This window comes from Neolamprologus brichardi, chromosome 4, assembly GCF_056152115.1.
Source record: "Neolamprologus brichardi isolate AB-2024 chromosome 4, ASM5615211v1, whole genome shotgun sequence".
NCBI classification, from domain to species: Eukaryota; Metazoa; Chordata; class Actinopteri; order Cichliformes; family Cichlidae; genus Neolamprologus; species Neolamprologus brichardi.
In genome coordinates this window covers 6,609,316-6,753,494 of record NC_142107.1, presented here as the reverse complement: position 1 = coordinate 6,753,494, position 144,179 = coordinate 6,609,316, and the positions used below count along the sequence as shown (strand labels likewise).

General features: G+C 39.8%; 2 protein-coding genes across 2 annotated transcripts; both read right to left on the bottom strand.

Annotated features, from left to right (window-relative positions):
* Positions 1-27,632: 27,632 nt before the first annotated feature.
* On the bottom strand, positions 27,633-42,476 carry sec14l1 (SEC14-like lipid binding 1). The gene is made up of 16 exons (XM_006807811.3): positions 42,325-42,476; positions 41,894-41,990; positions 37,027-37,176; positions 36,612-36,743; positions 35,405-35,533; positions 35,087-35,306; positions 34,652-34,761; positions 33,549-33,738; positions 33,077-33,165; positions 32,902-32,972; positions 32,621-32,792; positions 32,061-32,195; positions 31,180-31,314; positions 30,716-30,958; positions 30,388-30,566; positions 27,633-30,138 (listed from the first exon to the last, which is right to left on the bottom strand). Exons 2-16 carry the CDS (start codon positions 41,954-41,956, stop codon positions 30,054-30,056), a joined length of 2,103 nt encoding a protein of 700 aa, XP_006807874.2. The 5' UTR covers positions 41,957-41,990; positions 42,325-42,476; the 3' UTR covers positions 27,633-30,053.
* Positions 42,477-67,041: 24,565 nt separating this feature from the next.
* Positions 67,042-140,344, bottom strand: mgat5b (alpha-1,6-mannosylglycoprotein 6-beta-N-acetylglucosaminyltransferase B). Its single transcript, XM_087839684.1, has 17 exons — positions 139,881-140,344; positions 138,678-138,790; positions 123,865-124,009; positions 117,494-117,603; positions 115,328-115,401; positions 113,078-113,245; positions 111,547-111,711; positions 105,228-105,397; positions 87,272-87,403; positions 84,538-84,671; positions 82,929-83,059; positions 79,512-79,667; positions 79,175-79,321; positions 78,940-79,056; positions 74,700-74,774; positions 69,218-69,489; positions 67,042-67,749 (listed from the first exon to the last, which is right to left on the bottom strand). Exons 1-17 carry the CDS (start codon positions 139,946-139,948, stop codon positions 67,551-67,553), a joined length of 2,376 nt encoding a protein of 791 aa, XP_087695810.1. The 5' UTR covers positions 139,949-140,344; the 3' UTR covers positions 67,042-67,550.
* Positions 140,345-144,179: the final 3,835 nt, after the last annotated feature.

Genomic DNA, 144,179 nt, shown 5'->3' with positions numbered 1-144,179 from the left:
ACATTGTCATCGTGTCGGGTCAGAAACTGCTCTCTTGAAAACGTGACAGGGAGAGTCGGATTAAAACTTAATTACTTTTTGTTGTAGTTTGTTTATGAATTTACTCTAGACTTACTAAAAATTTTCAAATTAATAGTAATAAAAACTGTAATAGGACTTAAAATGGGTATCAGAAATTGACTGGAATTTAACCATGTTCATTCAATTGTTTCTTTCCAACAGCAGTGACAATAGTCTCATGTCAAAGATATTATATTATGTAGTAGTTATCACCCATGAACTGAAAAATAATGACAATTAAGGAAATACCCGATCAGAGAGGTGAACATACTGGATCACTGTTGACTATTTTAAAAGATGCACTAGCTCACTGACCACCTAATGCCTACATACAACAGAAAAATAAGGTTTTCTAAACCTGCTGCAAGGACATCAAAGCTGTGGGCCAGTGAGGCACCTGATGCTCAGTCGTGCTTGGACTGTACTGACTGAGATGTATTCAGAACTGCTACCAACAGTCTGGATAAGTACACAGAGGCTCTGCACAGAATATACAGCTCCATCTTTTTGAAAACAGATATGTGTTCTTTACTGCTACAGCCATATAGCACTGTGACAGACTTGCGATCTCCAGGACCCCACCTCTCTCCCTGTGGTAGCTGGGATAGGCTCCAGGCCAACACAACCCTGATAAGTGTAATCAAAAGAGGATAGATTTAGTAACCAGTCTGTGTGCTTCTTTTAGTCATGGGAAACTTACAACTTTTAAGCTAAAGTGCAGGGGACCGAAAAACTCTGCTTAAGAAAAGAGGAGCCTAAAATCTCTAAATAAATAAATGAAAGAAGAAGAAACGCAGCTAGCTGTATTAGCTGAGCCCGTTATTAGCCTCTTCCTTTTAACTGATGCAGTCCTCTGTGTAACCTTCACCTTAGAGTTCAAAGGGAATGTTAACTAGAATTATCTAAATCTCTTCTCCGGCACACAGTTGAGGACTTAGCAGAGATATAATCCAACCAGTCACATCAAAAAGCTGATAGCTCTGCTCTGATGACCCAGACTGCCTCCATTCCATGAAGCATTACAAAAAAGGAAAAAGGAAACCCACTGACAATAGCCTCGGTCAAACTGTGAATAAGTCACAAAAAGGGCTCAGCAAGAAATAAACACGGTATCTAGGTTATCGCAGCATTACATTCGTATCTTCAAAGCCTTGGAAAATACTTGTGGTCAGTCAGGATAAATGAGAGGTGATTTTCTTGAAACTACACAGAAATAAGCTGTTCTATGACTCCAAACCACCCACCCACACACCCACGCACACACACACACAAACACACACACACACACACACACACACACACACACACACATACACACACACACACACACACACAAATTCAAATAAGTGAATGAAGTTTATTAAGCTCAGCATCCAAATGTGCAAACTGTTGTGTTAGGCTGCGACCTTAAAAGTCACCCAAACCTCTAGCACATTATCTGCCCTAACAAGGTCAGAGCATCCTCTTAGCAGTATAATTATAGTATAAATTGGTGAGACCAAGGTTTCAAAAGTGAGGTATAAGAGGATGAATGTTTTTATCATGGAAATACTTGATATCACGGGGAAGAGAGCAAACATGTTTCAGGAGCTATGATCACCCCGATTCTGAGGTTTATTCTTTCACAGAGAGTTTCGTTTCATACCCACTGCCCTGTCTCTTCTTCAATCCCAAAGTAACCATGAGCTTTTGTATCTCACAAACTAGATAACAATCTGGTCTTGAGGCCTCTATACAGAAAATGCCAAAGAGAAGATGGTCGTGCTCCAAAAGGCTCCACAGGGCTCCACAGGGCTCACCCTCTCTGGCCTCCCCAATTCATGACGACCTCAGCAAACATTAAATTCTTAATAACCAAAACGTAGTATAATTAGACATTTCTAATGACTGTGACTTATAATATTTGTTGTAAAAACACATAATTTTAAATACTAGTATTATACTAGTATTAAGATGAAAAAGATCATTATGAAACCGGAGTTGACATGGAGGCTCATAATTACACAAATGGGCAACAGCTATTACAATAACAGATGTATAATTTATTATTAACCAGTGATAATAGCAAAGAAAGAAACCTCTATAATGCCTCGATATTGTCTCAACTGTGCTGTGTAGTTCATTTAACCATATGTTTGCACTTTGACATTTCTTATCATTTCTATGCTGATGACATTAAGTTGTATATATCCTTTAAGCCTCAGCAGCTGGATAGGCTGTCCACCCTTGTCCAGTGGATTCGGGATCAGCTTCCTAACAATTATTTTGTCTTAAAAGCCACCAAATTTGAGACAATGATCATAGCTCCTTCTGCTTTGTATCCCAAAATCCGTCAGTCTCTTACTTAATTATTTTTCAACCACAAAATTCAATGTTCAAAATCTTGGAGTAATAAAAAAAATCCATTTCTGTTTTTCTCATTTAAAGAACATTTGTAAATTATGAATTATATCCTCTATAGCAGAAATTATTCATGCATTTGTGTCATTGCATTTAGACTATTTTAATGCCTTGTTTACCGGCTTAGATAAATTACCTCCTTCATGCCTCCAAGTGATTCAGAATGCTGCAGCCAAACTTTAATATGATCCAGCAAATCAGCTCACATCATTTCTATTTTGTCCTCTTTACTTCAGGTATTTACAATTCATTTTAAAATCATTGTTCTTGCATAGGAGCACTTAACAGCCCGGCTCTAGACTATTTATCCAAGCTTCTTATTGAGCACACTGCTGCTCAGTCTTTGACTATAAGCTCAGAATCTGCAGCTTGTTCCGCCTGTGAGACAGAAGACCAGGTGGACAAAGCTTTTCAGTCGGTGGCACCAAGGCTTTGGAGCAGTCTACCAATTACACTTAGCCGACTCTAAAATAAAAAGCTGTTACATGTTGCTACATTTATTGAATTTCTTCTGTAGCTCAACCTTTCTTTGCATTTTTTATTGCATTTAATGTTCTTTCTTTACTCTAATTTCTTGTGACCTGCTTTGTGACCACATATCTGTGAAAGGTGCTTTATAACTAAATGTTATTTACTTAGTGTAAAGTGAACACAACAATCACACTTGGACGTGAACCAAAACGAGCATGCCAAGACCCTTTTGAGGAGGAGGTTTAGATCTGGTTCCAAAAGACTCCGGGGCATTTCATTTATAGTGAGAATGTGATCCAACCTCAATCTGACCCAACTACAAGGACTACACCGAGGCTTTCCTGTAGTCAAGTACATTTTGAACTCTGGAATGCATCAGAGTGCCGTACATGTTTAGAATATGCAAACTGTAACAATAAATACGAACATTAGGAGGAAATTTTCCAAGTGATCCACGTCTCCAGAACACAACACGTTCTTTTTGTATGAACTTCAAATGTTCCCAAAATAGACACATCTGCCCAGTATGGAGGTGAATGTGGTTTACAGTGGTAAATTTTGATTAATATGGAATTTTCTCTGTGTGAAAATATGCTAAACCAAGGGAAAAGGTTTGTGTACTGGAAAGAAAAGGTGAAAAAACGCCCAATTACAGCCCTAACTGGGAGAGATGCCACAAACTCCCTCTAGATGAAAGGAGACAGGTGCTTTTGGCCCACAATACTACAGTAACCTGCCACCATTAATTGATAAACCTTTAAGAACCTTAAAAAAATGACAGTATCCTTTCATAAAACTCACATTCTCAGGTTTGCCCTTTCCTGCTGTAACCTTTTTCCAGGTCTGCCTAGCCAGAGCTAGCGGCTTTGTCAAGAAATGTTAATAAAGTTGGCTTTTGTGTGAGTCTTGGCTGAGTTTCCCTTGAATTTTCCCCTGCTGGATACAGGATGTGTCTTTTACAAAATACATATTTCAGTGCAATTATGTTTCCCCAGTGACAAGCAGAGAAACACAGGAATACACAGTAGACTAACAAAAAAAAGCCTTTAGCTGGCACATTGTAATACTACACAGTTTATGCTTTACAATGCATGCATATTTCATCTAGTGTGATATGATGCCTCTCTGTACAAGGAGACTTCTTGTAAGAATCAAATATCATTATATCTTAAAAGCCAGGAACCTTCAGTCAGGTTATGACCTTTACCACTAACACACAAACTGCAGTTCACCAGCTTCTGTCACGCAAAAATATATTCACTGTCACGAAACAGGCAGTCATCTTACACATTTGTAATGCTGAGTATAAAGACATTAATATTAAAATAATCAAAGGTGTTCTTTTTGGAACCTGAAACTACCTTTTATTCATTTATAAAGAAAATAAATGGAAAATCAATCTAGATAGAAAGCTGGAGCCCTTTACACAAACTATGAAAACTGTACTTTGTGAGACTGCTGTATGATACTTTTGCAATTAGTACCTTAATTTCAGTACAACAATTCAGCCTGTATCTTGTAGTTTTCTTTTTTTAGGCACTTACGATGGTTTAATTTCTAAACATTATCCTATTAATGACTGTTGCCTATCCATTTGTTTACTGTTGCAACAGTTCTCCCAAAACTGAGTCAGCGTGAGCTCACAACTTTAAAGCTTAAGAAACGTAAAAATGTAGAAGTGATATGAGTGATATGAGTAAGCTTGTTGTTAGCGTCTTGTTTTCAGCCAGTGCACTGTTTGGTCCTCAGTGTAACCATCATCTCAGTTCAGAGTTTAAAGAGAAGGTTAACAGGAATTATCCAAATCTGTTTTCTGGCACCCAGTTCTGGACTTTCAGAGCAGAGATATAATCCAAAAAGCCAAAATCTCTAATATTTTGACCCAAAATGCCTCTATTTAATCTGGCATACTATGATAAAGAGCAGGTCAGAGACAACTGTGATTAAGTCAACCTAACAAGCCCTTGTGAGCTTTATTGAGAGTTCCTCACATTCTTGACAGCACTCTGAACAGATCATAGGTTAGCTATATAATAATTCCATATCTGGGTGTCAAACTACATACAAAATAAATAAATACATTTTGTCAGCTCAGAATCATTTCCTATCCACTGACTTTAAAACCTTAATGTGTGACAAGATCCTTCGATCAGAAAACTGTGGTAGAAATAAGCCTTCAGCTTGCTGTGACTCATGCTGTACACACAGAGTCACAGAGTGGTGCTGCACCATGTTGACATGAGTCAGTTTGGGAAGATTCAACTTGAGCATATATTTAAAAAAAAAAAGATCTGTGCTTCAGCATTTTATGTTGTGTTTATACCAGATTTAGTTCAGTGTCGGGTTTAAGTGATGTGAAAATGAAAGGCTTCTACTTTTATTTGCATTTGTAGCAGAATTGTTGCGCACTTGAAAAAGAATGCCGTGGAGACCAGGCCAACAGATTGCTGCTGTTTTGCAGCTGCAGTGCTACAATCAGAAAAATGATGGAGTTAATTAAATAGCACAGAAGCTTGGAGCAGGTAAATCTTGTGAGGATTCGGCAGAGATGTCTTTTAAGATACAGCCCACCAAATTCAGCCAAACTGGTGACACATGAGCTGTTTTAGGATAAAAATTCTCATATAAACTTGTCCTTGACTTTCTAATCTGCTGAAACCCAAACATGCGTTAAACACTACATAGTCTTCTCTGTCCAGAAAAATGCAGTATCAAATAATCCTGTGTGTCACATTGGCACAGCAGTGGTTTACCATAATCCCAAGACATTGGCTCTACACCAGGTCACAGTGGAGGGGTACGGCTCTAATCCAAGGTCACTTTTTCAACCATGTCTGTCCAAGCTCATCATTACGTTACATAATGTTCACTTTTTTAGATAGTGGCACCGCAGAGCTTTTAAGAATTGCATGTATCTTTATTTGGAAGTGTTGTTAAGCAATGCATCTCCAAATGAAATGGTCTGCAAGGGAGCTAAAATCCATGTATTGCAAAGCTGATGAATAAAAAATAAATAATGATAAAGGGGGGAAACAAGAAACCAGAGTGTAATCTTCCTGGAGATTTTCTGTCTGAGGGGAGCCTGAACAAAGATCAAAAGACTGTGCTGTAAAAAAACAGATAAACAAACAAATATGTAATGCAAGGATAAAAAGTAAACTGCATGTGGATACAAATGCAGTATTTCCACAGTGAGGAAAGGCCACAGTGGACAAAGTCATTAAAAGTAAGAAGCAAAATGATCCTGCCTACAAGATAAACATACAAAGGCTTTGATAAATGTTAATTGGTAACTTCCTATATTATTACATAATGTTCATATTAAAATACAGGTCCAACCTGTGTTGCTAAAATTGAGAAATACTAACCATCCCAAAGGGTGTATTAATATATGACATCCAAATGTATTAAGCATTTTATGTCCTCATAAAATGAAGAAAAAACTATCTGTTTCTTATGGTGTTTTAAAATGACTTAAATACAAGCTGAGATGAACAACAGCACATGGCATATTACATCGTGTCTTTATTTATTCAACATAAGTGAAGCCAAAACGCAGAAGCAGTGTAAAAGTAAAAAACTAAGTACCCCCTATGACTCGGTAGCTTATGTGATTAAGTTTGGACCAGTAACTTGAAGTTTTCTGTTTGATTTTTTCCGTCTCTCACATCTTTGTGGAGAAATTTTGAACAACTTTCATTGTAGTTTTGTTGCTTTGCTTGGGATGTTTTGTTTTAGCTGTGAGGCATTGACTTAATGACTGCAAGCTGCTCAAGTCGTGTGGCTGCGAAAGAAGCACGAATCATCACCCCTCCACCACCGTGCTTAACAGTTGGGGTGTTTATGCTCATATGCTGTGTTTGGTTTCCACCAAATGTGGTACATTATGGCTGAAGATCTTACCTTTCGTCTCATCTTTTCAAGACTTTTCCAGAAGTCTTGTAGTTTTTTCGGATGCAACTTTGTAAACTTGAGCTGTGCTGCCATGTTATTTTCTCCTGGCAATCCTTTCAAAGAAACTCACTTGTTCAGTCTCTTTCTAAGTTAACTTGAATATTTAAAATGCTTTCTGAGCATTTTGCAGACTTGGGGTGAATTTGTTGGGATGTCAATTTGTGGAAAGATTCTTGAATGTTTTCCGCTTGTGAATAATTTCCCTCACTTTGTGTTACTTACGCAACCAGAGCAATGTACGTCCTTGGTTTTTCTGGGCAGACACTGAGCTATTACATCCTTACACATACCTTCCAGCAGTAAGAAATCATCAGGTAATGACTCAGTGTGACCCAATGAATCTCTTCACAAAGAAAATAATTCAGGATTTAGTGAATCTGAAGAAATCATTGTGAATAGGAGACATTGTTGAAAATCAATACTGAATGGCCGTGATCTTCAAGCTTTCCAACAGCAAAGTATTAAAAACACACTTTATTATGTTGCTTGGGCTCAGGAACCCTTCTCAATACACTTGTCAGTAAACATAGTTCATTGCCTTATCCACATTTAAAATTGAACTTCTACCAAGTTCTATGCCCTTGATGTGGGAAACTGTGGGATGGCCTGAAGAAGCAAATATGAAAGTCTCGGCCACATCCTTATAGAAAAGACAAAGTGGGACAATTTGGCTTTTTATAAGTACACAGATAGCCTTTTGGACAAATGAGTGCACATGCTTTTTAACTGGCGATTTTATTTTAATGGAGAGAGACAGAATAGCATCCAAAAAGCCTTCTGCCTCCTATAGATTAGTTGTGTGTCCTTGTGTATCAATTAATCAATCACAAATACTTCTGATCTCCACTCATATGCAGAGATGGGCAATAAAGCATTACAAGTAACGTGTTACTGTAATCCGATTACTTTTTTCAAGTAAAGAGTAAATTAAGGGATTACTATTGCAAAAAAGTAATTAGATTACTGTTACTTTCCCGTAAGCACGCTGCTTTACTGCATTACTAAACTGTGATTTTGTATGTGTCTGTGAGTGTCTCATTAGAATGACGTAGGAGCGTGCAACCTCTGTGCTAGCAACAGACGTGTGTAGATCAATATCGGATAATATGGAGTGCAGGAGAGAGTACGACCATGCAGTGACAAAAATGTTAGCGTCCGCTGTACACTCTGGGTGGGAAGAAAACTTCTTTCTACAGCAAAAAAAACAGCAAAAACTTCAAATCTCAGCAAGCACCCAGCACGCCGCCACGGGAATGCAAAATTCACAGAGAAACCCCCGGACCTCCCCACTGACATGACCCACTCCTGCTAAACAGGTGAAAACACACTTAAAGAGCGACAGGACTTAGTGCTGCTGTATCTTTGATTTTCAAGTTGTGTATCATGTTTTTAAACAGTAACTAAATAATAAAGTAGCTAATTACTTTTGAAAATAAATAATCAGTAAAGTAACAGGATTGCTTTCTTGGAGAGGTAATCAGTAACTAATTACTTTTTTCAAGTAACTTGACCAGCACTGCTCATATGTATAAAACAGCTGTCCACAGAATCACTCTCTTTTATTCCAGCCTCTCCACCACCATGAGGAAGACCATAGAGCTGGCAAAGGATATCAGGGACAAGACTGTAGACCTGCACAAGGCTGGAATGGACTATAAGATCAGCAAAAGCTGGATGAGAAGGTGACAACTGCTGGTGTGGTTATTCGGAAATGGAAGAAATATAAAATGACCATAAATACTAAATGGACTGATTCTCATCAAAGCGCTTTATACAACATGCCACATTCACCCATTCAGACAAACACTTTCTTCTATGCTTTTTTAAATTGCTTTCTAACCAACATTCACACTCTGATGGATCCATCAGAGTCCAACTTGGGGTTAGTATCTTGGCCAAAGATATTTGGTATGCAGACAGGGGGACCACCAACCTTCTGATCAGCAGGACACTACAGCCAGTGTTGGTCTGGAGCTCCACGCAAGACTTTGTCTCATCATCCCAAAACTACAACTACATCTTCCCAAAGCTTGTTAATGATCTGAAGGCAGTTGGGACCACAGTCACCAAGATCACCATTGGTAACAGCCCCACAGTCAAGCATGGAGGTGGAAACATTATCCTTTGGGGGTTTTTTTCTACTAAGGGTAGCGAACAACTTCCCTGCATTAATGGGCCAATGGGCATGTCCTTATACAGTAAACTCTTGGATGACAGCCTTCCCTCAACCAGAACCCTGTAAATCGGTGATTTACAGCATGACAATAATATACTGAAAGAATCATGGTGCCAAACTAGTCTATGCATTTTCCACAATTCACAAAATTGAAGTCTTAAGCAGCCATCATACAACAGAAAAATGTTTTGTATTCATAACAATTTGTTTCATCCTCTCACAAAGCCTTTTATGTTAGAAGACGGGATGAAGCAATTGTAAAGATGGCTGTGTTCCAAATAATACTCACTTATACTTTCTCCCAAGTGTCCAAACAGCAAGATATTCTAAGAAGGCATGAAGGCATCTTTTCTATATCCTCACCACTCATGTAAACCAATAGCTGGTTGTTAATGAGAACATATAATTGCTTTTAGCTCAGCTTTGAAGAACATGATACACATTGACCTGTGCTTCCTCTCAGCTTATTTGATGTTAAATTACTCTCAGGCTGATTCAGTTTTTTGTTCCGTTTTTTTTTTTTTTTTTTTTTTTTTTAGAACAGCAGCAACAACCATACAATGCAAATAGACAGCGCCTAGAAGTGCAATTAGATCTACCCCTTAAGACAGTAGGCCAAGCAGCATATCATATTGGATTCGTTCTCCGCTACTAATGGGATAAAATTGTTTTTACCTTCTAACCATTAGTACTGTACAGCTCATATTGCAAATGTTTACCCAGTAGTCAAAAATACTGTACAGGAAGTAGAACTGTGTGAGTTGTGCTACAAGCTCTGAAATTTCTCAGGCTGAACCTTTTGCTCCTCTGTAAAAAATATATGCATGTGTATTTCCTGTAAAGTTTAACGTAATCTTTGGACTCTAATGGATATGCTGTGAAATTTAGTTCAGAAAAGTCATCTAAATTTTTTTTTTAAACTTTTTTTTTTTTTTTGAAAATCCTTTTGTGGGAGTCCAAAGAAATCAATACAAATGTGTGCAAGCTAAAGTAAGAAGGGCCTACGGACTGTACAGCCGATACTGCCTACATGGATTTCTGTTGCTGTGACTCACTCTGTAATGCTCTTATATTCCCGCGTAGCCTCAGACAGTCCTGATCAGCACGTCAGCACTCCTATTTATGCCGATGCACACTCCTATTCCAGCACTTTTCTTTCTGTTGTGTGAGTTGTGGCATCCAGCCATGAAGGACAACTCATAAAAGAAACTGTTTGTGTATTAATAACTAACGTACAGTCAGTACAGTCTTTAAATACAATGATTGTTCACCAAAGGGTTTCAGCACATCTGAATCCCTGTCACACAAAGCATCTTTAGAAATGTAGACTGCATGAAGAAGGGGCTCAGGTAACACCCCGACTCCAGTCAAAACCATTCAAAATAAAACACATCTTCCTCTTCAGTCCCACAGTTCGACACACAAGAGAGCCAAACACTTCACACCGTGATAAATGGTAGCACAGTTCTAGATAGCATAGTATAAAGCATCTGTGTTAATAAACACTTTATTGGGCCCTATATCAATTCAGCCCATCCAAAGTTGTGTTACTCTATGCTGCACTCTCTCACCAAATAACAAATGGGAGCTGAGCTTTAACAAATTAATCTGGTCTGTAGATGAGAGGGAGTTTGTACATAATGAATCACACTGCCACCCACAAAGCAGACTCACACAAACATGTGCATTGAACATTTTGAAAAAGCACACACACACACTCTAACACACACACACGGAAGATGAAAAGAGCAACGGCGTGCCCTTGGGGAGAGGGCCAACATGGCTGTTGTGGCGCGTGTTCAATAGATGACTCAGCCCATGTGAAAACACAGACACGTGTATTTTTATTTTTTGTTTTCCAACAACTAAATGAACTGTATTATTACCTGTGAATAGCTGGGTTCATCACAGTACAAATGCCTGGGGCGTAGCTGATGCAGGGAGCATTGTTACTGTGGTCTCTCATGGCTTCTATTGCAGATGCAAATGAATAAAATTTTATTAGATGAACACAGTCTGTCTCTTGAGCTGCTGTTGCCAGTTAAAATGACAAACAGCATGCCATACTGGCTATTGCTAACTTGTATTAATTCTATGATTTAACTTGATGAAAGGCCAAAATTAAACTTAGGCATTGTTTGATTTGCAAGCTGGTGGGGAATCAGGATTGTCACAATAACTTCGAGCCTGAAATTATTTATGAGGGGGAAGAAGCATGACTCTAATACTGTTTTGTGTCTACAATGCTTCTAAATATATGAATAATGTATTTTCAGATTCATACCTTAAGCATTTGTGTACTGCCCTCCAGAGTCCATCCATCGGTTCTCTTCCACTTACCCACTTCAGGTGTAGGGCTGGAGCCTATCCCAGCTATCATAGGATGAGAGGCAGGGTACACCCTGGACAGGTCGCCAGTCTATCGGAGGGCTAACACAGAGCAAACATGGGGACAGAAGAACATGCAGACTCTACAGAAAGGTACCTGAGTTCAACTCAGTGAAGCAACAGTGCTAACTGTGCCACCATGTTGCCCTTCAATAGTTTACTGCAATAATTTAATTTATTAAAATGATAAGCATTATTGATATACTAGTTGCTTTCTTGTTTTCAGGTTCTAGCTACAGATTGTATAAATTATTATGGTCAATACTAAAAAAAGTTTCTGTGTTTTGAGTTTCATTTTTAAATTTTATTCATTATCAGAACTTAAACAGCAGTTTCGCAAAGCTGAGGATTGAAAGGATTTAGATTAATTAATTAAAATAAAAATTAAATAACCAAATGGTGTTTATCGATGGTGCCATTTCAAAAGGGATGCATTAATCAACCACAGCACATTCCTGTTTTTATTTAGTTCCAAGTTATTCAAATATAGCAAATTCCAGGGCTGGAAATTGAAGGCAACAATAATGAAATTCTCAAAACTGCCATTTAGCAACGGCCACAGAGAGAGTCACCATGGATACCAATGTTAAAACACAACTTTAGAACAACTTTAATGAATATATATGGTTAGAAACATTTTTGTGTTATATTTTCATGTTTAATTCCCATGTTGAAATTGTATTAATGCTTTAAAAGTCAGAGGCATGGCTGGTTCAGGAGACACATGCATGATTAGACACTAGATACTACACTATGTGCTTCATTTCTGCCACTTTTAAGTCACTGAACTGAACCTGTTTTTTTATTCATGCTTATGGGTTCCTGTTAAGTTAATAATACAAACAGACAATCCAAAAGACCTGTTTTCTGTTTCTTTCAAATGAGTGAGGTTCTGACATTAGCACATTATTCATATTTTAGCACTATCTAGTATTCTATCTCACTTCTGGCTTTGAAAGACAAAAAAAACCCCTGTTAAACTTAATGATGCAAAATAGTAGTCTTCAAATCAATGGATGATGTCATAGTGGCTGCGTGCACCCTTTACATATTGGGCTATGAAAAAGGATTTGTTCACTTTATATCTTATTATTTTACACGTGGTCACTTAAAGGTTTAAGGCAATCAAATGAATTTTAATATTAGACAAAACTACCCCAGATAAATGCAAAATGCAATGAACAACAGTGACAGCCAATATCTACAAGTGGAGGAAACTTGGAACAGTGGTGAACCTTCCCAGGTGTGACCGAGCTCCCAAAATTACTCCGAAATGTTTACATGTTATCAACAACTCATCCATGAGGCCAGAGAAGAACCCAACGCAACATCTAAAGCACTGCAGGCCTCACTTGCCTCAGTCAGGGTTTATGGTTCAACAATAAGAAAGGTCACTCTGCAAAAATGGAAAGTGTCAAGGTAAAACACAAACAAACAAAACGACACCGCTGATAAAGAAGACCACACAGGTTTGTCTTACATCTAGCAAAGTATATCTTGATGATCTCCAAGAATTTGGAGGAAATATTCTGTAAACAGGACAAAAGATTTGGGTTTGAGTCCTGTTACATCTGACTAAAACTAACACAGCATTTCATAAAAAGAAATTCAAATCACCAGACATGGTGGTGGTACTAGGATGGTCTAAGGCATGTTTTGCTGCTTAAGGACAACTTGCTATGATTGATGGAATTCTGCTCTTAAGGTTTTGGAGTGATTTGGACATCACAGATTGGGATGTTTTGGTATGATCTTAAACAGACCGTTCATGCTTGAAAACCCTCCACTGTGGCCGAATTAAAATAATTCTGCAAAGAAGAGTGGGTCCAAATCCCTGCACAGTGACGTGAAAGACTCATTGCTAGTTATCACAAATACTTAAAGTTCTTGCTGCCAAGGGGGAAAAAGACTTTTTCACACAGGGCCAGGTAGGTTTGGGTACCTTTTTACTTAATAAATGAAACCATCATTTAAAATCTGCATTTTGTATTTACTTGGGTTATCTTGGTCTAATATTCAAATAATATTATTCTAAAATTTATTTAATGATCTGCAAAATATAAGTGCTACAAATACACAAAAAATAAGAAATTATGAATTATGAAGGATGAAAATATTGTTTCACAGCGCTGTACACTCTGCTGACACGTTATATTTTATACAAAACAAACCTAATGCATATTGATTTTAACCTGTTTGCTACCACTGTAACCACCTGATTCTCCCACAAATACACTGGGACCATTATTCACCACCAATGTTACTTCAGTCCTACAAAGTTCAATAATGCATTACCAGGATTCCAATAATGCACTTATAATTGGCTAGATACATTATGTCTGTTTAAGGAAGCCAGATGGAGCCTAGCAGCGCCTAATCAGTACAACACACAGAGAGAAGTATCAAATCCTTACATCTGAGAACATGTAACAAATTTATTTTAGGTATTTTGTGGCATGACACAAAAGAATTTACAGTATTAATATTCAGAATAGAGATGTTGAATAAATGTTTGCAGGTAAACAGCTTTGCAGTCATTACAGTAAAAATTACAGAAGCAAAGATGCCATACATTCAACTGTTACCTCACCTAAATAAATAGGATATAGTTTATGACCTTGATTCAGCAACACAGCTATGCTGATCATCTCATTGTAACACAGTGAGTCATTTTTTTTACATAAACTTCTTCATATTTTTTTTTACTGTGGTGTAGGTAGAACTGAAAGGTGAAATTCATCCCCTTTCTTCGTTTCCAATTTCACTTCATCTAAAGTCCACTGAGACTCAGAACCATAGTTCTCTTGTCACAAAAGGCTCTGAGGCAATATTCTTCTCAAAGTTCCCTGAATGGCAAGGGTGGTGTTGACAGTTTTCATCTGTAAATCATTTGGAGTCTCAGTTCTTTTTTCATACAAGAGCAGACGACATCAGTGCTTCACTGTCTGTTATGTGCTGGGAAACATCAAATATGCACAAATGGGAAAAAGAAAAAAAACCCATAACTGACAGTATCGTGTATCATTTACACTTTGATCAGGAGCCGACATTGGTTTCACTTCATTCTCTTGCAGAACGTGTGTGTGTGGGGTGTGTGTGTGTGTGTGTGTGTGTGTGTGGGGGGGGGGCATCCACTGAATACATCCAAAACAGCTACATATGACACATCATTGTCTTCTATTAGACATTATTGAAAAAATAACAACTGCAATTCAGAAACACAAATTTGACAAACGCAACACTTTTTCCATATTAAAATTCCCGGCTGTCCCTGTCGTCTGTATGTCTACAGACATATAAAGATTCCTAATTACATTGGCAAGATAGAAACCCTGCCTGGAGCCATTAACAGGCTCCATCTAAGATCAAGCAGACAAATCAGACGTCACAAGAGAGTAGGATCAGTGGTTCTGTTGGAATCTGGGATTCAGTGGAAACTCTCTCCTCTTCCTTTCCCTGGCTTTAAATCTTTATCCATTCCTCAAAATCTGTCATCCTCTACTGCATTCACCCACCTCAGCTTCTTTTAATAACCATCCTCTTTATCTCTGTCTCACATTTCTCCCTTCTGTCTCCCTGCTGAACACAACTCCCTTCTGATGAAACCTGCAATCCATAGAAATATAGTGGGCTATTGTATCTGGAGCAATTACCAGAGTCATTAGGTGGATGAGAGGTAGCCACTTAGCGATGCTATTGATTAGTGGAATAGTACACTTGTACAGAAGCGTTGCAAGAAAACATACAGGGGTTGATTTAACAAGAAAAATCAGGTTCTCACTCATTTGTCACTTGCACACCAGTGCCTGTTTTAAGCACTGGTAGACTTTTACCGTAAGTACTTGTAGACTAGCAGCTCAGACTGGGATGAACAGCTTGATAGGTAAACACATGACTAAATGAAAATGGGGAGCTACAATCAGAGCAATTAGCTAACGGAAACAAAAACAAAAACACGCAGGAATAAGATGGTGACATGGGAATATAAAGCAATACCAGCGAGAAGAATATGTGACAGGTCTGACTGACAGTTTTATTATACCAAATCCAATTTTAGATTACAGTTAGCTGGTGGAGATTCAAGTCTGGATGGCCAATCAATGTCAATCGTTGTAACCTTTCTTTCCTCTATAGCATTTCTCATGTTCGGCAGCACTGCAGTGGGAGCCACTCAGAAAATTGCACTTCCCCCATGCCTTCTGTCCTAGCATTGGCCGACTAACCCTCATTATATCAGTGCCCACCACCACCACCACTGCGCATAATGGAACCCCAGGCCTTCTAATTTGTGCCACAGGAGTGAATCACCATGAATCACCTTTGCTCTGTTCTTTGTCTTGAAAAGTTCAGCCCACTGGCTCAGAGGCACAGCTCAATCGTCAGCCTATAGAGCCCAGCCAGTATTGATTGGGCTCTAGTTCAGACCACAGAGGAAGGAGCAAGTTACAATGCAATTTTGTTCAATGAATTAGGTACCAATAAAGTACTCATGCTTCCTAGTGGCACCTAAATGCACCTGCAGTGGACGAATGCAAGCTGTTGAAAAAAGCGAGTAACACGAGGGCATTTTAGAGGATTTTTTTTCCACTTACCATAGCAACAGGGTGGAGTATTCAGAAACAAAAGTTCAATTAAGGTTTAAAAGATTTTTCTTAAACATCCTTGAACTATGTTTCTATCTTTGATTCATTTGGCAGTTTATTGTACCTGTAACATACACAGTGTGGCTTACTCAAACTTAATTTTTCATTTGACAGTACTGAAATAGACCATGTCTTTTTGAAACACACTAAATACATTTAAGGACTTGCATTAATGAATTCATTCAATTCAGTTTTGTTTATATATCCTCAAATCATGACAGAGTTCACCCCACAGTGCTTTATATTGTAAGGTAAAAACCCTACAATAGAAAGAACCCCCAACAATCATACAACCCCCTATGAGCAAGCATTTGGCGACAGAGGGAAGGAAAAACTCCCTTTTAACAGGAAAAAACCTCTGGCAAGTTCAGGGAGGGGCAGCCATATGTGCAACTGGTTGGGGGGAAAGAGAAGAGAGCAGAGAGAGACAACTATCATCAGTAAGAATTTGTTATCAGTAACAGGGGATATTATTACGATTTCGAGAGCGAGTGGCACCCAAAACCCACACCACACAGTTCATTACTGGACATCCCTATTGCATGACATAAGAAACTAAAGTAGGATTTTAGCAGCATGGTGTTTGAGTGTTTAGCACCCACAGCAATATGTTTGTCCTTCTGTGATTTTCCACAGGTGTGTCGGCTTGTCCCACTATTGGAGAATATGCAGGGGTAATGTTGACTATTGTGTTATGAATACTCTGGAAAAAGAGATTTGTTAGTCATATTAGCTTCACTTTCTTCTTAAATAAATGTTACAAAAATAAATTTGGACAACGCATAATAGAGAATATAAAACTAGCTATTACTTTAATTTAGAAATGAGCAGAGCAGGAGGCTAAATTATTTCTGAAAGTCAAATCAAAGGCAACATCTTGTGGACTGGGTTGTAGTTAACAGCTGGCATAATTGCCTGAAGAGACAATTTCTTTTGTACAAAATGGGCGTATTGGTGTTTTTGCAATGTCCCAAGGATTCATTTGAACTAAATTACCCTTCTGCACAACAAAACACTGAAATTATGTAATGCCCAGACACGCGTGCTGTAGAAATCCTCTGTTCCAGATAACAATAAACAAGAGTCATTAAAGTGATATTTTTATGTCCGACTGCAGGTTCAGTGTCACAGCAATATGTGGCCCGTGGTTGTCAAACATGGCAGATAAACAAAGCACGGCAGCACAACCCGAGAGAACAAAACCAAGAAATAATTGAGAAACACGGTCTGACGCACATGTTACCATAGAGTCAAATCTCTCCGCATAAGCCAAAGCCTCACGGGTCCCTGTAAAACCATTCAAACTGAAATTATGTTTTAGTGGTGAAGTCCCGGAGAGTGTAAGAATGAAATTCTGCACATATCAAGCACTCACCTAAGGCAAATCACTGTAATGAATTTTTATTGCTGGACAGGCAATGGGTACTGAATTGAGCGAAGATACGAGCAGTTAAAAACCTGATGAATAATTTCCAAACGTGTCAGTGAAGAGGGAAAGGTGGAATAGGGGCAGTCCGGCTTAAATAATCACAGGATGTAAGGGTCAAGATAGGATCGCACTCATCCAATCATAGGTGCCACTGAGCAGCAATGTCAAGTGAACCTTGCAAGCAATTAAATGATCAGCAGACGGCCATTAAATGGCATGACACGAAATTGCGTTTTAACACTGCGGTGTCTTCCTCTCTGACTCTAATCATTCTGAAATGGAAATCCCCATATTAGCTCAGGGCAAAGGCCTTGGATTCTTTTACCTTCCACTGGCGGATAATCCTGTCTCTGCTTGAAACCTTTGATCCACAGGCAGACAGGTAATCTGAATTCAGATGTACGAAGAGTTTTGATCAGGACTTCTTGATTGCATCTGACACAATGATCTATCTGATCACATACAATCAAAGGGTTGAAATAAGAACTATACACCCGCAGTCACTTCACAAGACATCATACAAGTTTTGGCCTGGAAAGATCTTCCTCGAAAATAACTCTTTTTATGATGGGACATCAAAGTTTAGAGGGGTTGTGAACTCGTCAATGAGCTTTACAAAGTGAACAACTTGTTGTAAGGTCATTCTCGTATTGTTCTATTACATCCCGCTTTACCCTCTAACTCTTGACTATAACTACTAGCTCAGGATCACATAAAATTCATGTTATGGTCATTTGCTGGCTCACACTCAATAAATGCAGTAATGTGCAAAAGCTTTGAGCCACTAATTATTTCTTTATATTTTGTATATTTTACACACTTTTCTAAAAATAATTAGAAATACAGGTTATAAGGCAAAAACCTAGTCAAGTCAATATTTGACATGTCCACCGGTATTCTTCAGTACAGCCTGTCATGAGCACTTGAAATGAAGGCAACTGAACACTGAAGTCCAGTTGCCTTCCTTTCGAGCATTTAAGACTCCCATGACCTGGATGAATAAGAACTGACACAGACTTCAACACAGCCTCAGGCAAGACTTGTCATTTCTTTAAGTAGTCTTTAGGAATAGTTCTCCAGGCTTCTTGAAGGACATTCAAAGCTCTTCTTTGCATGTTGGCTGCCTTTTTGATCTGTTCTCTGTCAAGTTGATCCCACACTGCTTCAACAATGTTGAGGTCTTGGCTCTGGGGAGGCCAATCCATGACTGATAGTCTTCCATATTGTGTTTTTCTATCCAGGTATGCTTTTACTGCACTGACAGTGTGTTTGGGATCATAGTCATGCTGAGAAATGATGCCCACAGTACTGTGTGTTTTTAAAAGTGTGATACTTTTATGTGTTCAGAATTCAATCAAACTATGACATAACGTCCACCCGGTTTTACAGATGGCTGCACTGACTGTTGTACCACTCTCCTCTCTTCTGTACATATTGTTGATGATTTGAACCAAAAATGACAAAATTGGAAATATCACTTCACAAGACATGTTCACACTGACTTTCAGTTCAGTTCTTGTGTAATTTGGCACACCTAAGCCTTTGACCACATCAGTAAAATGAGTGTACTGAAACTCAGTGAAAAAGCATCCTGACTCCTTGGAAGCAAAATACAAAGTATTGATTGGTCCCTCAAGACACAATATTAATTAATATTAATAAAAGCACAATATTTTATATGTTTAGTGATCTGTTAAACAACTACCTACATCATAACACCCTCAACAAGTTTGAATTGCTTTAAAATAATTGCTAATATGCACTATTTTCCTGTAATGCAAAACCCTTTCAGGGGCACCATGTAGAAACGTACAGTCCGGATTAACGGCACACTAAGAAATCCAATAACACTGTTTGTATATATTATATTTCAGAAACTGTTTGAAAGGCATTTAGAACATGTCTGGAGGCAGAATTTGTGATGCTTGACCTCTCTTCACAGCTTCCTGATCATCAGTAATATTTACACAAACACATTTGCTACCCCAAAGTCATAAAATACTTCTTTTCCTTATAAATTATGAATGAGATTCGGCCTGTGAATTTAGCCAAGAGCCATTCCCATTTCATATCAACTTCCATCCGCAGTTCAGGCTCAACATGCTGAAAGAGCCATAAACAACAACAGATGCAAAACTCTGCAGGATTCCTTGTTTAATCATACAATATGGCTCCAACTACACAAACAACGGGGTCTCCACATACGGTGACTGCCACGCACACCCACACGCAAAACAGTGTCTGATAGGAATTCGGATCAGAGTCAAGGTAGATTATATAAAGACTGCTGGCAAGTAAATATTTGTTGTGCTACCCTCTTGCTGCACTGTCTAGCAAGCTGTATTTACAATAGGACCTAAAATACATACAGTAAATGTATTAATATGTTCATACATTGTGTCGTTTTCACATAGCAACAATTAAAGGAGCAGCTAAACAGATACAGGGAAGAGTGGTTGATGCTAACTTTGGAGTCAGTTGATCAGGATTTATAGTGCACACAGGATCTCGGAGCACTTTACAAGCTGGCAGAAAATGTATGATCTGCCACTGTACTGTACTATACTGCAACATGTCAAACCTTACTTTTTAACAAGATCAGTGCTCATAACTCTTGAAATGTAACATTTTCACAAGCCAGTTTGCTGTGTTTAATGTAGTTGTAACCCCGTTAGCACTTTCACATTACTTTGCAGTAAAAAGAGTTAAATTAAGAAGGAGAAGGGGGGGAAAGCCCTCAGTCTTTTTACTGGGTTCTGGATTTTGCCTTTACATTCAGTTGTAAATTGTATTACACCAGGAGGACTTTAATCTTGCAGTTGTCCAAGGTAATAATGAGTTTCTTTAATGTAGTCTCAAGTTCTCTTTACCTTGAGAAATACATTCATCAGTGAGTCTACACAGGTTTTCAGACTAAGTAGAAACTATGAGTGGTTCTTTCTCAGGGTGTCTTCTTCTGTTGCTACACTATCCTTCAGCTGGTTGCTGGCGTACATGCATAATGATATTATTATCTTCATTTAAGGAGATTCTCATTTTTGTATTGATAAAAGATCAAAACAAATGGTGAAAAATGAAATTGCTTCTCCTAAAGTAGCCACATTTCAGAGCACTTTGCTCTCAGCTTGCTGGCTTTGTTGTAGTTTGTAGAGGTTTCAAAAGTGAAATGGGAGGGACTCCTGATTCCTCTTCTGTTGAATCAGCCCCCAGTTTGGATTTGGGGACAGGCACACTCTCTGCTTTTAAGATTAGCCTTTTTGATAAAGCTTCTAGTTAGGGCTGGATCAGGTGATCTTGAATCCACCACTTGTCATGCTCTAATAAGCTTAGACTGCTGAGAGGGGATTGCTCAATGCATCCCATGATGCACTGATTATTTCCTCTTCACTCAGCTGTTTTCACCTCTTTGCATATTTTCTCTGTGTGGTCATACAACATAACTGTTTTTAATTATTACCAATTATTAAACTCTGGCGCTCTCTCTCCTGTAGTTTGCCTTTTGTCTTGTCTCATTGTTCTCTTTTCCCCTCCCTCAGCCTGGCTCTGCAGGTGGTTCCATCCTGTTAAAATTGCGTTTTTCCTTCCCACTGTTGCTAAGTGCTTGCTTATTGATGTTGTCTGATTATTGGGGCTTCCTTCTAATACTGTAGTGTCTTTAAAATATAAAGTGCCACAAAGCACTTGTTGTTGTGAATTAGCCCTATATAAATAAAACGGAATCAAATTTAATTTCTTTTCTATCTAATGAATTGACGTTTTTTGTCTTATCCTTTCCTTAAGCTCATTAAACAACCAATGGATTTTAACAGTCAAAGGCCCTCGATACATTGCATTGTCTCTTTTGTTTTGAAGTGCTAATGATCCACAGAACAAAAGACTTGCACTAAATTTCAGCACACTGGGATGTAGCAGTGTTGCCAAAGCAAGTGCCACAAATTGGCTCTCACATTCAGGCTTTCATCCACACCGTAGTGTGTGTCTGCATGCAACAAGTATGTAATAGGCTTAACAGATCACAGCTGAAAGATCCTTGGTCAAGAGCCTAAGCCAGTTTTGAAGGCAATTACAAGCACAATGCCTTCACACAACATGTAAGCAAGACGGGCAGAAAGAGGATTAGCCGGCGGAGGCGGGGGTGGTGATAGTTAAAGCTGTCATTGTTGAGACTCTCTGCATCGGTCTCGTGTGGATGCAGAGAGGGGAGATTGATCATTTCAATATCCAAATCAGGATCTGAAAGGCAAGAAACATGGGTAACACACCAGCCCAAAGTTATTTTAGCCCTGACAGGTGATGAGTTTCCCTCAGGCACATACAATAGGCAGACCTGTCAAGCTCTATATCTCATCTCTGTTGCTTGTCAAAGCAATTTTCCCCAACTACAGGTGGGACAGTCAAAAACATTTTCCACATCTGCATTTTGAAAACACCTGCCTTAAAGGTTTATAAATGTAACACTGACATGGCAAAACCTTGAGCAGTATACTAGGATAGGGCAAATACAGGTTAGAGCATTAAAAGGAAGTAAATTACTGTATTCACGTTTTTCTTTTTCAAATGGAGCAAATCCTCCAACCTAGTCAAGGCATTCAGCTCAAGCTGCATTGCTTTAGACATGCCTCACTCCCCTACGTTATACCAAGCATACCCTGTCAATTAGGTGGTCTATTTAAGCAGCAAAATTTCCCATCTCTCCATCTCTCTGTCTGACATACTCTGTCAGTGCATTTCTGCCTGCTGTTTCAAAACCATCCACCTTCAGCATCTGCCTGTCCCTGCACCTCTGAGCTCCATGGGGATATTTACTCATCACTCCCCAATTACTGTATGCATCATAACCGAGGAGCTCGAAGCGCTTGGAGACTACACAGACAAACACAACTATATTCTCCTGTAGTAATAAATAATTTTAAATGCAGTTTGCCCAACTGGACTGACAAAAACCAGCTGAATCAGAGTCTTGAAACAGCCTCCTCATGAACAGTAACACAATTTTATAAGAAGGCATTTTAAAATTCATCGAGAAGTCCAACTTCCTAAAAAATGGTTTTTTTTTTTATATCCGCATAATAAAAAAATGAAAACCACTTTCTGGCAGCACTGTTTAAACATGAGTTGTTTAAATGAAATTCAGTGATGGCTAAACTGCTTGTCTTTCCCTACCTGATGTCATAAACTGGCTAAACCGGTGGAAAAATGGGCTCAAGTGCAGAACCCAAACGAGGACCACAGAGAATGATTTTACTTTTACATTCTTTATTTACATGTTCAGTGTTAAGTGTAAAGACAAAGACACCAAGGGGGTGGCTGGAAATCACTCCGGTCTTAGGTGAGATGCAGGCTACAGGGGAGAGACAAGAGGTAGATGGATTCCTAGTTGATGCTAGGGATAGTGCTGGCATACATTTATGATAATGTTTTGGTCTTCATTCAAGGAAATTTGCATGGTGGAAAATACTCACTCTAAAGTTCTCAAACTGATCTCCCTGTTGGAGCTCAGTCTGGGGGGGGGGGAGTTATTTTTTATTTTTTTCTCCTTATCTTTCCTCATGTGGTGCATTTTCCATTGTTATACCTCTCTGACCTGTCTTCCCCATGTGATGTTTTGTGTAATGTATGTATGGTCGGAGGGTAAGATGGGGCCGCCATTGCGTGCAATAGGTCGGCAGCCTTATGAAATTTCCCCTTGTGGGACTAATAAAGGTATATCAATTCAATAAAGTAGCCACATTTCAGAGCACCCCTTTCTCTAAAGTTTCAAAAGTAAAATAGGACGCAGAGCTTTCAGCTCTCAGGCTCTTCTCAGCTCCCAGTTTGGATTAGGGAGACAGACATTCTCTTTGCCTTCAAGATTAGGCTTTAATTTTTGAGAAAACTTATCATTGAGACTGAATTAGGTGACCCTGATCTTGCTTTTGCTGTACTGCAATAGACTTAGGCTGCTGGGGGTTTCTTCCTTTGTCACACAAACCTTCTGCATCCATTGCTACATCCAAGCAGCTTCTTTGTGATCCTACTCTTTTCCTTCTGCCTGGAAGCTCTATATCCAGTATCCTTTGTCCTATTTCTTTGTCTCAAAACTGGTCAACCCGAGCCGTCCCCCTGTCCCCTCCCAGTGAAAATCTTAGCATCTTCCAGCTCGGCCTCCTGTCTTCTTGTCATTGCCACCGTCTCTAAACCATACATCATAGCAGGTCTTAGTACAGCCTTCCCTTTCACTCTTACAGGCTTTATGTTTTATGGATTAAACACAAACGAGGGTTAATTATTGAACATTAAGGGGCTAGTTGGCAGATTTTGTTTATGCTAAGCTAACTGGCTGCTGGCTACAGCCTTACATTTTATGGATAGATGTGACAGCGGTATTAATCATGTTGTGCAATTCTCTGCCAGGGAGGGAATTTTTCTCTAAAGGTATTTAAATTTGTGACTCTAATTCAAACAGCATGGAGCGAATTATGAATTGCATTGACCAGCGATGGATTAAACATTCTGTAAAATTCAGATTTGAAGGTCATCGGGTTTGAAACAAGCGCAGCATTTTAGAAAACAAAAAATGATGCTTACCTACATCAAGAACCACACAGGACCCATGTTGCAGAAGTCTCTTCATTTCTTCATAACATGGGCTATAGGGAATTTGAGCCGCAGTGTGTGCCAGTTTGCATCAAACAGCCATTCTGTGTTTTCCACTAATCTCTTTCCAAATGAAAATGAGTTTACTGTCATCTGAGAATAGAGGTGTCCCTTTACTGTGAGGAAAGTTTATTTTAATTACACAGCACATTGACACACACAGTTTAGACAAGGACGGAGGGCTTAGATGCTACAAACACACTGAGTGGTGTAGCGCCAGCATGCATCTGGGGATCACTTACGGCCCTGGCTTACAGTAACTACCTCATAATGTTGGAGAGAGACACGGAGACAGAGCAGTGAACACTAGTGCCAGGAAACATTTTCAGACAACAGTTTGGCTGTGTTTTTATCTCCTCTTGTTCTCTGCTTCAATGCATCTGTGAAGCATTGTTTAAAACAACACGGGGAACAGACCAGACTTGTTCTGGACGGTCTGCAGAAGCCGATCTGCCATTTTTTTTAAAACTGGGTGACACTTTTTGTTCTCATAGATTTGCTGTCTTCATCTTAAAGTGCTGCTCAGATAATTTGATAGTGTCACCTTGAGTCTTGAACTGACCTGAATTGCTGTTTATATTCATTTTTTTTAATTTTTTAGCCTAAGCTGAAATATAAAATGATTTTATGAAATTACCTGTAGTTTTGTCAGCAATAATGTCCTTTTATGTCCTTGAACAAAAGTGTTTGCAGAAGATGATTGCATATTATTTAATTTTCTGGTTAAAGACTAGGCCAAACAGATTAATTAACTAAGCACCTCACCATTAATTAGTTGGCAAAAACACTGCTTACTGATCATAACTTAAGATTACTGTACAATAGCTTATGAAGATAATGGTGATAAAATGTCCTGAGATATTAACACAATGAAACAGAAAAGCATAGGAACAGAAAAACAGAAGCCAGAGACATCTATAGGAAAGAGAGGGAAGAGGTAATACAGTAAAATTTAGGTATGCATGTGCAGTGGATACAGGGGTGATGGCACCACGTACTGAGGCATCCCTCTATAAAGTCTGACAGGATAAAAAGGACTGGCAGGTGAGCTGGCAGACGCTCCCATGAGATATACAGAACTCTTCAATATCTACATTTGCCTTGATCGTCCTGCTCCCCTCGTCCTTAATCTTACCTTCACACCTTTATGTCAGTCTCTCTACCTGTCTGTGTCGCTTTATTCTCTCTGTCTCTCAGCAGGTGCCCACATCAACCCCCCAACAGTCTGCCTTTCAGCAAGGCAGCCCTGTGTTCATTTAGAGCTGGTGGTAAGGCTTGATTCGAGAGGAGAGCAAAGACAGGTGCTCTGAATGTCAACAGTTACTCTTTGCCAGCAGAAACACTATTGATTACCCATGAACTAACATGAAGTAGAATAGAGGAACCTTTACTGTCTATGGAAGGGACATGCACCATCAGGCAGGAGGAACTAGCTTCCTCCTGTCACATGGTAGCATATAATAGGACACACCTTATGCAGAAGGTTAAAATATACAGTAGTGTGTCCTTTCCACAGCAGAGTTTTTGACTTGTTATAGAAGGAAAAGCACTGGTATTTTTATTAAACTGCATCAGTGTGGCATGTCTGACTTCAGACTTCAACCAATGAAAATATTAAAGCCAAGTGGCTTGCATATCTGATCAGTTACACCTGACGCTTTAACATCATTCGATAGATAGATAGATAGATAGATAGATAGATAGATAGATAGATAGATAGATAGATAGATAGATAGATAGATGTAGTTTGCAAGGAGGAATTTCAGAAAATGTGTCCAATTTATCATCGTTAATCATTTTATCATCACACAGACTGATTCTGTCTTATTGCCATCGTATTACTATTTTATCACTTTGGTTTGTAGATGCTTTGTAGTTGCAGGCCTGCTCCAAGTCGAAGCCACCATTTCAAATTTAACAAGTCTCCAAGCATATTGCTCCCACTGCTGTTTTCCCAAGCATGAATTTTAGCTAATTTAGCATTTCTTGTTCTAAATTTTCTAAATTTCTTTAAAAAAAAGAAAAGAAAAGAGGAAGGCTTAATTTGATTAGCACACAGCCTTCAAGGTCTGTTGTCTTTTTATAGAGGAAAGTAATTCAATATTTTATGTGAACCCTGGGGCAGCTATTGTCAGGATTCAATCAATGGCATGATGATAAAGCATGAGTTGGCACTCTTCTTCATTACAGGAAAGGGATGCAACACAAAACATGTTCATGGTTATGTCATAAACGGGACTGCGATGTGGTGCTCGATGTCTCCTGGCGTTCATTCTTACATTAGACAAATTAGTTACTCGGCACAGCTTAGTAATCGATCCAAACAAGCAAAAAGATAAGTAACTGCTATAGTGTTTCCACTAAAGCATTTATTTATTTATTTTTTGCCTGTCCCATTTGGTTCTTTAGCCGTCAGAATTGTTGTCTGAAGACCAACAAGGATACCCAATGGATTTATTTTGCCAAATGGATCATCATGGCATTGCCGAATTTGTCCATTTGATCGACCTTTGTTTTTATTATTTATTTTATTTTATTTTCAGTTGTTACAGACGGGACAGACATGAGTGAGAGATAGGAAAGGGAGAAAGATAGAGGAAGGAAAAGAAAAACAGAAGGGGAGAGGGACAGTGAGAAAGGGGGGGAAAAATATCTCCTGGATCACCTGATCACCAGTCCACTAAAGCATTTAAAAGAGTGTGTGTGTGTGTGGGGGGGGGCAAAAACTCATATTGACCTCCACAGTTCAGTGACCAATTAGAGGGCAAAGAATGAAAATGTCAACTACAGCAGTCAGTGAGCCGAGGAATCCCAGCGAAATGAATGCAGGTGTGATTCGAACGCAGATGAAAACAACACAACTTAAAGCAGAACCTTGACAGTCTGTTGCAAATGAGGGCAGAGCTCAGAAATTGCCCTAAATTGTAGCTAGATTGATGGTCTCTCTTGTAGCAGGGAAAAATCAATGTAACGCGATATGAGAGATGGTATGAAACATCAGAGATAAATAGATGTGACTGTATCTATTTGTTTGTGGACATATTAATCAAGCCCAGCAGTATATCAAGTCAGAAAATGAATTTCAAACAGGCCAATATAAGATTAGCTAATCAGACAGGTCCACAACTCAAACGAAGGAGGAGTTTTACTGTTTGTTTTTCAGCTTCCATACGTCACACTCAAAACAGGGCCGCGATTTAGCCGCACAGTTGTTTTGAGACCAACAATCCCGGGCAAAGTTTTCCTGCCAGTGTATCAAGCCTCCGGAAAATAATGTGGCGCACTAATCCGGAGCTCTCCTTTTCAATTAGTGGGAAGGTCAAGATTGTCAGAAGGAAGCAAATGAAACACGGCTTAGGTTTTAATGAGGCTCCACACTACAGTGAGAGCCTACAACCTCATGTCTGATAAGGTTTTCTCTTTTATTATGGAGTTCAACAAGAAAAAAAATCAATTTTAGCTGAAGCCTGTGGTGGATAAAGAGAACTGGTTGAGCGATAAGTGGTTTTCACCGTATTTTTTATTATTTTATTTTTCGCTTTGTATTTTAGACGCTATTATCAGCTGACCTTGGCTTCTCTTAATGCATCAACTTTGTTAGCTCTTGCAAATAGACTCAGAGGAGTGTGTTGACATGGGTAAGCGGTGCGTGAATCACTATTTTGCAAAGCACAACCTCCCTACCTTTTGTAATTTCTTTATTTTTTCTATTCATGAGATGTAAATACAGAACAAAGACAGACTCAAAGTCATCCCCGTGTTGCCTATTTCCATGTCTGAGTCTGGAAAAGCCAAGAAAAGATTGTTCATTATCATGTACATATTCCCAGTGAAGGCTGGGATGCTAATATCGGTAACAAGTCTGAGGACTATTTCAGCAGCATATTATGAATGCAGCCCTCCTCCTGCCTGCCTGCTGTGCTCGCCAAAGAATAAAGTGTTCTAGTCTTCTAGGTTGCGGTCTTATTCCAGACTGATTTTAATTTGACTGTTACTTCAGACAAGTCCAATCTCCGCCGTGGTGGGAAAGCACATTCAATCAGCCGCTTATGAGGCAGGTTAGAGAGAGAATGTGAAATGTCTTACGGAAATAACAGAGGGATTGAGTCTTCATTTGTGCCTATGGAGAGGGAAATTCCAGATAACTTTGCTGGAGACTTATCTGGGATGTTCAGCAGCGCAACAAACGAATAAGTAATAAGAAGTCAAAGTGCAGGTGCATTTATCAGTTCTTTCGTCAAAACTGGTGAGGAAGAGAGATACATTTATATTGGACAATACATTTGATCCTAAGACCTCTCTTCTAGCACAGAGAGAGATTCCCATTTTTTGTGAGCAGCTTGAAATCTTTCTAAACATTTCAGGTTTCTTACAATTACAACTTAGGATAGATATTCAGGACATCTCTAATCTTTCTTCATTTTATCAGATGTTATAAAGTCGAAATTCATTCAGTTTACAACAAAAATCTGCAGAAGAAATGTTCCCATCTCCTCCCCCTGCCCACTTTTAACTTTACACTGTACCTAGTAAACATAAGCATGTGAGCACACAGGACGAGCTGTAATGATTAATCAGCCGTTGTGGCTTCAGGTCAGCCAGGACTCCCTCAGAAGGTGGCGTCAGGTCAGCCAAACAGGTGGCCACATTATGAAGTTATGCATTATCAAGTATTTCATTTGCTTATGAAATTTTACATATGTAGACATTTTCAAGCCAATGTGAGCCAGTAAAATAATTTGGCCTTAAAATATATAACAGTTATATTAACAAAAACATTTTTTACAAGAAAATTAGGCACATCATGATACAGAAGTGTTATTCTGTGTGTGGAAAATGTGGGTTTTGGGAGGTTGTTAGAGCAGGCTGAATAATTCACTAAACAAGCTTCAGGCTAAGTCGGTGAACTTTCTCTGTCTAACAGCACCGGCATGGCAGCAGGAAGTCAGGATGCTGGTAAATCAGCCTCAAAAAGAAAAAAACTCCACGTACCTGACTGTGCTGGGATAAACAGCAACATGACACAAGTTTGCAACCAAGAAGACAAAAAAAATAAATAATAATAATAACGCAGGAAAATTCAATTAAGCTTTAGCTGGAAGCATCTGATAAGTTTATGGAAATTAAAGTTTTATGTAAATCAGTAGTCTCGCCTGGCCCAGTGCCAGATCACAAGAGGCTGCACTTTATTGCATTTAAATTAGCTGCCTGAGAAAACTAAGCAGCTCTGCCTAACAAGCCCAAAAAACATTACATGAAATCTAGGGAGTGTGCTGCAGATTTTCAAAAAAAGAGATTTCATACCAGCTTCTCGTTCCTAAAACCTCACCGTTTGCTCTAAGAGCAATAACAATCTCGATGATAAATCAAAGATATTGCTTCAGCGCAGCTTTGCCAGCGCAGGTGCTGTTCGAAACACTTGGTGCAAGACACTCCAGAGACATCGATTATTATTGTGTTACAATTCTGAACAATTCTCCCTTCAATTTCATGGACAACCAAATGAAGACTGTGAGTTAAACTCCAAGCGGAAAGGCCGCTGCAGATTTGAGAGCAGCTCCAGCAGACTGCACTGACACCTTGTGGACAACAGAAGCAAGGACAGAAGCTGATGTGTGCTTTTTTAAATTTTAACCTAAGAATATATAAACGCTACTGTGTGTGAGCCATCTTCTTTTTTCATTTTATGCATTGTCATATTGCAAGGATATAAGACGAAAGTGCATTTTCATCAGTTATTTGCATTATAAATGTACTAGAAACAAAAACCAGTCTTCAGTGACACAGCTCATATTTGAAAAACAAAATTCTCTTTGAAGGCACCAGGGACAAGCAGAGCTGGTGGATACAAGTGAGCTTTGGTCATCACTGCATCTGGACGTCCGCTTAACAGACGCTACCTTGAAATAGTAGAGGATGTTGTGGTGCCACTGAGCTGTGAGAAGCCACTGTGACAAGACTCGAGACTGGTCATGGAACCCCTAAAAAAACAAACAAACAAAAACAAATCAACAAACAACATTATCTTAACTTGAAGACGTAGTTACACCCAATCAAATACTAATTAATTATTCTAATCTCTGCGGCAAATAAAAGGCAGCTTGCACACACATAAGGAACACACAGTTTGCATAAATGTCCCTATATATATATTTAAAGTCTTACATAAGACCCGTGCAGTGAAAGAGAGCCTCAGTATAACACCAAAAAAATAAAAATACCAAACTGACCTGAAGTCACAGGAGGCAAGGACCTCGGTGTAGTACATGATTTTACACTTGTGGGAGGAAACCTGCAGAGAGGCCAGCACATCATCCACTCGAGGCATGCTGGAGGCTGCGCAGGCTGCGGAGCTTAGGAAACGCCACTGGAGGATGTAGAAGCCGGGCCAGCGTGTTATGTGGGAGCCCTGTTTCAAACCAGAGAAATCTGCAGGATCAATTTGTGTTCGCTGTGATGGAGGATTAAGCACTTAAGACGGCGAAAGGGGACAAACGAAGGTTGTCTGGGACTGTTAAACAAAGACAGACCAAAAGAGCTTTTTATGTCCCCTCTCACCTGCACACTCTCTCCCTCCTGACACATGAGGGCTTTCTCCACCATGCTGTAGTCCTGGCCTAGTACCCAGCTCTTGTCTATAAGCTGTGGATTAACAGCCCCTAGGGAAGCGATACCATGAGTTTCCTTTCTGGGAGGCTGAGGGGCTCTCCTGGAGTGGTAGATGTTAAATACCACATCTCCTTTAGACACATCAAAGTCCCATGTGATGACAGAGGAGGCCTCTGTGATCTCTATCAGCAGCTGTAGAAAGATGTAAGAAGATTAGAAACACAGGTCTGAAGACTGCAATTCATTAATCACGCTATATATTTTAAGCATCTAATGCATCGTTGTTCCAATAGGTGGCACTATTACACAATGCATAAATTCTATTAAACGCAAAGAAATGTCCCCTTTCTTGCCCTGTTGTTAACTCTTATTGTCATAAAACTGGAGGCAAATCATAAAAGTTGAGACTGCACCTCGTATGGAGCCCCCTTGTAGATACTGGCACTTTTATAGATGGAATCAGTCAACAGGCGGTTTTCTTCACTCTCTAATTCTTCTGCTGTTCTGTACAGAAATTTGGGAACCATTCCTCCTTCTGGGATGTCACACTGAAGAAGAAGAAACAGAAATAAATGTGATTAAAGCAGAACGCTTACTAATATATATCAAAATATATGTAGACATACTAGCTTGTTTTACAATAAGCATAGTGTAATAAAGTAATATCTTATGTAATAAGTTTTACTGCAATTCATATGCCATGAACTTAGATATGCAGGTTCAGTTAAAGGATAACCTTTCTCAGTATGAAATGCCATTTTATAGTTCCAACTAGCTACAGCTCTTTCACTTTCACTGTTTGCAGCTGAGCAACAACTTGTTGAGTGCTCACAGAACTGACTGAACTGTCACAGAATTCAAACACGCGAGTCTTCCTGTAAGGACATCGTGATGTGCCCCAGATGCAATTTTTTTTCCCTTTATGTCAACAAAAAAGAAAAAGAAAAGAAAACTTGATCTTTTATGTGTGCTGAGTCTGAGCCAGCTGAGCTGAGGCAGATGTTCACTGGCTAGTGGGTACAGTATGTTCTGGTCCTATCTGACAACCTGCAGCTATAAAATCTATACAGGCCTCCAATATAGCATTTCTTCATAACAAAACAACTCGGGGTCAAAGACCTGAAGTGCAAGGTGATGTTCACTGGATTTGTAGAGAAATGTCTACCCAGATGTAGCTATGCTAAACTGCTACATGCTGGTGAAACCACATACTGCAGGTATGATATGCATATTTCTGGCTGGGCTGAGACTAACTTTCACAGGTATGGTCAATAAGCTGAAGACTTAACCTCACCATGCAGTCTCCTTGCAGGAAGTCAGGGATGATTTCTTTGTCGATGTAGTCTACCAAACCTCCTGGACCCTGGTAGTCGTTTCCAGCATAAACAAGGAACTTCTTACGAGTGTTTTCATCAATAAAGGGGCTGACCTGGCGGTGAGACCGAGAGAGCATGCAGGAAAGGGCAAAGTCACTTATTATGGACTGTGAAAGCCAATCCATAATCAATGAATAATTCAAGCGTGAAAAATGCACATGTTAGCTGGTTGATGGTGTTACTAAGCATCCATAGTATTTTATATTGACATCATCGTCCCAGTAGCTCATTCTCTTTCTGTAATTTCTTACAATCCTGCCACCCATGCTACTGCATACAGCAAGATTTAAATGTGCCCCTATGGGTTTTAGTTTTACAGTCATCTTTCCTTGTCCATAAATTGATTTTTCTTTGTTTATTAGTTGCTCATTTTTCCAGCATGGCTGGACTGCACTTAGCTATTTATAATCTCTGCATCTGTACTCTACAGCTTTATGAATTCTCCCATATTCAGGTGATGCAGTCAGTTTATTCTCACCAGGGTCCACAGCACAGGGAAAACTCTCGGTGCCCGCAGTATGAGCAGGCGACCCAAAGTTTCAGGATAATTGGCCTCAACAATTTCGATGATTCTCAACAGCGCCTTAATGCCAGGTCGCCACAGATGACGCATGTTTAGACCGTCCAGATCCACCAGGCAAGTCCAAGAACTAGCGACACATAAAAACAGACATCACATTGTTTTGGTTAAAGTGCACTGCTGATTGCTCATTAACCAATGGGACACGGGCAGGATTAAACTAAATACGATTTAGGTACCTAATAGGTTGTCCAAAAACTCTGGTGTTTTCCTCACAGCGCCTCAGTCCCTCCTCATTAATGGAAAGCACCTGCAACATTGTCACAGTTAAGCGCCAACTTCATTTAGAATATCTTCACTTTTTGCTTTGTTTGCATGTAAATTAAGTCATATATTTGTATTAAATTATGTCACCTGTCTCAGCAGCGCCTCCTCACCCAAGGCTCGTACTAAACCCTTAGTGTCCATTTGACCCAGACGCAAAATGTACAGAGGACGGCCATCTGAATGAGAAGGAAACACAGAGAACAATCACAAACTGCACTGCACACTTCCACCTGTAAACAAAGCTGGTGTTTACCGCTCTAGAAAGGGTATCGGTTTAGCATGTAAACACTCAAGGGGAACATCCTGTGTTCAAGTCTTAACTGTAATCAGTTGGATCAGCTGAGCTGTTAAAAGCAATGAAACCTTTTCCAAACATGGGAGTGAAAACATATGGTGCTCAGACTTTGCAGTCAATAATTAACAGGCTGTTTGAGAACTATATAAACACAAAAGCTTAAATCCCTGTGGCTTTTAAGATTAGCTGATAAAATTTCCCTCTGCCTGGAGTAAAAAAGCCTCACAATAATGGCAATATCAACCAGCATCGCTCACTCAGTACCTTTATCGTGGTGGTGCCAGCCTCCAGAGTAATAATCCTGGAGCAGTTGAGGGCGCGTCCATGTGTCTAACAGGAAATCCACCTGATGCTGTCTCCTCCAGGTCAGTGACTGGCAGAGGAACTCCCTGGCCTTGTCGAGGTTGAAATCTCTGGCCCTGAGGAAGCGTAGCACATGCTGATCCTTTGGAATCTGTACATAAGAGGTGCATCGTTAAAGATGCTGATGAATCCAAAGAATTTTTAATGCTCTGCTGGTGACAATCTTTGCAAATTGCATGCAGTGCAGTGAAAAAGAAATTGCGCCGTAAACTGAATAACTGGTTTTGCTTCATTGGCAAAAAGGTCCTGAAACAGCAAAGCAGCCCCAGACCATCACACTACCACAGCCATGTCTGACTCTTGGTTTGATGTTCTAATTATTAAATGCTGTGTTAGTTTTATGCAGATGCAAAGGGACTCAAACCTTCCATAATGTTCATCGTTTGTCTCTTTCTTATTGTTGAATCATGAACTTTGAGCTTATTTGAGATGAGTGCGGCCTGAAGGTCTTAAGATGTTGTTCTGGGTTCTTTTGTGATCTCATGGAAGAGTTGTTGATGCACTCTTGGTGAAATTTTGGTGGGCCATCTGCACCTGGGAAGGTTCACTACTGTTCCAAATTTTCTCCATTTGTGGATAATGGCTTTCATTGTGGTCGACTGGAGTCGTAAATCCTTAGAATTGGCTTTGTAACCCTTTGCAGATGATGGCAATGACTTTTTTGCACGGGGCCAGGGAGGTTTGAATGACTTTTTTTCCTTAAATAAATAAAACAATAATTTAAAAGCTGCCTTTTGTATTTACTGGGGTTACCTTGTGTCATATTAAAATTTGCTGGATGATCTGATTAACATGATAAATATGCAAAAAACTAAGAAAACAAGAAGGGTGCAAATACTTTTTCACAGCACTGTATGTCTCTGGGCATCAAAACTGAGCTAGAGTAAGAGTGGAAGCAAGAGGAAAATAACAGGTTGCGTGAGTGTCTTAGAAATAAAGGCATACTGTATATCGCAGCACCAACTGTTCACTAATGAAAGAAACTGGGTTTGTTTATTTGTGACCTTGCCCTTGTGGGTTTCCTGCAGCCATTGACGCAGCCGAATAAGACAGCTCTCCTGCAGAGGCGTTAAATCACCTAGGTAACGTCTGATGTAGTCAGCATCCAACTTGTCTACAGGCCAAAACACAATAACAGCATAATGTTACACAATATTGCATGCAACAGACTGAAGACTATGGTGCAATTTCAGCATTTTTGAAAATAATTAGACACGGTGAGTTTTGCAGGTTTTTATCAAACACTTAAAATGTTGCTTCTGTTTGTTTGAGGTTTTTTGGCAGTGCAGTTATAGGAGAATTCTTGCACTGCTGTATAAATCATCATGATGATCTATTTCCCACACTTTTAATATCTGAGTCTGTAAATTCACTCTATGTAGTATTATCCTTTGATATTTATATTAAACCTTTGTTGGGATTAGCGAGCGCACACTGACCGTCAGGCGAACCGGTCACTAGCTCTGCAGAACATGATGAGTCTTTACAGTGCAGCCCGTCCTTGGCACTGTTCACTGGGATGGCTCTGGCAGCAGAGGGGGGCGGCAGCTGGTGCCTCCAAGTGACTGTGCCAGAGTCAACAGTGGAGGTCCAACGAGGTATATAAGTGACTCCTTCTTTCTCCAGCTCTCTGAGGTAGTACTCAATAATTTCTTTACCCTTCATCAGTTGAAGGAAATGAAAGACTGAATTAATTTTGACAGTTAGGGAAGCATCTGGACCAAGAAGTGAAGGTAAATGAAGTAAAATATGCAAACCTTTTTAATGCTACTAGCATATTGCTTCATCGCTATCTTCTCTGCGGTGCTTTCAAAACCAAAAAAGGACTTAATATCCAGACTAGCCGACTGTTCGAAGCAAGTCCAGCTCTCATTGTCTGGATGAACCTGTGGAAGAGGATACGCATATGAATTTGAACTTGAACCAAACTGTTCAACCAAACTCTTTGTTATGTAAACAAAGCACAAGCTGAGGTTTAATACAAAATATTACATCAGTGCATACATGGTTACATATCTCGTCATCACAATTTTAACTGCCTTTTAAGTAAATGGTAGGTTCTGGTGCAAGGTACTGCACATACACTCACAAGCCACTTCATTAGGTACACCTTTTCAACTGCTTGTTATTGTAAATATCTAATCAGCTAATCACTTAGTAGCAACTCAGTGCATACAGGCATGCAGACATGGTCAACACAATCTACTAAACTCAAACTGAGCGTCTGAATGAGGAAGAAAATTGGTGCCAGATGGGTTGGAGTATTGTTGCTGTCCATCTCTTTATGACTACAGTGTAACACGTCATTTCAGAAAGCTCAGATTATGCCAAACTGGTTTCTTGAACATCACAATGAGTTCACTGAACTCAAACGGTTTCCACAATCGCCAGATCTCAATCCAATTGAGCTCCTTTGGGATGTGCTGGAGCGAGAAATTTAGGCCACAGATGTGCTGCTGACAAATTATGCAACTATGTGATGCTATTATGTTAACATGAACCAAAATTGATTGAATTTGTGCCACAAAGAGTTAAAGAAGATGAGAAGGCAGCTGTAGCAAGGTATACCTAATGAAGTGGCTGGTTCAGTAATTGCAAAATTACTGTCATACAAAATTCTTACTTTCTTCTGTGCAGACTGCCACATGATACAGAGCAGACATCAAAAAGTTGTGCGAAGAATCTTTTAACAGGGAGAGCAGTATTATAGTAACTCTGACTGAGACAACAGCAGCTTTAAAGACACCTGGTGACACTAGCTCTTTAGTGCCTTGAGCACACTATGGGAGGATCACCTAAGATGAATAATTCATGCACCACATATTGCATTGCCTTTAGCAGGGACTCTGTACCATCCGGCAAGCACTAGGCGTTGTAAAAGTTTATATAAAAACAAAGAAATAAACCTCCTACACGCTGCCACATTCTAAGCACCTGATTACCACGTTTGACTCTCAGACTCACCGTGTAGCTGCACCTCTCACGGACAATGACTCTGTTAGAAAAAGTCTCATTGTGAACCTCAATGTGGAGGGTCCTGTCTCTGCGGTTCAGAGAGTTTTTTTGGATGAAGTACAGATAATCCACACCGGCGATCTGCATGCAGAAGAATCAAAAAAAAGCTACATTTGTTGAGCATTTTCACAGGAGGCACATACAGCAATTTGATTTGCAAGACAACAATGACAGCTACTGCAAAACGTCACATCTTTTATCCTCCAATAACATGTGCAAGGCTGAAATGCATCATTTACAAGTATTTCACAAAATAAAGGGTTAAGCAGCCGATTTTTGTACTTCACAAAAGAAAGATCACATTATAGTAACCAATTCCTTTGCTTTACCGCCCTCATCCCCTATAAGGTCAGAGTGGAAGTACCCGTTTGAGAAGTCGTGGGGCTTCGATGTCGATCGTACAGCGCCTCTCAGTCACCAGCACGCATCCATCATCACTTTGGCTCTCACTTATGATCTCGCTGTCCACAAACATTGGAATCAATGGACACTTTGGGAACCGTCTCACGTAGGCCTGAAAGACATTTATATAGAAAAATTGATTGATTGGGTTTATTATTATGTTGTCTGTATTAATGGCTTGCCTGGGTCCATTCAGTTTGTTCCACTGGGAGCTCTGCCTCAGTGAGGTAGCTCACTGTTAGGAAGGGAAAGCTGCTTATAGAAAACTATAATCACAACTGCTGACTGAATAGATTTATAGCACTGAACTACTGTGTCAGGTTAGGGTGTTTTTTTCTGTAGTTGGCAACTTTAGTTTATGTAAATGCCTATTAAAATGTTATGTTTTGCAGACAGCAGCAGCCTGCAGCATTTACAAGCAGTAATTGCCACGTGCTTTAAAGACCAAAGTATGTGACCATCTGCCCTCGCCACTATCACCAGGGCTACCTGTATGCATTGACTGAGCCGCCAGGCAGGCGTGTAAAGATCTGCAGTAAAAGATGTTACTTAACAAGGGGCAGTGCAGCTTCTGATAGCAAACTATTGACAACTAAGCAAAAGCGGGGAATGAACTAGACCTTTATGATACGGACAGCTGCCTGTGTAATGGCGCGGATAGAGGGATAAGCATTTCACCATGGGATAGAAAAGTGCCGTCAATGTCTTGAGGAACTGCGTTAAGCAGTAAAATCACTAAGTCAGCCAAGACTTAAGATTTTAAAAGTTTAAAAAGCTAAACTCTCAAAATCACACACACACACACAGACAACCTCGCACATCCTGCACGCATCAATACAGCACAGCGTATGAACAATCCAATCAACAGGATGAAATTATTCACTAAGAAAATTATTGGGAAATGTTTCTCTGCTAATTAAGCAGCAATGACTGGTGCTGTGCAACAGGCAAACTAACAAAAACAGTATGTTTCACTGATTGCAGACAAATTGAAAGCTCTGTTCTGCTTATTCCCCCTTCAGCATTATGAGCATAACCACATAATGGAGGCACGAAATATTTAATAATATATATAAAAAGGGGGGGGGGGAGGGGGGGGGGAGAGAAAACATGGGTTTCTAGTGTTTTAGGCAAAGCAAGCCTTGAGGACTTTGTGTAAGCCAAATGTCAGACAGACAGCACTTTTCATTGTTTCATACCATTTTATCTTGCATTGGCAAGCTCATTCAAATCATGTTTTACTCTTCTGATTGATCAAATGCAATTCTACAAGTGTTGTCCGTTTACAGGCACCTAGCTCTGTTACATAAAGGCCCCGGAGAGTCATTAAGAGATGTCATGACAGGAACAACAATGGCGTCAAGATTAAACATTCAGTAATATCCAGGACACTGATTAGCACTGTTTGCCTGAACAACAGCGGTCAGTAGCATTGAGGGAGCTAATGAGAAGCTCTGAGGTAAATGGAAACAGAAGAGGATGTTAGCTGTTCATTTGGATTCTTTCTCTTTTTAAAGGAGCTGTTATTTAGCTTTCACAAAGGGCTTATTTTGAGAGTCTTTTCAATAACCTGCAGTGACGCAGGAAGAATTTCAGACCTGCAAATGTTCCATGGGGAAGCATCAAATGGCTTTGGTGTAGGTGTTATCCACACAGTCTATTGTGTTAACTCTGTATAGCAGCTGCACGGCAAACTGTAACTACTGCAGCATCGCAGTCTCTACAACCCTTCATCAAGGATGTTGTGCAACACTTTGGCTTAATGTGTAACTTAAGAGAAAACACCAAGAGCAGACCGCACAGGTGAAGGTGCCCCTCACGGAAATCCGTATTTATTTTTCTTTTGTCTTACTTCTGCTTTGCCTGGTGTTCTTGTGCTTATGGTTTTAGCCCAAAACTTCAATTTGCAGTGGTGGGAAAGCAATGCATCAGTATCATAACAAAAAATATTCCATTTAAAGAAAAGCCAGCTTATAGCATGGAATTTTAATGGATTCCCCCCCCCGTGTAACTATTGAATACTGTTGGAATAATGGAAAGTGAGTTATATAAATATAGCTGCAAAGTTTTCTGCTGACAAACTCTGCTGTTGCCTCTTTTTCTTAGCGTTGCATTTTGTTTGCTTTCTAAAGGATAAGAGAAGTGGTCAGCGTGGCACTTACATAACTTACAGCTGTTCTAAAAAACCGTCCCACAAAACAACTCGAGAACTCCCGACCTCTGCCCAGGCAGCACATGATAAGAAAACAACAACCACGCTGAATGACTTACAGACACCTCAAATACACACTCACCAGCCACTACATTAGTTACACCTCACTAGCACTGGGTTGGACACTCTTTTGCATTCAGAACAAACATTATTTCTGAGACGCTGGAAACATTCCTCTGAGATTTTGGTCCATGTGGACATGACACCATTACACAGTTGCTGCAGATTTGCTGATTTCACATCTTTGTGGTGAATTTCCCAAAGGTGCAATCTATTGGACTGAGATCTGGTACCTGAGGCGGCCAGTTGAGTACAGTGAACTGTGGTCATACAGCTTTGGACATGGTCAGCAACAATACTCAGGTCGGCTGTGGTGTTTAGGCAACATTCAGCTGGTACTAAAGGGGTCAAAGCGTGTCATGGAAATATCCCACAATCATTACATCACCAGCAGCCTGAACCGCTGATACAAGGCAGAATGGATCCATGATTTCAAGCTGTTTACAGCAAATTCTGACCTCACCATCTGAATGTTGCAGAAGAACTCAAGACTTATTACACCAGGCAATGTTTTCCAATCTTCTGTTGTCAAATATTGGTGAGCTTCAGTTTCCTGTTATTAGCTATTTGGAGTGGCGCTCGTTGCGGTCTTCTGCTGCTGTAGTCCATCTGCTCCATCTGTGCTGTGCACTCTGCTTACTTTGGCAGCCCAGTATCACAGCGTTATGTAAAAGACCATTTCACACTTTGCCTTTCCAAATGAAATATACACACATGTAGCACTTGCAGTAACAGCAGAGGGAGATACTTTATTTCAAGCCAACATGAAAATAATCATGGGAGGAAGCATTTAAACTGACATCATTAACACATTTACATGTAAATATATAAATATAAATATACTATCTCCCCCTGTCGGTAATACAACCATTATCTTTTTTCCCTCTCCAAAGTTAGAAGTGGACAGGGTGTACCGGCGTGTTTATTACACGTTTTGCTGTGATACTGGGTTGACTTTGGCTGTAAGGAGTGGTTCCTTTCAGCTCAAAGCAGTCTGGTTATTCTCCTCTGATTTCTGACATAAATAAGACAAAAAGTCTAAGAAATGTAATTCTAATGCAAAAAAAAAATCACAATAGAACAGCAGTTTACAAATATCCCGAACAAGAACGATGCCACGTTCAAGGTTACTTAAATGACTTTCTCATTCTGATATATTCTTGATTAAACCCCACAACCTTTGCATTTGCCAGACTCTGTTTAGATAAGAAATGACGAGATTGACCGAAATTTGTCCGTTTTTGATATTTGCGCCAAACGAGCAGTTAAACTGACGTACCAAGTGAAGTGGCTGATGAGTGTGTATATCAGGGGTCAGCAACCCTTGGCACGCGTGCCACAGCTGGCACGTGAAGGGTTAAGTGATGGCACGGCATGCAGTGAAATAATCTGAGAAGGTGTATTTAAAAATAAATATCTAAGGCTGGGCCACCAATGCACATCACAAATTAGCTCACACATGAGCTAATGACAATACAGCTAATGACAGCGCGTCTTAATGACAGTATCTAAGCTAACAACCCCACCTCCTTGTTTTACTTGTAATTGGCTAAAAATTACACAGACGAGAGGGATGTAGCTAGCTAGCCAGTCCTGTGAATTATGGCCTCGAAGCGAGCGAAAAAAGATGATCCCCGGTCTTTTATGCCAATTTGGACGGAAGACTGGGGTTTTGTGCAACAGAAAGATCGTGCTGTATGTGCCCTTTGCCTCGAGAGTGTTGTTTGCCGGACTTCCAGTGTTAAACGACATTTTGAGACGAAACATCAAAAAACCTTCAAGGATGAGGCAGAGAAAGTTGAATCAATTACACGTGCTGTGTCAAGATATGAGAAGCAAGCAAGTACTCTGAAAGTTTTTACAGCTGCAAAACATCATGGAACTGAAGCAAGTTATCGTATTGTTAATGCAATGGTTGATATGGCACTTTTTTAGATGGCACTCATCATCAAAAAGGTTGCCTACCCCTGGTGTATATAAACAGAGTTTTTGCAGAACCATTCAACATCAAGGCCAGTTGCCAAAAACTAAATGGCAAGTCTGGTTTTAAAAAAAGGAGTCTTTATTGTCCTGTGTGTTTTCATGCAAAAAGAAAGAAAAGCACCCTTCAGGTTATTGTATTTAAAGCAGCACAAGCAGGCAAGAAAAAATATGCAGCATTCCAGTAAGTCAGTAAACACGCAGCACAGACTGCAAGTAAGTGAATATCAAGAATGAGACAAATGACCCTCTGAGACAAGGCTACAGACTATTTTCTGAAAGTGTCTGGTCTCTTTTACATTGCCACCTAACCATGGAATGAGCTGGAAAACCTTTAAAATCTAAAATGTATTTATTTATTTTCATGAGAGGAAAAGTTGAACAGCATCTGGATTGCAAAAGGTCAGTGCCCTAGAGTGAAAAGCAGATTGCCAAACTTTGATCCCTAGTTTGTGTATAAAGGATATTTTGCAAATATGAAGCTCATATTCAATGCTGTGAGCTGGGAGGCTGCATATATACATACGCACACAATCTGTGAATTTAAAAGATTCCTCAATATAAGCACGTCACTTACCGCCATTATCAACTCAAACGGGTGCTTGTAGACCCGAACAGGGGACTGGTACTCCTGCACCATGGCTGAAGCTCAGTCAGCAGCAAACTCTGTTAAACTGCCACAGAGATATGACACGGCAGCTGTCAGTATAGATTAGTGGAAAGGGCACGTCTTCTTCTTCTTAAAAGAAAATCTACATAACATGAGCTGAGTAAAGGTCAATGAGGAGAGAAAGAGAGGACAGTGACATTCACATGACCATAATTAGGGTTGAAATATAAGCTGTGTGCCGCAGAAGGAGAATTTCAGAAAGTGTTTTTGGAGCCAGTTGGGATGTTTTGATCGTTAGAAAAAATGTCAAAGTTCAAAGTTTGTTACAATGTAATGACACATAAGCAAACACAGTGACAAGCGGTTTCTATAGCGGAAAGAAAGACACTTTGACTTACAGAAATGTTTTCTTTCCGTGCCGCAGGTTGGCTTACTGTAGCTGTCCAACTATATGAGGGTCCATGTCGTCGGCTGAGAGAAGAAAGCGAACCTCTCGCCTACTTTCCTGCAATGAAAACCGCAAAAGAAAAACATTTCCTACTCATGACTCGTGACCCCGCCCCCTTTCGGCCAAACAGGAAATCAACGTGATGTTTGAAAAAAAAAAGAGGTCGTTTTGGTCGCACATTTTCAAGCAAAATTTCATCCGACAAAAGACTGTAAATTCGTGATTTGTTTTTTGTTTTTTTATCTGTCTAACATTATTGAATATTTTCTACCGCCTTTCTGGACTCGGACACAAACGTAGGAGGGCATATATACAAAGCCCTCCTGGCAACAACTGTTGTTGTTGTACCTTACGAGACGACATGATAAACACGGAAAATGTTTTTAAAAATATGTCAAAAGTTTGTTGAACAAAAATAATGTGTATTGTTATATATCAGAAAAATGACAAACGTCACATTTTTAATCTAAATTTGAAGTCAGAAATTAATGAAACAAAATATTTAAATGACTAAAACGAATTCTGTTCAGAAATGCATGTAAATTGCTGGCATTTGTCATCTTAACAGAAAAATAATGAAAACAATAATAAAAACAATGGGCTTTACTTGTTTTTCTTCTTTTTTTAAAACTGTAAATTTAAAAATTCATGGATAGCAATAATTATTAACATATAGTAACTTAGAATAGTAATAGCAGTAATTATATTTATAGAATTAAATGTGTTATTTTGATCAAACAGGTTGCACATATTGGTATGTTTATTTGCAAAAAAAAAAAATGGCTCATTTCCCAGTATTGTTGATTTAGGTCACGATCCTTTCATTGGGTCAGGAAGACAAGAGGGGTCACGATTAGTTCTCTAATCTACAGGTGAAACTATATATATGTGTGTGTGTGTGTGTGTGTGTGTGTGTGTTAATGAGAGTTAAGGTAATAGAAACAAAAAGAGAATTATGATTATAAACTCATGGCCAATAATAAAAAGCTGAGCAGAGGGGGATTCTGACTGTGTGGTAGGATGTCCAAATCTAACAGCTTTGAAAATCTGTGAAAAAAAAAACCCAAAATCTTTACCCCTTTGAAGAAAAGGTTGGATTTCCTAGAGCTGAGCCCTTCCATTGGAGCACAGCGTAGCTCTGAATAGCTCTTCAAAGCCTTGTTCAAATGAATCAGATTGAATAGATTGCTCATCATCTCTAAATGTGACTGTGCCTCTGGTTTCCAGCAGAACATTGCTCACTAAGTAGTGCTGTTATAACATAAAACATGGCATGAAAGCAAAGTGAAACTATCATAAGTCAAATTGTCATTCTAAGTGAAGAGGGACTCCTCAAGAGTCAGGTCATGACTACACTGAAGCTTTCTCTAAAAGGCTTTGTAGATAACAGATAAGTTGTATCTAAATCAGAATCAGGAAGGTGATAAGTGACCATGCCATCATCAGCCACTAACCTCTACCATTATTCAAGATTTGTGGGGCATAAAGCCAAACACTCCAGACATTACAAGAAGCTCTCTGGAACACTGTCACATTGTGCTGGGGCAACGAGTGTACTCTGCCATTAAAGGAAACAAAGGATGCAGACCAAAACTTTCTCAAACACATGTATATTTCAATAGACACTTTGAAGCCATTGCTCAAATTATTAAGCTCATTTTGTCATTTGCCAATTTGTCAATTAAGTTAAGAACTAAAACGCTGCTGGCCACAGACCTTTGGACTGCACTGAATATACAATAGGCTTATTAAATCCATCACTGCTGTTCTGCCTTGTTAGAGTGATGACAGGCATGGCTTTGGTTACTGGGACACGTTTTTCATGCCATTATTTTGCAAAGGGGTTTACTGTGTCCTCGCTGCCTAACATTTGCCGTCCCATGGAGTTACAGCTGGTCCCACATTGAGACTCCAGAAGCAGCATCTGTGGGGGAATTCAAAGGTTCTGGATCTGGCAGCCTACAAAAGGTAGTGCGGTCCAGCAGGGGACATCCTGAGAGGGGGAAGTGGAGTTCAGATAAGCTGTTTCTCCTAATCAGCCTCAGGCACAAAGAATAACGTTACCATGGAGCAAGCTGTTCTTACCAACTGTCTCTGCAAAAAATATGGATCAAACTGCACCTCGGTTGTGCAACTGCACTGTCACTCTGTTTTTTTATTTCTTGCAAAGTACCACAAAAGATGTGACATTTGTTTAGTTTAGGTTTCGTTTTTTTTCTGTCAGGTTGTCAACCGTTTTAAAGGTTTGGCATTTACAAAACTATGATTTCAGTTGTTGATGGTGCTAAAAAACTGAAAATGAAATCACGGCGAGTGTACTTAGAGATTGAAAGACTTAATAAAATGTGCTTTACACAAAACTGACTGTGTATTTCCAATGAAACCAAAGTCAGCCATTACTCCAAGACAAGTTTTTCTGTTTTCCTGCGTGGGTGTTTTAGTTGTTTTCACCGTGGGTGTAAAAGTTGGCGTGTCTCTTCCATTTGATACTCTAATTATGATCAAGGGCCATAAAAAGCATCCTTGACTCTATTATGACAAAGATGATTACTTTGAAATTCATATCCTGCCATATTTCATAGCCTAGGCGAAGAATATCACAAACACAATGACTCATCTACTCCCTTTGACTAAAATGATCACCTACACCCTCAGATGTTTGTGGTAATAGTCTGACGGGGGAAAATGCACACGGAAGTTTACTGATTGTTTCCTTTGAGCTCGGCTCATCACCTCTCTGAGCTCATCATTCTTTTCAGTCGCTTCTCAGCTCCCATGTCTAATTAACTGTAATAATGACTAAAGCACTTTAGATTTATTTCTGTCTTCAATGCTGCCCAGACTTCACAATGACTCCACGCATTTCAACCATACAGTAGAGCATTGCATTCATGCATTGGTAATTCAGAGCATAAATACATCTCTTTTGATCTGCCTTTCAGCTTGATATGAATAAGGATGCCCAAATATGATTCTCACATATGAAATTGTCATGCAGTTTCCAAAATTAAAGCACCTTATGGCCTTGGAGAGTCCGTATTTAAAGCACATAAAGCCATAAATATTAAACAAAAATCAGGAGAAGCTGGATTTTAGTTGTTTCTGCTTGGAATATATATTATATTTATTTATTTTAGTTCAACATTAATTGAATAAGCAAAATGCATGTGCAGTAATGCAGATGAGGCTCTTTGCAGTTAATTAGTTTAAGTGATTACAGGTTCCTCACTGTTTTTCTCTTCTGTTTCTCCTGGGAAAGCGCCTGAAGCAACAAGTCAGTGTTCATTAAAATGGAGGCTATTTAAGAGAAAAATAATAGGCCGAGCTGTGAGGAATTTCAAATACTTTTCAGACAAACAGAGAATTATTCTGGAAGGCTCCGTGTTTAGCAGCATGAAATAGATAATTTGAAATTCAATTTAAATACCCCCTACCTGTTCATACCCAACGTGCAACGGATGAAAAAGACTCCACTGTGAATTGGATGTCTATATGCATACCTGTTAATTTATTTTAAGATGAGTATTGGATGTTTTCAGGACGCCCAGCAAGGGGTAGACACCCTGCAACTGCCAGCGAGTGTGTGGACCACCTAATTACAATACTGTGCAAAAATCTTGAACCACCACTCATCTCTTTATATTTTGCTTCCAAGGAGTTCCAGTTCTCCATGTTTTCTGAAGGACTTTTGAAGTGTTTCTTTGGATATTGACTGCTTGTTTCTCTATTTTCAGTCGAGTCCTTGTAACTGAGCAGAGGAATGCTTTCTTGTTTTTTTGTTTGTTTGCTAAGTCACCAAACATGGACCTATGAATCATACAAGCATAAAAACCAACTCAAACACACACACATAACAGAACGTTTATAAAAGAACCAGCTATAAATTTTATCTGTTACAAAAAATATAATTTGTTCCCATTTTTTTTTAAGTTGAATCTATTGAAAATGCCAACGATAACACAGTGTGACAGACATAAAAGGATATTTTTGCACCAGCAAGATGATCGCCAAACAGCTGATAACTAAACACATATCTCAGCTTGGTGTGCAGTGTGTCCTTGAAGAATCTGAGGAAGCTGGATAAGTGGAGGGCAAATGGAGAAATGGCAAGCCTAAAAAACTATCCAGGTGAACAGTAGCCATTTTTAAGGAAGGAAAACAGGGAGAAAAGCTTGAAATAGGAAAAATTCCACAACAGCTGAAATGAAAAATGGCAGCAACCCATCTTATGTATCGATGAATCCAAATCTGATCATTCTGCTTCAAAATGTCATCAATATGTCCGGAGAGGTCAGGGGAGAGGTGCAACAGTTTCAGTAGCTATCTGCAAAACGCGGTGGAGTCTGTATCATGGGATGGTGCTGCATTTCAGTCAGTGGTGTTGGGGATCTTGTCAAAACTGATAAAATTATAAACACAGAAAAATTCTATTTAGAAAATGTCTGATTGGCAAAAACAGTGTGTGATGATCTTGACAGAGAACGGAACAAAAGGTAGAAACATTCAAAGAAGAGCTTTGAAATACCTTTAAGAACCCTGGAGAACAAGAAAGAGTGATAAATTAGCTGGGCAGTTATTAAGTAACTGGAGTATTTAACCAAACACAGTGATGGAAAAGTCAGACAACATGAGTAATAATTACATAGTTGAAAGTAGAAATAATAGATAAACTGTGGCAATATCGTATTATTATTATAATTATTTATTAACAGAAGGATCTGGGAGGATGGAGCTACACTTGTTAGCAATGTTGCCTCACAGCAGGAGGGTTGCTGCCTAGCTGGAGCTTTCATGTGCATGTTCTCCATGAGTCATTATGGTTAAGGTTAACTGAGGATTCCAAGCAGGCTGTAGCTGTGGACGAAGGTGTGGATGTGGGTATAAATGGTTGTTCCAGTCTCTGTTTGAACTCAACTGTAGCTGGGTAAGCAGTTAAGAAAACTTACTTAACTTAGAAAAATACTTGGTTAAAATGTGTGTCGACTTATTACAAAATATGAACAAACTACTGCAGTTTTTTAAGCTTTCATTAAAAAGGTGAAAGGTTAGCACTGTTTCGGTGTTCGGCGTATTATTCCTTCAGGTTTCATTTCTATTTACAGTGAAGGGATTCCACATGTACTGTTAAACCAGTCTTTGAGTAAACACACTGGGAACCACACAGATTCTGTTTGTTTGTAGTGTCTGCGATGCATTTCAGCTCCGTTCACTGTGCCGTGTTAGCTTTCAGTGAGATCCAATTAAGGAGCGTTTTGCTATCATTACCATAAAAAGCTTTACAGAAACGCAGTCTTTAACAACATGCATCCCCAAATGAATGCTGGCCTGAGGTTTTGGCAGATAGTCAGATGAGACCTCACACACCTAGTCAGACAACATAAAGGTTAAAATAAAGGACTGCATTTATTAGCCATTCAATCTATGGCAGCTCCCCAGAGCTGCTTTTCTTTGAATGGGGAAATTGTGCGTTAGATGGAACGCAAGGCCAATTATGTCAGGCTTGATAAACCCCATTAGCACAGCGTGTTATGACCTTTTCATTCCTGGCATGTGGCACTCACATAGATGGTTGTTGTTCATTTGCCATCCACTTGAGGTCCTCAGTCCATTGTTTTGTTATTTTTTCTAGTTTTTGCCAAAGGGACATTTTATGTGAGGTTAATTGTTTCCTGTCATATAACATCGAATGCTCCTGGAACACAGAGATCACCCCTCTGCTAACAGGTGGAGGCAAGTTCTGTATAAGCTGTAACCCAAGGTTAAACTGTCTAAGCATGATGCTTCACCACAATGTCCAATTTTAGACTAATATCAGTTTTCGAAGCTTCTCCATAACATATCTGAAGTGCAGGGAGCCTGTGTTTCCAACTCTGGGTCCTATTAGCTGTGAGATTAAGATGAAGTCAATTTTAAGATTTGCAAGAAGACAGAAAAAGTGTAACAGGATTTTATTTTAATATTCCTACCACTTTAGGTAGTGGTGCTTCAGTGTAGCAATAGCACATTGTAAAGTGTGAACATAACAATGAAAGGAAACTCATTGACCTGCACAGTACAAATGTTCACATTCTGCTCTGTTAGTTTCAGAAGAACCATATTTTTACATGCGCCCTGTGCCTGGGGGATTTTTTTTTATTATCGGGTATTTTATTGAAGTGGGAGGAAAATGTGTAACTATTTAATTCAACTGGTGTAATACAAATACAATGTCTGAGATATTCTGCATGTTTTTTCCTCTTTCTTTTTTTTTTTTTTTTTTTGAACAGCACAACAATTTCCTCCACTGGCCTCCTCCACCCACACACACTAGCCTGTGTATTAGCAGCATGCTTTTGCCGAAGACATTCGTGAATCTAATCTTAAACCAGGCTAGCGAGGAAAAAAAGAACAACGAGCATGAGGCATTTTTTTTGACTTTCTCTTGACTTTTTGACTTCTTTTTGACTGAGATCAGAATTATTTCGATTAATGTTTGTCCAAATAAATGTACCAATTTTAAAGATGTATTCAGAAACTGATTCACAGATATAAACAGTATGAGAGATATTTATATGTTTACTGAATTGCCACTTTATTAGTTGCATGTTTTCAACCACTTGTTAATACATATGTCTAGTCAGCCAATTACATGGATCTACTCAATGCATTTAGGCATTGAGACATGGTCATCATGACCTGCTGAAATTCAAACTGAGCATTAGAATACAGAAGAAAGATGATTTAAGCGTCTTTGAATGTAGCATGACTGTTAGTGCCAGGTGGGCTGAAACCGCTGATCTGCTGGCATTTTTCCACACAACAAGAGAATGGCCAAAAAAAGAGAGAAATTATCCAGTGAGCAGGAGTTTTCTGGAAGAAAATGTCTTTTTTATGCCAGAGTTCAGAAGAGCTGCTTCGAGTTGACAGGAAGGGAACACTAATTGAAATAACCCCTCCTTAACCTCGTAAGCCCCAAGCCTACCTGATCTCCTGCCTTTTTCCCCTGTATCAGGGGGCGTTGGGGCTTAAGAGGTTAAAGCCAAGTCATGCAGAAGAGCATCTCTGAATGCACAACATGCTGAACCTTGAAGCAGGGTTACAGCAGCAGAGGACCGGGAACCACCTCTGCAAGTTAAAAACAGCAAACTGAGGGGACAATTCATATGGGTTCAACAAAATTGGACAACTGAAGATTGGAAAAATGCTGCTTGATCTGTTGAGTCTTGTGTTTCGGGTCAGAATTTGGTGTAAACAACATTAAACATGAATCCGTCCTGCCTTCTATCAGCAGTTCAAACCAGTGGAGGTGTAATAGTGTGGGGGATATTTTCCTGGTACACTTTAGACCCTTTAGTTCCAACTGAGCATCATGTAAACACCACCTACTTGATAAATGTTGCTGAGCACGTCCATCCCTTTATGACCACATTTCTGATTGCCACTTCTAGCAGGATAACACACTATGTCACAAAGATCATATCATCTAGAAGTAGTTTCATCAACATAACAGCTGTACTTAAATGGCCTCAACCGTCACCAGATCTAGAACAGAGCACCTGTGGTATATGGTCAGAAGGGAGATTCACATCTTGGATGTGCAGCCAACAAATTTGAGCAACCGTGTAATGCTGTAATGTCGCTGTGGACTAGAATATTTCAAGTACCTTGTTGAATCAATGCGACAAAGACTTATAGCAGTTATTAAGGAAAATGGTACTAGCAGTACTAGCAAGGTGCACCTAATAAGGAGTGGTGGTGCAAAAGTCATATCTGTGTGCAGAATAGGGGTTATGCATTTATTTTTACCTTAACATTCCTCATACATGTAAAGTATTACATACACATGTTCACTTTAGTACTTTAGTACTCACGGCCCCCCTCCTGGACCCCCTGCAGTTTGCATACAGAGCCAACAGGTCTGTAGACGACGCTATCAACATGGCTCTACACTTCATCCTGCAGCATCTGGACTCCCCAGGAACCTACACCAGGATCCTGTTTGTGGACTTCAGCTCTGCCTTCAACACCATCCTTCCAGACCATCTCGAAGGCAAGCTTTCCCAGATGAATGTGCCTGATCCCATCTGCCGGTGGATCACTGACTTCCTGACGGACAGGAAGCAGCACGTGAGGCTGGGAAAGAATGTCTCGGACTCCCGGACCATCAGCACCGGCTCCCCTCAGGGCTGTGTTCTTTCTCCTCTGCTCTTCTCCCTGTACACCAACTGCTGCACCTCCCCCCACCAGTCTGTCAAGCTAATCAAGTTTGCAGATGACACCACCGTTATCGGACTCATCTTGGATGGGGATGAGTCTGACTACAGGAGGGAGGTTGAACGTCTGGTGTCCTGGTGCAGCCACAACAACCTGGTGCTGAATGCCCAGAAGACAGTGGAGATTATTGTGGACTTCAGGAAGCACACAGCCCCACTCCCCCCCATCATCCTGACTGACACCCTCATCACCTCTGTGGACTCATTCCGCTTCCTGGGTACCACCATCACCCAGGACCTGAAGTGGGAGCCCACCATCACCTCCGTCATTAAGAAAGCCCAGCAGAGGATCTACTTCCTGAGGCAGCTGAAGAAATTCAACCTGCCAACACGGACAATGATGCAATTCTACACTGCAATCATCGAGTCCATCCTCACCTCCTCCATCACCGTGTGGTACGCTGGAGCCACTATCAAGGACAAACAGAGACTGCAGCATGTTGTGCGCTCTGCTGAGAAGGTGATTGGCTGCAGACTCCCATCTCTGCAGGACCTGTACACCTCCAGGACACTGGGGTGTGCAGCTCGGATCTCAGCTGACCCTTCTCACCCTGGACACAGTCTGTTTGACCTGCTCCCCTCAGGCAGGAGGCTTCGGTCCATTCGCACCAGAACCTCTCGCCATAAGAACAGTTTCTTCCCCTCTGCTGTTGGACTCATGAACAATAACCATAGGACTGTTCCCACCACTAACACATGACCCTACGCTGTGTTCACTGCATCATTCCATGTTTGGCACTGATCACCACCTGCACTCATGTATATATCTATCTACTTAGCACTTTTAATTCTTATTTTTATTTTTATGTCTATTTAAGCGTTATATGACAGTATGTTTGCACTAAGTACCACAGCAATTTCCTGTTGTTGTAAACCTGCTCAACATTTGGCAATAAAACCCTTTCTGATTCTGATTCTGATATGTATATAAATACATGTCAAGTATTGTAGTGAGGTTTTCATTCACAGCCTGTATTTTCTGCACAATATGCCACCCCCAGCCGTCACCTGCAAGCTTTTTTTTTTAGCGCAGTGTCAGATGTCCAGTCTATCACACATCAGTGTGGTCACACTTTGTATAGAGCCATAGTTCTATACAATCACACAGTAATGAAATACATGCCATCCATCCCCTGTAAAAACTCTACATCAGAATGTGGCAGCTTCTATTACACCCCCTAATGTGAAAAAAATGAAACAGAAAAGAAATGAGGTATGATTTATTAAATCCCATGCCTCTCATCTAAGAAGAAAGATTCTTGTAGTCCATACTCATTCAGAGAAACATCAAGCAGAGTAGGGGAACTTAAAATTTGCAGACTAAAATGCCTCTAAGACAGAAAATCATGTTACTATGTCTTGGCAGCGGGCAAAAATAATTTCATGTGAGAGGAATACATTTCAACATCAGATTAAAGAGGCTGTGGAGACTAGGAAACAGACCCAGCAGACAGTGAAACAAGATGAGAGACCAATCAGTGAGCCCACACATGCAAAACTATCCTGAAAAACACATCAGATCTCATATTCTTTGAGGGAAAACAGGTATATTAGCCCTGGAAATAATACATGACTACAATTAGTGGGGCATTTGGTGCACAAACAGTGAGCAACTTTAAAGTATGCAACTGTCTTTCGACAGCCTGTTTGCCACATGCTAGTATAGGTGCACATGGAAGTATCTAGAAAGCTGCAAGTCTGTAGAAAACTTGCATTTTCTACAGACTTGGCAGCCAGTTCTGACTCAGGTCTTATGATAGTACACAAAGGTCTAATTAGTAAATCTTTAATGTGCTGGTCTTCTGATATAAAGACAGATTCAGGGTTCTGAACTTTGAGACACAAAATGACGAATGAGTCTCCAGACATTCGTGTCAGAATCAGTCATCTTGATGTAAGCTTCCACTGCCCTTTCATATTCAAATGAGGAGGACGCTGGAGCGTACAGTATCTGGGCAGCTGCGGGAATGTGAACCCATTCAGGAGGTTTATAGGAGCAATGATCACCATCTCAGATTAGCCGTGTTTGCTCTTCTGCATTTCAGTTCTGGAATGTCAATAGTTTATCGGATATTTTTCACCCATTAAGTCAGGAATACCATCTTACGATCTTGCGTTCAGAAGGTGTTTGTGTAGTGACTAGCTCAGGGAAAATATTATATCCCTTATGCTGTTTTAAGGCACAATTAAAGGCAGAGATAAAAAATACAGATTGTTGGGGATTTTTTTTTCTTGTTTTTAAATTTTTTTGGTGGTGATGATTGAAGCCATGGCTATCAGATGCTTAACAGTAATGACTAAAAGCAGGAAAGGGAACAGCTAGTCTGCCTCTGTCCAAAGATAGCAAATCACCACACATTAAAATCAATAAATAACAAGTACAGTTCCCAAATGCCAAACTAATACTTTAAATAGCTGCTTGTCAAACTCTAAAGAGAAACAGACTGTAGATTTAGCATCTGCAAAGCTCAAAATCTGAGTTTGTTCATTTGAAAATCGACTGGGACTGAACTGGTTTAAATTAACTTCCTGCTGTTATTTTTTTTAAAATCTTGCGTTCACATGGGGCAGTGTTTTAAGCACAGGCAGGCTACTGGAAGGTGATTTTTCACAGCAGACATTTTGACTCGGGGCTCCAGGGAAAGCACAGGTGTATTGATGTTTCACAAAAGCAGGCCCTCCCTTAAGTAGATTGTAGTCATTACTAACGCCCCCAGGCTTTTCCCACTGTGACAAGTCAGAGTGTCTGCTGTGAAAAAGGCCCACTTGGGAAAGGTCAAGTCATGGCTGAGACACGCATACGAGGGACAGTTGCTGTTTGGTGTTTGCGGGTAAATTATTAAAGTATCAGCGTTGTGGCATAATAAGCTCAAATGCAAGCCCACGCGGCCGCAGAGTGCATTTTTAGGAGCTTTTGAAAATATTTTTATTAGCATCTCTGGTGCTCGCAGCGATTCCTCTCTGTTTTACTATTTTTGAAGTGTGCATGCTGCAACTATGACGATGATGTTTCCTTTTTTTGCATGTGGTTCCTTGGATTGCAGTGCATTGAACTCACTTTCATAAAGATGTTCCCATGCTCAATATTGCTTAAAGCACATAATGTAACCTGTGTCAACATTTGTTCTTCTATAGAGAAGAGCGTGTAGGAGACAATATTCAGTCATGTGTTCTGATTGTCTCAGCTTTATTAAGCTATGAGACCATTCTGTGTTGCCAGAATTAACTTGGTGTCACATGATCGTTGTGACATGTACTTAGTCATTTCTCAAAGTGGCTGTAATGGCTGCGTCAATTCAGAAAGCTCTAACAACTTAAATTAGATCAATTAAGGCCAATCATAGCAAGACATTATAGCAGGTAGCGTGACAGTTATGTTCCAGACTGAAAACCTGTCCATGCCAGTCTGATCCATGCACCAAGACTTGGTAGCAAGCTTGATATCGCACAAAGAAACACACTCATACAAACTCCCTTCCTCTTTTTGGATCTACCTAGTTTTAGGAATAAAAGAAGAAGAAGAAAATCAGTAATGATTAAGTTTCCACATGTTAAGGTTTCGCAACTCAGTGATTTACTTTTACGCTGTCACACTGTGAAATGACTTTTATGTAGCTTAAATCAATCGAATAAGCATCTTTTTATAGTACCAATTTTTTATAATTATCATGGGTTTCTTAGTTTCTCTCTTAAAAACGAATTGGTAGTGACAGAAAATGAAGCGTCTGTCCAAAGAATCTGCGAAAGAAGACCCAGAGAGGTTTCATGGGATTCACTCTTGCTGCTTTCATCTCATTTGTAAAGATCAGAAAAACAGATCACACACAGAGGTCAGCTCGTGTCCCACGAGGACCTGCACAAACAAACGCAGCACTTTCTGTGATACAACCCATAACTGAGTCATGGATTAATCCAAAGCACCAACCAGGATCTTGTGGGAATTGATTAGCCGAGTGTTGAATCATTTATCAAACACCATCTTACGCCTGCTCTTAGTGTACCGTGGTACACATCTGAAGCTTTTCAGGCAGAAAGAACGTCTTTAATCATGAGTAAACATCTTAATGATTTACCACACAGGATGTGCATGTTGGCACAACGCCACTTGCTGCTTAGAGACATCATCCATGACAGGGCTTGTGGAAGGCTGACAGAAACACTGTGCAGGAAAATCTGCTGTAGAAAGCAAACTAAAAGTTTTTACTGTTATTTAGACTTAAAACTGCTATTTACAACCTTTTTAATAAGCTTTGTGAGAGCACAGAGATCGTCCAATTACAGCCTGACATTCGTGACTTGGTACAAAGACCCATGAGAGGCCTCTTCATGCTTAATGTTTATGTGGATCTCTAAGAGAGTGTTTTTTCCCCGATTACTAATAAACCAACACCAAACAATAAGAGCTGTATAAATTGTAACTGACTGGGTGACATTTATATATTATATATATAATAATGTGTTATGAGTGTCACTGTGGTCAGAAGTAGTAAAATATAGCAGTGTACCAAAAATGAGAAAGTACTGTTGGAGTAACTGGTTTTTTCAGTGTGTCACTGAACATAAAAGTCATAATTCCTCTTCAGTAGCTTAAAACTGCAGAAGTTGTAGCCCAGAATCATGCACATTCTAGATTAGTGGTGTCAAACATAAAGCCTGGGGGCCAAAATCGTCCTGCCAAAGACTCCAATCAGGCCCGCTGGACGGCTTTGGAAAATATGAAGGACGGCATACATTTTGTTGCTTTTAACTCTATTTTTTGTAAGTTTTACAACTTTTTATTCTGACGTCCTCCGCAGCCATTCATACAATGTCAAAGTGGATAATTAACAAAATCGATACTTTTAAAACTTCTGGACCGTGTGGACATTGAGCTACCAGAGGTTTTTCCTGCAATTTTACACATTTGTCATGTAGAAAAGGGAGATGTGCTTGTTTAATCACAATTTTTTATTATCTTATATTAAGATATCCCAGGGATTAAATGTGCAGTTAAGCTTCTTTACATTGACAGAATGTGCAGTTTCATTGTTCGGCTAACGTAAGATCAAAGTGGGTTGTACCAGTGACTGATGAGTGCTAGGCGTGAAGTTTGAAAGATGGCAAAGATCAGGTCATGAGTGAGAAATGAGATGATGAAAATGAATGCTTAGGCTGGTTTGAGCAATTGTGGAGGTGAGCTGAGATTATATATCATAGCTCATTCTTCTGTTCTAACATGTTCGCCAGCTAAGATAGATTCAGACCCAGCTTATTTCTTTCCATTTCTGTTTTGGTGCACTCGGGCATTTTTGGCCAGTATGACCTGTTTAAGTGCAAGTATTTATTGACTGCTAACTTAATTTTCCTGCTTCAGGGACAAACAGCATTTAAACACCGGCATGGCACTTTAACTATTTGTGCTACTGATTGCTGCGGCGCTCACTATCTTCATCTCTTCCCCAGCCCTCTCACCTCCCGCATCAATCCGAAGTTTATTTAATAATTCATGAGGACACGAAGCGTGCTGGCTGTAAAACTGCGAGACACCTTTGATCCTCCTGAAAACTTTTACATCAAGGTCCTACCAACACTGATCCAAGAAAACATGTTTTTTTCCCGTTTGAGAGCTCTCGCCTTTTCCTGTGTATCTCTGTATGGTCTTTGTAGACTTCGAGGTTGTCCACAGAAGCACCAATAAAAATTTGAATATATTCGCATTGCCTTTTCCCCCCTTCTGTCATTACTCTTATCTATTGCCACCCTGGCTTTTAATCTTGCAGCCTACTTTTCAATCATCTGTCTCTCGTCTATATCTTCTTTCCATGTGATTCATTTTCTCTGCAGGGTGGTCAGTCTTTTTCCACTTTTTCCCCCCTATGCCTAATTCCTCTCACATCTTCTCAATCACTTCTATTACAGTTTGACAGTCCAATCAGACAGCAGGGTCATGAGGGCGGATGGGCTGTCTATAAGGAATAAGGATCTTTCTCTCTCATTGCCTCCCTTTGCTCTTTCCACCTACCTTTTTTTTTGTCAGGACTGAATGTATGCAGTCACAGAGGCTCTCAAATCAAGCCAAAAGATGTTCCACAGACAGCCAGCTCTGCTCTTCAGGCAAAAGTTGCCACTTTTCCACACCCTAGCTGAGGATCTATGAAGAATTGGTTCCTTTATCTCTAGTTAGCTTTAGATGCAGATCTAATAAATCCAGCGACAGAGTGGCTTTCGGTATTGTACGGAGGCTGCGGCCTGGAAGTCTGTGCCTGCGATTGCCAGCTGGCAGTTCAAGCCAGGATGACTCGGTAACTGAGAATGACTGTGGAGTATCCTCTCGACTTGTCATTGTGCACTACGCTGCTACTCAGGACATGCATTACTGAAAAAATACATAGAGATATGTCAAATGTGAAATGTGATTTACTCTAAGAGGGTGGAATTTCCTGCAGAACGAGGCACAGCCTGCAGGCTATAACTCTGTCAGCAGGAGGCTGGAAATGTAGAAATCAACACACAAATGTGAAAAAGGATTTACCACACACGTCTCCCCCCGTCTAGGAAAAAAAGACACATCTGCATATTCAGCTTGACTTTACATTTCTGTAAAGTCGACAAACTGACTTTAAAACAAATGATGGCACAGCTTAATACGTACGATGGGAAAGTCAAACATTTAGGGGAAAAAAAAGCTTGGCAAACTTGGCTGTAACAAAAGTATCTAACATCTACGAGCCCTCAAAATAACATGTCATATCTAATTTCTCCGTTTCAAGACTAAAGAAGACTATATTGTTGTTATACTGCAGTACAAATACAATTATACTGGATATGCATCCCTTGCTTCTATGGACAAATGGTGGATCCATTCTATGGTGGATCCATAAAGCCTTATTCCAAAAAGGATTAAATGACTTTTTCACCTCAAAATTCTACATGCACAAACCCATAATGACAAAGTAATACAAATACAAATAATAAACAAAAATATAACATATACATAAATATTCGCAGACCTTGCTGATGCACTTTTGGCAGCAATTACAGCCTCAAGTCTTTTTGAGAATATGCTACAAGCTAAGCACACCTATTTCTGGCCTGTTCTTGTCTTTGCAGAACCTCTACAGCTCCATCGAGTTGGATGTGGTCAGCGATTTTCAGATCTCTCCAGAGACGTTCAGTGAGGTTCAAGCCTGGCAGAGCCGGTCAAGGACATTCACAGACTGGTCCCAAAGCCCCTTGTTTGCTATCTTGGCTGTGTGCTTAGGGTTGCTGTCCTGTGGAAAGATGAACCTTTGTCCCAGTTCAAGGTCCAGGGTACTCTGGAGCAGGTTATCATCAAGGATGTCTCTGTACATTGCTGCTTTAATCTTTTCCTTGAACCTAACTAATTTATCAGTTTTTGCCTCTGAAAAACATCCACATAGCATGATGCTGCCACCACCATGCTTCACTGTAGGGATGGTACTGCCCTGGTGATGAGTGGTACTTGATTTTCTCCAGACATGATTCAGGCCAAAGAGTTTTATCTTTGTTTCATCAGACCAGGGAACTCTCACGGTCCGAGAGTCCTTCAACCCACATGAGCAAACTCCACGTGGGTTGTCGTTTGCTTTTTTACTGAGGAGTGGCTTCCATCTGGTTACTCTACTATACAGGCCTGATTGATGGAGTCCTACAGAAATGGTTTTCTTTCTGGAAGGTTCTCCTCTCTCCACAGATCAACACTGGGGCTCTGTCAGGAGTGACTATCAAGTTCTTGGTCACCTTCTTGAATAAGGCTCTTCTACCACAATCTCTCAGGTTGGCCAGGCAGCCAACTCCTGGATGTCCCCAGAATCTGTGTACAGCTCTGCGCCAACGATCCAGACACCACACTGCCAAGACTTCTGGTCCTGTTTAGTGCAGCACAGTACAGCAGTACCATGCAGTGATAAACAGTTTCAGGAAAAAGGAGATCTTGTGAAAGTCTGCCCAGCCTTTTTAAACATAGATGGCAGTGGAGGTGTGTGCAGACCAGGAGATGACCTTAGTGATATTCAACCCCAGATATTAGAAGCCGGGGTCTCTCTGTGCACCTCTTTTCTTCTTAAAATCTACCACAATCTCCTTTGTCTTATGTTTAGGATGGGATTGGTGGTAGAACACCATGCTGCCAGGTTTAGCACCTCCTCACTGTATGCAGTCGGTTAATCAAACCAATGACTGTTGTGTCATCCATTATTTTGAGCATACATCCACCCTTTAAAAGTACCTTATGTTTGCAGATGTATGGTGTTAGAAAAATACATATAAAAATCTTTACAAATGTTCAGGCAGATCGATTTCTAGTGCTAAACAATAAATAATGCCTCTTCTGACTCAAACTGCCTCAACAGTGTGTAACCTTTGGTGAACTTTCTAGCGAACCATGAAGGAGTTTTAACACCATCTGTGGGCAACACTGCAGATCAAATTTGAAGCGTATCCTGTTTTAATTATAGTGTGTGTACTGGAGGGTGTGAAGCTGAAAAATCAACATGAGTCTGTTTGCTTTCAATACTTTCTCTGTTTGCACTTTCTAGTTCTCATATCTCTAAGGCCCCAGTTAAAATGAGGTCTGCTTTATTGTGGTAGACAATGAACTTCGCTATATAGCAGCAGACCAATTTTAAAATGGTAAGCACGTGCTAGTAAAAGACAAAATACAGTTGTGGTCAAAGGTTTACATAAACTTATCATGGACATGAATGTCATGGCAATTTTGGGCTCTTAATGATTTCTTTAAACTTTTCTTTTTCCAGAGTGGAATTATTCTACAGCATGAATCTTTAACAACTTTGAAATTCAGCAATTGGATGCACAAGTTTAAATTTATTTTGGATTACCTCCAAAAATATACATACAGGGTCAAAAGTTTACATATGCCAACCCTAAAATTAAGTTAAAAGTCCCTTAGCAAGATACTTTTGGCATTCATCAGCCAACTACTAGAGTAATTCTGGCAGTATATTTGACCACTGTTCTTGGCATAACTGGTAGATTTAATTTACACTGGTTTACACTGATCATAACACTTTTCTCCAGGAGGCATTAGGTTCGTCCATGTGGACGGCTGCAAATCTCAGTCAAGCTTGAATGTGTGAATTTTGGAACAGGAGCTTCTTCCTTGGTTGGAACCCTCTCGTTTCATGGAGATTTAAAACTTCACAACTTCACAGTGGACAGAGACACTGGTGTATCAGCATTTTCCAGTTTATGGCAGGCTTGAGCCTTGGTGAATTTTTAACCAATTCCCTCTCATCAGGGTGACAGTTTGGGTCTTCTTCCAGGACATGGCAAAGTATTGACACATCTGAATAACCAGTAACTTCAAACGGTAGTTTCAAGTGATGATATTGGAGTCTGCAGTTGCTTAGGAATGGCCCATAAAGCTTCTGGGCTGACCTTCACAAAACCCTGATCTCAATTTTATTGAAAATTTGTGTGCCATGTTAAAAAGCCAAGTTGATTTGTGACTGTATATAAACACCACAATACACAAAAGCTTTATTTTTTGCTAACTCCGAGTAGATGATCAGGAGTTAAGACACTGAAACTGGAACAAAGGTGCACCTTTGCTCCCTGAAGGTTCATATATATATATTTGCAACCACATACCCTAAAAATGAGTTAACATAGCGCACATAATCCACAAAGTGTTCATTGTGCACCTATAACACCTTAGAATGTCCACAAAACATTAATTTGGGTTGATATGGCATTATCATGTTGCATAGCAACCCTGTAACAATGGACTAAATCCACAAATCAAACAATACTGTAATCAATTATTTTTTATAGCTGAGAGCCCACTTAGTTGTTATTCAGTTGTGATGAACAAGTTGAAAACAAAAGGTTGAAATGAAGGAAAGCAAAAAGACTGAAAAAGTATGTAAATCTATAAACCCACAGAGGACATTCTCCATCAAAGGCAGTTCACTGTTTCTGAAGTTATCTGCCTCTGCACCAAACTGAATGGATTCTTGTGTCACCTCTGGGTTAGATTTTGTGTAATCATGCTCAAAGACAAAGAAGGAAGTCACCAGATACCACTGGCTTGGTTCTCACTGTGGCAGAGATACTGTCTGCAGTGACTGCTGGAGAGGTATCCTCTAACAAAACTACATTTGAAAATCATTTTTTCATACATATTGGTGACCAGAAACAATACAGTTCATCTGCCAAGTGATCTGTTTACCTCTCACCAAGAATACACAAAAACTATCAGATCAAAATTAGAACTTGTTGGAGACGTGGGGTCTGGCAAAGTGAACCGATAAAACTTTGATGTGGTTCACCGTCTTTAAAATGATGTGACGCTGGCTTTGAAGGTGGACGAGTACTTTGAGTGCTGTTCTAGTTTAGATCACAATCTGACTAATATTTCTTTCAGTCCATTACGTTCTGTTAAGTACTCTCTCTATGAGAGTGTCGGTTTTTCACACCTATTGTTATAGAGAAGGATATCCACATATAGAGTGCACACACGGGGGGCAGAACCATTATGTGTGATACATTTATCTTTGTGGGAGGCAGCGGTGAAGCAGCATGAACAGAAGGCAGCACAGCCCCCACTCCATCACCCATACTAAAAAGATACGGGCTGAAGAGAGAGGGGGGGGGGGGGGGGGGGGGGGGGAGCTGTTTGAAAAACAGTATCAAAACTACAGCAATGTTAAGGATGGGAATTGGTCATGGAGAAATTTTCTTTAAAAAAAAAATAGGGTGAGGAAATAAGAAAAAAGGAACCATTTCAATTTTGAGGAAGGGATGATGGTGGTTTCAAAAGAGGCTGAGGAGAAAGAGAAACCTGTGTAAATTGAGAAGCACTAGAAAAAGATGAAACGAAGAGGAGTTGAAGAGAATAAGGGAGCAGCGAGGGGCACTGGTGAGGAGCTGAGCGTGAAGCGGGACGAATGAAGATGCCTGCAGTGTGTTGAGAAAACGTATTAATCCTAGTCTGTGTGATCTCTCTCTTTGAAAAAGGTGGCCTGCCACACCATGAATCATATAGTGACGTGTAAAAGTTGGTCCGTTGCTAAAACTGCTGCTTAAACAGCTAACACATACTGAACATATGTAGGAGATTTCATGCGATTCTTAATGATGACAGATCTGGACTAAAGTGATCACACTGCCCACGGTGTCACCGTCTCGGAGGAGTGGAGCTGGGCGTGAAATGCTCGGAAATCAGGGGAAATGCTGCACTGACCTGTTTTTTAAATCGTAACCTTGGGAATTTCCCAAACGTGGCATCCCAAATTTAGAAAGTTTGAAGGGAGTAGGTTATCTTCATCTTTATCTTCACTTGGAAGTGAAACAATTTGGACAATGTTGGACTGTCTTAGCTGAAGCATCTCTGTGCTGTTTGGAAGCTGGGGATACTGCCAATGGAAATCAGGGTATCATACTCAGCCTCGTATCCAATGTTTGGATACGAGGAGGCTGTTCTCGTCAGCTTTTAACTTCCAGGATGAACTGCAGCCAGCACATTTAACTAATAAGTTTGCTCTCTCAAAAACTTAAACAGTCTTACCAAAATCACTTAACATAACAATTATAGCTTGCTGTCTTCCCTGGCTATGGCTGGATAAAGACATTATGTTTCAACATTATTTAGCTATAGGCAGCAGTAACTTTAAACGGCTGGCTTTTTGAGCTGGCATTATGTCTTAACCAAACTGTGTGCATATATTAATCAAAACGCAGACTTGAAATAGATTTTCTTTCTTTCTTTGGCTGCAGAGGGGCTTCACACAGCTGAGCTCGGAGCTCGCAGGCCTTCTTTCTGGAACACGGCAGCAGCACACAGGCTATTTTGCCTGAGGCCTGATGTCAACGGGTCTTCAAGACAAAACACGTGTGAAAGAAGCACATTTTATCTGTAAGATGTCAACCCGTCATTGCATGGTTTCTGCAAAATCCGTTTCTTGCTGTGGCAGTTCTTTCTTCCTGGAAAATTAGGGATATTTTTTAAGTGGTGAAAAGGAGAAAAAGAGAGCTGAATAGAAAAGCACTTAAAGGTGGGTGCAGCTTTTTAGGGTTACCTCAGAAAAAAATACCATCTAAAAAAAAAAAGCCTCTGAAGTGTTACATTTATATTCTTTATATGCGAGTTTAAGTCTAAGAGGTTTTTGTTCAACACTCCATTTCTCGCCATAAAAGTCCTAAAAGATTCAAAGCCTTCCTGACTGCTCTTGCCACACACATATAATTTTCATCCTGTGGTTTCGGAGGATCAAGAGAAATTTCAATATTAGTTTAGAGATTATAAATTGGAGAGGAGAAATGGGCACATTGTGAAATGGTCCTTACTATCAGTCAAAGAAACACTAGCGCCGTCATTAAATGAAAACTGGCAAATTCTAGCTCTGTCTTCAGAGGATTCTCATTAAAATCCTCTTATCATAGTGACGGGTTTCAGCTTCAGTGGAGCAGCGGCTCACATGATAATGACTTCAGTGACATTGCAGCCATTCTGTGCATATTAAAATGTCCATCTGTAAAGGTGATTTTAAATAGCTCTGAATATTCAACTTCACTTAATGGTTTCATAAATCCCACACAAACAAAATCAAAAAGGGAGAAAATGCAATAAAATTTAAAAAAAGAAAGAAAAAAACACACATGGAAAGTTTTAGCATTGATCATAAAATATTGCTACAAATTTTGCTGTGAAGAGTCAGTGCCCAGCAGAGCAGTCTACATGAGGTTAGAATAGATCATTTTTAAACGAGATCGACTAAAGCGTTGAAGAGTCTTTAAAGCTGAAGTTACAGAGAGCTGCTTACTGATGCTACAGGTGGGAGAACTGATCCAAATATCCATAGTATCAATACCAACACAGGTAATAGTATAGGAGGTGAATAGGATCAATGCACTATGAGCAGTACTGACCCTGAATTTACTTGGTATGAGATCAACACAAAGGACTGCAGACTCACACAGCACTTATTGGTGTGAGCGCCCCATGGAAGTGTGCCAACGTTAGTAAAGAAATGAAGGAAAAATGCTAACATTACTGTCAGTAGATCAAAGCAAATGAGCAGTATAATGATGACTGTAAAAAAAAATCATTAATGCACACTATAATGACCACTGGCCCAAAATTGAGTGATCACTTATGTGTGCTAACATGGAGATTCATTGTTGAAGGCATTCTATAAACTACAGCCACCATAAACCATACTGAAGTACGGAAGAAAAAGAAAAGTGGGCACGTCCTTTTTTTTCTTCTTTTCCAGAATTCTGAGATTTAAAGTCCGAATTCTGAAAACGTTAGAATTCTGAGATTAATTCTGAGATTTAATCTCAGAATTCTGACTTTTTGTCCTCAGAATTCTGAGAATAACGTTGGAATTCTGAGATCAATTCTGGAAAAGTTTTAATATGCAAATACAAAATAGATGGAGTGATTTATTAAATGGAAACACGTGTGTAGTGTTGGACCCAATAAACATATGCTGGAGCGAATATATTGACAGCAGAACTTTTATTTGATGTTGTGGTTTCATCGACACAGACACTCCCGCTCTCTCTCTGCCAACATATAAAGACACACAATCAATGTCAGATCCCAGCACACCTGTTCACCCCGCCCCTGCGCCGCCCCGGGAGCTCACTGTGTCACCCCTCCTCTGCAGCTGGCCAGAGACCACACCCACGCCACAACGTGGTAATAAATAGAATCAGTTCAGCTTGAACGTTAATGTTTGATATGACCACCTTTATTCTTTAGCACATCCTGAACACAGGTTTCTCAAAGGGCATTTAAAGCTCCTTTTTGGATGTTGGCTGCCTTTTGTTCCAGTTTCACTCAAGATGATCCCACACTGCTTCGGTAATGTTGAGATCCAGGCTCAGGCATGGTCAGTCAATAACTGTTAGTGTTTCATTTTTTGTTTTTCTATCCCGGTATGTTTATACTGCACTTGTGTTGTGCTTGGTTCCATTTTTCAGAATGACAATGATCAGAGTCAGATGTTTTCAGGATGGTATTGTGTGGTGAATCATTTCTGTGTCCATAATTCCATCAGTTCTGAGAAGATCCCCAACACCACTGACTGAAATGGAGCCTCAAACCATGACACAGCCTCCGCCGAGTTTTACAGATGGCTACAGTCATGCACTGTTGTACCCACCTCTTGACCTCCGGTGTACATATTTACAACAGATTTTCAGTCCAGTTCTTGTGTAATTCGCCATACCTCAGCATTTTCTCCCCGTTTCCCTTCCTTAAGAATGGCTTCTCGCCGGCCATCCTTCTGCTGAGACCATTTCTAATGACGATTCAGTGAACAGTAGAAAGATCAACTTAAGGGTTAGATAAATTTCTGAGGTTCTGTGTGAGGTCCCTGCTGGAGTTTCATGTCCTTTCTTGATGACATGTGTTTATATACTGTTCATGCTTTTATTTAGGATTGAAACATCTTCTTTTGTCCTGTGTTTGTCAGTTTTCACTTGATACACTGCACATCAAATTGAAATATGCCAAGTTTTCAGCTAATATTGTTTTAGAAATCACATTGTTGGTGCAGGAATACAATTTTTAAGCCTGTCAAACTGTTTGCATCAAACGTTTTTATAGAAATGGGAACAATTCTGTGTTTGTGCAACAGTATTTTAGCAGTGAGTTTGAAATGTAAAATTTTAAAATTTGGTTCTTCGCTTTTAGTTACTTATTTTTTCCTTGAATAATTCATAAGTCAGCATTAATTGGCTGAAAAAAAATAAACAAACAAAAAAAACCATTCCTGTGAAAATGTTTAGGTACGAGGACTGGACCGGACCTTCAGAAAACCTGAAGAACTATACTTCCAGACCCCTTTAAAATAAAATTGAAATAAATAAATAAAAAATACTACCTCGTGGTATAGAGCATATTTTCTCCCTCAGTCTGGAAAAGGTACTTAAAGAGAAGTGTGTGGGAAAGAGCTATTTTCCATCTTCACTGTGCCATGCTGTGAAATTTGAAATACTTTATAGTCCATATGTATATGCTCTTTTTATAGTTTTGTTTTTCTAGATAAAGATATTTTCTTTAACAGCAGAAGCAAATGTAAAAAAGATGATAGTAGATAGCAGCATTACAGTGAGTGATGTACGTTAGCAGGAGATAAAATCACTGATTTGCCAGTCTGCCAAGATACAACATCATATTGCATATGAATATCACTCTTGAATAATGTGTTTCATTACTGCTGACATAATTTAAATATTTAAAATCTGATGCAGTTTCTCATACGTCCTGGGTAAAATCCATCTTTCCATCATCGCCAGCCTAGTCTACGTATATATAAATACACACACACACACACACACACATACTGAAGGAGTCTCTGGCCCCTGTAATCATTCAGCCAGTTCACTCTGGCTATGTCGAGCTTTTGTTATTCAGTTGTAATGAAAGAGAAAGAGGTCAGTCTCCACAGTAACACGAGGCTGCAGTTAAATCAAGTAGGTACATAATCTTACTAAATCATTTCGTTATAAAAAAAAAAAAAAAATCCCTCCTTGAACCTGCTATGCATAAAATAGTGCTGAAAAAGTAAGGAGGAAATTTTGTGGTGGAAACTGTAGATTTTCTGCACCTTTAGCAGGAAAGGAGTGATTTGATAGGCAGTGTGAGCTGGAGAATACATACGGTTACCAAATGAACACTACTCTGATACGACCTGGTAACAATATTAAACCCTTTCCATGAGTGATATAGAAGCATATTGTAAAACGTGTCTTGGGTTGGGAAGCTGTGTTTTTATCATCCAAGTATTGAAGTTTGATGTCTGACTCCATTATTTTCACCATTTGTTCTGCTACCTAAGCAGGCATGTGTTTATCTATAAAGACAGTATAAATTTTTGCAAGGGATAGAGTACAAGGATTGCAGAGATGTGCCTTATGAGGAATATATTATTATAACAAATCAGCTTAGGATATAATATAGGGGAAAAAACCCCTCAAATATTCGTGCAGGAATAAAACCAAGAAGTGTCATCTTGTATCCAAAGTATACTTTATAACCAACGAGTCTGTGCCAACAAAGCTTTATGTCCGTATAAATCAGGCTGAAAGAAGTAATTGTTATATTTTGCTATAAAAATAAAAGATGGATAGTTTTACCTCACTTTAAATCATGATTTGTGCATCGTCATGTCTGTAAATCAGCAAGTTTACTGAAGAAATCTGTCTAGCCAGAATTTGTGAAAATTTGAAGCATTTGAAAAGACAGACCTCATTAAATTTTGGTGTGGATCCAGAACATTTCAGATGGTGACATTACAAGAAGGAGCTCTGACCGTGATGGAAGATGTGCTCTCTCAAAACCCTCACAGACCTGTATTAAAATGTGTTTAGATACAGAGACTGATAGATGGATGGATGCACTTCCAGTAGAGTACTTTTTTAAATAGAAAAAGACGATGTTTCCTGTATGTATTTTATTAAACAACACTTATGTACAAATTTCATCACGGACATTTAAAATAGTACATCTCAATATAGTGTAAATGGCTTTGGGTGCATCTAGTACAAATATCCAACTCCACTATGACACTGTAAATATTCACACAACAACAAGTAACCACACTTGTGAAAATCAAGCATTTTTTTTTATTCAAATCTTTCTTGATTACTCATATAACTCATCCATTAAGTTTTACATTTCATCGTGATTTCTGTAAAGACTGTCCGAATGCAGAACATCTGTACAGTGAAGCTTCAAACCCTCCAGACTCAAAGTACAATCATGCAGATCCCTGAGACGTTTACACCTTACCTACTTTGGTAGCCAGTCCTGGGTCAGACGTAAGGTAGCACAGTCAGTGTGTATGCTTTGCTGCTTTTATCACACTGTCTCTTGCCAGTGAGTTTCCTAACCAAGGACCTACCCAAGGATTACAAAAGAGCCTCCATCGTCCAGGTCCTCTTCTGGTCATAAGCAGTCCTTGCACAATGCCACCTGGCCGTTGCGAAAGTCCCTGCAGGGGCAAAGGCGTTGGTATTTGGCACTGGAGCCGGCACAGCTGAACAGCAAGGGGTCCTGCTGCAGGCTGCATTCAGCATGCTCTGCTGAGAAAGCAGGAAAGAGGTGGTTCTTCTCAGACTCCACTCCTTCGCATTGAAAGTCCAGCCTGGGAACAAAGACAAAGGATGAGGACACAGTTTACAGTGATATATATATATATATATGTATGTGTGTGTGTGTGTGTGTGTGTGTGTGTGTGTGTGTGTGTGTGTGTGTGTGTGTGTACATATAGACTGCACTGTAAACCACTGCACTAATGACACTTCTTAAAGTTTGTGTGTCCTGCAAAAATCAGGGAAAGAGCAATACTTGTAATCCTGGAACAGGTTTCTGTGGAAATGTTCTGTGGACAGGTGACAAAACTTCTCAAAAAAGGCACTGCACAGTGTTAACACCTACTGTGTCTACTGTGGAACATGATGACCAAAACCCCCTTTTGTGTCATATGAAGACAAGAAAGTGGGTAAAAATGAAGAAATTGAAGTAGGAATGCTGACCTTAAATCAAAATCTGATCATTGTAGGGTAGCTGTGGCTCAGGATGTAGATCAATCCCTGGCTGCTCCAGCCTGCATCCTTGAATAAAATAGTAAACTTGGGCAAGATACTGAACCCCGAAGCTGCTTCCAGTGTGTTCATCAGATTGTGGATGCTAGGTAGTTAGCACTTTAAAAAAAGTGTTTGTGTGAATAGGTGAACGACAGATGTTGTATAAAGCGCTTTGAGTGCCCAAGTAGGCCAATAAATTGCTACACCTGAGAAATATTGAGAGTTTTATTGGAGGAATAGTTCAAATTCCCAAAGCATTGACGTGCATTCTGAAAGCAGTCAGTGTGAAACACCTGATGAAGCTGCAGATGAAGGAGGCTCAACATAGTACTAGACTCATGAGTTCAGTTACTTTTACCAGCATGTATTGTGAACGATTACTCAGGACGCTCAATAAAGAAATGAAACCTCTAAAACAAACTGCATGTGAAGATCCGACTTCATTTTATGAGCAATGACTCTCTTTCTTCATGACAATTTATATATAAAACCTACTAATAAAACCTTTTAATGTGTTTACTACTGCTGTTGTTCAGAATGGCAGGAAAACAACAGAGGAAAGGGTGATCTAGTTGCTTCATCAGTACTTTGTACTACTGTATAATACTGAAACTAGAAGTGCAAATGAGGCGTGGTGCTGCTTTGATGGAATGCAATCAAATAATTATTTGTAGAATGAGCTCAGTGAGATGGACTTTTAAGATGTTACAGTTTGCAAAAAAAACCCAAAGAAAATAAAAAACTGCACTAGATGTTTCAGATGAGTGCACATCACAGCTGAAGTTTCCTTTTTAGAATAAATTTGCATCACATTCACATTTAAACATGAACTATGGAACTTGTAACCTTTATTTTAGTGATGCCAGCAGGATCTCTCAAATGTTTTTTTGTAAATTAACTTGTCATATTAACCTAAAAAACACTCAGATGCTGAGAAATTATTTTTTTTGAGCTAGGACAGGCACACAAGAGATGTGCACGCAAAAACGATTCATCATCCAGCAAATTCAGAAAAAAAGGACTTACGCGCTGAAAGTCTCCCTAATGTTAATGAAACGATACAAGGCGGGTTCGCAGATTAGTCCTGCAGTCTGGCATGCCTTCACGCACGACTCGCTCTCGAGTGAAGCCACGACATGGAGTGCAGTGAGAGGAGGCCAGGATGAGAAGGAGCTGGCGTTGGAGGCCCAGGTTAGGATTCTGGAGTTGGGTAGGAGGTTGAAAGGACTGGGAGCACTGCCCAACCAAGTCTGAGATGAGTTTACGGGAGGAAACGGAGCTTCAGGTGAACAAAAGTCCTGCAGGTGGAAAGAATGGGAAAAAGTAAAATATACAACAAAAACTAAGCTGATTTGAAAAAAAAGTACACTATGTTTAGCAACACGTTAAATGCTACTAAAATAATAAAGGAGCTGTTAAATACAAAGAGTTGCTTATCAAAAGTGGGGAGTCCTCGTCATCCTATATGGAAATAACATGGATGTAGTCATGGCACCCAGTAGTAAATAGGATTTGGAGGCAGAATTAGGGCTCTGGTGAGAGGCTGACTAGACCCCTCCCCACCTTGCTGGGGCTATTCATAAAACCCAGGTAATAACATTTCTCTGACATATCCCTCTGGCCTCCAGACCCGTTTATTAAATAGGCTCCCAGTTCCCGTAGGCAATAACCAGACTTCCAATCTCTCAATCGCTGCTGCACTTCCACTCCTAAAAACAGACTACATTCCTGATTGCATACACACGCGCGCACACGCATATGCAGTGTTCATCAGCAAAATAAGAAAGTGTGAAAGGGGCGAGATGAGGAGACGGAGGGCTTGAAACTATATTAAATCTTCAGTAATTCTTTTTAGACATTCTTCATTCCATCAGTGACACCATGTTCAAGAAGCCAGTTAGAGAGGATTTGAGCTTTGAGATATGGCGCCACCATGAACTGGTTTCAAGCTGGAAGCAGCCATTAGAAGGTGGATCTACTGTGGTCATAAAGGGATGGACAGTTAGCAATAATACCCAGGTATGCTGTGGAATTTAAATGATGCTTAGTTGGTACTAAGGGGCCCAAAGTGTGCTAAGAAAATATCACCCACGCCATTACTCCACCAGCAGCAGCCTGAACCACTGACGTAAAGCAGTGGTTGTTTACACCAAATTCTGACCTTAACCTTCGAATGTTGCAGCAAAACTCAAAACCCATCAGTGCAGGCAACGTTTTGTATTTTCTGTTTTCCCAATTTTGTAGTCCATCTGCTTCAAGCTTTGACATGCTGTGCATTCTGCATACCTCGACTATAAGAAGCAATTATTTGAGTTACTGTGGCCTTGTTATCAGCTTGAAGCAGTCTGGCCATTCTCTTCTGACCTCTGGCACCGATGAGGCCTTTTCACTGCATTTAACTGCTGCTCACTGGATATTTTCTCTTTTTCAGACCATTCTCTGTAAAGCCAAGAGATGCTGTGCAGAAAAATCTCAGCACATCTGCAGTTTCTGAAACAGTCAGACCAGACTTTCTGGCTCAACAACTATGCTACGTTCAAACTCACTTAAATCACCTTCCTTCCCTATTCTGATGCTGCTACTTCAGCAGGTTATCCCGGCCGCATCTACGTGCCTTAATGTACTGAGTTGCTGCCATGTGATTGGCTGATGAGATACTTGCAATAACAAGCAACTGGAATAACCAAGTAACCAGCAAGTGTGTGTGTTTGCGCCCTGCTGTGTCATCACACAGACACCATTTTTAGAAAAAAAAAATAGTGAGCTGCCATCAAACTTTATTGTATGAGGGTCAGAGAGGGGCTAGAGCTCTGCTAGAGCAAACAGAGGCGAGGGGTATTCATAGTGGGAGATAACGAGTGTGACGGTTTTGGTCAGAAAGTAGAAAAATGAGGCTAAAGGATGTGTGGAACTTGAGGAGTTAGAAGTAAAATTGGAAAAGAGGAAAGAAAAGGTTTAAGAAAGTGGCAGAAAGAACAGGGAGGAGAGCCTGATTGGAAGTCTGCCCTTGTACACACCAGGCGGCAAGTCACAGTCTCAGTCAGTCACGGCATGTTGAGAGTGAGAGTGAGAGTGTGTGTGTGAACATTATTGTGTGTGTATTATTTCTGACAGTGGGGGAAGAGAGGGTGTCAGAGCAGAACAGAGGCTAACACATTTCCTTAACCTGCCACTGCCAGACAATATACCAACCATCAAAACATGACAGATCTCACTATGGACAACGACATCTGTAAACATTCTGCAGATAAGAGTGTGTGTGTGTGTGTGTTAATATTTCAGATGATTTTCTTTTTTAAAATAACTTGAAAGTAGCAGTAATACCAAGAAAGAGATACGGTTAAACACATGGTGATTGTTCATTTCTCATTTTGATGTGTGCAAATGTTAGAAATCAAGGACATTGCATATAAGCCAAAAAAACACCCCCCAAAAAAACAAAAACAAAAACTGTGCCCATCTGTTGAGCTTGCAGCCGGTGCCAGCAAAAAGGGATTTAATTGCTGACCCAGTCAGTCTAGCAGAGGGATAAATATTGTGGACAAACAACTGAAAACTTCAGAAAGGGAACACCGCTTGAATAAGACTTGTCAAAGGCTTCATTTACTGGTGTGCAGTCATGTTGGAACAGGAAGGGGTCATCCCCAAAAATTTCTCCATGAAACTGTCCAAAATGTCTTGGTATGTTGAAGCATTAAGAGTTCCTACCAAACTTCACACTTGGCATAATGCAGTCAGACAATTGCTGTTCTATTGGCAACCGCCAAACCCAGACTCATCTGTTGGATTGCCAGATGGAGAAGTGTGATTCATCACTCCAGAGAATACGTCTCCATCACTCTAGAGTCAAGTGGTGGTGTGCTTTACACCACTGCATCAAACACTTCGCACTGTGCTTGATGATGTAAGGCTTAGATGCAGCTGCTCAGCCATGGAAATCCATTCCATGAAGCTCTCTACACATTGTTATTGAGCTAATCTGAAGGCCACATGAAGTTTGGACGTGTGCAGTGACTGACTCTGCAGAAGTTGGCCACCTCTGTGCATTTTATAAACCTATGACCATGGAAGTGATTGCAACACCTGAATTCGGTGATGTAGATGGGAGACTGAATACTTTTAGCAATATAGTGTATACATCTCTTCAAATAGATTGAATTAATAACTAAAATATTTGAAAAAAATTAAAATATAATGAAAATAAAATGCACTGGCTCAGGGACAAAGATTTAAAATGCAACAGCGAGCTCGCTCCTCTGAAACAGCTGGAGCTTCACATGAGAGCCAATTAATTCCTTTCTTCTGTCAAGGGGACTGACCCGATGAGCAGAATTGAATAAACGCATCCTTTCTGTTCTTAACCTTGTGTTTAAATGTTACGCTTCTTTTCCCCAGCCATAATCCACTCTAGGACTGAATTTACCTCTATTAAGACACTTTGAAAGGTGGACATGAAAACTATTAAGCAGAACTCTTGCATGCTGTCTCACTTACTGCTGGTATTTTTAATAAGCTAGAACATATCAGTCCATCTGACCTTTATCAAATATGCAGGCAATACTCCTGCATTCTTATATATTAGTATATACACACACAGTCAGATTAATCATCTGAGGCAACACTGCACATATGTGTGCCTTTAGTTTGTCAGTAGCGTCAACAGACTCATGAATGTGATAATAATTATCCATATAAATTCAGGGCAAACAAACAATGACTCTGAATAAAACTGTTTGATACATCAAATCAAAACACTGCACTAGCAGCCATATTTGATTTATAATAGATATAAAAACAGGTCTTAATCTATTAAAATATCTAATAAGTAGCATTCATTAATGAATGGATTAAATGTATTCAGAAGCATTATTCAGTAGTTTCTACTATAAAATGGCCTGCATTTGTATAGCGCTTTACTCAGTCCCCAAGGACCCCAAAGCGCTTTACACTACATTCAGTCATTCACACACTGGCAATGGCAAGCTACATTGTAGCCACAGCTGCCCTGGGGCGCACTGATGGAGGCTGACTATGGCATCATACAGTGCATAATATTAATAACTACTGAAACTGACTTTACAAAACATCAGTTTACAGCCCAGAACAAATTCTGCTATTATTCAGTTTTACATGCTCTGTCTTTTTTACATTTGAATCATAAAGAAATTATAATATTACAGAGTATTCCCCTGAGTGACACTGGGCTTCTTGTGTCTTCGTGTGACTGTCTCTATACCCTCAGTTGGTGTTAAAACAAGTTTAGTACCAAAACATTAAGGGAGGTCGCGCAAAAATTAGCAGTTTTATGTTCACTTATTCCATGTTTCAGTTTTCTTATGGTTTCACTGATGTATCATCAACACAACCTGATCAAGAGAATGTGCAGGTGATCACACTTTTAACTGACTGACTGTATATTAGCAATAGGCACAGTTCCCACATAACTAATTTCCATTTTCAAGAGGAATTAAGAGTTTGGTCAACTAGATGTCAAGTTGTTTTGTTTTTTTTCCTCTGAACACAGTCATTATGGATCAAATGGTCTCTTAGCCTTCACTCACATTCATACACAAATGTGGAAAAACAAAGGTGCTTACTAACTAGTCTAAAGCTGTGTAATTACCATGTTATGCGTTTTTTTTTTTGTTTAATTTGCATAAAACATAATCCTTAAGAGATTCATATTTTCCTTTTCCCCTGAATGCCTTCACTCAGTGCCCTAACTTTCTAAAGACTTTTCTGGTTGCAAGATATCCAAATGGTCATGATAAGCTATAGAAACTTACAACAAATGTGAAAAACCCCAAAACTTTTGATTGATCATGTTCAATATTTATCACCAGTATAATAGCCTTGGGGGACATGAGTACCTAGGTTGGCTGAACAACTGGCCAAGGTCAAAGTTGATCTTGGAAAAACATTTCAAGTAACCATACAGAGTAATATATCAAATGAAAGTGTTTGGAAAGAGCTGTAAATAATATAGTTTTTCAATAGGACACCCTATGATGCTACAATGACACTGCAACGAGTTTCCAGAGCTTATGGAAGCCAATTACAGCCAATTTTGCTCCAATCATAAGGATAAAGATAATAAAATTCACTATTTTAGTATGTAATGCTTCAAGATCATAGGTCAAAGGTCAGAGTCACATGAATTAGAGAATGTTAAAAAACAGGCTGACGTCAGCATGTTATAATAAAAACATTATAAAACATCAGAGTTTCAGTGTAGCCCTTGCACTACAGGGCGGTGTTGCATTCCCTGAGTGCTCTTTTAAGTATAACAGTAATAAATTACTGCCTGTGTATGTTATAAACACCAGTTCCATGGGAGCCATAAGGTTTGAACCAGACACATAACAATGAATCTTGTGGTTTAAGCCCACATCTATTCACAAAAAAAGCAAACTGCCGGGAGGCGTCACGTGCACCATTAAATCATTGCTCTTAGATTTAATAAGCTTTGTGCCAGCACGAGTCACGATTCAAATGTTGAGCGACCCACCTGGTTCTGAATGTAAGCGTGGAGTCTTTCGAGCATTCCCTCACAGGTGTACTCGTACGGCAGGAACGGCTCCACCTGCAAACACACGTGCGTGCACAGATGAGCAAACAGTGGACAAGAGCATGCACGCGCATGGCCGCAAAACCAAGTCGTAGTAATTACAGGACCCCGAGCATCTGATAGTTAATCACAGTTGACACATTCATTAGCGTAATTGTGAAAGGCCTATATCACGGCACGAGCCTCGCATTAAAATCAACGACCTAATACATCACAGGTGACAGCTTTGAAAATTGATTTTCATTAATTTTCGTGATGACTACATCAATATGTCAAACAATGGATTAAACCGACATCGGACCACAGGTCACGCGGCACTGAGACGGCTGTTTTGGTGACTTCTGGATCCTTTGGGTGCAGTTAATAGTGTTGCCGTAAAGACCTGTCAATCACTGTCAGATTGTTTTCTTAAGGCACGCCATGCATAAAAACTCAAAAGAACACTGATCAATAGCTTTCCCTTCTTTCTCATATTTGATGTAGGCAGGGTCATAGGGAACTGATGGGAATAATGACTGTAGGTTGGAATCTTTGGAGTCGGTGTTTATATCAATAACAGCATTTTTGAGGCTGACTGTGGATTGAACACATGACTAATTATAAAGTATATCGGGACAGAACAGATTCTGCCGGTATCCCCGGTGTAGAAACCTCTCAGAATGTCTCCCTGTGGTATCTGAAGTGAGATCTCACTGTTTACCATCAGGCCACTAAAGCACTCAGGCTTAAATTGATAAATGGCTCCTTTTAGCGTTGTGTTCCTTTTAGCGCTCTCTTATTACTTTATTTCATCTGAGTTTAATGAAATGTATCTGGCACTTCATCAGCTATTCCGCAATGCAATTTGCCTTTTGGGCATCTTTACATAATAGAATCAGAGTCGGAGAGGACCAAAGTTTCATAAAGTGTGATTTGAATTCAACAGTAGGAAACATTCTTTATGTGACTGCACATTTAATATACCTAAACTGACTGAAGCGGTTGGTCACAAAAAATGGGAGCAACATTCATCATTTCACACCATTAAAAGTGACATAAGATGAAGGCTTATCTGTGAGGCAAGTTATGCTGGTAGTAGGTACAGACAGGACAAAAAACACACAAAGACATTTGAGTATTTCTTAATTTCCACAAGGCACAGTACTATTAAAGTACCATTAAAGCTTAGCCAGCAGCTTTTTAAGCTATCTAAATCCATAACATGAGCTGCAGGAATATGAACAGAACCCTAAAAAGCATTAAGCACTGAGTTGTCTGTGAATAAGCGTAAGTAAACTCACAATATGTAATCTACACAACCAGATGAGCCACACTAAATGCCATCTACACATGTAGCGTGCCTAATTTTACACTCAGACTCATCTCACTGAGCTTAAACTCTGCACGAACCGAAGAGTTATCCAAGTAATTGTATTACAAGGAAATGCTTTTACAAACACAGTAACTAATTATAATTTAAGATGAACTCAATTTCCCTTTTCAGGTCATCTCCTAGTGCACCTCTGCACTCTGATTTTTTTTAAAATCCTATTATAGCCACTTGTACATGTGTGTCTGCAGTTTTACCATCGATCTCAAACTTTCACAAGGTGCAAAAATTAAATTGTATGTCAAACTGACCTGACACTGCTAACAGGAGCTACAATTACAGCCATGACTGGGAGACCAAACAACGGTTTTCACTGAAAGAGCGCACAGCAGCACATCAGGTCAAGAGCTCCCCGCTTATTTATTCATTTATTTTTCTGACGTTAATAGGGTAGCGAACCGTGGCTTTTTCACACTGTAAATGAACATGTCTAATTTAGCATCTTGAGCTGTGCGAGAGTACGAGCTCTCAGCTGAAAACAATTTGACTGTACTGTGTTTGAGCCACTGAGCAGCTCCTCACAGCAGAGTAAAAATCCAGGACGATACACCAACACAATCGACGCTCCTTAACCTCCCTACTCACCAAACCTAGACTATGTGACTGTCCCTTACTGCTTCAGCAAAAGAATAAAAATAGGATGGCAACCTCTTTGTGGCTGAGAATGGCCCAGAGAGTTGCTGTCAGAGTCACTTTCAATCACAACGTGATTGCATGACTTATCTGGTGGGAGGGAACTTGTCTCCAAATAAGCCAATGCCTATTAGTATCAGGCAAAAGTTTGCAAATACTTGCCAATGAGCTCAACTTCTCTGCGATCCATCGCTTTGCAGTAGGCAACTTGACTGGTTGTCAGCTGGTTGTATTCTGTTTTTTTTTCTTAAATGAATGTGTTGTTACTGAGCATATCTATAGTTTTAATCCAGTTAAATCGCCATCCTGGATGAACTATCTCAGTTTAGGAATTTCAGAATATCCGTTTTAGATCTATGATGCTCTATCTGCATCTCTATCTCTATGTGAATTTCCGTGTATATAGCTGGAAACAGACTTGTCATTTTTCCCAGTTTATCCCAGTTAATCACCATGGTGTCATTATTGCAAGTAACTGACCACATTCGGTTGCAGACTGATCACAGACTGATAGCACACTGACCTTGTAGTTTTATCACAGTCTTGATGTCTTGAAGCGTTTGAAGAAGGCAGCTGACTCTGAGCAGTCTCAACAATTTCAAAGGCATCGAGATCGCAAGTTTATTGCACAAAAATTCAATATTTTTAGCTGTTCAACCACTCTTTTTCCTAGCGTGACGGTTGCATTATGTAAAACTAAATTGAAGTTGGAGGTTCAGTGCTTTGTCAAATGTGCATCTTGGAGCCACAATTCCATAAATAAGAAACTCTACACGACTGTTTGTATAATAAATATGAATCTACCACCCCGTTGTTAATTAAGCTTAGCAAAAAGACTCAAACAGGTGTCTTTTTGCTAATGTGAACAAAGGGACCTGTTGCCAGGCAACCAGTGGGGGATGTTACTGCTTCCTATCAAGGAGTAGTCCGACACTGTTGAAAAATAGCAATTTTTGGCTTTTGTGTGCATAATAACAAGATGTGATGTCTTAATAAGTAAACTTTTGAGGTGTTAGTAGGCAGATTTTGTGACAGAGCCAAGCTGCTTTTCAGTCTTCACGCTTGGCTGTTGGCACTAACTTCATATGCATTATAAGGACATGAAAACTGCATCAGAGTTCCAAAACTGATTCAAGTATATTACCCAAAATACCACACTTTTTAAAAAAAGTTATGAAACACATTGTGGAGTTCTCTTAAAGTGTTTTGTTTGATGGGTTAATAAACAGATTCTTTACATTCCTTCATTTTTTTTTTTAACTTCCATTTCGACCCGTGTCTTATTAAATATGTAGAGGGTAAAAACAAACAAACATCCATCCGCTTCTGCTTCCTTTTCAGGGTCGTGGGGGTGCTGGAGCCTATCCAGCTGTCTCAGGGCGAGAGGCACGGTACACCCTGGACAGGTTGCCTCTGCACAGAAAGACCCCGGCCTGATGGTGGAATTGAACTCAGAACTTTCTTGCTGTGAGGTAACAGTGCTAACCATGATGCCACCGTGTCGCAAACAAAAAACAAAAACTGTTTACTTCTGCTCTTTCTACTTTCAAATTTTTAACTGAAACTCCCTTATCTTATGTGATTAGTGTTGTTTTTTTGTCCCACTAGGACTTAAAGCATTTACCAATACCAAAACTGGTACTTTATTTTGTCTCTATCAGCAGGCAACACAAGGTCTGCTTAACACACCTGACAGGTAGAGGCACACATGAGTCTTGGAACTGCGAGATGCTTGGCAGTAGCTCTGTGTTGTTCTGGTGACAGATTGAGCACAGTGTGATTGATTAATAAGATCTGCTGTGGACAATGTGTACTGCCGGTGGGGCTGGCCTCTGGAACGCTGCCACGTAAACTCAGGTGTGGGCACAGCTTACCTACTGAGCCGCTCAATATCTCAAGCAATTAGGAGTGTGGAGAGCAGAGCGGGAGCCAGCTAAGCATTTTGCTGTAACGTCGGATGCCATGATTAAGAGCTCTATTAAACTCAGAGGGCTTCAAAAGCGGGTCAAACCCCACTGTGAAGTGTGCAAGAGTAAATTATACTTTCACCTCAGTATGCTATTATGCAGCAGTGAGTAGTATGGTGGACTACAATATAAGAAGACCATTATTTTGTTGAATGAGTTCTGCTAAGATTGGATGGCAAACACACACACATCCACAAAAAAATGAACGCACATTGATCCTCATGATTTCACGGATGGTTGCATCAAACTCCTCGGAGTTATTGAAGTCAATAGTGATGACATGGGGTCTGCCAATGTACTGCTCTGCGTAGGGATGCTGAGAGGATACCTGAGGGAGGCACAAGTGGAATATATTAATAATCTTTCCGGCAATAAACACGGCTGAGATCAGACAGCATTACTGTCTTCTGTATATTTTTAAAAAGTCAAACATTGTGAGTTTCTACCTCCCTCGATGTGGGCTTCCCTCTGAAGAACTCGTGATTGAGAGAGCTGTGAGGAGGGTTAAACTTTGGCTGCAGGAAGATGCAGCCGTTGGCTATTGCCTCCAAAGGGGCGGGGCCTTCGTACGGGAAGCCAAATCCAATGAATAACTAGTGCAAAATACAACAAAGATCAGCAGATTGTGAGTGTTTACACAGAGCTGCTCACACCCTGATCAGATCAATCCTTTTTCCAACTCTACAAAAGCAGGAAGCCTTCTCCAGTCCACTGGGATACAGAAACTGTGCGCAAACATTGACGCTTTTTCAGAGCTCAGACGTGTCGGTATTGAAAGCGCACCTTGGCCTTTCTGAGGAGCTGCTGAAGTTCCTGCTGAGGCAGCAGGCCGTGATTCTTGACGAAGGCGGGCACCTCTGGGGGACGCTGCGCCTCGTAGTACACCGTTCCGTGGATCTCCATGTGGCGGTGCAGGATTGCAAGAAATTTTTCCTTACCCTTGAACACAAACAAGAGGGAAGCAAAATGAAGCGCTTAAAGACAAGAAATGAAAAATGAATGTATGAATTATGAATTTGTCTGTGCAAACACTAAAAAAGGTGGGTGAACTGCATTTGCATTTAAATTAGCGTTTTTTTCCCCACAGTCCTTCAAATCCATTTTATTGAGTTTTAACTTAGCCTTGTTATCGGCACACGTTGCAGCTGGTTATAAGATTCCCTGTAACCTTTTTAAATATTTAGAAACTTTGTATAATTGTGGGGGTTTTTTGTTGTTGTTTTTTTTTTGTTTAAATGTTCAGTACATACATCCTCTGCTAAGGTGTTATGCCTAAATACTTTGCACACCTTAAATCACTCAGATTTGACCTTACAATTACACACACAGCAGCTTGGAAAAGGTAAGCCTAAAACCTAGATGTGTTACAACGTCTAGAGTATCACCCCAACCTGAGCACAAGTACTGGTTGATGGAAATGAGGCTGCTAAAAGCAGACTAATGAGCCAAGTCTCTCCATACTAGTAGTAACACTGTCACCTTGGCAACTAAAAATCACTCTGTACCTGTGGAATTTTAAAGGAACATGAAAGACTGATAGCAGGGCGTACCGTATCCTCTGCGTTTCCCCGTGGGGATAATTTGCTTGAATAGTTTTATTGAGAAAAACTAAATTGGTTTATCTTAAAAAGTTTTTTTTCTGAGGGAATGTTATGAATAATTTACTAAAGCCATGTCTTTGAGGCATAAATCATTTATAAATGTCAACTAAGTGTTACTGCTCATTATTCATTCCAGGCTTTCTTTCTTTTCTTTTTTTCCTTTTAAAGCAATGAGGTGATGAAAACAGTTCCTTTTACAGAAAGTGATAATAATAACCATCAAAAAAATCAAAGCCTGCAGACTTGAAAGATGAAAAGGTTTGCGGTTTAATCTCTCACTCACAACTGCAGCTGTGGGCGACTTGTGAGTTCAAACTGTGGCCGGCTGTCCCGATTAAAAATAAAGTGAGCTGACAAAACTTCAGTTCTTTATTCTTTTCAAATTTAAATTGATGAATTTCATAGGATGGTATATTGCATGTCTCTGCATGTTTAAAATATATTGGAAGAGATTAGAGTAATAGACAAAGGTCCTTAGCAAAATATTGCTTCATATTTTGCTTTCAAGGCGCCAGACTTTCTTGTACTATTGTGTTATTGAGCAATAGTTCTCCAGGATTTCTGAAGGTCTTTCAAAGTTCTTCTTTGGACATTGGCTGCCTTGTAATTTATTTTCAGTCCAGTCCTTGTAGCTGATCATTTTCAGAACAATATTTTGTTTTTAAGTAAATTAACAATGATCTCTGAATCACTGAAACATAAAAAATGCACTTAAATCAAGAGATGAACCCGTGTTGTGATTAAAATAGACAACTTGGCAAACAACCAATTTTAAATCATATCTTTTGTTACTGGTGGCCTGTTGTATGAACACATAGTTTGTTCCCATTTCTTTAATTGAATTTTTAAAGAAATGCAGTGATAACAGGGTGATTTCCAAAGCAGGCAAGACGCAACATGGTGTGCAAAGTGTCCTTAAAAAAATCTGATGAAACTTGACAAGTAGAGGACAAAAGAAGACATTGCAGGCTAAATTAAACTACGACGAGTATGTGAAAGTCATGTCCTTTCTCCAGCAGAGACGTGACACAGGATCTGAGACACACAGACATCTGTTGATTCATTTACTGTTCACTGAAGCCTCATCAGAAATGGTCTCAGTGGAATAGTGAAAAGACTGAGGCAAGTCAAATTACACAAGAACTGGACTGGAAATAATCAGTATATAAGGATGTGGTCAGGAGGTACAGCAGTGAGTGTCCACAGCCATCTATCAAACACAGGGGAGCTTCTGTCATGGTTTTGGCCTGCATGTCAGCCAGTAAGGATCTGATTGAAACTGATGCAATTATTAAAACAGACATGATCCATCATGCAGTAAGAGCACACCTGAAGAGAAAAACAAACAATGGACTATCAGTCATGGATTGGCCTACCTAGAGCCTGGGCCTCAACAATACTGAAGCAGTGTGAGATGGTGATGACAGAGAAGAGAACAAAAAGCAGCCGAGATCCAAAGAAGAGCTTTGAATGTCCTTCAGGAAGCCTGGAGAACTATTCCTGAAGACTGCCAAAAAGAGCTCAGACTGTGTTGAAGAATAAATGCAGTCATACAAAATATTGACTTTGCCTTACATACTGTACTGCTATGTATGGTTGCCTGTTTCAATAAGGCACTGTAGCGCTTTCCTATTCTCCTAGCAAATTCTAAAGAAATGCAGGCTGGTTCAAGACTTTTGCACAGCACTATTTACTGGCGTTGTTCATTTTGAAATGATTTCTGCAGAAATGGCTCTTTTACAGCAACTTTTGGCAACATAAAGTCTAGGAAGAAGACTTGATTTAAATTTGGCATTGAGTTAAGTAAAAAGAAGGTCTACTTACTTGAAGCTGTGTGGAGCCATCAAAGATGCATCATGAAATGACAGAACAGCACAGAGCGACACCACAAGCAAGCAGGGGAGAAGTGAAACGAGGGAGGCCAGTATGGAGCAAAAAGAATAGCAAAGCATTAGTCAAGCTTCTTCTCATAGAACCTTTAGAAGTCCAACTCTCTAAAGTGAACCTCAAAATTGAGTTGGAAGAAGAGGCTGTTCTCAATGAGGGGGTTTTCTCTGTCTGGGGAGATTCCAATACTACTGATTCCTACACAGCAATCTTTCTGTTTCACAAATCTTACACTGCAACTCAAGTTGTTCTGAGAAAACAGGGAGCGCCATGACAGTGTAGGTACAAAAGCTGCAGCCAGACTCAAGTAAAACAAACCTTGAGGGAGGCTGCAACACGCTTCAAAGTTACAGAGAGAAGGAGAAGCCTTGGCAGCAGCTCGGAGGGAAAATTTACTCTAAACAAAAGCTATTGTTCCTGCAGCATCACACTTCAGGCCTGATTCCTGGAGGAGGAAATTGTTTGCAGGAAATGTAAAACCTAGTGGGCGTTTGACAGAAAAAGGAAAGCGATATCTAGAGGTTCTAAGAAAGTATCATATTTTGGAGTTTTATCAAATCTGAAGTGCTTCCATTATACAGTGTAAAATATATTTCACATTTAGGACCAAAAATTATTACATGGTATGAATCAATATGTAATATTCTTTTTCTCCTCCTGTGGATTAGACACTTGCTATTTGTGTATTGATGCTTGTGCTGGAGATACTGACCTTCCACATGTTGGCTTCTTTGCCATATACAACAGCCATGTTTTTAACCTTGTTCTTCTGAATATTCAGTCTCTCTGTCTCATTCAGCTCCTCTGCCACAAAACCCATAAAAGAGTTGTCTGGAGTGTGGGCTGCCAAGGACAAACAAATTAATTGGCAATACAGTGTTTCAAGTCCATTACATGAGTCAAAAATAAATAAATAAAAAGGTAGCCAAAGTGCAGCTGCTGTGAAGATTTGTGGTGCTGTGCACGTGGACAGTACAGAACAAAAGAGCGTGGCAGGAATTCAAGGGGAAGCGAAGCTCATTGTTTTTCTCAGTAATTTGGTATTACATTAATCGGTTGGACTAAAGGGAAACGCAGGAAATGGTGCACTCGCTGGGGTTGAGGATGCTTCTCTTGTATGATGCTGTTAACTCCTGATCGGGCGACTTGATGAGTCACATCTGCGCGGTCGATGGTGACAGTGCAACTTCATTATTTCAGTAAGCTGCACAAAACCGCTGCTATAATGTCCCCACAGCTGTCCGCTTTCAGGAAGTCAAGCAGCGTGAATGCTAGCAGTCACAAAGGAAGTCTGCTGCAGCGGGGATTTGCAAAGGAACTGTATTTTTTAGAAACTCAATTAAAGCTGACAACTTTTGGTATAAGACTTAGTGATAACAGCAAGTGTTTTGGCTACTGACGGTTCTGCTCATTGTCACTGAATTAATTGGAGACAAACATCAGAAAGTTTCTTTTGCTACAATTTTCACCAAAAGTGTCATGAATGTGCGTGTGTGTGCTTGTGCACCTTTATGTTTGGGTCTTTGTGGGTGTGTGTGTGTCTGCATCCCACACAGGAGGTATTACACATCTGTGCAGGCCCAGCTGTACTGATTAGTTTCCTGCCTGCTGCTGTAAAGGCTCGCCTGTGACAGCCTGAGGCCTTTATTAGCTCACACAGTGTGCTCACACTTTAAGTTTAAAACATTAACTCACTGGACACTTTATTAGGTACACCTTGCTAGTATTGGGTTCGGCTCACTTTTGCTTTCTGAACTACATTAATTCTTCAGGGAACAGATTCAACAAGATCCTGTAAACATTCCCCAGAGATTTTTGTATTGTAGCCTCAGTTTTCTGTTCTTAGCTGACAGGAGGGGCATCTTATGTGGGCCCATGTGCTTCAAGGTTTGATGAGTTGTGCGTTCAGAGATGCTGTTGTGTATACCTTGGGTGTAACAAGGGGTTACTTAAGTTACTGTTGCCTCCCTATTAGCTCATAGCAATCTAGTCATTCTATTCTAACTTCTGGCATCAACAAGATATTTAGCCCTGGAGGACTACTGGATATTTTCTCTTTTTTGGACTATTCTCTGTAAACTCTGGAGATGGTTGTGAAGAAAAGCCCAAGTAGAGTTACTGCCATGTGATTGGTTGATTAACTATTTTGCGGTAACAACAAGTTGAACAGGTGTATCTAATAAAGGGTTCATGAGTGTATATGTCACACACATATGTGCATCAAAACAACTTAAAGCATCTGTAAATTCAAGCAGACGTTGACTTTAGATTCTCAATCTCAGTGAGAACAAAGATCGTAGAGAAATAAGCAGCCCACATACGGAACATGGTCATGTACTGCTGGCCATGAAGGTTCCAGTAACCCCAGTTTGTCCTGTAGCCATGCAGAGTTGCATACTCCTCGTGGTTGTAGGCAGGCTCTGTACCGAAGGTATCAATCACTCTTATGTGGCATCTGGGACAAAATAAGAGATACAATTAGCCTGAATTAGGACAAAGCTGTCTCTTGCATTTATTTGTCTCCTCTAGCTGAGTGAAAAACAATACATTTAGCCTTTTGTACTTTGCCAGAACAGCACATGTGCATACAGTGAGATTGAGTCTAGAGAAACATGAAGAAAAAAAAATCTAATTTTGAGTTATGGGAGCTAGTCTGAGTACTCTAACACAGTCTGGGTGTCAGAGTCTTGGTTTGTAAAGCTGTCAGTAGTGATAGATGTCCACGTCCCCAGCCATCACCCCCAATAAGCAGAGATCACACACGCCTCAAGGTGAGACAATAGGAGCTTAAATAATAGACTTGTTTTACAGCCACCACAGGACACGCTGCTGTAACAGATCATGATATGGTATTGGTCCATCCTGGCCAGAATCTTGAAGAAATAAATTTTAGGGCGAGGCTTTTTTTCCCATGTGCAGGGCTTTGACTAGAAAATGCTTCAGGTTCTCTCTGATAATGTCAAAGCAGCAGTGAGTGGATAAACATTACACCGCTTTGACTGCATCAACAGAAAAACACAAAATAATTATTGTCCTCTAAGATCAAACTAAAATAGAACATTTAGCTAACAATGACAAGCTAAAGAGGAGAAAATTACTCATCAGCACTTTATTCGATGTAAATATTCACACTGGGAAGTGGAAGAAGCAGCTTGATGTAATGAAATTGAAGACGTTTTATCAATAGCTTGCATCTCTAATCAGTGTCAGGGCTGGAGAGGCAATCAAAGTATTGGCCTGTCACTTTGTCAGGAGAGGACTATTGGTCGATCAGCCGACCTTGAACTGATGCTGACTGGAATCAGCGTAGGCTTTTGCTGGTGTATTTGAGAATTCTCAAAATGCAGCAGAATCAACATTCATTGCTGTGAAATGTGTCTGGGTGCTACCCACTTATTTTATAAATACAATACCCTTGTCCTCTTATACATTCAGAGTAAAATATGGGATGAAAAAGCCCAGATGATTGTCATCATTTACATACAACTATAGCTTGAAAGTTTTGTTTTTGTTTCCTTTTTCATTAATCAATTTTGTGACGAAATTTGCAATTTGCATTGAAAGCTGTTCTTTTTATCGCCTGTTTGGTTTAAAAATTGAGGATTCACTTGTATACCATGACTGCTTCAGCGCTACAAAGCTGGAAAACAAGGACAAAAACTTTACCAACTGCATTTACTGTCCTTTGATGCTCTGCTGAATTTGTATGTTTGTCACTGACAAAGAAATGGACAGTCTCTAATTTTATGGCAGTTTGATTTTAATGGAGAGAGGCAGAATATCAAAAAATTCAGAAAAAAATTAACATTACATAAAAGGTATACATTGATTTGCATGCAATTTAAATAAGTGTTTGATCCCCAAACATAACATAATTTAGGACTTGGTGAAGAAACCCTTGTTGGCCAGCACAGTGGTAAAAAAGTTTTTCACCAGGTTTGTAACCATCTCAGGAGGGATTTTGGTCCGCTCCTCTTTACAGAAGCTCTCTAAATCTCTTAGATTTCTTTGCTGTTGCTTGGCAACTTAAAGCTTTAGCTCCCTCCACAGATTCTCTAATGGATTAAGGTCTGGAGACTGGCTAGACCACTCCACGACCTTAATGTGCTTCTTCTTTAGACACTCCTTTGTTGGGTCATTGTTCTGTCTTCTGTGTTGTGGCTGATGGGAGGAGGCTCTCATCCAAACTTTTCCATCTTATTTTGTGAAGTTATCCTGTACTCTTAGCAGAAAAATAGCCCCAAAGCCAGTTTGGTGTTGGTGGGGATGGTGTTCTTTGAGCCATACTCTGCATTTCTCTTCATGGCAGATCAAGTTGATGCCAGCGAGCTTGATTTTGGTTTCATCTGACCACAGCACTTTCTCCCAAGTCTAAGTCATTTAATTCACTCCCAAACTTAAGATGGGCCTGTTGATGTGCCTTCTTGAGCAGGGGAACCATGTGCATGATGTAAGATTTCAGTCCATTACAGCGTAGTTTGTGGTCCCAACTGCCTTTGGATCAATAACAGCTCCTCCAGTTTTGGGCTTATCCACCACCTTTCAAATGATCATCATCACCACAAGAAGCAAGATTATGTATGTACACCCAGGCCGAGGGTGACTGACGATCAATTTGGGTTTTTTCCACATTTCCAAATAATCGCACTAGTTGTCATTTTCTCACCAAGCTTCTTCCTGATGGTCTTGTAGCTCATTCCAGCCCTGACACCCTCTGACAGGTCTTTGGTCTTGCCCATGTTGGTGTATGACTTTTATGTAACTAGCTTTCACTGGATTTTTTGTTGATATTCTGTCTCTGTCCTTGAATGAAAACTATGATAAAAATTAGAGACCGTTCATTTCTTTGAAAGTGAGCAAACTTACAATTTCAGCAGGGGATCAAATAATTATTTCCCCCCACTGTAGGGAGTGAACCCGGGGCTCCTTGATCTGCGTTTAAATTTCTGTTAACCAACAGAAATTTTAACCCCACCCGCCTGCCCTCAGATCTTGGTAAATAAACAGAAATTAATATTTTGATAGACACAGAAAAATAAAGCATAAAGAACTGACTTGTGCTTCCTCAGTGAAAGACCCATGAGCTGCTTCATTTGCTGCAAACCATGGTAGTCTGTGTAGATGAGGTCAAAGGGCAGAGGTCCCGTCAGTGGACAGCTTCCTCTTCCTGGAGGTACACCCAAAAACCTGCACACAGGTCAGATGGGCTTTCATCATCACACTGAGCCAAACAAATTAAAACCCATGAGAGTTGGTTGGCACAAATAACAAAGTCTTGGACATTTCACCAACACTGTCCTGTAGCTAACCGCAGCATTTCTTCTGCTGATAAGTTAGTTTGAAATGTTTTCCAATATTGCATTCTTTCATTTTGTTTTCCCATGATGTATTGTTTTTTTCCTTTCAGTTCTCTGAAATTCTCCTTTGTGTTAAAGTATCCTTGCTAACTAAACTAATCAAAAAATAATAAGAAGCCGGCTCCCAGAAAGCACTGCAGCTCCAGTAATATTCCTGCAGAGGAAACAGAGCTTATAAGACGACAAAGATGTGTGCATGAGTGAGAGGAAGAGAGAGTGAATGAAAGAGCCCAATCACGTCGTGAAGCATGTCAGCGCTCTCAGTGAGACGGCGCAGCTATTCAAGCATACAACAAAGAATTTAGCACTACCAGGGAGCAACGTCTCGCGGTGGGGAGCCACCCAGTTTGTCTGCAGGCTTGTTCCAGCTCACACACCAAAGAACACATATTACCCAAAGCAAACACCACATTCATTCGACACCTATGAAGGGGTGGTTGCATTACGCATGTGCAATCTGCCATGCTCATGATGATGAGGGGCTTCAGATCTTTTACCTTCAGCCTTAACGTGCACACCTTCTGTCTGGATTTTTAAATGTCTGCACCACATTAAGATGCCTGTCATTCTGCTATTCTGCAGCTTGATCAGCCTTGATATGAAAAATCTGCTGCCTGAATATAAATAAATAAAACACAAAAATCAGGCTTAAATAAAATCGGAGAATGGCAATTACAAAAGAGCCTTTTGGAAAAGGAAAGACAGAAGATGTAAATTTGGTGTCTGCTATCACAAAGTGCTATCTAACTTCAGAGCACCCGCCTTTCAGCTGGGATCAAGGTTGCACTTTGTTCGAGAAAAAAAGCAATTAAGCGCGCCTATTTTCATTACAAAAGGAAAGATCCATTTCGTCAAACTTCGGCAGTTCTGAAGACCAACGCCACAGTACAAAACAGCGCAGAAGAAAAAAAAAAGACAAAGTGTAATTGGATGCGAAGATTTGTAAAATCATCTGTATACTAAAGAGAGCTCACTGCCTGTCAAGATAATGTGACATGAAACTCTGGTATAAAAGATACTCGGGTATGCATTCTATATTCATCACACACACACACACACACACACACAGAGATATTAATTGCACGGAGGTTTACCCTCACCTGATTCATAACTTCTGTTGAACCAAACCTTTAAAGCAAAGATTGATTTGATTATAATTCTAAATGTATCTTTTAAAATGAAATGGTATAATAGAATAAAACTAACCATTCACCTTACAAATGTAATCAGATCACGTTTTGACACATTTGTCTCTTGAATTCATCAATAATCCTGTTCAGCTTTATATTTGTTACAGTCCAGTGAGACCAGATTTTTCTTGATTACTTTTGACAGATATATTTGAGAACACAGCATAATGAGACAAAAACTTGTCTATTTTATACACAGACATTTTAATGCTCAGTCCTGCAGCACTAATCCATCTATTCAGATTGCGGGGAAGAAGCACAGAATCACAGATTTCTCTCACCCTTGCCACCTCTTTCAGTCATCCATCCAATCACCAAGTTGTTCCCAAGCAAGCCAAGAGACAGTGTGTCCTGGGATCGCTCTGGGGCATCCTCCCAGTGGGACATGCCAAAAAAAAAAAAAAAAATCTTTGAAAGCGTTTAGGAGGCATCCTAATCAGAAGCGCGAACAACCTCAACTAGCTCCTTTAGCTGTTTTGCAACAGATAAACGTTAAAAGAAATTTAAGTCATAATTAAATAGCTCTGTGATGCAATGGTGACATTTAGTCCTTAAAGGATCGTTGTTAAAGGGGGCGCCTGTCTCCCTTTCAGTAAGTAAGTAAAATATTCATTAGCGAATCTCCCATCTGACCTTTCTGTGTGGAGCTTGCATGTTCTCCCCGTGTCTGTGTGGGTTCTCTCCGGGTACTCAGACTCCCAAAGACATGCAGTTAGTGAGGTTAAGTTAACTGGTCATTCTAAAATGGCCCAGAGGTGTGAATGGTTGTCTGTCTGACCTATGGCAGCTGGGATAAGCTCCAGCATAATAATCACTTCCAGAGAACTTTTGTTGATGCAGGACAGTTTATGTTTTATACATGATTCCCTTTGCTGTGGTTCGCCAAGATGAACTCTTTCCTGGCACAATCATTTCTCCGGTCTTCATACTGGTATGCGCCTTCTGGCTCCAAATGCAATCTCAACAGATGAAAAGAACATAGATGCAGGTTAGAAACCCACTAGCCTTTTATGTGCCATCAAAAGAAAATCGGAAACACCAGAGCAAGCAGTCGCCCCTGTCAGTCAGTCAATAAATTACTTCTGTACAACTCAATATGACGGCACTAAACACAAAACATTTTCTCAGAAGTAGTGAAATGCATGTGTATGTGAAGACCAATGAATAAAAATCCTTTAATTTAAAGCCCACCTAAGGTCAATGACAAACACACAAAATGTAATCTTTAAGCTTTGAAGAATAATAAGCATCTCAAAGCTCTTTCTTCCTACATGTCTTCCTACAGGCATCCTACATGATGCCTGTCATCAAAGTGAACAAAAGCAATGAAAATCTATTTCTAAAGATCATGTGTAATTAAAATGGCACTAAAAAAGCCCACTGAAGTACCAATAAAAGGCTGACCGGTCTGGTGAAACAAATTTTAAGCATTTCTTTGAGAAAAAAAAAAATTGTTAGCAGTTGGAGTCAAATCCATGACCTTACATTTCACCATTCTTTTACTACCTGGCACAGAAGCAAATAATGCACAACGCAGAATACACACACACACACACACAAATACCTGCAAAACAAGAGCCATCGATCTTTCTTTGGACAGAGAACATATTTAGTCAGCACGGCAGCCTTGTGGAAACCAGCGTGGCAGCTGGTTCCTCAACAGTGGACGGAAATAATGAGCAGGAAAGGGTCAGCCAACGATACTTAAACTGCAGTTTCATCAGTCGATGATACACACCCAAGCAAGTTGGTGCTTACACAAACAAAAGGCTGTTTCACTAAAGCTGTGTTTTCACTCTATACTCCTTCAATTGAAGTATGCAGCCCGGTGGATAGAATCCACCAAAACCATAATCAGGCAACAAATGTACAATAAAGTAAACTTTTCAGATACTAAATAGATTGTGAGGTATTTCACAGAGAGAGCTGAGGATGATGTCTGTAAACATGACTAACACACAATGACAATACCAACATAAAGCTTGATCACAGGTTCACTCATGAAGATCCGTAGCAACTCGTCTGCCTGCGATGCTGGTTGTTTGAGCTGCTTGTCTATTCGGTGTCAGACTTCATTTCTTCACTTCCTACCAGTGTAGGTATCTGACCATGTCAAACCTTTTTTAAAAGAGATTGCTTGGACTTTTGGACAAGGAATGAACCAAAATTCATCTTCATGTTTCTTAAATGGCTACAGGAAATGTTCGAGTGTAGTGAGGTTCTACTGCATGGATTTCTCCTCTTTTCTCTGCATCATTGCTTTACCTAACAATATAAAGTTCCTTGAGACAACTGTTGTTGTCGTCATTTGGCGCTATATAAATAAACTGAAATGAATGGAAAATTTTCCCTGCACTATGAGTCATAATGTGTTCAGTAAAGACATGAACATAATCTGTTAGTTCATGTCTGACCTTCAGTGTGGTTTAGATGAAAATCCAAGTAATTAAAAAAAAAAAAGAAAAAGAAAAGAGAAGAAAGAAAAAAAATATGCACACAAATGTTTCCCTGCATTTTTCCCTGGTGCCACAAATCTAAATATTAATGCATTTCTATGGGGCTGTATGTATAAGCTCATATGTATATGAGAAACTAATGACCTCAATTTCTTCCTGAGGCATCTCCGTACAGTACATTCTTGCTTTAGCAAGAGTGGACCATTATTATAGCGTTAGGTGTAATCAAAATAAAAAGTCGAGCATTTCAGACTTTGTATATCATCATAATTAGAAGCAGATGTGACTGTTTATTTAAGGAACATTTCAAGGTGTGATCAAAAGCCTCGACTGATGTCAACCTTCCCAAAAGTGGACCTTTACAGACCGCAGTGAAACCAAACACAAAGGACCGTCCTGATGCATTCTGGGAGACTGAAGAAGTCACTTGGACGAGTGATGAAACGTTTCTCCCACAAAAAACGCTACGTCCAGATGAACAGATTAAACTTTTGGAGGTAAACACAAAGGAACTTAACTGAAGTTAAACGAGACACTTCCTGAGCTGTGAATCTACATTATTTGTTAGACTTAAGACATTAAGTAGATTAGAATACTGTAAAACTAATAAACTCCATATAAATGTATGGGATGTTTCCCTCAACATTTCTCCATAACAGTGAATTTTGTATCATTCTTATTTGAATCTATGTGGTCATGAAGTGTATATTTTTTTAATATTGTATTTCTACTGTATTGTGTTTCTAAAATTTATTTATTTTTAATCTGAAGACTCAAATAATTATTAAAAAAAAATCTGCGCTGCTACTCAAAACTTAATAGCTGTTCTAAGATCAGCACTGTTAAGAGGTAAAAACGAGATTTCTACTAAATATTCCTACTGTGCACATTAATGGCATAAACTATCATAACCAAAAATAACTAAAAATTTACAGTCATGCTATCAGAGCTATTTGACTACGTTAAAACTGTACATAAGCTTCTGAGTCTGAAAAGGGAAGTCAGCGCTGGAGCGTCTTATACCTGCATTCTTTCTGACGGCCAGCAGGTTGCAAACAATAGTTCAATTATATGGAGTACAAGCTTTTGGCTCCTTTGATCTATGACCTTAGAAAAAGCTTTTCTGATGAGTTTACGGACTTAGATCCTAGTTTCCACCTCATTTTGTACATTATAATCCCCTTTAGTATCAAAAATCTGGTACATCATGGTAAAAATGGGTGTACAGTTTCTTTAAAGGTCTCAGTTAGATTTACCGTCACGACTGGTTTCAACATGGTGACAGCCAAAACACAAAACACACCAGCTTGAGGCTCACCTGAAACGGTGGCTCACTCCATCGATCGTGGCTCAAGAGTTGGGAGTTCACCTTGTAATCGGAAGGTTGCCGGTTCGAGCCCCGGCTTGGACAGTCTCGGTCGTTGTGTTCTTGGGCAAGACACTTCACCTGTTGCCTACTGGTGGTGGTCAGAGGGCCCGGTGGCGCCAGTGTCCAGCAGCCTCGCCTCTGCCAGTGCACCCCAGGGTGGCTGTGACTACAATGTAGCTTGCCGTGATTGCGTGTGTGAATGGGTGGATGACTGGATGTGTAAAGCGCTTTGGGGTCCTTAGGGACTAGTAAAGCGCTATACAAATACAGGCCATTTACCATCTTTTATCTAGTGAATAGTGAACATGCGCTAGAGCATGAAAATGAGTATCAAATTCCACGAAAAAGGCCAACAATCAAAATATTTCACTCTGAGGTAAACGTGGTGCGCAGCTAGTCAACTAAACAACACTGCTGTCACAGGACTCCTAGCATGACTTAAAACCGTGACATTAATTTTTACGCTATATAACAGCTACTACATACACACATATTGAGCCACAGATTTGCACGCTGCTTCGTGTGGTTTCACTCACCGGTACTTTGCATGAGTACGTCTCTTAGATTTCACTGCAGGAGTTTCAGTATGAATTACGGCCTGTATGGGCTCTCGTAGTGTAATGCTGACATGCATTAATGTGAGAGCAGATGTATTACAGTGACTGAGTGCAGAGCTGTATGTGAGTCTGCTCCTCATACATCCACTAATGCCGCTGCTGTTCAGAGGTTTAATTGGATATATGCAAATCCAGGGAAACTTTAAGAGAAGAGTAGAGGGATTTAAGTGCATTAACGGCCTAGGAGTGCGGAAATGAGAGTGCAAACATACTGTAACTCGCATACAGTACGCGCATTAGTACACAAACAACTCACTCTATCTCCCTCACACACAAGATTAGAGGATAAGGCTGGCATTAGTTTTATCTTTTTTCATGATTAGCAGCAAATCCCATGAAAAGACTGAAGCCACCAATGAATTCCCCCTAAGTGCTGTCTGTGCAGCCGCGGTCTATCCTATACAGCTCCACTATCATCACAAACATACACAACACAACATAAAACAAGATTTTGTTTAACACAATTTTGTTTCCACCTCATAAGCAGGCGGTACATCCATGAGCATGCTCAGTGACGCCTTCCTAATATAGAAGTATTCTTCAAATGCAGTTGCAGTTATAGAAAATTGCATGCCACATTCTTCATAATGAAGGAATATGCAGAAAGATGTAGATCACATCTGGACAACTTATAATTATAAAAAGGATAATATCATTTAAAAATAAGATAAAATAATCTCTGCATACATTGTTTTGCACACGCACAATGCATTTGAGCTGCACTGCAAAGAAGATTTGGGTTTTAATGGGCCACTCAGCTTTCATAGAGCATGAATAAGCTGTGAGATAAGGACGGTATAAAAGGAACACTGCGAAGTGAAGAACAAAGGTGCAAGACTTGCATAAATTTACTCCTCTTGACAACCACCACTGGGCACAATTTCTCTGTTGCACAGCTGGCCACTGGCACCATAACAAATCAACAGTTTGGGGAAAGGAAGAGAGCCAGAGAAACAAACGAGGGAAAGAGACTTCACAGTCACATTGTGCTACTTCTTAAAGGGTGCATATGTCCAGCAGGGAGGGGAATTGGCTGAGGCAGATTTTCAGACACATATGAGGAGCCGAGCCTGCGAGCGAGGAGGTTGCCGAGGGCTGCAGGGCAGCTGGGAAGAGGGCTCACAGTGTGAGGGGAATGACATGGGCCACTCTCTCTGTAAAGCTGGCCTGGCAGAGGGGAATGGGGTCTGGCATGCTAATCAACCACTTGAGGCAGGAGGAGGGGACAAATACTCAGATGTTGTTTCTGTTATGATCATAAACAGCTGATGTGCCACTTTGATGTGCACTGTCTGAGTCAAGCTTCATGTTCAAACGGCTAATAAAAATATGGCGGCTGTCACGGAACATAATAAACACTATTCATGTTGAACAGCTGTGTGAACGTATAAATATGACTTTCTATCCTAGTCTGCAAAAATAAAATTGTTAAACATCTGTTGTTGTTTTTTTTCTGGGGAAAATATCAATAATAAAAAACAGCTGAGTCCAAATCCTGCAGCTCACTTGTGGTTTCTCCCCATTTTTAATTTTTTTTTTAACCCACACTTTTTATTCTTGGCATACTTTGAGCTGTCAAAATCACAAGCGAACGTATTCTTCTTGAAAGTGTCCTCGTGCTGCAAAAATTATAGCAGCCATGGATGTCTAGGGACATAAAAATCTGTGGGAAAATCTGTTCAAATCTGGTTTGGCCTTTAAAAAATTCAGTGAAAATATGTAACGAGAATTAACAGCTCGGGTTTCTAAGCCTCTGTTTCTCTGCAGGTTGCACTGATTTTTAACCTTGTCTGCATCAGTTGCCATCAGTTATTCATTTCATCCCATTCGATCAGGGTTGTCAAACTCCTTTTACACTGAGGTGCAATTTTAACAGTACGTCTGGAGGTTTTTGTTAATTCATAGAAAATGTTCTTTTTTTTTTTATTGTGGACAAACTATTAAAAAAAGAGAAAAGTCTGTACAGTGAAAAAACATTTCAATGTTTATCTATCACTTAGTTACTTTAGTGCAGTATGAATGGCCATGGGGGACTTTATCAGGAGGACAAGTTGTAAAACTTATGAAAATACATTTAGAAGTCACAAATCGATGCAGTCCTTCACAATTTCCAGTGGGCCAGATTAGCGTCTTTGGCAAGCCGATTCTGGCCCACGGGCCTTATGTTTGACAATCGCTGCATAAGATGTAAGTTCAAATATCATATACATTTATAAGTTATGACCAAAAATGTGCCGTGTGAAATGACTAGGCCAAATTCTAAGCAGTTCACCTTTAAGCCCCAAAGAGTTTGGGACAAAAACCCTTCAGCCATAGCTTTTGTAAACACAAATGCATGAAAAACCCCCAAAACCAAAACGGGAACCTTAAAAAAACTGAAGATTCTGTCATAATCTAAATGAAGAAATATCTCACTATGGTTGCCAGACATTGGGGGGAGGGGGGTGGGGGGAGCTATTTTAATTTCCCTTCCTGTACCGAAGACAAATCATTATGATGCTATCTCACTGATGTCTACTCGGGCTATTTTTAACAATGCTGCTGTATTGCCTTTGATCCTAAACCATAGAAGCATCAATCAGAAAGCTGCTGGGTGAGAGTGCATCAGCACTTATGGAGAGGCACAACCTGAGACTGCAGTGTAACAGGAGGAGGGGGTCTTTGCCGGAGCTTTGGAGACGAAAACGCTTTGATTTCAACTTTCTTATTTTACACTTCTGAATGCCCGCGCACGTCTGCCATTAATTCGCGTTTTCGGGGTAGGCTGCTGGATTACAGACACATTTGACCCTGAATTTGACATTTGTTAAATAATTTCAAAGGGTTAGCGATCACACAATTCAGGCACGTCTTCATGTTTGCAGCCAGGAACAGGGTGAAATTACCTGGCGGTTGTGTTAATGGGCTCTGTCAAGTGCACTACAGATCCAGATTAGACATAATTGATCTAGAAATGGCTATGCTTGGCATGAGCAGGGGAGCCTGAGAAAACAAACAACACTGTTTCAGAAAGAGATGGACAGAGAGTGTGTCGGGAATTGTCACAGGAGATGTGTGGCAGTAGCTGTAGCTGAGGTGTATATCCTGTGGGTGGAGGACAGGGAGTCTCTGAAAAAGCACACTGAAATATTGGTTTTCTTCAGATTATCTCTGGATGACAACACTGCTTTGTCTGCTTACATTACCTCTCCACTCTGCTGACAGAAATTTCTATACCTGACAGTGTGTAGTTGTTTCCCCTGTTTTTTTTCCCCCTTTCCATCCTGTGTTTCCTAGCTCCTCAGGTGCCTAGACACCATGCTCTGTTGCAGGCTAATTACCCGTGTCGCTCTGGGAGGAGATGAGGGGAGATCCCCAAGCAGAAGAGACAGCTGTCTTTGCGCCTCTCCAAGCTACTGTAGGGCCCTCCCCTCTGTGCACGACAAGCGCCGATGTTACAGACAAATCATGTCAAGGCCACTTCAGCCTCCACCTCAATTAGAGCAAATCTGGGGAGGAAGAGTGACAGAGACTGCATTTCTTCTCTTGTTCTTTTAGTAATAGTTGTCTCCTTTTAAATGGATACGCCTTTTGCTCATCTTTTCATGAGACAACCTCCTGTATCAAGGCTCATGTCTTGAATTAATCTCCACATTTTTATATTTCACCACTTCCAGCATGTGATTCTGCATTTACAATAAAGAAAGGCCCAGGACCCTCCAGCAGCCACCAGGCCCAGGACCCTCCAGCAGCCACCAGGCCCAGGACCCTCCTGCTCCACCAGGCCCAGGATCCTCCAGCAGCCACCAGGCCCAGGCTCTTCCAGCAGCCACCAGGCCCAGGCTCCTGCAGCAGCCACCAGGCCCAGGCTCCTCCAGCAGCCACCAGGCCCAGGATCCTCCAGCAGCCACCAGGCCCAGGATCCTCCAGCAGCCACCAGGCCAAGGCTCTTCCAGCAGCCACTAGGCCCAGGATCCTCCAGCAGCCACCAGGCCCAGGCTCTTCCAGCAGCCACCAGGCCCAGGCTCCTGCAGCAGCCACCAGGCCCAGGATCCTCCAGCAGCCACCAGGCCCAGGATCCTCCAGCAGCCACCAGGCCCAGGCCCTTCCAGCAGCCACTAGGCCCAGGCTCTTCCAGCAGCCACTAGGCCCAGGATCCTCCAGCAGCCACTAGGCCCAGGCTCCTGCAGCAACCACTAGGCCAAGGCTCAACCAACAAGTTAATCAACAGTGACTTCAACGGGCCATCACAAGGAAATACAAATCTCATCATTTTCAAAATGCCGCCTAAAAGAGCAAACCCAGGAGTTGAAGAGGAGTTGGAGGAGATTAAGAAATCGCTTAATTTCATGTCTGATGAACTGAGCAAAGTGGCTAAACAACAAGGTATGCTACATGACCTAATGGATGAAATAAAACAACTAAAAAACCTCATAAAGGACAAGGACAAGAAAATAGACGACTTGGAACGGCGAATCGAGGACCTTGAACAATACACAAGAATGGATGATTTAGTCATAAGTGGACTGGAGACGCAACACCGAACCTACGCCGGAGTAACAGCTGGGGGAGGTAAAGATGGTGAAGATGCCCCGGTAGAGGAGCTGCAAACGCTTGAACAGCAAGTGATAAAATTCCTTCAAACGAAGAATGTAAGTATTCAGAGCCATCATATTGCAGCATGCCACACGCTCCCCAGGAAAGACAGTAAAACAAAGCCATCAATTATTCTTCGGTTTGTGAGTCGCAAAACAAAGATTGAGTTACTGAAACAGGGTAAGAAGCTTAAAGGGACTGGTGTGTATTTAAATGAACATTTAACGAAAAAGACTGCTGAAATTGCAAGACAGGCACGCAGCCTGAGAAAACAAAATAAGATACAAGCGACATGGACGAGAAACTGCAAAGTAATGATAAGACTAAATGGCAATCCCGAAGAAGCGAAAGTTGTGATGATAAGAGAACTCAAAGACTTAGAGCAATATAAATAATCAGGAATCTGCTCTGGAATCTATTGGAAAAGTGACGATTGGATAATGAACAATGGGTATGGAAAGTGTTTCTGGCCTTACGGCTCAAAAAACAACAACAAAAACAAAAACACATAAATGACAAGTTTGGACACAGATTATAGGTTTCCATTATATCCAGAGATATTGAAGAGGAAGAATTTGATTATGAAAAGGACTGTCAAGGTGGTTATTTTGCCACACACGCTGAGAAAACGAACTTCAAAACGTTTAACTATGCAGAGCACAACATGCATGACCCTGAAAGTAACATTGACCCAGATACCCACTTCTACAATAACACCAATAATACTTGTGAGTACTATACGGATGACCAATTCAATATGAATATTAAAATGGCAAATGCATTGTCGGTCATACATTTCAATAGTAGAAGCCTGTATAAAAATGTTTCTAAAATTACAGAATGTTTAAGTAAGTTAAAAAAGTTTAATATAATTGCAATATCAGAAACATGGCTCGATAATGAGAAAATTAGTGAAATGGGACTGGAAGGATACGAATTATTTACAATGAACAGGGTGAATAAAAAAGGAGGCGGTGTTGCCTTATATGTAGATAAAGTTTTGAAATGTAGTCTGATTGAATGTATGTCAAGCACCATAGATAACGTATTGGAATGTGTCACTATTGAAATCCATGTTGAAAAAGCTAACAATATAATTATAAGTTGCATCTATAGGACACCAGGTTCATGCCTTGAGACATTCAATGAAAAACTTGCTGCTATGTTTAGCAACCTAAATGATAAAAAAGTGCAAATAATTTGTGGTGATTTTAATATAGATTTGCTAAACCCAAATGGACATCAGAAAAAAACAGATTTCATAAATACAATGTATAGTAACTCCCTTTTCCCTGTAATTATAAAACCAAGTAGAATAACAATTGATACAGCTACATTGATAGATAATATATTCACAAATAAAATTGACCATGAAATAGTAGGTGGACTTCTTATAACTGATATAAGCGATCATCTTCCTGTTTTTGCAATTTTTCAAAATTATTTTGGGATTAAAACTAAACAAAAGAATCAAATATTTGATATGATACGACTTAGAACAACAAGAGCCATTGCTGCCCTCCAGGTGGACTTAAAGGAACACAATTGGAATGAGGTTTTTGCAAATGAAGATTCAAATAGTGCATATGATGCATTCTTATCAACTGTAATTTCACTATATGAAAAACATTGTCCTTTAATGAAAATCACTAGAAAGCATCACAGATCAAATAAGCCATGGATCACAAAGGGGATAGAAGATGCATGTAAAAAGAAAAATAATCTATATAAGAGATTCATAAAACAGAGGACAAAAGATGCTGAAATAAAGTACAAGTTATATAAAAATAGATTAGTAAATATTATAAGAACAAGTAAGAAAGAATATTACCACAAATTATTGGAGCAAAGTAGAAGTAACACACAAGAAACATGGAGGATATTAAATAGTATAATCAAAAAGGGCTCAAAAAATAAGAATTATCCAGATTATTTTAAAAAAGATAAAGATATTGTGCTTGATAAAACTAAAGACATTGCAAATGAATTTAATGATTTCTTTGTAAATGTTGGCTTTAATTTAGCAAAAGAAATTCCAGAGTCAAGAAATAATAACGACCTAAATAAACATATTACTCAGAATGTGTCCTCCATGTTTATTGGTGCTGTAACTCATAGAGAAATAATTAACATTGTGAAGACCTTTAAAAATAAAAAGTCCACTGACTGTTTTGGTATTGACATGATATTAGTTAAAAGTATTATAGAATATATAGTGCAACCTTTCGCATACATTTGTAATCTGTCCTTTCAAACTGGTGTATTTCCCTCACAAATGAAAATAGCAAAAGTTATTCCAATCCCTAAAAACGGAGAGAGAAGTCAGTTTACCAATTATAGGCCAATATCACTGCTCCCACAGTTCTCAAAAATTTTAGAAAAGTTATTTGTTAATAGACTTGATAAATATATTGAGAAGCATAATCTCCTAAGTGATAACCAATATGGCTTTAGAGTGAAAAGGTCCACTTCGATGGCAGTGATGGAACTTGTAGAAGGGATATCTAATGCTATAGATAATAAGGAATATACTGTTGGTGTTTTTATAGACTTAAAAAAGGCGTTTGATACGATTGATCATTCTATATTAATGAATAAACTAGAGAGATATGGCATAAGAGGGTTAGCATACAAGTGGATGAAAAGTTACCTGGATGACAGATATCAATATGTCGAATTCAATAATGTAAAATCTAAGCAGTTGAAGGTAACTTGTGGTGTTCCTCAGGGCTCTGTGCTGGGCCCTAAATTATTTATATTATACATAAATGACATATGTAGCATTTCCAAACTGTTAAAATGTGTATTGTTTGCTGATGATACCACTCTGTATTGCTCAGGTAAAAACCTAGAACAGCTTCTGACTACAGCGGAAAAGGAGTTAAATATATTAAAAAACTGGTTTGATGTAAATAAGTTATCATTAAATATAAAGAAAACAAAATTGATTATTTTTGGCACTAGACAAATGAAAAATGTATCTAAAATCAGGGTTAATGGAATTGAAATTGAAAGAGTGTACGAAAATAAATTTCTTGGAGTGATAATTGATGATAAGCTGAGTTGGAAGTCTCATATAAACCATGTGAAAACAAAAATGTCAAAAACCATTGCTATTCTCTATAAAACAAAGCATGTCCTGAACAAAAAATCATTATACACACTCTATTGTACTCTGTTGCTTCCATATATGACTTACTGTCTGGAGATATGGGGTAATGCATATAAAACGAACACTCTTCCTATTTTCAAGTTGCAAAAAAGAGCTATAAGAATTATAAACCAATCAAACTATATAGAACCAACTAACATTTTGTTTATTAATCTGAATACCCTGAAATTTTATGATTTAGTTGAATATAAAATGGCACAGATAATGTATAAAGCACAAAATAACTTGCTTTGCCCCAGTACTCAGAAGCTGTTCAAAGTCAGAGAGAGTCAATATGACTTAAGGGGAACAGATTTCTTTAAAAAAAACAAGATAAGGACAAATATAAAGCAGAGATGTGTTTCTGTTAGAGGAGTTAACCTGTGGAATAGTTATGACAGTGATTTAAAAAGGTGTAGTTCATTTTCCTTGTTTAAAAATATGTTTAAAAATATATATATCAAGAATGAAAAGAGCAAAAAAAAAAACAAAAACAAAAAACAGAAAACCTCTTGATTCTTTTGCTTTGATGTAGTTACTTACTAAGGTGGTGGTGTTTTTTCTTGTTTGTTTGTTTGTTTTGTTTTTGCTTTGTTTGCCTTCTCTCACCCCAACCGGTCGCAGCAGATGGCCGCCCCTCCCTGAGCCGGGTTCTGCCGGAGGTTTCTTCCTGTTAAAAGGGAGTTTTTCCTTCCCACTGTCGCCAAAGTGCTTGCTCATAGGGGGTCATATGATTGTTGGGCTTTTCTCTCTGTATCTATGAAGCGCCTTGAGGCGACATTTGTTGTGATTTGGCGCTATATAAATGAAATTGAATTGAATTGAATTTTATTATTTGCTTCGAGCCCTGTGTACAGGAGCTGCATGCTAAAAGATCTTTTGTTAAAAGGGTTGGCGTAATAAGCAAATGCTTCAGCCAATACCTTTTGATTAGCCTTGTCTCATGCTTTCTTGCTTTGTGGTAAATCTTTGTTCTGTCTTCACTGAGATATTTGAATGCTAATCAATAAACATATCAATTCAATTCAAGAAATGAGTAAAGTTCAATATGTATTTCATTTCTATCATGTGGACTGTTTTTTACCTCAATGTGCTTTGGGTGCAGACTAAGCTGCTATCTCTCTGCTGAACTGGACGAGATAACCTTTTTTGATGTTGCCTTTTAGAGCATTTTTAATGCCACCATCTGATAAGGCTTGCTTTGTGTTTAATTGTGCTAACAGCCGACATTATTATTAGTTTTTGCATCCTAATTAGCAGATATTTGTGTTTGTGTAGTTGACCCGTGAAGTCTGTAGTAGAAATGGGAGTATGGAGCCAAGTATCAATAGTATTGATACCAGTGTTGCTATCGGTATCAGACTGATTCTAAATTGAGCTCACTTAGGCGTGCTAAATTATTTTTTGGAAATAGAAAAATACATACCTCAAACATGCCCACTGAAAAATAACTGGACCTTTTATTTGTAGCCTGTAGCATATTTAAGTTTATCCAAAATGATTTAGATCAGCGGTCCCCAACCTTTTTTTGCGCCACGGACCGGTTTATGCCCGACAATATTTTCACAGACTGGCCTTTAAGGTGTCACGGATAAATACAACAAAATAAAACTAGTACCGGTACCGGAAAAAAGAAGATTTATTCATAACACACGTGAAAAGACCCAGGAAAACAGAGTTAACAATAAAAACGATAACAAAATAACGCTGAAAACCGATAAAAACCCTGAAAACCATACATTTCACACCTGAGCCTCAACTCTCGCGGCCCAGTACCAAATGACTCACGGACCGGTACCGGTCCGAGGCCCGGGGGTTGGGGACCGCTGCTTTAGATCTTATCTTAAAACTGACTCCTTATACTGCCAAACTTTCTCTTATGTCTTTGTGTGTGTGTGTTTGTGTACTCTGTGGCTGCTCCAACTTCCTTCGAAAGACTAGCATGCTAGGCTAACAGATGTTTCTAAATTGGTTAAAGGGCTAATGTTAGCTGGTGATACTGTAGCTAATATTAGCTACAGTATCACCAGTTAACATTAGCTAATGTTAGCTAAATGCTAACATTAGCATGCTGACAAATTTTTTTGAAAATTTACCAATTAGCACTAAGAGTAACCTGCTAACGTTGACTCAAAACTACACATGAAAAGTGTGACCGTCAAAACTGTGAAAGGATAGGTACAAAAGTTCACACAAACCATCTGATATTTGAGATGTTTCAGTCACACTAACAGGAAGTGCTGATGGTGCCACACTGGAAAAGGCTTTCTTGTACTGCCAAGAGACCTAGGTAAAAATATCATTAGGATGATACGCACCCCTGCCACCTAACAAAGTCTAGATGATAATTATGAATGCCTGTGCCATCTGTTGTTCTCCCATCTTCTTGGATAAACATTAAGAGACAGAATACTTATCATTACAGAAGCAGGTTTTCAAAGCTATAATTTCCAGGTAGTCGAGAATAAAAAACAACAGATAAAAAAGATAGAATGATTACAGTCTATATATATTTATTAATTCAGCATCTACTCTTAAGAAGGAGTAATCAGTGCATCTTTCAGCACAAAAGAAAAAGACCACAATGGAGCATCTGCAGGGAAAGTAAACAAGCGTCTGCCTAAAAGTGTACCATGGGAGGATAATTGATTTGTCTGAGCAGGCCAGTAAATGGAAGATGCCAGCCAAAGTCGCCACACAATGAAGCCACCAGAGAGCACGGATGTTGCTAATCAGTTGTGTGATATGAACCAAAAGCGGGCTTCCCACTGTAACTGAATTCCCAATATGGCTAATATGCCTATCAGAGAGAGTGCTGAACATATGCAACAGGCCTGTCCACATAAGCACCACAGAAGGCCATGCAGTGATATTAAGCTCTTTGGGTGGAAAAGAGGAGAGTAGGAAATGTAAATAGATCCATGCCTGAGGGAATCTGTGGGAGCACAACCCACATAACGATCTGTCAATTTAATAGCGTGTGGGAGAGTAAAAGTACGGGATGGAGAGAAATGTTCTCCTTTTCTGTTCATTAATCGTCACAGAAAGGGATTGATGGATGTTCGGCGTCTGTCATGGCCAAATTTTAAAGGCTGTGAAAATGGAGAGGGAGATCTGAAAATTGCCATATTTTGGGGAGTTGCGTCCAAGAAGCGCTAATTTCAGTTCTCCATTATCTTATCTCAATGACTGATCATTTCATTTGCTGATTATTGAAATGGTAAAAGTAAAAAAAAAAGAAGAAAGAAACTCAAATGTAAGCACACACTGGACGCACAAAATATGAGCTATATTGAGCTGTTTGGAAGAATCGTCCCTAACCCTAGCTAATGTCTCTTTGTGAGTCTCTTGCAGGACTCATGCAATTTTCAAAACATTTCTGATGCTGCTCCCAATGGAGACGAGACTGCGGTGATTCAAGCTGCCATGACACCAATTAGTGGGGTAAATAATGGCATGGAAAGCAGACGCATTCCCACAGCAGCTTTCCCACCTCACTGATCTCCCTAGTCTTTTCAAAGTGGCTTTTCTTCACAGCCTGAAATTTATGATGAAAGGGCTGCACTAACTCATCAGTGCTGTTGCCTCTTCCATACAACAATGGCTCGATAACCAGTGCATATCATCATCAGCCTGTCTGCTCTGGCATCAAGCCACTGCACTGTTAACACACACCAAAAGAAGAAGAAGAAGAAGTAATAGCAAATCCAGACTTGTACACAGTCATTTCCCTGAGCAGCCACTGTGAAGCCCGGGCAGCTCCAAAACACCACGCCACTGAGTAAATGTTCAAGCAGGCAGGACTGGACATGTCTGCTTTCTGAACTCTCCATACTACACCTCATCGCCGTGGCAATCAATAGTGTTGCTTTTAGATAAAACCAGTTCACCAGCCTGACTGCGAGACACGCTCTGTGTCCAAGTCTGTATGTCCTCTGTCATAGGCCCTTATGTCTGTGCAGCGAGTGACGAGCCCGTTATCACTCAGGAGTCAGTGAGCTGCGGCAGGAAGGAGGTGCACAAGCTGTAGAGATGCTGTCAAGCCCTCAGGCTGAAACAGCACTCTGCAGCAGGAGGAGATAGCTTATCTGTGTGTGGCCAAAGGTGATCGAAAGCAGTGTGTGGGCAACAGCACTGGGATCGGGCTGCCGATGGCTCACAGAGCATCTAGAATGAACAACAAAGCATTTCCATTCACTGTTTTGTTGCTTTTACGAAAGAGCAGATGACTCCCGCACAGATACCCTCACATAAAATTTTAACTGTGTGTTAAATGCAAGGTTTATATTAACTTACCCATGCAGCTCCTTGAGAGAAAACGAGATCTTGAGGTTGTGTCCCAGCACGTGAAGGGCTGTGAGAATGTCGGCCCATTGCACCATCTCGCCTAAAGGACCTCCCTTCAGCACCTTGGGACTGAAGACATCCCCAGACTCCTCTGTCAGAAAACCCACGTGGACGAGAATCTGAATGCAGAAGGTAGAGAAGAGTCAAGGCAAGAGAGGAATGGAGTTGAGTGCACCACAGCACAATGTTTTTTTAATGCAATGCGTGCAGTGTTTCAGTTCTGTTACAGTAGGGAACTGGAGATTTTTTTTTGCCCCCATCAATTTCAACTTTTGCTATTCAGACAATCTCCAGCACTGCATGGGGAATAACTGAAAGCAATTGTGAGAGCAATTTTCCTAGGTATTTTAAAATTTCACATATAAATGTATCCAGATATTAGGCATGGATCAGTGAGGTTACATTTTAAATACTGAATATGTAATGGATGAGGAAAAAAGGAAAGAAAAAGCAGGCTGGCTGTGTTTCCACACTAGGTAACCAATTCATTCAACTCTGCATGAAGCCGAGATAAAAACTGACCTGTGCGAGGATAATTAATATGCACAACGATGCGCGACTTTTAAAACTGTTTACCAGGAAGCATAGCTTTCACGGGCTATTAAATATTTTCAGATGGAAGTATATTCTTTTCTTTTCTTTTTTATTTTTCCATCACATGTGTTTTGAAAAACCTTTTTAAAAAAAAAAAAAAAAAAAAGATTCACAGTAGATCACACATATGCTAGCTAAGTAAATTTAGACATTGCAAGCATTGCTTTGTTTCAGTTCGCAGATTCCTTTATTGTCTCCTACACTGCTAACACAAAACAGCTTGAGCCTTGAAACTGTTTAGCATGCAGAGCTGTGCCCACATATGAGCCACACATATCAGATGTGAAATCACTGCCGCAACAACAGTGCGAATTGTGGTAGGGAATAAAAAACCAAACAAACAAAAGATCTCAGTTTGGTGTAAGGGCAGGGGTGGGTGGTGTAGGGGGGGTTAATTTTATAATTTGCACAAACATTGAAAGAATAAAATAACCAAGTACATAAACAGGACATAGTGATTATCAGCATATGTTCAACAATAACAGAAAGAAGAATGGATCCTTTGAAAAAATATTATAAATCCTTTTATTTTTTTTTAATAGATAGGGCTTCGCTGAGGTTATGATAATGCTTTTGAAGAGAGGAATGGTTTGGTCTAGACTGAAGCATCACATTCAGAGGTGATCAAACAGTGTGTGGGCACAAACACTGTGATCGGGCTGCTGATCTTTTACTGAGCATCCAGAAAAAACAGCAAAGCATTTTCACTTCTGAATTGAAATTTGTGGGAGTTTTCCATAACAGTGATGATGGTGGTAAATGTATAACGTGTAAGTTAAAAAAAAATTTGATTTAAAACTTTACTCTGGAGAAGGTTTTTTTTATTAGATTAAACTGATAAAACTGTAAAGTTAAAGTTTATCTAGAAAAAGCTATCAATCTGTTTGTTTTTCCTGATTTATCCAAGTCAGGGTTGCAGGAGGGCTGGAGCCTATCCTAGCTGACTGTGGGAGAGACATGGGGTACATCCTGGACATATCACTAGTCTATCAGAAGGCTAAGACAGAAACACAGGCAATCACGCTCATGGCAAATCTTGAATTGAATTAACTGAACTGGACTGTGGGAGGAAGCTGGAATACCCAGAGGGAACTTGCACAAACACAACATGCAAAGTCCACACAGCAAGTCCCCAGCTGGCCAGCAGGTTTGAAACCAGACCATACTTCCTGTGAGGGGGCAATGCACCATCATGACACCCTCCCTTTAGATAATGATATAAACTTGCTAAAATGTTTTGATAGTTTTGGGAATTATTTATACAACCCTGATATGTAAATCAAGTTTAGCGTGTGTGTGTATGTATATGTATATATATATATATATATATATATATATATATTTGTTTTTGTTTTTTTTGTTTTTTTCTTCTTCATGTGCAACAGCTGATTTCAAAACAAATGACATCACACATTTTTAGTCCAGTGGTATTTTAGGACCACTGGCATGTGTTGTTTTATATCTATAAATAAGTGTACATCAAACAGTGATACTAATAGGGCCTGTGATTGATAACTTTGTCTTATACAATGAATATGTAGCTTGGAAAGAAGAAGGGTTATCCTTCTTTTCCTTGGTGTTTATGCTGAATGGGTCAACTGTTGCAGCAGCTCTCATCAACTTTTAAAAAAAATTACTTTATCCCCTGATGAAGTTGATTTTTCTTGTTTGTATTTGCTTCTTGGAGTTCTAGAACTGACAGAGCCTTTCAGGCGAGAGGTGAAACATCCAAATGACTTGATGAAGTCTAGTTGCTTTCTTTTTAAGTTCCTACCATGACCTGGATGACTGAAAACCTACACATTCAAATTTTACAAGTCTAATAGATGTTTTTCTTTGCATTACACTATTGGTAATGGCAAATCTTCATCAGCCGATTGTGCTGACCATTCTATTGCCTAGAGAGTGCTGGTCCCATATCTCAGGTATGAGGTGCTAGGAGGAAACAATGGTGTTTTAGTGTTGGAGCTACTCCAGTAATCATCATGGGGAATGTGAGGTGGATCATCATGGGGAGTGTGGAGTGCGTCAATGAGACATTGACACACTCACACGTCTTAGATCAGAGTGTGACCCTATCTGCTGTCAGGACTTTTTGAGCAGTGGTAAGAAAAAGTGTGGAAAGACTGAACTAGTGATGACTGAAAACTCATTCCGGACATGTTACTGGAAAGAAACTTTAAAGTGTTAACTGCTGGATTGCATATGTAATAATCTCTGAGGGCGTTACTGTTGCTGTCTGAATCCTCCATCAGCTGACAGAGATCATCCAAGTGACTTTAGTTGGGGTAAATCTCTATCAATAAATAAAGGACCCAGACTCTTATTGTATTAAATTAAGAGTTTGACTGTCAAGTTTGTTTTATTATTATCTTATTTTATCCATGTTGACAGTTATTCACCATGCCCAGAGGCACTACTAGTTTACTGTCGAGTGGCATCACTAGCTTTTACAAGGACTTTGGTTTAGGATAAAGTAGAATTGGGTTAAACAATCAAACAAAAGGTGAGTGGTTGATATGCAAAAATGCAAATGAGCAGGTAAACAGTCTTTGAAACAACAAAGGCACCACTTTTGTTTTATCAAGCATGGGTGCAAGTCAAGACATGAATTCATGTGTCAAGTCAAGTTAGATAAGAAAGAGACTTCAGACTCAAAGCTAATGTTACTTGTGGTAGTACAGCACGTTAGCCTCTAGTCCAGTGTGACCATCTGTTCTGACAGGATGTTGATGTTATTGTTATATCTGAAGATGATTCTGTGTCCAGTCCACTCAGAGGCAGATTAATTGTATTCAATCAAGATAAAAAAAAAAAAAATCTGTTTTTTGCTTCTAGTTAGACTATAAACAAACACAAAAGACTCACCAGCAGTTACTCATGACTTACTAAAGTATCACATGAATGCCGAGTCATACCTACTGAGCGATAAAGTATGAGGTGAGGACAAGTTTTTTACTCAAACACTAAAAGCTCAGAGCACAGTGAAACAGTAAAGGCATCAGAAAACTGGACACGCTGGCCCGATACACTCTATAAAGATCTCTCTTTCACACAAATCAGTGCATTTCTGTTTGCTCAACAGCTCTCAGTGTTTCAGCAAAGGAAGCCAAGCTTGCAGGGTCTGGTTAATGGACAGTAACTATTACTGTCACACAGACCATTACAGTAAACAAAGCTCTCTTTTCCCAGTGGGGGAAAAAGAAGCTGGCATTTGGAAAGAGCGCAATCCTATTAATAGAGAGAAATTTGATTTATTCAGTTGAAAACTGGCTGATGAGAGCAACACAAATACACACACATAATATAATGCCAAGATAATGTGAGTTCATTTACAAAAGACAGAATTCAGCAATTCTGAATTTCTTTCAGTCGTCACGTTTCATTGTGGCTACAGAAAGGTTTTGGGAGAACGGCCTACATCCATCTCAGTAAAAATAGCTTATGAAACTGAGATCTGGACTACAGTAGCAGCATAATGAGAAGCAAGGCATATAATGACACTGTAGCTTCTTAATAAGATGCTCCACACAAACATGCATGGCAAAAAACCTACCATACGGTACATGGAGAGGATGTATAATTGTATGGCTATAATCACATATGACTATATTTATGTTCAAACCAAATTAGTTCAGACATTTAATTACTTCATTACAATAATAAGATGTGACTGGACCTCTGTTCCATGTGGAAACAATGTCAGTATCGGTCTGTTTACGATTCACTGACCAGTTTTGACCAGGGAGATGATGTCATTGTTTCAACCATGTTTCCTTAGAGCCTGTGCAAGAAGGCCATGGTCTATTTTTGGTGAGAGAAGTTATTTCATTAGAATACCACTTAGCACTAGTTAGAATGGATCTGTGTAATGCACCCCTACAATATATGCAAGTACCTTTCTAACCAAGCTTTACTTAATAGGAGAGAATTTAGCAGTACACCTTCATCTAAACACTGTCACCCCTTGCTGCAAAAAACAAAATGGGCCAAAACTGAGACTTTGCAAAAGCAGCAGCTGGATAAGATGGACATAGCTACTGTGATGTCACCCGCATGTTTCTAAAGTCCTGTAGCCTCGAGATGAGACTATACTTATTAGCTATACCACAGATAATCCTCTATTTTGAAACATAGTATCACTAAAGGCCATTAAATTCAGGCCCTTTGCAAAAAAGTTTAGATTTTTCAGATCCAAACTCAACATATTTGCATTTTTGCGGAAAATACGTCCTCAAAATATGCCCTGTGGACAAAACAATGAAGTTGACATCAAGCAATGATGAACTGGTCATGATGTTTCTAAACAAAAAAAGGAAGAAAATAGGATTCTGGGTTCATCCGTTTCTCACGAGCAGGCGACAGCAGGGAGAATTTCATGTTTGAGTCCAAAAAATATTTTTAACTCACAAAATATTTGCACAGATTTTTACAGATTTTACGGAGCCAGTGTGTAAAGGCCTCAAGATTTTGTTCAATATAAAACAAAATGAGTTCTTAAACTCAGTAGAAAAGTGTGACTACTATGGGATGCAAGACTTTTTGTAACCAAAGCTATTGCCATCTGGTGGCGTCTGGAGAAAAAGTAGTTTTAAGGCTTGATTTATCCTGTATGCAGTCCATCTTTGATATAGAGATTATGGTATGGAATTGGCATTACTTTACTATTTTTGTGGTCAGATTGGCATCAGAATTGAAAAAAATACTCACAAAATTCATTCAATTAAAACAATTAAGAACAGAACAAACAGCTGATATTTTAAAAAGTGTGCTTTTGCATTAGGCTAAAGTGAATTTTCAACCACTGGTTGTAGTGGTTAAAAACAGTGGGTTTTTTTTGTTTTGGTGGGTTTTTTTACTCCTGTGTTCTGAACCAAAAACATATGAGCAGCCTAAGGCAAAGCAAGACTGCTGGCACCCCAGAGGCAGCAACAGAAGTTTCAACACTGCTAATCAATGCGTCATCAAGATGTGAAACAGCTAACACCTCAGCAAGTCAGATAAAAGTCTAGAGGTGGGGAAATCTGCCATGGCTGTATCTTGTGGGTGTTCTGCATGACACATTGTTATTTTATGCCATAATTAACATCAATCTTTGCGACAGGCATTAAACATTTACTTTTTATTCCCAAATGTACAATCTAAATTCTCGCCAAAATACGCCATGTACTCATGCCAGTGCTTTTTCACTGGACATCTCTTGACACTTGGTGGAAATGCAGCTGTCAGAGGTGAAAGTGCACGAAAGCCTCTCAGTAGTTACTCTGAGTCAGCATCTGTTCATGTCTGTACCTCAGCATAGTGTAATTCACACCAAGCAGGCAAAGATTAAGAAGAACATAAAAGTTCATCTGAGTGTCACAGTTGTTGGTAACTTGGTCTGGTGTGTGGGCAAGTTTGTTAGAGTAGAAACATTCTGTGCTGAGAGGTTTTTTTCCCCTCAGTGCCGAACCAGATGGATTTACATCAAATTAGAAACTGAGGAATATGTTTCCAGACTTAGAAGACAGGAAAAAAATAAATAACGAGGGGAAAAAAAACTGTAGATAAACGCTTTTATTCAGAGCACTCATCTGCTGTATGTTGCTGTCACAACACTTTGAAAAGAGGAAACCGCATCACGGACTACTTCTCCTTCTGCGCACACTCGTGTGTGAAAATCTCTCATATTCACCCTTTTTTGCTCTCTCCAGTGGTTGCGAAGCTTGTCATCCAGCCGCCGAGCAGCAGAGGCCCACTGTGCTGCCAGCCTGCGTATGCGTCTCTTCATGAAGCTCAAAGATTCCTTCCCGGTGCCCACCTGCTCCATCAGAGCCCCGATGTCAGACTGAAAAACAGCCTGGATGACAGGAGAGGAAAGGTATCGGAAATGTAAGGAAAATTAGATGTGGCTTTTCATGAGCCAATAATTAATTTCATTCTTTTGTTGTAATAATTCCTTACTGAATTTTACACCAGAAAATAGGGATTATGCTGGTATTGAGATGAACGGGTGAGAGATATTAGAAAAAAGTTAAACGTTATGATGCCTGTTTTTTCTTAACAAATAAAGCAGTTTTCATTGAATGTAGTTTAAAATCTATAGGTGACAGACAGTGTGCAGTGTCTGAGATAGACTCCTTGGATAGGACACCTGAGAGATTCCCAGATTTTCCTCTTTCACCCACTCTAATCACTGCATCATAAGGCATAACCAGTATGGGATCGTTAATCGAAGGAGAGACTGCATGGAAGAGCTGAAAGGACCACAAACCCAAACTGTCTCTCCCTAACACACATATACTATAAAAGAAAAAAAAATACATAGAGCTGCACCGTCTTGTCTCAATACAGGTGGATTATTGCTCTCAAGAGCAACTTGTGTACAGCAAAACAAGATGCAGAGCACTGAAGGGACGCTTTGGGAGTATTCCCAGTGAGTACCGGCTGGCAATTACAGCAGAAGGCAGAGCTGCAGAAAGACTTCACGTCAGGGCCCATCATGCTGGCAGTGCATTACTCTGGGGAGAGACACGGGGGAGAGGACGGGGGCGAACGGATGGGTAGACCTAGCAGAGTGATTGTAAGCTCAGCGCATCGCGTGTTGATGCCGAAAATAAAAATCAAATGAGGCAGGAAAGCAAACAGCAGTGAAAACTGGGTGCGACACCTAGCACCGTTTAAGGGATAATTTACAGCTGCTTATTCTCCTCTGCGGGGAACTTATCAACAAATATGGCCACTGAATCCTCGAACATCGAAACACGCACTACTAACCATTTCACACCATTATTTTTTATTTGCCAATCTCCCATATTTTCTTATATTTTTGCCAATTTCAGGCTTATGATAACTTTGAGATCGACACCAGAGGTGGCGTTTCATGTGAGTGCAGATTACCATGCGCTTCCTCAGTGGAGCATCAGCCCCTTTTTTGACCTGCCGGTGAGAATTTTGACTTTAAAAGCATTGCACTCCCCCACCCTCTTGAGTTCTTCTTCATCAATGCACAGCCGTGAAAACAACCCAGCAAGATTCCTTAGTTCAGCAACGGGACTTCTCCTTTATTCTGCAGAAAGGCTCCTAGCTCTTGTACATGGCTGGGCCATAGTAGGCGAATGTTTAGCCCCTAAATCACTGTCACTTTGCTCTCTGTTCCAAGTTATTGTTCAGCTACCAGAAGGTCAGAAGCAATTGGAAGAAATGATGTGAAAATATTATATTACCTGTCTCTTGGGGGGAGGCTTTAAGGTAGGTGTAGTGGTCTGATTCCTCCAGGCCAGTGGGGGGCAGAACCACTCCACCTCACTCAGGTAGATAAGGAAGGAGCAGTCAGAGCCGTCAACGCCGTAAAAGGCGTAGCAAGGGTCCGAGGTCCAACGAGCACGCATCCACTGGAAAGAAAAGTTGGGGTTGAATACTAACGACATATTGGACCAAGCTTTGCAAAAATAAGGTCCCACAAATACACCACCAACAAAAGAAGCTGTTACAGAATTCAGTTTTTGTAAACTGTCCTTCATGTTCTCCTTGACCTGAGGAAGGCCCCTTGTCAACATTATTATCACGTTATTATTATTATTTTTTGCATTACCACAACCTCAAAAATGTTTTTTCTAAAAAGACAAAATCCTGAGTAAAAGCATGTTATAAAGAAAAAACATAACATGTGGAAATACTTGTGACTTTAGCCAAGAATCACCATCTCGTAACAGTAATACAGACATTTCTGTCAACTAGGCCAGTTCAGACGAAAGCATACTGATCAGATAAGGTGATCAGCTGTCCGCATTAAATACAAAACAATAAAAATTTCCAAAGATATTGATGGTTAAATAATCCATAATGTTGGATATCACCATGGGAGTGTGGCTTTTTCCGTTTATCAGTGGGGTCTACACATTTCTGCTTCAGCGTGATGCCACTTTTTTTAAGTTAAATTAGTCTGATTGGCTTTGCGTCAGATTGGTGACCTGTCCAGGGTACCCCACCTCTCGCCCTGTGGTAGCTGGGCTCCAGCACCCACGTGACCCTGATAAGGATGAGAGGAAGAGAATGGTTGGCTAGACAGTCTAATTAATCTTAGATTAAATAATCTAATGATACCGTTATGAAACAAGTTTAGGATGTTGTTAACTTAATAACAAAAAAGTTTTGGAAGTCTGACTCAACAAAACTTTTCCCGTCCAGTGTTCTCTACAGTAGGCTGCAGTTACTGAACTCCATCCCAAAGATCTTTTTTTTTTGCCGACTCAGTAAATGCAGCGTTCCATACTTCTTCTGGCGTTAACGTCAGAACAAAAAATTTACACCAGGAGCTTCGTGGCATAGTGTTCCTGGCCGAGGAGCTCCTCCAGGTGGCCTAGTACTTTTGTCACATAGTCTATATTAAATACATCCATATGGCATATTACTGATGATGGATGAAGGTCTGCTTAATACATGCAAATAACTATTTTCTCTGTATACATGTCTGGTACACAGCTATACTAGCACACTTCGTTGCGACAGCAGTATACTGAACAAGCTTAGTTTTTTCATAAAGCACAATGACTTTTTATTTTATTTACCCAAGCTGTTTTTTTAAACAGTATTTTTTTTCCCAAACTGCAATTATGAAACTCTGTTTACTCATCTTTTTTTATAGTCTGCTTTTCTTTGCTTTGATTAGTTAGTGCAGTCCATTGCTTAGACAACCCAGTTTTCTGCTAAGAGCCTTTAGCCTTCACGTGGCCAAATGGGGTTTTTTATAGCTTTTTTTTTTTTTTACATATTGTGATGTTTTCAGTCATAAAAAATGTTTCCTACTTTGAGTTTTTAATTGAGGTCTCCTGTGCTTTTCATTTTTTCCCCACACTTTCTTTAACAAAAACTGTTGTAGTGAAGAAAATGGAAAGAAGTGGTTGTTAATGAAAACAGCTCATTGGAACTTATATATTTTTGTATGTTTAATCATAAAATCTTTTAACTATTAAAGATCTACAAGTATTTAAAGTACAACGAAGCATGTAAGTATCAACTATGATTGCTATTTTATTACAAAGCCACAGGTTTTATAAATTTTGCTGGTAAAACAATATAAGCATACTATAAAATACATTTCACAAAAACTTTAAATACCTTAAATTTTAAAGTTTATTTTTTTCCAGTATCATATAAGCAAAGACATTTTGTTTTTATAATTCGTATTCTTAACTCCTTTTGGCATAAATGGGTTGTATATTTTAGAATATCTATCATAGAGGAAATCTATATGTGTATTACAGCTTTAAATAGAGCCATTAAATAAAAGGTCTCTGTAGTGTTCTATAGGACCTCACTTTAGACACTAAAATAGCTCGGTCGCTTGAAGGTTAAACATTTCCTTATCTTATTAGAGCAGATTTATATTGGCTTGCACCAAGGTGAAACGCCACAACACGACAAATGGATGATTGCTCTCTGCGTTTGGACTTAAGTGAGATATAAAGACTTACATCCATCTTACTGGGGCAGTCTGGATAACGGGGATCTTTAGGAATCTCACACTGTCCGAAAGCTCCGTCCCTAACTGGAGAAAAGGGAAAAAAAAAGCAGGGTATTTATCAATGCTTAAACACACTCTGACAAAAGACTACACGCATTAGACACCAGCATTAATCAACAAAGAAAAGCTGCATTGTTGAGATTTATTTTTTTTTCACGCTGTATATTGCTACACAAAGTCTAACACATATACTTGGGGTTTTTAGTCTCATTGGCACAGCTGTATAAAAATCTAGCTATGCAGTCAATTTTATTTATATAGAGCCAAGTGGCCTCAAAGTGCTTGATATTGTAAGGTAACGACCTCACAATAATAGACAGAAAACCCCGACAATCAAAAGTCTCCCTATGAGCAAGCACTTGGTGACAGCGGGAAGGAAAACCTCCTTTTTAACAGGAAGAAACCTCCAGCAGAATCAAGGTCAAGGAGTAGCAGCCATCTGCTGCGACTGTTTACATTTACAAAAAGAGTCCTGAAGCGTTCACTGTATTTGAGCATGCTACAGTAATAGGACGCCGCCATTGTAGCAAGTCAGTTTGTGAAATTTTGTCACTCCAAGATTTTCCACAACAGCTGCAAGTAGTATTATTATTGGAAATCACAGAGACTCAGACACAAAGTGGCAGACCACGTAAAGTTACAGAGCAGGGAGGTCGAGTTCTGAGGCTCATAGTGCGTAAAAGTCATCGCCTTCTGCTGATTCAAAAACCCCAGAACTTGAAACCTACTCGAGCATTAACGTCAGCACAAAACCTGAGCACTGGGAGGTTCATGGCACCATTTTCCATGGCTGAGCAGCTCATGTAGGTGTAATGTGTAGGTGGCCCAGTTCTTTTGTCCATATAGTGTAGAGGAGGATAAGAGAAACATGATGGTAATGTCCAACCAAAATTTCAACTGTTTTCAGTCAACCAAAGTAAAATCTTTATATTTCTTTCAAGTGTTTTTAGAAATTCTGTCAATATATTAGATTTTTTTAAAAAAATAGATTTTATATAGCTGCACAAAATCCAGCTACACTGAAATGAGGATAAGACAAGCACATGATCTATAGTCTACAGTCTTTCCTCTGGGCTTCAAGTCTGTTTATTTTTTGTATTAAAGCATACTGTAAATTCTCCAGCCCTTGGGATGAACGGAGATAAATTAGAGAAAAAGGCAGATAACAGACAAGCTCCTGTAAAAGCTCATATTCCCCTGCTAAATGGCCAAAATCGCTTCATCAGCCAGCTCACTGGATTTACTATAGATAGATTGCATTAGTGTGATTCATAAAAATTGGAATCCGCCCCCACCGCAATCCTGCTTCCCTTTTCCCCTCTTGCCCCTTCCTGTTGCATTGAGTATCTCTCCCCTTCCTCTTTCCCGTCTAAAATCCCAGCACTAGTAAGCCTAATTAAAAAAAAAAGAAGTTGCAGCTCCTCCACCAGCACCTACCGAGCATCAAAGAGCAGAATGGATGACAAATAATTGCCAGCTACTCTTACTGATTAGCATGATAACAACAGCGCTCTCACAAAGAAAAGTGCCACTGCCATTCAGCTGTAACCAAAAGTAACTAGATCAGCCCCACTTGAGTGATATCGCCCATTATGTCAACAGAAAAATGATCTGGCGTATTTTAATCGGACGTCGTGTTGAATTGTTTTCAGTCAAGTGCAAGGTGGGGGTACAGAGGAGAAACTGAGCTGTGAATTAAATTACGCTGATTTCTATTCTTTTCCAAATAAAGTAACTGAGAATGAAGGGCAATAAAGAAAGCTTGGCAAGACCCAGATCCCATTAACAAGGCAGCAATTTATCTTTGTGATTTAGATGTCCTGCAGTTGTGTAGCTTTTATATTGCATGTTTGGATTGCTATTCTCCAGGGTAATGTTCTGTGAATAATGTCTATCATTTTCAATATGACCAACAAGCGAGTGGATGTTAGACATAAATTGTGCAGCCAAGTGCTAAACTGGATCCAAACTTGACAGTTTGGCTTATAGTATGTGGGCAGCAGGAAAGGCATCTCTGGGATTGGATGGATTGGAGATTGACGGGAAGATTCATCAGAGGGGCTGTATTTGTTTTCTTCGTGTGTGTGTGTGTTTGTGTGTGCATTTTAAATCATACCTCTGTTATAGGCCATGCTGCGCTGCAGGATCTGCTCCACTCTAACTGCCATGTCAGACATGTTCTGGGCTATGGCCTGAATTCGCTCCACTAGACCAATGGGCTGGATCCTAATCAAGCATATGAAACACAAAAACACACACAAACACTTTGTAAAGACCCGAAATATCTTAAATGTGAACCACAAATAGGCTTGTCAATAAAACACAGCGCTATATTTCTGTAACAGCTTCCTTCCATTCAGTTTGTTGTTTTCCCACTCTTCACAGTAAGCGTGAACCAGAAGAAGAAATGTTAATTATCTAGATCTTGAGGCGTGAAATCGAAAAAGCTTTTAAAACACTGACAGATAATTTATTTGCTGAGATAATATAGTAACTCTGCATATTAAAGCGGGTCTGTTGGGGAAATAAAAACAGAAGACGATTAGGTTGTTAGCAAATGTGTTTCACTCCAGTTGACCTCTGTGGCCTAAAAGCTGCTGGCAAAAGGATCAGGAACCAATATTTACAATGGAGAAGACGATGCATTGGATGAACTAAAGAACAACTAGGATGAAGACAAAAGAAGAGTCCGAAATTGGCAACATTATGCAATATCACAGTTTTAAGTTGCCATAATTTCGTGGCATGCCAGAAAACAAGCAAAACTAAATACATAAAGAAATTTTTTCACATAATTCATTGCTCTATGAAAAACTAGGTTGGTTGGACGGAGAAAGCCTGTCATCTCTAAGAAGAACATGGTAGCACACTTTAGGTTTGCAAATTTGCATTTCAGCCAGCTACAAGTCTTCTTGAATAACGTCCTTTGGACAGACATAAGCTCATATCAGCTGTCAAGCAGAGAAAGACTGCAAAAGAAAAGAATGAGGGTGTTGCAATGGCTCGGTTAAAATCCAGACCTGAACCTGAAAAAAAAACTAAGTACCAAAGTAAGTTTACAAAAATATCAACTTACTCACCTTGGGAATGCCCCCATTAATTGTTAAAGAATTTGTGCGATGAATTATAAAACACTCTTGTGAGAAACCCCGGTATGCCTCAGCATAAAAATCAATGAGTTTCTACTGATATTTGAAAAAACACTTTTTTAAAGATGTCTAACAGATGTCTCATAGGTAGTTATGTACTGTTTGTATGAGCATTCGGTAAGTTGTTATGAACCTGTGTATATATATATTTCTATAAATTGTGATACATGTTACTAACATTTGCAGCTCCGACATTAATTATTTTGATTTTTAGCTGATGTATAAATCATTTTATTAAAAAAATGTCTGATGTCGTAATCTGCAATGTCCCCTGAATTATGTTTTATAATCTCGTATCCAACCAACTATATGAAAACCCAAAGGTATACAGAATTTAATACACAAAGGAAATCCTCAGGTCTATGTTTACGAGGATAAGTGTAAAATCTTTACATGTTAAGAAAAAACTCAAAAATATTCTAATAAGACCTGTTCTTAAGTTTGTTTGTTTTTCCTAAGCATCCACTTTCATCCCCTCACTATGTGAGTCATTTTGTTTGCAAGAGTTTGAAGTGCACCCAGATTGTCTCCTGGTCTTGCTGGACCAGAAAGACTTTTATACACATGGTTAACACCTTAAACAAGTTTGTCTTAAAACCTTTTCACCATATTTCCCAACCTGCAGAACACACAGTTATTTATTGTTCATGCCCTTCAGGAGTACAAACCCTGAAAGGTCTGCAGCCTGTCTTTGATGTCGTTTAGTGGCACTTAACTCAAAGTTTATGTTTAATGCAGGAAGAAATAAAAGTCTATTCATCTTATTTTTAAATGGCAAAAAGATGGCACACAAACTCCCTTACATCAAAACCATGAAAACAGCTCAAGGGACTGAAATTAAATCGGTTACAACGTATAAATATTTAGGCATCATTATAGATCTGAATTTCTTATTTAAAATTCACACTGAAAAGCTTGTGTTCAAGCTGAAACTTAAATTAAGTTTCTTTCTTTGGAATAAATTTAGTTTGTCTCTCCAGGCGAGGAAATACTTGATTTCTGCAACGTTTCTTTCTCAGTATTTCTTGGATTACAGTGACCTATTCTTTCTGAATGCATCTGATCAGTGTCTACCATTGTGCTTAATGTTTTATTACTGAATGTGGAAATTACATGACAGTCTCTCTGGATGCCCACAGACTTTTTACCAATTGCTTTTTAAATTATCCATTTCTGCTTGGGCTGGCGTTTTCTTATCTGTGTACATGTGCATATAAATACATAACCGGTGCAGCCAACACTCTCAAAGTCAGAACACCAGTTGGAAAAAGGGCCTTTAATTATCCTTCACCTTTTAAATGGAATAATCTAAAGAAGGACCTGAAATTGTTAGGCCTGGTTACTATGGGAAGACTGTAGTTCTCCTGGTCTATGTGATTGCTCTTATCATATATGCTCTAGACCAGTGTTTAATAATGCTCTTGGAGCCACGCCACATTGTTCACATTAGAAAAATCATATGACACACCACCAAACAAAACTGTCACAAAAAATATATTGATAAATTTTCTCCGTGCACCAGGTACAGCGGAATTGGTTCGGTTCATTTTTTGCTTTTTTTTGACCACTTTTTTGATGAACTGCTAGGGTGTTCATCTGGGTCCGAATTCTCTCCAGGACCCAGGTCAGATTGACTACTTTTTCTCTTCAAATATTTATCTATTACTATTACGCGCGCCATCATCTCGCAGCATGACTATTATTTCTTCTTCATCTTCTTCTGTTTTACTAACAGTTGGTAACCCATTTCACTAGCTGGGCCCACGTTGCCATTTTAGGTTTATGAGCATTTTTAGTAGATAAAGGCAAATGGCTTAATCAAGAAATGAGCTGCGGTTAGGGTGTGGGGGTGTGTGTTTGGAGGCGTGATCCTGCTCCTGGAATTTAGATAATTTACCTCCAATTAATTAGAGCAGGTAGTTGCACTGCCCTCTAGTGGAAGAGAATGTTATTGTTCTCCGCATTACTCACGCTGATCGCTTACAGCACTAATCAGGTGGAGCCAAACAATCTGCCATGGCACTCCTGATCATTTCTCACACACACCTACGTGCTGCGGCACAGCGGTTGGGAAACACTGCTCTAAAAGATGTGTTCACTCACTTGTAATGTATGTTAGGTACATTTATATGCATTGTGTATTTGTAAAACAAACCACGGTCTTCCATTAAAATTAAGGAAGTAGTTCTGTTGTAGTAATTAACCAAATCAGTTTTCTTAAAAAATACACAAAACAAAAAAATAATTCTCCTGATATCTTGCTGGATATTATTTTGCAAGTATAACCATACACAACTAAAAACTAAATAATCCTTTAAGCTTAAATACTCAATTTCAGACATCACTTCACCTGAAAACAGCGTTACCTGGCTATTTTCTCTGGTTATACATGCAAGTAAGTAAGTAATACGCATTTGTGGCTGAAATAAGTGTTAAGTAAGGTAACGCAATGATCCTGCCAAACCATTTGTTTCCCATAAGTATTTAGACAATGACGTGTGTGTGTGTGTACAACTTCACCTCTGTACACCACCACAGTGGATTTTAAATGAAACATTTATGATGTGTCTAAAGTGCAGAGTTTTAATTCAAGCTGTTTAGCAGAAGTGTCACATTTAGTTTTTAATTTTATACTGAAGATCTTGATTGTCTAATTAAATCCACTGTGGTGTACAGAGGCTAAATTACAAAAATATCTCACTGTCCAAAAACATGTGGATTAAACTGTAACTAGAGAAGAGGAAATAAGTTAGATCTGTATCCTCTTGATTGATTAACCAAATTAGCAAATAACAGCTTCAGCATTAGCATTTCGTAGCATTACAATCTGTGTAATAGTGCTGATGCTGAGGAGAAGAACAGTTTTTTCCCCACTTATTTACTCTTTCTACTTCAGATATGCACTGTGTGTCCAAAGAAAAGTAGTTATATAATAAGATTATAGGTTGCTATTACTAGATTTGCTTTGCAGGGAGAGTTTTCACAAGAGTAAATATTTTATGTTTGCAGCTGCTGGTGAATACTATTAAAAGGTTAAAGACGATCCTTTGCGGCCTGATCCTCATCTCTGCACATCTAAACACATTGCTTCATAAACATCTGACATGCAAAGACTAAGAGAAAAGTACATCGTGACCTTAAACTTTTGCACATTACCACACAACTTTAACGATGGTTGCTGCTTGCATTGTAACCAACCAACATTCATTAGTGGAACCACTTTATTGCAGTGTATCATTGCTGTTTTACATGACACTTAAATGAATTATTCAAATGAGCACTTGTGTTATATGGTAGTATTTCTGGAATTTATATTGCTCGTTAAACAGCTCTGAATATGTAAACCCGCAGAAACTCGCAAAAACAAATGAAACAGTGGTCCAGGGCCAGATGCAGATCGAGCAGAAAAAGTCTGATTTCATTTAGGCAGCATTTATTATTTTGTGTGTGTGTGCACGCGTGTGTGTCAGGGGAAAGCAATCATACTGTGCTTATATGCATAATTTAACATAATTCTAAAACCCAATCTCATTCCACTTCAGTCCATACAGAGCCAGCACCCAAGAAGCAAGTGGCAGCCAAAGATCTTTTTCTATCCCTTAAGTTGCAACAGGGCAGCACAGATTAATTAGCGGTCACACAGATATACAATCCGGTCTTTAAGTGATGACGTGACGAATCCTACTTCCGGGCCTAAAGTAGTCTGCGTTTAATATGGCTTTTGTGTTGTTAACATGTTTAACGTTATGTATTTTCTTCTATTTAATTTCAAAAAGCTCCTAAAACAGTCAGTGATCACTGTTGACCTCCCTCGGCTTTTATTACCGCCAATCATTTATTTAAGCTCAGTTTTTAAAACCTTACGACGTAACTACAGCCCAACTCATGCAGCAGTATATGTAACCTCGTATTGTGGATGGATTATCTCAGTTGTTCTCCTGGCTGAAGTTTGGTCCTTTTACAGCATCCTGCCATACGATTACATTTGTTCCTGACCACCGAGAACTCTCACGTTAACTTTTATCGAGTGGAAAAAAAGTTAGCTTGTTTATATTATGCTAACATAGCTGTGTCGCTAGCGGTCACGCACATCATTATATACCAGCTAGCCAAACTTCAGTAACCCTACAAACATCATTGCTGTTTAGTTTTCTGTCTTCATTTATGTTGGAAGTGATAACAGAGCTGTACGTTTTAATTTGTTTCCAAAACCTTGCAGTCAGGACATACTATATTGTATTTAGATAGAAGCTAGCAAGCTAACTTCCTGCTAACTTCTAACTCCGTTAAATGTCATAAATTCCGTTTTCATGGATGCCTGGATGTTAAACTCAATTGTTACACCTGGTAGAGCAGGACGCTGATCATTTTATTAAAGATGAAAGACTTTAGACAGTTTTTCAACTCTCAGTAATGCCATAGTGATCGTTTGATATATGGACCAGCAGCGGAGTTTAGGACCAAACACGGCTAGTGACGTCAGACTTAACGACCGGATTGAGCACAGGAGTCACACGCACAGCCTCTCATTGTGCAAACATACATTGGTTGTTTCACACAGAAGCATCTCATATTTCCATGAATCTGGGAGCGTAAAAGGCTATCAGCTGGTGAAGAGCAAGAGGACAGCTTAATTACTTTCACAGCATTATACTAGGTGAGCAAAATTTTTCTTGCTGGGAGATTTCACGCTAACCTCAAGTGTGAACTTTTACCCAATACGTATCAGCATTTGTGGTTGGTTTTGAAACTATTTGCCCTTTGTCACCGTAACATTTCCCGTTTAGTCCCTGAGAGGCCAATTAAATGATTGTTAGAACTGTGAGACTGAGGGTGTATTCAGGGAGCATTCTGCAGTGGAAACTAAACTGTAACATAGAAATATAAATATGTGGAGCTTTAGCCAGTAAATATTTTCCCATCACACTTGTGAAATCAGGGTTCAGGTTAGGTGAGGCACTATACGTCTGCCTTCGTTCGTTAAATGCAGATCGAATCGGTTACACAGTGAACAAGCCATACTGTAAACAGAAAATGTCCCTGCAAATCTCTCTAGAGATCATCAGAAGTGAATTCTGAGAGGAAAGATTTCCTGTCTATGATGAAGACACAGAGATGATGGACATGATATCCAACAGGGGAACTAATAATAAATGCAACAAAAGGAGGAAGCTTGGAAGCTTCCTATCCTTAAACCTGGAGCAATTGCAGGCATAAGAAAAGGTCAGTTGCCAAGGAAACCACAGAACACACAACTCTAGCTTGGCATCATATATACGTCTATATACATGTATACACATATACACATATCGAAATGCAAGCCAGTGCTATACTGTACCTGTCCAGTGCCGAGCTCAGCTCATCCAGCCTGTGGGTGTCAGTTGTGTTGCCCAGTTTTGACAGAACATCCATCCTCTTCATTATTACCTCCAGCATGTCACAGATTTTTCTCAGCACCCCACGAGACTCTTGGCCACCAAGTACTAAAATAAAACAAAACAAAAAATAGAGACAGATAAATACTATGTGACTAATAACACCTCAAAAAAAAAAATCAGAAAGATGGCACTGAGAAGATGAGGATATCAAAAGCAAGAGGATAAGGCACAAGAATTTATTGAAATAACACAGAAGTCGTTCAGGTGTAAACTGCTGCCTCCTTTAGAGGTCACTACAGCAGACCCTCTGCCTCCATCTCACCACATCTCTAGCATCCTCCTCGGGTCAAGCCAATCCTCTACATGTCCTCCTTCAATACATCTATGAACCTTGTTTGTGGTTTTGTTTTTTCCTCCTGCCTTGCAGCTCCATGTTCACCATCCTTTGTTCAGTTTACCCACTATCCCTCCTGTGGACATACCCAAACATGTCAGCCTTGTCTCTCTAACTTTGTCTCCTTTATCTCAACCAGAGCTGTCCCTCAGATGTACTCATTGCTAATCGTGTCCGGTCACTCTCAATGAAAATGTTAACATCTTGAACTCTCCTGGGTCCACAAATTACCCCTGAAACTCCAACCTGCCTTCATCCTTCTTTACCTCTCTTGTGCACCATCCTTTGCTTTGGATGTTTGGCCACATGTAGATAAACTCATCCGCCTTCACTACATCTGCTCCTGGTATCTTCACTGTTACACCTGTCTCCCTCTCATGTACACAAATGTATTCTGTCTTGCTTCTACTGACTTTTCTTTCTTTTTGTCTCCAGAGCATACCTCCACCTCTTTAGCCTCTTTTGCTCCCTATTCATGGATTCTCAAAGAGCCTGTCTTACTATATTATTATTATATTACTTTAATTCATTCCCAGTTTACTCTGGTTTACCTTTAACATCATCTCAGTCAATTTTCTTTGTACTTTCATCCGTCATAACTAAAGTCAGCTGCTCACTGGGAACCAGCACACCCAGCAAAACAAAGGAATGGTAAAATTAGACTCTCAGTGTTGGACTTGTTTTGGCGCTTAGTTCAGATTATTAATGACCTGACTGGTGGTAACCCAGAAGGGTGCTGTTTGCAAATACCCAGTCAATTAACAGGCTTGCAGAAACAGACAACCAGGTCAAAGCAGGTCCCAGAATGCAGAATGCTGAGCCAAGGTCCTGACCCTCCACTGTTTGCTTCAGTCACACTAAGCTCAACGTCAAGTATTCATTTTAAAATGTAAATGCACGAAGTACCAAGAAAACACAAATAACTCAGCGTGCCTCAGGCGGTAGGTCTTAAGTCACTTTTAATGAGAAAAAAAATTGAAGAACTGAGAAAAAGAGTGCCACTCTTGGGATTTTGGAGTGAATTTGTAGCCTGAAAAAAGAAAATATCCGAAACCAACAATAGCCTCATATTGTTCTCAGAGAGTGAAAATAAAACCTCACCTTTGAGCGTTCCCTCATCAATTGCATTAGGCTTTGGAAACTGCAATGTGTGCAGGCTGCACTTCCCTTGTCAGGGTTCATTTATCACGGGGCAGGGAAAAGTCACCTTTCACATAAAATAAATAAATAAATAAACTGCATTACATCTCCAGTAAATAAAATAAGGAGAGGGGAGAAAAACTCAACTTCTTCTGCTGTTTGTGAGAGTATGTGTGCTCCCCCCCTCCCCCAAAAAAGGAGTGCCTCTCAAAAAAGGTTAACAGAAATGTTGCACTGATCTACTTTCCTTCATTGCCTGTGCATATTTTGTTCTTTGGCTGAGGCTTTTCTATTATCCTCAGTCAAACTGGCCTAAAGACGTCTCCTTTTGAATAATTCAGTAGTTAGACAACAAATGTTTTATTCTACAGGCAGAAAGAAAGAGAATAAATGAATTCCCTTTAAGATTTGGAGCATTATAGCAGCAGTTTAATACTACACTTTTATAAAACACTGAACCAGGATTTTAGTGGGGTTTTTTCTTAAAAGAAGATTAGAAAGAAGAAAGCTAGTGTATTACCATGTTGTCTAAACTGTAGCATGTAAGGCCACATAAATAAACGTCTATTTGAAAATTGCAACCACTACTTAAAACCATCTATTAAAAAAAAACAAAAACAAAAAGGAAAGTCTGTTTCTTAATAAGGAGGATTCAGACTCTTTGCTAGGTTCAGATGATCCCCTATCAGTTGCCGTCTACTCGCTGCAGTAAATCTAAACAAAGCCCTTGGGCTAAAGTGTGGGAAGAATTCACATTTTTCCACAGTAATGATCCAGCTCTCACACGTTGTGCAAGTAAATCAGTATTACTGAGACTGTACCCCACCCACCACCCCCACCTTTCCTGCACAGTGCATTTTTAGCACTAAACCTTATATATGTTTGCAATCAACTGCTCATCAGACAGCCTTTTGCTCCTGTTTTCTGTCGTCTCTTGGGAAACATTAGCTAATGTGTTATTTCCCATGCAGATCTGAGTGCACCGACAGCAGTGCAGCAGGAGTTGATAGTGTATCTACGTGCTAATGTAGCGCCTCCTCTGTGTCATTCCTCATCAGCTGGTTAATAAAAGGCACATTTAACAACAGCTAATCTCCTTTAAAGGCTCAATTTCAGAAGTGCCACAGCACAATCAATATTCTGAACAAATTCCAGTTAGATCACCATCTTTACTGTAGCCTGCTGTGTCCAAAGCACTTGCTGACCGGCTATAAACAACTGCCTTCCAATACACCCACAGGCTCCGTGTAGACGTTCAATACCACAGTTTTTAGCCAGCCTGTCCGCCCGATATACAGCATCTTTTTATCTTTGTAGCTGTGGCCCTCGGTGTTTTCCCCATTCTTTCCCCATCACTTGATCCACAATCATACACAGTTTTCTCATCAGCACAGCGAAATGTGTTAGGCCGCGTCTGTGCCCTCTGGCCATAGTTCCTCGGCAAATTGTTTATGTGCCATCCAAGCCTCAGTGTTTGAGTCTACAATAGCAAACTTTGCTTTTACCCTACATGTTCAGCCTTCATGTCAGTGGCATTTAAAGCTCGTCCTCTGGGCTTTTTCAGAAGCGTTTCTGCTGGGCCAAGAAAATGTTGGTATGTTTGGAAAATGGCTGTGAGTGCGTGAAGCCCAAGTCGTTTACAGAATTGCCACTGCCTTTACTGATTTTAATACCACCTTAATGTTGAAATCATAAAATTCATACGAATCATGTGTGTTCATTTTAGTAGCAGACATAAAAACAAAACAAAACAAAAACAAAGAGCCCTGCACTCTTTGGCATAATAGCATAAAAAAAAATAAGTAGGACATGTCACGCTCATGTACAGCCCACACCATGCTTTCTGTCTGATTGCTGTTGCCTTCTGCAACCCTCTGGGCAACTTTAACAGAGTCCCAGTCTTCACATTTTTTTCCCCATATCTGACATTGCTGCAAAACCGCTCTTTTAAGAGAAATACTTACATAATAAATTAATTAAAGAACACTGCTTTAATGAGCTTGATAAGTAAGGACAATAAAGCACAAAGAGACACGTAGCAAGTGGCCCCCACGTGTGCTTGGAGAAAAACTATCAGCAGGTTTCTGTGGGGATGACACGGGCACTTCATATAATTCTATGTAAATTAATATTTGAGACAGAGCCTATCCCAGCTGTCACTGGGCGACGGGTTACCAATCCATCACAGGAGAAATACCACAATTTATGCTCACATTCACACCTAGAGCCAGTTTAAAATCACCAGTTAACCTAACATTCATGTCCTTGAAATACCCAGGGAGAATCCACGCAGGCACAGAAAGAACATGCAAAACTCCCACATAGACTTATTGAAAGGTTAATATAATGGCCCATACATGTGGTTACCCTGCTAGGAGTAATTGCAGTGTAGAGTAAAATGCTTTAAAAATCATTTATTGATGGTGATTTATTTATTATTTATGCATGTTGTCATATTATATACATATACTACTTCAGCCGTGTACACCGTTTTGAAAGAAAGAGCAGTGTGCAGATGCTACTTAAAGGGAAAGATGGTATTTTAACTTAAACTACTGATAGATAAAGCTAGAAGGACTCTGCAATGCCCCTGCTTCCTCTGAATTATATAAATGTTCTGGAGTCTATACCACACAATAAAAATAGCTGTGAAATGACTATTGTTGTAATTAGGCGCTACATACAAGAAAAAGCTGAAAAGACTTTGTATTTTATTACTTAATTTCAAAAAATATGTATTCAATATAAAGAAAAGCTGCAATGATGGAAAACACTTCAAGGAAAAGGTCAAGCCTTGTTTGTTTGCAAGAGCAAGTCTGCTTAAATCAGCAACAAATTTGTAAGTGGGAACAAAAGAGTGCGGAGGCAGACCAGGAAAGGCCAGCAGCAGGTTAGACTGCATGACTGTGAGCAGAAACAGCAGCTTGGATCCCATCTTTAGTGTGAAGACATGGATATCATGATACCATCATTAGATTGATAAATACATTCACTTGGTTTTAGCTCATCAAAAACATTACAAAAGTCTTAAGCCACCCCCATTTCTTTACATTTTGCCTCCAGACTTTGTCCTTTTTAAAAAAAAAAAAAAAAAAAAAGTTCTCGAGTAATAGTTCTTCTTTGAAGGTCTTTCAAGGTTTTTCTTTGCAAATTACTGCTTTTTTGCTCACTTGCCTTATATATTGCATTTCTATGCATTTTACATTTTTCAGTAAATTATTGCATTTCTCATTTTCCTAGCAAAATATAAATAAATGATCCAGATGAACTTGATCACTCTTACGTTTGAAACAGATTCAGGACGTTCCACCACACAAGGTTCTGCAGACATGGTTAACCCCTGAAAAGTTGGGGGGGGGGGGGGGGTTCCTTCCTGCCAGAAACTCCTTCAAAAGAAATCCATCTCCAGCTAGTCATCAGTCCTAGAGGTTAAGCTGCTGTAATCTTGTCATTGATGATCAAGGCTGGGTTGGTAAAACTAGGTAATAAAGTGATGGGTAGTTTACTATTAACATATGCAACATGACAAATAAATGAGAAGGATTTCCTTTTCTCTGAAAAAAATATAGTGGGTTTAGGAATCGTGTTTTAGGTCATACCACCCACCTGTACATTGTAGATCAATGAGAATCATTGATACAGCTTGAAATATTAAAAAGAGAATAAATCTGTGCGGGTACAGAGGAAGAGCAGTACAGCAGAAAGGCTCAAAGAGTACCAGAGCTAAAGCTGAAGATCCAAAACATGCACACAAAGATGGAGTTGAAGATTTGTCATTAAAAAAAAGTTTAAATTGTGTTAAAACAGTAATAGACCAGCATTATACTATTGCATTTTTGGATGATTAATATAGAAGCATAAAAGGGACGTTGGCAGCACTCTGAGGTCGCTTTAGTTAGAGTGATTTTAATTGCTTTGTGTACTGACATACAGTTAGACCAGTGAGTATTTCTACAATGATATTTGTTGTAGTTTTGGTTTTTTACAGATTGGATTTTTCAATCAATGTGACTAAAGTGCAAAGTTTCAGCTTTAATTTAAGTACTGTATTAACAGGTTCAGAATTACAGCCATTTATACGCAGTCCCCCATTTTCAGAGGATTTATTGGACAAACCTAGATCATTTTACATAATAGGACTGTTTAAAATACTTGACAGCCTAAAATGATGAGATGCTCTACTGGACCTTTACTGCAACCACCTTCAGCTGCTGCTTGTTTGTGAGTCTCTCTGCCTTCAGTTTTGTATTTAATGACTAAGAAGCATGCTCTATAGCCTGAGATCAGCTGACTGACTTGACCATTGAAGAATATCTCATTATTTACCTTGAGAAACTCCTGGGTTGCTTTTGCAGTATGCTTTGGCTCATTATCTAATTGCACTGTGAAGTGCTGTTCAGTCAGTTTTGCAGCATTTGGCTTAATCTGAGCAGAGACTGTAGCTCTGCAGACTTCACAGTTCATCCTGATACTTCTATCAGCAGTCACATCATCAATAAATACTAGTGACTCATTTCCGCTGGCAGCCATACTTGCCCGTGCTGTACCATTACCTCTACCATGACTGACAGATGATTTTGCATGCTTTGGATCATGACTTGTTCCTTCTCCATACTTTTCCCTCCCCGTCATTTTGGTTCAAAGATGGGGTTTTTGCCTCTCGCTTTAACTGCGCGGTCTCTTTTAAATGTTTTGTGGCAAAGTCTGATCTGCCCTTCCTCTTCTTGAGTGTAACCAGTGGTATGCACCTTGTTATATCCCCTCTGTATTTACATTCAAGAAGGTGTCTCTCAGTTCTAGACTTTGACTTTGACGCCTTCCTTCCTGAGAGTGTTAATGACTTGTTTAGATGTTGTGAAGTTGTTTTTCTTAAAAATGGAAATAATTCTGTCATCATGCACTTTAGCTGTCTTCTGTTGTCTTTACAGCCTTTTGGTGTTGCTAAGGTCATCAGTGCATTCATCCTTTTTTTAATAATTAACCAAATTGCTGATTTGGCTCCTCCTATTTTTTCCCCATCTCCCTGATTGGATTAGTTTGGATTTCAGCCTAATGACCTCCCTCGGTTCCACTGACACACGAAGTGCCAGTGAACAGCTACCAAGTGTAAGTTCAACACTTGGAATCACTTCCAAATCTTTTATGTGTTTGATTCGAATAGAATAATGCTAGAACAGGAGCACCACCATTCAATTGCTTTTTTTTGAAGCTTCCAAAATATATAAATACATAAGAATAAGTTAAGAATATAAGATTTAAGAATAAAGCCTAACTGATGTTGGGTTTTTGTCAGGTTAAAATAAAGGATTTAAAGATTTTGTTATCTATTTACAGTATATGCTAAAAATCAAACAAATCCAAACTATCAACCAAACTATCGATTGCTAAAGTTGTTTAAATGTCACACATGAGTGCATGTACAGGTGCATAATCAATTTATTTATTCATATATTCATATCAGATGTGAAGTTTAGCACCTTATCCTTAAAAAATTAGGAAACTGGACAATTGGAGCACAGCAGAGGAACAGTATCTGAAATTCATGTCTTTAAGAAACAGAAAAAAATCTGAAAGAGCTGACATTTCAGTTAACTCATCTACTGCTTACTGAAGCCTCATCAGAAATGATTTAAGTGGAAGGGTGATTCCCTGCTTCCCATTCTTAAGGAAGGGAAACAGTGAAAAATAGCTGAGGAATGCCACAGTGACTGTCTACAGCTATCTGTAAAATACAGTGAAGGATCCATGATGGTGTCGGGGTTGCATTTTAGCCAGTGGTGTTGGGGATCAATAATACTGGGACTAAAACTGATGAAATTATGAACACAGAAAATATTTTGATCCACCATGAAATGCAGTGTGAACAGCCTCTGACTGGCAACAGCTCTGTTTTTCAGCATGACAATGATCCCGGACGCCCTAAGCTTTGAATGCATTTCAAAAAGATATAATAAGATAACCTTTATTAGTCCCACACGTGGGAAATTTCCTTTTGCTTCTGCTTTTGCCTTACATTATGTATTTGCATATATGTTTGCACATCTGTAGGAAATAATTGAACCTATTTCCCATTTCCTTGCAAAACATAAAGAAATGAGAGGTGGCTCAAGACTTGCATAGCACTACAACTCATTTTTATCCCCAATGAAAACATTTTAAGCATTCATTTATTATTTTTGACTTCTTCATATGTTCAAACTTTGTAGTCATTTATTAGATATATTTAGATTATTATTTACCACTTGATAACATGAAGAAGAAATTAAGATGAATTTAAGAGTAGCCTGAGAACTTTGTACAATAAGTTCTTAGGCTACTCTCAGTGTAAATGAATAGAAATTCCAGCAGTGTTTAAAGTCTGACTTTTACTCAATAATTTATTCCTTTTCCCCATTAGCACCACAGAAAGCTAAATAAATAAATCCAATCTTCCCTGCTATCCACTCTGGCTGGCAAGGTTTCTCCGTGAGGGAGCTTAGAGCTGAACCTCTCCACCTCACCTGTCACCAGGATAAAAATCATACATTCCCTCCTGCTCTGAACTCAGACATGCTCAGCTAACCCTCCCCCCGTCCTCACGCTACAGATTCAAATATTCATTACAGAAAAGGCTGATTGAGATTGAGTTGCTCTCTGCTTTTTGGCACATGTGAGGGAGCTGCCAGATCCAGAAGCTATTAGAGCAGAAAACCTTTGTCACTTATCCTGCGTGCAGCTCCAACCTCTTATTATGCCCGACAGCCTGGAAAAATGGAAACAACCTGCACTATTTTTTAAAAACACGACTCCCTCTAACTTCAATTAAAACCTTAATCTTCTATCCACAGTGTGCAGATAAAACACATTTAGTCATACATATGATGATTTTTGGATTACACCGCACGGTGCGAAACACAGAATTTCCACCTTTATCAATTTGCAAATGTAAAAATATATTTTAATTGGATGTTTGATTAATATGATTTTTATTCAGAGCAGCAGCACATAGGTTGCTAATTTACAGCTTGTAGATATTTACAGTTTTTTGTTCCTTGCACTTCAGCACATTTTGAAAAAGAAGTGGAGACTTCTCAGCGGTTTGTATTAATATTGAAAGAACTATGTGTGAGATATAGCCCTTTTAACACAATATATCTAAAGGTTATTGGTGGCTGTAAAGAATTTTACTATTTTGTGGAAAATCCTGTATATTCAATGAAGTCTGGGAGCTCTTTGTATCTCCCCCTATAATCTCTGAGACCTTCAGCAGAGCAAGCTCCAGCTTTGCTTGCTGTGAAGTCTCACTGCCCAAATCTCCAGCAGATAAGGTGACTGGCTCGGTCAGACATCCTGTAAAGCTCTTTGGATGCGTAGGTTGTTGGTTTAGGATTGCTGTTGTCCCGCTGAGTGATAAAATTTGCTCCTTCAACTCTTTTTCTCTTCAACTCTTCAAGTTTTCTGAAGATAAGCTTAAAGAATCCTCCTGTACACAGATCTGCATTGATCCTGAAGCTTGTGTCAGCAGTGTGCCAGTGCCATTGGCAGCCATTTAAGATCCATGCTAGATCCTATCCACGTTCGGCAGATGGGTTGGGATCTGTTGGCTGTTTTGGGTCATGGCCACCCCCAGTTTCCTCTTTTTGTTTCTTCAGACTTTGATTTTCTATAAGTGAAGTCACTGGGGTTTGAGCTTGCACTGTGGTAACTGCCTTTTTCCATCTCTTCTATATTAGTTTCCCTTACACATGACCAAATGTTTATGCATTGTACTGAAAGGCATCTGAACCCAAATCTAAATAACAACTCTTAACTTTCACTCAAACTCACTCTTTTGTGCATGAACTGACATTTTAGTAACAACCTGCTGCCTATGAACCATTTGGTAAGCATGTCTCCAGGTATGTTTGGACTTCCAAGGAAAGAGGTTCATTCCACAAGCGGCTCTTTGAATAATTTTTCTAATTCTACTCCAATTAAAGTTGATCCTTAAAAGCTCTAATCCAGTATATTGTTTTAAATTGAAGGTGCTTAGGCAAAGACCTTGGGGAAAAAAATGTGTTTATGTCTGTGGGGAGAAAAATTACGGATTATTACAAGAAAGCTGCATGGTGGTGAATTGTTTTGCACTCGTGCCTCAGGGCCTGAAGGATCGAAGTTAAAAGCTTTCTGGATTCATGTTGGAATCTGTGGGAGTCTTCTAGTTTCCTCACAGTCCAAATTCTTGAACATTAACCTCCTAGACCCAAACTCTTCCATGACATGCATTTTTAATTTCTCTTTGATATTTGGGCATATTGGGGCCCGATGAATGTAAAAACAAAGAATTACCAGATTTTTTTTACCTTATTTTTGTTTTTAAGAAAAATCAGAGCCACATATAAAGATATTCGTTTAAAATTTTGATAGAACAGAAGCAGTATAATGTCCTCGTAAGTGGATATCAGGCCCATGTAGAGCAAAATTTAGTATTTTAGTCTAAATAACCCAAAATGTGATGTCCACACATGTGGACGCCAGGTCCTAGGAGGTTAAATTAACTGGTAACCTGTATAGTGTGTACAACACCTCTTCGCTTTCACTCCACCCTGTTTTTTAAACCCTGTTCCCAGACAAGGGAACACACTGAGCTTCTCTAATAGCTCCCAGATTGGATAATAAGCAGCCAGGCTGTGTTCAGTTGCTGCAGGGAAATTAGAAGATCCGTGGTAAGGTCATATCATTCTAAAATGGTTCGGTTGAGTAGGGATAGCCAATCGTGATACAAATATCAATACACTGGAGCACATGTGACAAATGTTTCCCATCACTACATTATGACTCCGAGATTGGTCCTTATCAAATAAATTAGGGCAATTAAGATAATTAGTCTAATTGCCAAATTATTCGAAGTGAATAATTACAACAACAAAAACATGACCAACCAGCAAATAAATTCTGTATCTTAGGGCAATTTTTTTTCTTCACTTGCAGTTTTTCTACAGTTATGTGTTGCGGATCATTCTGCAGTCACCGCAATGCATCAGGTTGTTCTGATACTACCTTTAATTTTGGAAAATGTATTGTGATAGCGTCATATGATTACCTTCTCAAAATGGTTAAAAATATACCAACTGGAGCTGGTGTGTGCAACTGCTTTTGTCAAGGGGAGAAACTGGGACTGTTGTGGAGGTCTGCACAGCTCACAACTGGGACTGTTGCGGAAGGTAACAGTTTTAGGTTCTCATATGATGGTAGTGAGCTGGGACCTTAAAAACTGGGACTTTGCTACTTTAGGAGTGGATGACTAATTTTCCCAAGTGGCCACATGAAAAACTGGGATTTTTGCGTCAAGAGGGTGCAGAACTCCACAACAGTCCCAGTGCCCTTGAGAAAATTAATCACCCACCCCTGGACTAGATGGACCTCCTATTAAAAACAAAATCAATTACACTTGAATTTCCCAAATTCACTTTCTGAAACGTACATTTCTAAAGCTCAGTTTACTAAGAAACATACTGTGTGCCTGCACAGCGTCTCCACTTATTTTCCAAGATGGAAGTGTAGTACTTTTATCCTCTTTCATGCTTTCACTGCCTGCTATTCTGCATAAACATATTTCCTGTTTTTGCACACACAAAAAAATACATGGAAGCAAAGGGATACAACAAGAATAGAAAGTGAACTTCCTGACCCAGTTTGCAGCTCACGTAAGTGACAATACTTGATCAGTATCCTCTCCACCCAAAAAAAGCCATTGAAATCAACCAGCCTACCATAATAATTTCATCTAGCATAGGGCTCAGTATGGTGTAAGAGCATATTGCTTGTGTGAAATCCATTGCTTCTTTTTTTCCTCTATTTTGACTTTACAAGCACAGATATATTCTGTGGCCACAATCCAATGGAAGCAATTATTTTACTGCTACTAATTTGCAGAAAGTTGTAATCAAAAGTGTTGTACTTATTGTTCCCTAGGTCACAATTAATTAGCTGACATGTACACACAAAATTCAACAGTCCAGTCAACTTAACCACTTAAAACTAATAAATAACAGTTTTCTTTATAGTTCACAGCAAAAACATTGCATGAGTATTATTTCCGCCTAAATCTGTCTATTGTAATACCAAAAAACAAGGGGGGGGGGGGGGGGGGGAATAGCATGCAATAAATCAGCCACAATACACCCTGATGACAATTCTTTAAATAAAAGATGCTCAGCACCAGAAAGCTGTAAATAACAATCAAGCACGTTAGCGGTTGAATCTAGCCACAAACTGTCACAAACAGCAATCAGTGTCTGCATTGTCATATCCGCCTCACAATCCAAGCCAAAAAATAAAAATCTGCTTTTTTTTCTCTTCACCAGGCGAAAGTGTGAACGATGAGCAGTCATCTTTTATCCACACCTCTTCTTTGTCAGGCACAGATCCAGGCAGTCACCTGCACAATCATTTCCCATTTATTCTCAATTGCTGGTGAAGTTCCAGCAGTAGAAAACTTGGGTTTATTTTATTCATAGTACCAATAGACACGCACGCACACACACGGTGGAGGGACAGTGCTTCGATTTCAAGCACATTATCAAACTTTTCAAAAAAAACAAACTCGCATTTTCAGCTTTGCTAGACGTGCAGATGCCACACCCTTGCTTTGCTATGATCGATGTCAGAAAAGGCTAATTTTCATCCATCACGTAGTGAAGATCGCTGATCCATGAAATAAAAAAGTTCCATCAGTGTCTGTGAAAGGATGGTAGTAAACAAGGTGCCGAACAACACTCCCCGCACACCTGCTGCCCTGCTGTAACTCAGCACTTTTTGAGGCTAAAGCAGCTTGTAAGCAGCTGATTGTTATTCATTATTATCTTATTTCTTTTTGTATGACTTTATTATTCTTTTAGGAGCAATTTCTGCAAAACTGTTTAATATTCACTCATTAATTAATATTCATTAAATTCAAATTCACAGGGTGCAGGAAAAGCAGTAAAAAAACAACTCAGGTAATGGAGCTTGCATGTAAGAATGAAGAGCACATTAGCATCCGAACCATTTAGTCTTGCTCTGAACTGGGTAAAAACCTGAAACCGCGCTAGGCCCATTTCTCTCTTTATGGCTCAACTGCATCAAGACCCCCGTGGCAAAAGGACACACTGTGAAGGTGGTCTTCAAAGAGCTTATTAGAAAGCTACGGTACGCCTCTGGAGCCTTTAAGATATCTAGGATCAAACGCCTCCGCCTTTCATGCACCCCACTCTGGAAGAAATGGTCTCCCTCTGACCACCCCCTTCTCCCCCTTACTTTTTCCACATCATTAGTTTCCCCTATTTTCAAAGGGAAGTAATGAAGGAAGTGCATGCACTTTAAATCTGGTTGGAGCTTTGCATCCCAGTGCATTTCTCCGTCTCTGGCAGAGCTACAAAAAAAACAAAACAAAACAAAAAAAAAAGAGCCAAGAGAATGATAGAAATGTAGAGGCAGGGGAGAGAAACAGAAGGTAGCAACCCAGTAATTACATTTTTTTTTCCACACCTTTTGCTCTTCAGGCAGTTATTGTCATTCACAAGAAGAGCAGTAAACAGAGCTGCGGTTCCTGTCAGCACAGCCTGGCCATTTTCATCGATACAAAAGTACTGTGGGCGTTACGGTGCTTCTACTCTTTTTACGAAATGATCACAAAGAAATTGAAAAGAGCTACAATGTGAGGTCCGATGCATCCAGCCTTTGCTCTTGCAGCTCTCCAGAGCATCCCGTGCAAAGGCTCGATGGGTGCGATAGCTACAGTAATCGCCTTCGAGGTGCCGCTCCACTGAGTAACTCATCCCAACTTAATTTATTATGCTAACTCCTGGTCCACTAATCCTCACTCCCAAGCAGGCATGTGTGCATAAACACACAAATGCACATGGAGAATGAGCCTTTACATGGTTGGGCTCTACCTGGTTAGCAGTGTTTAATGAGCCGGAGGCCTCGTGGCTTCCCTTGACTGCAGCCTGTGAGCGATTAATTAATCAGACAGCTCTCCTGTCTTACACTCCCTCTTTTCTGGCTTCCTCACCTTGAACCACTTCTCTGTATACCCTTTCATAAACGGGTGCTATCCCTAAAATTATCACCCATGATCACACCTGATACAACATTCCCATCTACACTACAGAATTACACAGATTTTTTTTCCTGGTCTGAGAATTATTAGTTTTAATAACCAAGACGTTTCTAGTACTAATTCAGTCTTTACAGCTTGCACAGACAAAAACCACACAACTGTGTGCCCTTTACTCACTGACCCAGAGCCAAACTGCATTCTTCAGCAGAGATTAAATTCATGCCGTTGTCTACTTTACATAGGAATGAATTGGCATCAGTGTGGTGTGTTGCTAACACAAACTGGTAACAACTGGCGTCCTTGGATGGGTGGCAGTGGATAGGGAGCATTGCTTCTTCTAATGCCAGCTGGTCTCTGTCACAGAGGATGACACACAGTGTCAACATTGTGCCAAGCGGTGATAAAAAGGTGAGAGACACAAAGTCCAAAAAGCTAACAATGACTCTCCCAAATGGCTTGTGCTGTAGTGGTTTGTATGCAGAGGCACATAGCACAAACACAGAGGACGTGCCCTGAAAGATAACCGGTTTCTCTGAGGGATGGCTGCGCATAGTTCAGATTTCTTTTGGAGTGGAATTCATTTGAGGGATCTCTGTGACAGTAAAGCCTTTGTTGGTATTTTAAAATTACCTTGTGAAAACTGTAGCTGTCACCCTGAAACACGCATCTTCCAGCCCTCCAATGATCAAACCATCTTTGAAATCACCAGTAAATATGATTACAGCCTCAGTTATTTTCTACTTCACTTTTAAATGCTGTGCTTATTCTTGCGGGATCTGACCGACTTGTAGATTACTTCCTCTGCACGACACACCGTGTGGCCCTGCACTATTTGCCCACGCGGGGTAAAATAACCAGCATAAAGATGGACAAAACCATGAGTCAATTTTCAGCTACAACTAAAATCGAGTCCCTCTGGGTCAGAAGAGGGTCATGACATGAAAGCAGACGAGAAAAAAAAAAAGATGGCGTGTAGATGAGAGGAGCCTCTCCAGGCGACGGTACCCCCTGACGCACTCCTGATGAGCAAAGTGAGCAGGTCTGTCAGTTCACTGGCAGTAATCAAGGAAGCCCCATGAAGCTCTCAGCATGTTTCCAGCCTGTTCATTACAAGTGCAGGGCACAGCCACTGAAGTCACAGGCTGCCGAGCGGCACTGATGTATAACCGCAGGCTTACCTTCAGCTCGCATGGTGAAGGGGGAATCTCCGGGTCGCTTGGCCGAGAACTGGCCCCCAAGAGAAGTCATTAGAAAGCACAGGCTGAAGAAGCCGATCCCCACCACAAAGATCCTGTAGGAGAGGAAGACAGACAAAAGGGCAATTTGTGACATAAGATCAAAAGCCAAGGATAGAGCTCAGGAGACAGAAAGAAGCAGAAGACAAAGGACAGGTGGAGTAATGTCACAGAGGAAGTGCAGCAGAGTTCAGTTCAAACTTAGGACACTGAATACTTCATGACATTTTGGACCTATTTTTCAAAATTCATTCTGTCTCAGTCAAGCCAAAACCATTTTTTTTTTTTTTTGGGGGGGGGGGGGGGGGGTCACTGTGTACTCTTGTGTCATTTCAAATGAACCATGTCATGTATGGGTTTGCTGCATCACACTGCGCTCAGCGAGCCGAAATCCAAAACAAAATCATTCTGTTACAGGTAAATGGCTGCATGTGAGAGAGAAGCACGACATTTCTAAAGCTTAAAAAACAAACGCTTTGGAGCGATTGACTTAAGACAGGCTCCTCTGAACGCGCCAGGAGCCGTGCTGAGAAGTGCAGGTCGGATCGTCCTGCACTTCTATCATACACACCTTTTGTTTTTTTTAAGGCAAGGCTGAAAGCTGACTGCAGCCGCTCAACTACAGCCTCAGTGTGTGTGATAGAGCCGCATGTGAGATAATTGCGCGGGGTCAAGGTTGCTAATTACGCGGGGCTGTTTAGTTCACGAGCTTGCGTTCAGCCCGTGTTGTCAAACTCTGAAGTTTTAATGAGTTTCTGTCTGCTTGCTTTGCTTCCACTGCTTCTCCAAGCTGCTTGTGTGGAGAAGCTTTAGCTGAATAAGCAAATCTTAATTGTGGCACAGCGGCCGCTTCTTTACTCCAATTAATCGACAAGCTCTGAACTTTTAAAACTTGCTCTACTGTGGGGAATAAAGCAAGAAACACTAATCGGTCACAGTCTGGGAAACACTAAACGATCAATTTGCAGTGGTTTTGCTATATTTCTCTTGAATCCCATTTATTTTTTACGACGTTGCGGCAAGAATAATAAAATAAAGTCATATTAAAAATCAAAAAGGAGAGGAAATGCACTCTCGCGTTACCGTTTCTAAAGTCAGCAGGCTAGTGCTTTAAGCCGTGGAAAAGCCAAACTAATGTGTTCTTACCTGAACGGTTTGAAAGTGAGAAGACATCTCCTCAGCATAATGGAAAGCTCGCTGCTGGCTGCGATCATTTTCCACACTCACAGAAAGCGTCGGCTCTGTTTAACATCATGCGAGTGTGCGTGCCGAGCGGCGTCAAAGGCATAACTTTCAGCCGGGGTCCTGGACAACGACGGGAAGTGCGACCAAGACAACGCAACTTCCCAGCCTTCCCGGTTCGCTGGGAACAAGTTCAGCGGAAATCCTGACGGTGAGTCGTGCAGACAGCGGGGTAGATGGTCCTTCTGAGGAGCGAACCGAGACCGATGTAAGCCGTGACTGTGTCTTTTAAGAAGTTATGATCGTAGCTCCGGTGCTGGTTAATTGTCCTGAAAATCCACGCGGCATTAAGCGCAATAACCCAGGACTGCTGAGTTCATTGAATTACTCTGAGTGGATGGAGCACTGACTCTGTTCCTATTACACGATTGGCTCTTTAGCTGGGGATGCGTTACTGATAGCGCCATCTAATGATCCAGCCTGATATACAAAAGTTGACACCGTTCTTGGAAATGAATGGGCGGATAAAGGTAAATGCATAATTTCTAAAAATGTGAATATTATAGTAATATATTTTTTCAAATCACCCCCCCCCCCCCTCAAAAAAAAATCTGCAATACTTAAAGTGAACCTGACTGATGCTTAAATTGCCCAACAAAAAGGAGAAAACACGTCACAGTCCTGTAATGTTTTTCTCAGTTGTGGATAAATCCGGATGGAGCGCCTCTACATGCACTTTGAAATCGATTGCCCTCAGAAGGGTCCTTAAAGTGAAGGAAAACTAGAAAACATGATGAAACGCTCTGGTGTACAGAAAATGTAATGCGGTTCTCTGAGTTGTTGGCGTAATTAGGGTGAGCTGGAGGTTTTGTATAGGCGCTCTTCTGTTAGGAGAAAAAATACTCTAATACACTGAAGTGTATATTTAGGTGCTCTTTCAAAGCATAATGCCATGACGAGTGGCCTTTCGGGAAAGACAAGACGCAGTGTGCTGTAAGGGAATAAAACACCGTGGAAGTGTCCTTTCAGAAAAGAACACGAGCTGCTGTGTTCTATAAAATACCTTTACGATGGCCATTATGGAGAAGAATAATGTGTCCGTCGTGCAGGCTGGCAACGTGGAAATACCTTTGGAGTTGTTGTTGGTTTAGAGCAGATAGAGAAGTGCTCGCTGGTTTTTAAATGTGCTCTATAAATAAAGATTGTTGTTGTTGTTGTTCTTTACTCATAGACTGAATCCAAAGCTGCAGCAGCAGAGCAGAGGGAAAACTTCAGCCTGAGAATGCTGAGAACGTCCATGAAAGCTGGAAAATCTGCAACACAAATCATTTCAACTCGGAGTCAGTGTTCAGAAATACTCATAATACCCCAGCAGCAGGTTTCCGTTTGTGGGGACGTTTCGGCACCCAGGACAGCTCCACTTGCGAGGCAAACAGCAGATCAGCAGCGACACCCAGAGGGCGGAATATAGAATACAACAACAGGAGCGTCATCGTCCTCTTTTGAGCCTCGTTTTGACTTATACGCCACAGATCATTTTAAAATAAGATGCTGCAGACTAACAGGTTGACTTTATTCTAAATTAACTCAAAACAAATATCACCGGGCAGTCCATAGTGAGTAACTCTGAGTTTACATCAGGTAGCGGCTGGATTGGTACCCTTTCAGATGAATAACAATAAGATTTTTTTAAAGATGGAAATAACCAAGTAAACAAGTAAAAGCAAAAGCAAGGAAAACAGATATCAGCAGATTAAGGTTCTTCTTCTGATGCTTTATGATCTGGCACCATGAGGAATTCTAGTGAGCTTCTGGAAACAAACAAATAAAATCTGGCACCATTCTTTAGACACTTGAGCCATTTACTTTATTATTACTATACCATTTGGTTTATTACTTTATTTTATTATTATTTCTTTATCATTTATTTATTTATTGGGGGGGGCTGGGTGGGCCTCCATCCTAATGAACGGCAGACAACAGCTTGCTCTGTTGCCATAGAAACTGCTTTTGCTTTGCTTTGTCTTGGCTATATCTGTTGCTGCTACGCTGGCTCTTGGCCCGCAGACCAGTTCGGCTGGCTCTGCTGACATTACGAGCCCAAGCTGAGATTTAAAATTCATTACCGGTGAGATCACATTCACTTACTGTAAAATGACAGCATGACAGGCCTTCTTCTGACTGGCTGCAGAACGCAAAATCCCAGCAAGGGTTACCCATGACAGACAGCATATTATGTGTCTGTGTGCTTATAAGAGCTAAAATGATGTTTGTTTTATGCATATGTCATTCATATCTTTTTATTTGGAAGCAATATGTAGATGCAGCTGCACAAATGAGCAAAGCGAGCACGGATTTTGTGCATTAGTTGTGATTCAGGTCTAAATAATCCCGCCTTTGCAGTGTCATGTTGGGGTTGAACGGCAAACACGGCAAGGCTAACAGAAGAAATCATTTCTTTATTTAAGAGGTGTTGGTTTCTAAGAGAAACAGCAGCATTGTGTCTGAGTTTGAACCGCATGGTGCAGCAGGCAACTGAAAGCACCAGCTGAGAAAATGAGTGCAAGGAGAAAAAGGAACAAAAGCATCAGAGAAGAATATTAGAAGAACAACAGACAGGGAGGCCGTGCTTAAAACCTCGGTCTGTTTTGCATTTCTGACACATAACAGAGGATTTGAATGTGCAAGAAGACATTTGGATAGGCCTGCAGAGCTCTGGGAGTCTGTTTCGTGGAGGGATTTAAGCAAATTACGTGATATGTACATGATAAACACTGTCCTCACAACTGAGCACGAGCAGCCCCGTCCTGTCATCGTGCTGTTTTGGCACTTTCGGAGTAGTTTAACCTTGGCTGACTTCCAGGGATTTTACAGAAAAGGAGTCACTCCGTTTGAAAGTTATGTTTGAACAATGATTGTGAAAGAAACAAAATTGGTTCCATAGACATAGCTATGTGGTGACATAGGCCTGCAAATTTTGACAGTACTGTTTTTGTCGTGTAACATGGTAGGAGAGAACAGTCCTGATCGCATTAATTTGTTACAATAAAAGGTAAGCTAAATAATAAAACATCCACCATTCACATCAGCATAATGAAAATGAAATAAAGATGAAGATGTGAAAAGGGCAGCACGGTGGCACGGTGGTTAGCACTGTTGCTGCACAGCAAGAAGGTCCTGAGTTCAATTCCACCATCAGGCCGGGGTCTTTCTGTGTGGAGTTTGCATGTTCTCCCCGTGTTTGCGTGGGTTCCCTTCGGGTACTCCGGCTTCCTCCCACCGTCCAAAGACATGCAGCTTGTGGGGTTAGGTTAATTGGATAATCCAAATTGCAACTAGGTGTGAATGTGCGAGTGAATGTGAGCGTGAATGGTTGTCTGTCCCTGTGTGTTGGCCCTGCGACAGACTGGCGACCTGTCTAGGGTGTACCCCGCCTCTTGCCCTATGACAGCTGGTATAGGCTCCAGCACCCCCCGCGACCCTAAAAAGGATAAGCGGAAGCGAATGGATGGATGGATGATGTAGGATACAGGCATGTGGCTTGTTTTTCTGCTAAATTACAAATAAATTAAACAGTACTTAAAATTACATATGCACAACTTACATTTATTTACAGATTAGTCATGCATTACATAAGATTACTTACACCTTAATTAAACTGACTTGCAGTTGAATTATTTCTTTGTTTCCAGGTAAAAGTCTGACTTGTTACTCACGTATTCCAGTGTACCTACCTGTAAGTATAATTACATTCTATTTTCAAACAAAATACATTGAAATTCCGTTTAATTACAGGGTTCCACACCGTATTACAGAATTTCTCAAATGCTAATCCTTTTTTAGAAGACGCCCTCTGAGTATTAATCATTGGATTTCCCAGCTTAATTCAGGTTCAATTCAGGTGTTCTTTCATGAAAAATCCTCAAGGGGACATCACAATCCCAGAATCTGGACTCTTTTATGCTCATGCTTTCGGATGGAAACGACATGGTGAAAATCAGACTGAGGGAAACTACTGGTTAATAAAATACTGTAGTTCATACAAAGCAAATGGTTTTTGGAAATATTAACTTTGGGGCACATTTGGAGAAAGATTTATTGACCTGTATTTTCCTAATCGCAAAAAAGTTTCTACTTAGATGTAAAGATTTCACTCATAAATCAGTGCTAAACTATCTTTGGCTGTACTTTCTTTTAACCACAGAGACCCTCTTAAATATCTCACATCTTCTTTTTTCATTTCCTCTCTTTTATTTGCTTTCT

Excerpts from the sequence above, each read along its gene's own strand:
- sec14l1 (XM_006807811.3), bottom strand. The coding sequence starts at position 41,956 with ATGGTGCAGGAGTACCAGTCCCCTGTTCGGGTCTACAAGCACCCGTTT. Across the intron at positions 30,567-30,715 it reads AGGAGGGAGAGAGTGTGCAG|GGCTCCCACATAACACGCTG; the intron begins GTGAGAGGGGAC and ends GGTTTGAAACAG. Across the intron at positions 30,139-30,387 it reads CTTGCCTCCTGTGACTTCAG|GGGTTCCATGACCAGTCTCG; the intron begins GTCAGTTTGGTA and ends TTGTTTTTTTAG.
- mgat5b (XM_087839684.1), bottom strand. The coding sequence starts at position 139,948 with ATGATCGCAGCCAGCAGCGAGCTTTCCATTATGCTGAGGAGATGTCTT. Across the intron at positions 138,791-139,880 it reads CTCACTTTCAAACCGTTCAG|GATCTTTGTGGTGGGGATCG; the intron begins GTAAGAACACAT and ends CCTCTCCTACAG. Across the intron at positions 87,404-105,227 it reads TCTCTCAAGGAGCTGCATGG|GTTTTTGGGTGTACCTCCAG; the intron begins GTAAGTTAATAT and ends ACCTGTGTGCAG.